General features: G+C 47.6%; 5 protein-coding genes across 17 annotated transcripts; 3 read left to right on the forward strand and 2 right to left on the reverse strand.

Moving 5' to 3' along the window:
• The first annotated feature begins 3,362 nt into the window (after nt 1–3,362).
• On the forward strand, nt 3,363–25,433 carry LOC136010450 (solute carrier family 23 member 1-like). Of its 2 annotated transcripts, XM_065671666.1 has the most exons (12): nt 3,363–3,708; nt 7,263–7,412; nt 8,694–8,851; nt 12,149–12,308; nt 13,559–13,740; nt 16,892–17,012; nt 17,332–17,488; nt 17,682–17,935; nt 19,817–19,981; nt 20,324–20,432; nt 21,456–21,551; nt 22,712–25,433. In XM_065671666.1, the coding sequence occupies exons 1-12, from the start codon at nt 3,655–3,657 to the stop codon at nt 22,978–22,980; spliced, it is 1,875 nt and encodes a 624-aa protein (XP_065527738.1). In that variant the 5' UTR covers nt 3,363–3,654; the 3' UTR covers nt 22,981–25,433. The 2 variants fall into 2 exon arrangements, with proteins under 2 accessions (XP_065527738.1, XP_065527728.1); XM_065671656.1 differs by lacking the exons at nt 12,149–12,308; nt 13,559–13,740 and having other exon boundaries at nt 3,364–3,708.
• A 1,962-nt stretch (nt 25,434–27,395) lies between these two features.
• STRA8 (stimulated by retinoic acid 8) lies at nt 27,396–42,820 on the reverse strand. 4 transcript variants are annotated; one of them, XR_010610884.1, is made up of 10 exons: nt 42,718–42,800; nt 41,945–42,142; nt 40,124–40,199; nt 38,207–38,291; nt 37,659–37,811; nt 34,289–34,571; nt 32,964–33,040; nt 31,113–31,224; nt 28,755–28,832; nt 27,622–27,695 (listed from the first exon to the last, which is right to left on the reverse strand). XR_010610884.1 is itself a non-coding variant. In XM_065671683.1 (9 exons), exons 2-9 carry the CDS (start codon nt 42,134–42,136, stop codon nt 27,621–27,623), a joined length of 1,053 nt encoding a protein of 350 aa, XP_065527755.1. In that variant the 5' UTR covers nt 42,137–42,142; nt 42,750–42,820; the 3' UTR covers nt 27,396–27,620. The 4 variants fall into 4 exon arrangements, 3 of the variants coding, with proteins under 3 accessions (XP_065527755.1, XP_065527771.1, XP_065527745.1); XM_065671683.1 differs by lacking the exon at nt 28,755–28,832 and having other exon boundaries at nt 27,396–27,695; nt 42,750–42,820; XM_065671699.1 differs by lacking the exon at nt 28,755–28,832 and having other exon boundaries at nt 27,396–27,695; nt 34,490–34,571.
• Nucleotides 42,821–43,169: 349 nt separating this feature from the next.
• WDR91 (WD repeat domain 91) lies at nt 43,170–64,837 on the forward strand. 4 transcript variants are annotated; one of them, XM_065671616.1, is made up of 15 exons: nt 43,185–43,372; nt 45,133–45,312; nt 46,875–47,081; nt 48,427–48,510; nt 50,896–51,020; nt 52,979–53,156; nt 53,438–53,593; nt 55,694–55,893; nt 56,322–56,472; nt 59,517–59,611; nt 59,919–60,087; nt 60,964–61,072; nt 62,590–62,702; nt 63,445–63,642; nt 64,523–64,837. In XM_065671616.1, exons 1-15 carry the CDS (start codon nt 43,250–43,252, stop codon nt 64,685–64,687), a joined length of 2,253 nt encoding a protein of 750 aa, XP_065527688.1. In that variant the 5' UTR covers nt 43,185–43,249; the 3' UTR covers nt 64,688–64,837. The 4 variants fall into 4 exon arrangements, with proteins under 4 accessions (XP_065527705.1, XP_065527688.1, XP_065527697.1 ...); XM_065671625.1 differs by lacking the exon at nt 43,185–43,372 and adding an exon at nt 43,530–43,968; XM_065671633.1 differs by lacking the exons at nt 62,590–62,702; nt 64,523–64,837 and having other exon boundaries at nt 43,170–43,372; nt 63,445–63,577.
• Nucleotides 64,838–66,797: 1,960 nt separating this feature from the next.
• LOC136010465 (putative ankyrin repeat domain-containing protein 20A4) lies at nt 66,798–80,240 on the reverse strand. Of its 6 annotated transcripts, none has more exons than XM_065671737.1 (22): nt 78,813–80,240; nt 78,395–78,568; nt 78,200–78,306; nt 76,423–76,522; nt 75,611–75,709; nt 74,911–75,013; nt 74,732–74,793; nt 74,036–74,138; nt 73,097–73,152; nt 72,871–72,982; nt 72,717–72,766; nt 72,491–72,593; nt 72,260–72,375; nt 71,614–71,716; nt 71,435–71,496; nt 71,219–71,296; nt 70,335–70,487; nt 69,471–69,640; nt 69,167–69,260; nt 68,563–68,675; nt 68,029–68,158; nt 66,798–67,187 (listed from the first exon to the last, which is right to left on the reverse strand). In XM_065671737.1, the coding sequence occupies exons 1-22, from the start codon at nt 78,816–78,818 to the stop codon at nt 67,152–67,154; spliced, it is 2,130 nt and encodes a 709-aa protein (XP_065527809.1). In that variant the 5' UTR covers nt 78,819–80,240; the 3' UTR covers nt 66,798–67,151. The 6 variants fall into 6 exon arrangements, with proteins under 6 accessions (XP_065527809.1, XP_065527817.1, XP_065527798.1 ...); XM_065671745.1 differs by having other exon boundaries at nt 66,798–67,399; XM_065671726.1 differs by having other exon boundaries at nt 66,798–67,669.
• On the forward strand, nt 79,614–81,278 carry CYREN (cell cycle regulator of NHEJ). Its single transcript, XM_065671844.1, has 3 exons — nt 79,614–80,245; nt 80,329–80,395; nt 80,707–81,278. The coding sequence occupies exons 1-3, from the start codon at nt 80,124–80,126 to the stop codon at nt 80,938–80,940; spliced, it is 423 nt and encodes a 140-aa protein (XP_065527916.1). The 5' UTR covers nt 79,614–80,123; the 3' UTR covers nt 80,941–81,278.
• The last annotated feature ends 58,991 nt before the right edge of the window (nt 81,279–140,269 follow it).

Consider the following 140,269-nt stretch of genomic DNA (forward strand, 5'->3'; position numbering starts at 1 on the left):
ACTACGTAGCCCTGAGTTCCCTCTAAACCCACCTTTCCTCAGCTCCAGTAACTGGGGCTCAGTGCCACAGGTTTGCAAGAGCACTGTGCATGGACCTGACCTCCCAGCAAAGGCCTTGATGTGACTCACCGAGTCTGCACCTCCCTGGGTTATGTGTGCACAGCCCCCGATGAAGGGACTCCTCTCACTCAACTTTAGAAATCTTCATCTGTGCCACTCACTCTTGGCTGTTTCACCGTTCAGGTAGGAATAAGGACTTGCTTTACCAGCCCATGTGGGACTCCGGTTTCGAGATGCACTGGAATTTTTAAGAGGTGCCCTCTGACTGCAAAGGCAGCTCATGTAGCAGTGCCTGCACTGCAGATGGGTAAAGTTGCTGGGAGGACCCTCAGATGCCAAACTTGCCTGTATCCACTGGCAGCGGATGAATCTGCCAGCATGTGCAGATCTGTCACTATGCAGATTTCTGGGCAATTGCACTTGACAGGCCCTTGCCATGCTTATATCAACCAGTAGGGCCTTGGAAGTTGGCGTGCTGGTGTCATTCCAACCGCGATTAGGTGGGGACACCTAAGGAGTGCAAGAAGCTCCGTGGTCACGAAGGCGTGACCAGCGACAGTTCAGGTTTGCATCTCAGGGAGGCATTATAAGTTGATCCATTATGAAAGACACCCTTGGAAAGGCTTTGAGTTTCAGCATAAGAGAGAAAATGACTGCAAAAGGAGAGTCAGGATACAGGTGGACCAGGCTCCCCTTGTGGTAACAGGAGACTTGGGATAGAGTCTGAAGATTTTAACTTGGTCGCCCGTGTCCCCAGCCTTTTCCGTGATTCGCTGCTATTGACACTTAGTTGGTTGCTTCTGCCCCCAGGGGCATAAACTGAGACAGCCTCTACTGACATGAGCTGGCTACATAGTTTGACTGATAGCAGGAGATATGCCAGACACAGGAGTCTAAAGAGAATCTGTACTGGGTATATATGTGTGTATGTTTTCTCTCCTAACACATCATGAATGACTTGGACAGGTGGATACCTGCCCATTTATTCCTAAAAGCCATTCATACAATGATTAGGCTGTCATAAATAACCAGTAAATGACAATATTACCACTTAAGCATGTATCTTTGCTAACTGAATAATTCATTCTCCTGAAAAATCTCATAGTTTAGTTATTTATTACTAATCCTCTTATATATACACAAATATATGCGTGTACATAAGCATATGATGTACACATGCATATGATGTACACAGACATTTGCATGCACCCAGAGACTTACTACTTGCTTTGCTTATTTCCAAAGGCAGGATATTCCAGGCAGGGGCATTTCACATGGACTCCATAAACTTCTACTTTGACATGTACATTGTGCTATTTCATAACCTCCTTCTAGGTTCCAGATTACAGCATTAACCTTTTGTTGGCCAGAGGCTGGTGCTGTTAAACTCTTCATTCCTAACAGGCGTACTCTGATGTCCAGGCTTTTGGACACGTAGGACTTATTTCCTGTGTTTTACATGAAAACCCGCAGTCTCTTGGTGCTCTTAAAGTGGATTTTTTGCACTTCAGGCTTTCCCAGAATGGAAAAAATACTTTTACCCAGCTTTTTTGAGGAAAGGGATTGTTGTTATTACTGGCTTCTTTTTGGTTTGGGTTGTTGGGGTTTTTTTTAGGTTGTTGATTTGGTTTGTCTTCTTATCTTCCTGTTCACTTAATGCTCTGGGCGGTTGCACATGCTTGTCTAGATGACACAGGCATTGTTATGCACCTTCCCCTTTGGGTTACACAAGTTTATACAACCAAAGAGAAGAAACCCTCATTATTGAATGATTAGGTCTCATCTGAAAATAAGGGCATGGCAGGTCTGAGGAGTCATTGAATGGGTGCTGGCCTGAAATTAGGAGGTGCAGGATTTTACGAAGGGTGGTCTCATGAAAGTCTACTGGGAAGGCAGACTAGCCCCAGAGGAATGTTGAGGGTGGTTTAGTGATTCATGCAGTGAAGTAGGAAGTCAGTGGAAGATATCAGAATAGACAGACTCAGATGACTGCTTGGAGAACTGCATCCAGAAACAGGAATGTACCTTCAAAAAAGGAATGGAAAAATTCAGTACTCCTTTGCTTTGAGCCTGGCAATGGTGCATCCCCATTGGTATTGCCATCCTCACTAGTACTGCTTAATGGACACTGCCAGTATGTACAATCAAACAGTAAATATACAATGAAACACAACCATACAGTGCATTGGATAACAAAAGATTAGCAAGTTTGTACAACAGGGCGAGGTGGTTGTGCTGCTCCCTCTGCACTGGGAATTGCTAGAGTTGAAGGTGAAAGTTGTAGTTTGACCAGGAAAAGAGTTCTTATTTAGAGCTTGCAGGAAAAAAGAAAAAGTGGCCTTGTGCCAAAATCAGTGCGGCTGAAAATGCACTTCCTGCAGTTAAAAATCCAGGGAGATTCCTATATAATGGGACTTCAGAGAGGAGATCTGGCAAAACTGTGAACATCTATTCATTTTGTTGCCTTAAAAGTTAGCTTCCCAGCAGCTCTTCACTTCGCTGGTGGTGTTTAGGGCGAGGTTGTCTCATCCTATAATGTAGTCCTGGTCTGACATCTGAGAATACCAAAGCTCTACAGGAAAAACAGGGACCAGAGTTTATTTCAGTTACACCACTTCCTGCGTGGAAATCAGGAGATGTTCCCAAAGGGCGGTCACTGTGTGTAGGCGATAGCATGTCTCTCTCCACAGGAGCTCTCTGCAGCTGGTCTGGGAAGTTTACTGCCTCAGGAAGCCAATAAATTAAACAGATACTTAATCTGAAGAGGGCTGGGCTGGGGTGGCCAGAAGAGCTTGGTGGAATATTAACACTGTTTGCTGCTTATTGAGAGCAGGGTAACTGTGCTTTGAGCCATCGATGATCACCATTCAGCTAGGAACCTTAGCTGAATGGAGATAATCATATGACCTGAAGTAGTCCTTTTTCAGTCTTACTACTTTTTTACCTCCCTGGTGTCATGTTCTGATGATGTGATTATTGGTTGCTGAGTTAAATAGGTTCCCAGTAAAATCCTGATTCTTTTCATATTGTAATAGGATTATCATACAAGATGACGGTGTTTGCATCTGAGACAAAATACACAGTAGTTTACATGCAGAAGAAGTGCAACCATCTAGAAACTGAATTTTCTAAAGATCAGCACAAAGCTCTTGAAACAGGCCCAACCCAAACGGAAAATACAAGGTGCTGTTGAATCAATAATGAAGCAACAAGTTTCAAGGCTGTGCCAGGAAAACAGGGAAATGTCTCTCCCTTCGCATCCTTACCTACGGAGGAAGTTTTTTTCTGCCATCGGTTACTGATTCACTCAGTCCAGGGAAGGGCTGCTTTCCAGTTTGGTTTGAATGCCGGTCCTCTAATCAGCTGGAGAAAAGGAGTCACTTATATAAGCCAAAGGAAAGGAAATGCTTCTGTGATACAGATCACATGAAGAGCTAGGACTGAGCACTGGTTGTCTCCCGAAGCCCAGTTTCTGCATCTTCTCACCCTGATTCTTTAGGGCTGAGTTGACTGAGAGAAGTGGCAATTTAGGAGCCTTTCCTCTTCTTACTGGTCTTTCTTTTTCAAGGCAGTTGGTGAAGGCAAGTGGAAGGCATGACCCCCTCCTCAGACAAAGAGCTCAACGGGCTAGATAACCCCATCTTCATGGTGAGTCTGCTTGTCTCCTACGGGTAATTCTTGCATTAACAGGTACGAGACCTGCAAAAGGAGGAGAAAGCCAGGGGCTTTTCTGACTGGCTGCAAAGATGCTGGTGTGTTGTAAACGTCTGTCTCAGCTCCTTTATCAACAGGAATCTAAGGAATGATTTCCACACTACAGCCTGCTGCTGTGGACTCAGCATACTGCCTGCTCTGTAGTGCTTTTTAAGCTTTTTTTTTTTTTTTTCCTCCATTATTTCTAAAACGGTATCATAGATGAATGGCAGCACACTTGTATCTGTACTGAAAAGCAAGCAGGCTTGTGGCACCTTGTGGCTGTGTCCCTGGGTAGAGCACTTTGCATAATAATTAGTAAAATTGCAATAGAAATTTAGCCTAGTGAAGAATGTGTTTATTTTCTGTGTGTCTTCTGCATATTTCTAATGGGATGAATTGTCAGAGAGATGGGTGAAAAAGCGATTTGGGAGTCACTGGAAGAACGCATGCTGTAGAGTTACAGCAGGGTAGTAAAAGCTGTAAATGATGCGTCAGTTCAGGGTCATGCAGTGCCCTGGAAATGCTGCAGGCTATTACAGCCATAGGGCGCGGGCCTGAGGCACAGCAGCCCCCTTCCTATCCCACAGCAGGGGTCATGTCCGTTAGAATCTAAAAGAGCTGCCTATGTTCTGACAGCAGGTGTGAAGGAGTGAGGTCCTGCAACCATCTTCCTACCTTGGTACAGAGCACCCATCTTGGAGGACCTTGGAGGAGGCATTTAACTTCCTGGTGTGCAAAGTGCCCCATTTCTTGGCTAGCTCTTGGTGAGCTTGCTGTAGCAGTGGAGGTGGGAGTGCTCTGCCAGCTCTGGGCAGAGCCTCTGGGAGGTGCTCAGGGCAAGTAAGAGGTCTTCTTTTGGTATTGGTAACAGGGTTTCTGTTTTTACCTGTTCTGACATAACACAGATCAGGATCGTGACTTCCTCTGGTTTGAATCACCCCAGAGAAGGTAGAAGTCAGAGGTCTTTTACCTGTGGTTCAAGCAGTTCAGTATCTGACTGCCTTCCCGATGTGCTTATTTAAGATGCTGTTGAGGGCCCTTATGCTATGACCGGAGCCTGAGATACATGGAGGTGTCCTGGTCCCCTGGGTTGATGGGAGCATCTGGGCTGAAAACCACCAGCAGCAGTTCCTCTTCTCTGCTGCAGACTGCTCCTGCCTTGTCCTTTTCCAGCATCTCAGCATCACAGACTGGCTGAGGTTGGAAGGGATCTCTGGAGGTCAACTCTTTCAACCCCTCTGCTCAAGCAGGGTTATCTAGAGCCAGTTGCCCAGGACTGTGTCTAGACAGTTAAATATCTGTAAGGATAAAGAATCCACAACCTCTCTGGGCAACCTATGCAGTACTTGGTCACCCTCACAGTGAAAAAGTATTTCCTCATGTTAAGATGGGACCTCCTGTGTTTCATTTTGAGCCCGTTGCCTCCAGTCCTGTCTCATCCTGTTATCTCCACTCCATCCTTCTCCCACTGAACCCTGCTCACTCTCTCCCCTCCAGCTCCTGGGGTGATTCAGGCCTTCATGTGGTGATCATGTGGAGCTGCTACTGGCACAGGCTCTGCCTGGCTGGAATATGCCTCCTGGTTAACATGGGAAAAGTTCCAATGCAAGGAAAGGAGCTTACTGCTGTCTGCCTAGCTTAGGATTCATCTACCCGTGGTGTTGTTCAGGAGTAGCTGTCCCCAGATGACTCTGTGCATGGGCAGCCTGAAGTACCTTGCTGTACATTTGTTAATCCATGGCTTAGGCTCTCCTGTTCTGAAGTGAAAATGTCTCCACAGGGAGTTATTCAGGAATGCCTCTTGCTCTCAGAGTTCATGCCTGAGTTCAGTTTGAATTAACTCTGTCGTCACCCATCTATTTTGAAGTACCTATAATGCTCCCAGCCTACCTAAGCTGGATAAATACAAAGGTAATATAAATAAATAAAAGGTATTACATAGCGTTATTTCAACAGCCTGGTCTAAAATGGGACTTTGGAGACTCAGCTATGAGAATGGAAACCTGGAGGATTCAGGCAAATGATAAAGTCCTTCAGGATTAATCTGCCCCACCTGCAATATTTATGACTGAATGTAACATTAATTTTACATCCCTATTCCCTGACCTTATTGTTAGCTGTTTGCCCCTACTGGTAGGTAGGCTACGAACACTACTGCAGCTACCTCACTTTGCTGAGCGTTTCAGTGTCTTCAGCTTCCAGCAGGACTTGGATGATAAAAAACCCCAGAAGTCTGGTGCTGACAAACTGGTTGAGCTTCTCTTGATAACAGGTTTCTGTCCCTGACTGAGCAGGGCAACCCAGCCCAGGAAAACCCCCTGCTGCCAGGGTGCCAAGGACTCACTGGCTGGAGAAGGGTCGGTGAAACAAATGGCTTGGGATCTGAATTAGCTTTTGCATTTGGCTCAAAACATTGTGGCTTCCCAGGCAGCCTCCTTCCATTACATGCGTGTCTGCAGGGATGTGCATGTCTGTGTGTGTGCACATGGGGTGTCCATGTGCACAGGCAACGTGTGTGTGTGCATGTGTATGCACAGGGGTCAGGGGGCTTGGGAGGAGGAGTGGACAACCAGGGGCATTTACATAGCTTAAAAGCTGTGGCAACTGAAGCAAAGCAGTGTTTTGCTTTCCTTGGCAAAACATGTCTTTGTATAAATAAACCGTGCAGGGCGTACAGCTCTCTGGGGTGCCCTGGAGCTTCTGGGAGGAGATTCAAGTCTTCCTGGGGAGCTATTTCAGACCCTGCCACTTCCCTGAGGCTCCAGGTCCCCATGCTGCTTCCTGGTCCCCGATGCTGCTCCTGCCCTGGGGCATCCTTCTGGGTGCCATTCCCCACAGCATGTGGTTGAGCTGTGGCAGCACCCCAGTAGCCAGCTCCTTCGAACTGGGCACCGGGACTCCTCATCCACTGGTGTCCCTGTGTTTTACCCGGTTCCTCTGTAGGGGTGAGGTTTCCTAGTAAGACAAAGGACAGTTGCGTTCATCAAGGCAGAACATCTGTAAGGGTGAGTAAGGAAAGAGAAGGCTTAAGAAGAAAAGAAATGTAAAACATGCTTCTACTCTGTATTAGTGGTGACCAAGTTGCTTTACCATATTTTATCAAAAGCACTGTTTGGGTGGGACAGCCAGGATGGACAGAACCTACTGGACAGTGCAGCTTTCACTGATTAACCCATTCCACACTCTTCCATGCTTCTGATTGCAGTTTCTCCATCCTTAGCTAGATGTTAATGATTCCAGCGCACTTTCCCCAGTTGTCCCTCCGAGGCTGAGACACCCTCTAATGTCTCTTCTGGTCTGGACAGACATGTGCATATAAAAGTTTTCCGTAGCTGTTTGTACCTCTCTTTTAATTTTCCCCTTTGCTCTTCCTTTTCATCCTGGCATTGTTGAAAGCTACATACGAGATATTCCTGCAAGACATAGAGCATGGCCACAAGAGAGGTGGCTGCTGGGTGCCTGCAAGGACAGGCTGTGGCTAATGAACGGTCTCTCCTATTTTCCAGGGTGAAGTTGGGAAACACTACTGCTCCTCACTGGATCGTGCTGTCCGGGGCCCAGAGGAAGGCAGGGACATGGGCCACAGTGGCATCAAGCTTGCCTACACTGTCATGGACGTGCCCCCCTGGTACCTGTGCATCCTGCTGGGCATTCAGGTGTGATGGGGGAGCAGGGGGAGGCTGGGACTGGGTGAGAGTTTAATGGCTCTTCAGCTGGTTAATGAGGGTGAAACCTGAATTTGGAAGTGCTTTACCATCACTGGGCATGGCTGGAGCTTTGAGGCTGGATCTTGTGAGCTCAAGTCCCTTCTACCACCTCCTCAGCACAGACTCTTAACCTTGTGCCCTCAGCTACACTGCACCCCTTGAAGTGCATGTGGGAAGGCAGGGTCCCACAGTTAGGGCCAAATAGTGAATAAAAACAGGTCGGATACCTCAGCTGAAGGTAACCAAATGTGTAAGTGCTGTAATATAAACTTCCCATGGCAATATAAACTGCACACAAGGGCCACACTGCTTTGGCTGGTGTCGGTGCCCAGGTAAGTTGAATGACCCAATGCCACCAATGCAATGCTGGGTACGGAGCCTCAGGGAAGAGAGATCTCAGAATGATTAAGGTTATCACTTGGAGCTTGGTGGACATTTTGTACTTTGATTTCCTAAATGGTTACCTCAGATTTAGAGTGTATTAAACCAAGTTTTCTGAACACATCTGCATCATAATTTTAATAAAGCATGCCTTTAATGAACACAGTGAGTTTCTGAGTGCCACCAGTTCCACTGCAGTCCCGTGCTCCTGTAAGAACTGAAAACTAAGGTTAATATTTAAAGCAAAAATAACTTTGAAACATAATTTACAGTAATTAACTGAAGGTCATTGTAGAAATATGTCTGCGACTCTTCTGAAAAACGCAATGCCCGATTTTTCCATTTGTTGGCATCCAGTTTTCATGGTTATCTGTAACTGCACTGGGGGAGAAAAGCAAAGAATTGGTAGGACCAATTTGCCAACTTCTTATGTCATCCTTTGTAGTGCAAATGAGATGGGCTGAAACATTTGCATTCACTTTGCCTGATCTCTCTCTCCCTCTACCTTGGGATGTGCCCACCTTCCTGTAAGAGAGCCGAAGACAGCTTTGTCTGCAGGTGCTGTGGATAAACTGGTTGCTCCCGACAGTAGTCTGTGGAGTCCAGAGCACTACAAAAGGTCTTTGGGCATGGAAAGAGGGATAAGTTTGTGGGGGTGTATTGCAGTTCTTGTAGGTGCTTTGCAACAGCGTCTAGCAGAGCATTCAAGTTGCCAAAAAAAGAGAATGGGTAGTACTAGTACCTCCCAAACACAAATCTGTGCACTATTAGATTTCCCTCAACAACACAGTATTAATATACAGCCAGTTCTGTGCCCTTTTTCACCCAGTCTTTCTCTATGGCTCCTAGCATTTCCTGACAGCCCTAGGAGGTCTCATAGCCATCCCGCTGATCCTCTCCAAAGAGCTTTGCCTCCAGCATGACCTCCTCACCCAGAGCCACCTGATCAGCACCATCTTCTTTGTCTCAGGGATTTGCACCCTGCTGCAGGTCCTCTTTGGAGTCAGGTAGGCCAAATGCAAGAAATGGGATACATGGCAGAACGGCTTGTAGATGCAGAGTTTTTGTAGAATGCTTGTATAATTACTGCATGCACAGCACCAGCTTGGTGTAGAGTGAGGGTCATTTTCTACTCTTGGGCAATCAGGGCACATACCAAAGCATCCTGAAATTGCTGTACGTTAATAGCTCTTCACTGTTCCGCCTTTTACATCTCCTGGTACTTTGTGCACCTTTTGTTGCGTTTATACAACTCTCTCGTGTAAAAAATAAAGCATTGACACATGCAGTAAACAGTATCTGCTTGCTCCTTACCCCAGGGATCCTCTAGCTGAGGCAGGACCCTTCTGATCTGGGCCTGGGATCAAGATCACAGATCCCACAGGAAACTGTAGGGCAAAGGATAACTTGGAGAAAAGTGATTGAAACTCTTCTACCATCAAATCACTGGTCAACTGCCAGCTCCACAACATGTTTTTATTCCTCCTGTTTCTTCCCCCATCTCTGTCTGTCTTAAGAAGTGGCTGGGGGCAAACATCTCCCCAGAGGTTGCTCTCCTTCTCCTACATCGCTAAAGGATTAGTGGAGGAGGACGGACATCCTGGCCATGAAAAAGAGAGACTCTGGTTCTTCGCAGTTGTGTTAAAGTCAGGCTGGGGTACATGACCATGGCTGTGGCTGCTGGTGCAATTCAGGCTGGTGTCCTCCCAGGCACCCGCAAATACCTCAGTGAATACCTGAGAGCTGTGATGTTCTCTGCTTGCTGTTAGCTGAGGATGAAGGAGTAACAGGGATCCTCTCCTATAGCTGAGTGGCTAAATGAGGAACAGCAGATCCAATTAAGTGGTAAGGACCTGTTCCCACAGGATAAGCTTGAATGGCTTTTACTGTGCTGAGGATGCAATTGCAGTGTTGCAGGCCCCAACCGTAAGGCGTGAGGGCATTCCCGACAGGAAGGTGGGATTCAGCCTGCAGTTTGGCCGGAGGCAAACCAAGCCTGCGGAGGCAGTGAGAAGCAGATTTTTCTTTCTCCTTTTTCTGTTTTCTGAAACCCCGCAGTAGTTGTTGACAACTGTAAGTCACCAACAAGACAGCCAGAAACATGGTGAATAACGAGCTGGAGGAGATGCTTTTTACTGGAAAATATCCATGCTACTCTCTGAGGCCCTGGGGAGCCCGCAGCTGAGTGCTCTGCCCAGTTCTCAGTGCCCGCATTTAAAAAAAGACTACTTCAGAGGATAGGAGGTAAGGAGATGGTCTGTTATTGTGGCTTGGGAGACTGTGTTATAGAGGCTGGCCTGGTTAGCAGGGCAAAGTGGTGGCTCAGAGGGGTACAGCTGTTGCCTGCTACTAGTCTGGAAGAGAAATGGGGGTCATCAGGCAGGGACAAACCATTCTGGCTAAAAGACATTGTTGGCACATGAATGAATGGATGGGAACTGGCCATGAAGATGAGGAGGTTCCCATCGAGACCAAGCATGGTTCAGAAGCAGCCCTGCAGAAGCAATAGCCAAGGAAAAAGCCTGACTTGCTGCAACTTGTAGCTCAGTCATGTTACACAGCATGAAAAAGCAGTGATGGGTCACAGGCAGTAACTGGAGATACTATTCAAGAGGTTCCTGAGGGGAGACATATGTCACTTGCAATTATGGCGAGCCCCACTTAGCAGATTCTTGGGCATCATGTAGTGATTATCAGAGCATCACATTTCCTTCCCTAAACCTGCATCTTTTCCTCTTGCAAACCTCATGGGAAAGAGCTTAGTGTGCCCTGTTTGCCTTGCTTTGGCACCCCAGTTTCCTCTGAGCACAACCATTGCCAGCAATGTCTGTGAAACTGAGAGCCAACGCAGCAGGAGCTATAAATCTATTGTTAATTCAACAGTGGTGGCACTGGGCCTTCTCTGTTTCCTTTTGTTTGACTTTTTGCCTTGCCAAGCAAAATCCTTTGAAGGCTGCAACATATTTGGCCAAATGCCATAAATAAGTAACTCCACAGATGACTGATATTCAAATACCACTTACTGGCAATGCTTTGACAGTGCTTCGATTGTGCATGGCATGAGTAATTGCAGTGGTATAAATATTTGCTTTAGGTGATGGAGACGTGATGCTGTTACAGCTATGCCATCTCTTATTTTGCAGTGCTTTTCAGAGAACAGTTGAAATGCTTCTGTTTCAGGGGAATCCGTTCCCTGCACTCACCTGGCTTTCTGCCCTGCTGCTTTTCTGAGCAGGAGCCGTGAGACCTCCTGGTGCAAGGAAGGGTTGCTCTGGGGACTTCTTCCTTCCTAAACAGAGGGAGCAGAGCACCTCAGAAGTTTCCTTTGACAGGTTCAGAGCTGCTGTGCCAGCCTGCACCCTCAGGCAGCTTCGGCTTTTCCAAGCGTGCTAAAGAACAGCCAGAACAACTTGCACTGCAATGGGGACTTAATGCCTGTGGGAGTTTGAAGAACCAGTCAGACCTTTTAGGTCTCTTTCTCCATTTCTCCATGCATGGAAAGAGGCTGGCATAGCTCACAGGAGCATTGGCTCTACAGTAAAAGCCAGTGCTGAGTGCCTCTGGATGAGCAAGCTCCTTGCTAGCCTGAGGGATTTGCAGAGTGAGGGTTACTCTAAGCCAGGAGGCACGCGTGGTGTGGGGAAAGCCAAGGTCTCACCCAGCCAGTATGCTCAGACCCATCCATGCAGGTTTCCTTGGCAGTGTCAGTAGAAATGAGGCAGAGGAATTAGCTTTCAAAAAGCCAGGTCACATTTTCTACTGCCCTCAGTCAGATGGTTGTGATGCGGGGAGTAGCCAGTGCACGTCCTTGTGTTCATGAGCAGGTTGTGAAGAAAACTGAGGCAGCTGAAGGGGACAGACGAAGCAGCTAGATATTAGCAAGATTTGGGCTTAGATCAATGCTGAGCTCACCATCTTCCGAGCCTCACCATCTTCCTTCCTTGGGCTTTTCCCCTCCTCCAGCTTTTTACTTTTGTTGTTGTTCTACTCTGTGCAGCTCCATGGTCTCATCTTACCTTAACAGGGCTACTTTTTCCTTAATGCAGGGCAGCAGTTTGACTGCAGCACTGACGTGCCCCTCCATCACTAACCCTGAGCTCTTCCCCCCAGGTCATTGCTCTTGAGTGCGATGGGCAGCAATTCCCACCCATGGTCAGTGATAGAGAACTGCCAGAGTATTTCAAGATATACTGCCAGAGGCCATGGGCAGACTGTTTTTTAGGTTATTCTGCTTTTTCTCTCCCCTGTGGAGCTGGGTTTCTTGCATTCTCACTCATCATCTTTTGCCTCTGCTCTCCTTCCAGGTTGCCTATTATTCAAGGAGGAACTTTTGCATTCCTGACCCCCACCCTGGCCATGCTGTCTCTCCCCAAGTGGAAGTGCCCTTCTTGGACACAGAATGCCACCCTGGTGAATGCCTCTTCACCAGAGTTCATTGAAGTCTGGCAGATGCGGATGCGAGAAGTACATTACATTTTCAGTGTCACCTACTCTGTACCAGGGCTGTTTGCTTTCAGAAAAGTGCCTGACCATGTCAAGGCCATCACTTCTGGAGATCCCTCTATCCCCAGTATACATTTGCCTTCACCCAGTTGCAGCTTCCTAAGCATCTATTCCCTAGCAAAAAAGCAGGTGCTTCACTGCTGCTAAACAGGGGTACAGGCCTCAGATGGTTGATTTATGATGCCTGCAAAGTCTCCTGTGATCCAGCCAGATCCATTCTCCATGAAGCATGGTTAGCCTTGAGGAAGGAAAGAAGGCAAGATGCTTCCAAGGAAGGGACCCTGTCTAAGCACAGAAAATAGTAAAAAGAAATACAGAACTTACTGTAAGGGGCAGAAAAGAAATGCAGAACTTACTGTAAATATTAAGGAGAAGTGCATCCTTAGGTAGTCAAAAGAGATAAGGAAAGGTCAGGGATCTCACTGCCACATTCTGTCTGTTGCCTTACGAGCCTAAGTGGCTGAATTTGCTTCTGTTGATCCATTCACTGAGTGCTTTGCAAAGCTCTTGGGAAGCATTCAGAGCTCATAAGGACCTTTACCCCAGCCCCTGTGTTCCTCTTCAGCTTGAAGGCAGGAGAGGGAAGTGCTCAGCACCACAGAGAACCCAGCCTGGCTCTATTACCAAATCTGTGAAGGCAGGGAGCAGCCTCACCCCTGCGTCCCCTGCATGGAGCTGATGTGTACAAGCAGCGTTTCAGGATGTAATTGCTGGCTACTTAACAGTGACTGTCAAATATGGGAAAGTTCAGGGTGATGAATGTGTCCCCCAAGGGAAACTGATACTCGGAACAAAACAGAGGCTGTAAAGATCCACCTGCCCTACCAGCATACTGAAGTGCCCGAAGCCCTTCCCAGATGGGAGATGAGTGGAGATCATGGCCCTGCTCCTGTTTTCAGGGCAAGAGCTTTTCCCTTGTGTTTTGGGGGGACAGGGAGAAACAGTGTAGGGAAGCTGATGCATGCTTGCTTGGCCCAGGAGGACAGAGAGGAGGGGGTCCCTGGAACAAAATGAGACCTGGAGAGGACTCAGTCCATCAGCTGAGAGGGAGTTGGTGTGCTGGTACTTTGGGGGTCCTTTCCCACACATGATGCTCTGCCAGGCTTTGCTGTAGTCAGTGGGAGGCCTCTGAGCCTGGCTCTCACACTGGATTTGTGTGATGCATCTGGACCTCCTTTCAACCTCTGCTCTCCCCCTCTCTTTTATTCCAGTTGCAAGGAGCTATCATTGTAGCTTCCTGCTTCCAAATCTTCGTTGGATTTTCTGGCCTGATTGGATTCCTGATGAGGTTCATCGGCCCCCTGACAATCGCGCCCACCATCACCTTGGTTGCACTTCCTCTCTTTGACTCGGCTGGCGACGAGGCTGGGCAGCACTGGGGCATAGCGTTCATGTAAGTCTGACTTCCCCATGCAGAAGCTGCGCGCACACAAACCACTTACCTCTAATATGAAACCAAATGTCACAGCCTGTAGCAGGGTTCCTCTGGGTTCAAGGGTTATTCACTGAGCACTAACATACAGTGGCCTTGTGCAAGGCAGCACCGTGGGAAAGCAGTGGAAACTAGCAGGAGGTTAGAGCCCTCAGCATCAAAGCAAACCCCAAAAATGAGTTAAAAAATCTGTTTTTTTTGTGACAATCCAAAGTTTCTTCATAGGTCAGTAGAAGAACAAGCCTTTCCAGGGGGCAGTCTCTGTCACGAGCTGTTTGCGCACACTGTTTCACACCCCCATTATGTAAGTAAGTTAAAGATGCATTCCTAAAATGACAAAGTTGAGCACCCAGAGTTAGGTATTCCTCGAGTTAAAATAGCTTTATGCATTGGTTTCACATGTCGAGGAGGAATTGTTTTCTCCACAGGGTGCTCTGGAAATGTCTGCCCATGTGGCTTTGTGGCAGTGAGTGCTCTCTCAGGGATATTTGTGTGTGTGCCCTTGGGCATCAGGGTACAAGTGTGCTTGGTGGCAGAATTCCCATGGTATTTCAGGAATTAATTTAAGAAGTAGAAATCCCTCTGCATGGTTCCCCTGCAGATTTGGTACCTTCAGATCCCTGATGCAGATTTGGTACCTTCAGATCCCTAATGCAGACTTCAGCTCAGGATAACATGCAGTAGAAGTAGGTTGTTACCCTCCCTATGGCCTCCCATCAGTTTGTTAGCACTTTCAGACCTGCCTTTGGAGACTCAGGGGCCAGGCTTGACTGCAGCCCCACAAGGCAGCTTGCTGGTCTGGGGACCTGCTCCAGTCCACTTCTCTCTCCTTCTTTTCTTCCTCAATTTGCCCTCCCAGACCCCAAAACCATGTCCCTTCTCCACCCCCAGTTCCTCACTTAACTGCTCTCTTCCACCAGCACCCTGTAAAATCCCAAACCCTGCCTCCAGCACAACCCTGCCTCCAGCCCGTGTCCCTGCTCTCAACCTAGGTCACCCTTTCTGTCTGGTTCATTTCTGTCCCATCTTCTACCTGTGCCAATCCTAGTCCTGACTTTCCTGACTCAGGTGCCTTAGCTCCAGCTTGATCATTATGCTTTGAGCCATCTCTGTGCCCTGTTTTGCTGCCTTCTCCATGCTCCATGGGTGTCATTAGGGAAAGAGGAAGGGCGATAATGGAGAAAGTAGAAGACATGAGTCATGTGGTCTCAGCACTCTGCTGTTCAGCCGCACCCCATCACAAAGCCCCCATGATGGGTGATACCGTTGCCTCAAGAAACTGATGTAGAGAGCGCTCACTTGCTCCCTGTGATGGTGCCTAAACAGTTCATCACTGGGCAGGGACTGGACGTATTCAGAAGGCTCAGAATCTTTAGGGGCTGCAAATGTTAATGCCTGAGATGTCTCTGCTGACTGCCTGGGATCTGGGATGAGTGATCATTGTTACAGACTGAGCATACCTGAACACGTTTTTGTTCTAATAGAGCCCAAAGAGCAAGTTCTACTAAACATCAATTTTCTGCTCCAGCTCATAAGCAGACCCTGCTACTGCTAAAGGCAAAATGACCTTCTCAGTGCAGACTATGTACTATGTCTGTTTCCTGAGCATCACTCTTTCAAAAAAGGTTTGGGATATATTTTTTTCCAGAAACATTTAGCCTGAGGCTGATGTTTTCCATGGAAAATTTCATCCTGAATGGGTAAAGTTAGGTAGAATTAAAAGCAGCTGAAAATAGTGTTTGCTAATGGATGAAAGCAGTGACACCTACCCGAGATAGACGAGGGCTCTGCAGTGATTCATAAGGCTGTGAGCACCTTTGTCAATGCAAATGTACAAAATGTGCACTGATGCAGTCTGTCTGGGCTCTGTAGCTCTAGAAACCATGAATGGAAACCAGTTCCTCCTCAGACTTTCTGCCTCCAGTCATTCAGTTGTGATTGATAGATAACCTTTGGCTGTATGGTGTCATGCGTCTCTGCACAGAGGTGAGGTTAGTGTTTCCTTTGCACTGCTGGTATTCTGCCTGCACATAAATATTGGACCTATACCTCATCACTTTTTCACACATGGAAAGGTACCAGTTTTCCCTGCACTGTCAGTGCACTTCAGCTGATGCAATTGACTTCTCACCAAATCCTACCTGGATTAACTCATTCAATATATACAATTTAGACTTGTTATAAAAAAATGAGCCCTTCAGAGGCCTGGTTAACATAGGAGGAAAATGTCCAAGGTATTTTACCAGTTCAGCAATCAAAGTGAGGTGCCCAAGTCCCTGCCCCCTCACTGCATTTGGCAGCCTCCAGCTTCATCTGGTTGCCCTTTCTGAGGGGCAGACACCTGGGGGGCAGACAGGGCTTGCTATGAGAGACCCAGCTGTGCTGCTGCTTGCAGGAGATGTGTCCTACACAAGAGATGGGAGAGGAGCTGTGCTTCATGGTTGATACCACCAGAATGAGCCCCAGGTGCTGCTATGGGCACACATGAGAACCCCTGATTCGGGCAGACCAGAGGGCCGTGCTCTCCCCTTCTTGGCTGGCTGGGAGGGTTCTGTGGGTGCCACGTGCAGCCCCACAGTCCTGCCATGTTTTTTTTCTTTGAAAACAGGAACTTGCACAGCAAAATCGGATCCTCTTTCTTTTACTCCATGCAGCTCAAGTCTTCTTTCCACTTGGACAGCAGTATAGGTAAACCTGAAATCAGGAAACCAATACATCCTGCGTTTCCACTACATCTGGATTGCACAGAAGGTCAGGGAAAGTTTCCTACAAAGCCTGCCTGGATCTTGCATGTCTTTCAGGGCCTTCTTTTACGGAAGCAGCATCCTTAAATTTCCTGCAACTGTGTCATACTCATTGATGCACTAACTGGGGGTCAGTCTTGAAACAAAGTGGGGGGGGGGGGCGGTGGGGAGAAATACTTGCAAATGCAGAGGAGCTTGTTCCACCTCAGGCTTGCTGAAGTGGGGACTCACTCTCTAGTGCTGAGAGCCTGGTTTCCTTTGGTCCTCTGGAAGCCTGGTTCCTCGGGTAACAGGCCTTCGGTTATTGTGGGGACAGGTGGGCAGCTGGGCACCCACTTTGTTAATGATCTGGTTTACCCTCCTTCTAGGACCATTTCTTTCATAGTTCTGTTCTCTCAGTACCTGAAAGACGTCCCCGTGCCACTGCCATCTTACCAAGGAGGCATGAAGTGCCACCTCTCCCCAGTCTACCTCTTCCAGATCTTCCCGGTACGTAGGGGTTCCCCGGTATGTGGCAGCAGGCCTCACCTGCTCCAGGCTGCCTCGGCTCTTTCCACTCACATCCAGCCGAATTGGTGCTTCCCAGCCCACCCTATGCAGTGAGGGGGCAGAGGGGAAGAAGGTCCCCATGGCCCTCACCATCAGGAGGGAGGGAAGAAGGGAGGATCACCAGGACCCACTGCCATCCCTCTGCTTCCATTCCATGTGCAGGGGAAAGGGTTGGGTGGGGAGACACCTTTTCCACCTCAACCGTGCTAGAGATGTGGCCATATCCTAACCAGACCCCACTGCTGCATCTGATGGGCAGGTGCTGATGGGGCTGTCCCTGAGCTGGCTGCTCTGCTACGTGCTGACGGTGACCGATGTCCTCCCTGCAGACCCCACTGCCTATGGCCACCTGGCCCGGACGGACATCCGTGGGGATGTTCTATCCCAGGCTCCCTGGTTTCGGCTGCCTTACCCAGGTACCACTGTTCTGCTTTTCCTCATCCTGCCACGCTGCTCCCTGCTCCGGCTTTCATCTCCGCTTATGGCTAGCAGGGGGAGAGTAAATGCCAAAAAGCAGGCAAACACCCACAGGCATCCCTGCTGTTCTCCCCTAATCCCCTGCAATAGATTTCAGGACAAACCAACCTGAACCGAGCTCTTTACTTGCAGGCCAGTGGGGAATGCCAACAGTCAGCCTGGCTGGAATATTTGGCATCTTAGCTGGGGTGATTTCCTCCATGCTGGAGTCTGTGGGAGACTACTACGCCTGTGCTCGCCTGGCCGGGGCCCCGCCACCGCCAAAGCATGCCATCAGCCGTGGCATCGGGGTAGAAGGCATCGGCTGCCTCCTGGCTGGTGCCTGGGGGACGGGGAATGGCACTACCTCCTACAGCGAGAACGTGGGGGCCCTGGGCATCACCAAGGTGAGCCTCACCACAGCGGGGTGGCTCCTGGAGGTTTACCCCAGGGGTGCCTGTACAAAGGGGTGGTGCACATGGGTATGTGCTGGACCTGGGGTGTGATCTTAGCCCAGCTTCTGCAAGGCACGTGGGAGGATGTGCCTTGGCACATTGGTGACCAGCTCAGCAGCACTGTGAAGCACCTGAAGGTGGCCAGTCCTGCTTTTTCTCTGTTTATTGTCTGTGCCTGGGATGAGTGCACACTGCTGTTATTCATGGCATGTGGCTTGATCAAGCCCAGCATGCCAGTAAAAAGAGGATTTCCCCGAAAAAGAGGATTTTAAGGAGAGGTAAAGACCTCACAGTCACCATGTAGATAGCAGGGAACTGTGCAGTTTCTTCAGTCTTAAGAAAGAGAAATGATTTTCATGTTTTCCTGACATTATTGAAATAAACTCTAAGGTAGAGGCTTTAGCAGCATATGCTCACACTTGTGGTACCAGTGGATTAGGTAATTTGCCTTCAAGGCCAATTCCATATGCTGGTTAATTTGACATTTTGGCAAGTTAAGAATCTGAAGCTTCATTCTAATCTTGGAACAAATAGATCTGTTGGCTTACATTAAATTACAGTTTTGATGGTAATGGTGTACCAAGGTTTTAAGCCAAGGAATATAAAAAGCCCACCTGAAGGCAGCGAATGATTTTGAAGCTCCCTACCAAATCTTTTTCATTTATCTTTCACAGTCAAGTAAGACTTAAAATATTTTAAAAGGACATGTTTAAGAAACACTTAGAAACAGAATTAGTTACTAAGAATGTTTTTTGTTTAAAGCATTCACAAGAAGCCCTGCCTGAACATATGACGTTAAAGGGAGGGATTAAAATATTTAATTTCATTATAAAATGTTTGCAGAGGATTACAGAGTTCCCTGCCTAAGACACAAATGTTGTAAATCTTAGCGTGATTCTTTAAGCTATCCAAGTTTTGGTGTGGCAAGGCATATCTCGACTTGAAAGTCTCATAAATACTGCTGCTTTTCTTTTTAGTTTCCATAGTATGTAAATGTCTCTTTCATCCCCTTGTTTGGCAGATACTCTTTTTTTTTTCCCTATTTGCATGCTCTAACAGATCTGAATGAAAGGCATGGCTTGGTGCTTCATGCTGTCTTTGTTGTAGTGCCCAACCCAGAAAAGGCCACCATGGCTCTTTCTAGGGGGAAAAAATGAGAGTAAGAATGGTTTTACTGAAGCAATGGGTGAGGAGAGATAGGGACAGACCAAGATACTTCCCAGTTTCTGATTAGCCATTTGTTGACCATAGAATGGATATATCAGATCCCAGAGTTTGGCACTGGAGCAGCCAGCCAGCTCTGGTCTCCCAAATCTTTGTCTACAGGGATCAGTGTGGGACACCTCACTGAAAGCCATTTTTAGGTAGCAACCCAAACACTGGTGGAAGGATTGTCCAGTGGATTGACTGAGTGGTTGCAGCGCTGTGGGTATGCCAAGACATTTCTAGGCTTGAGTGAGAGCAAAGCTGTGTGTGGGGATTAGTGTGCTCTTAATGTAATAATACTCTTTTTGTTTAAGAGCAAACTGTTAAAGTCATGACAACAGTGGGAACGAGGGTAACACCATGTAAATAGGTGTGGATCCATGACTGCTCTCAGAGTGCCTTTCATGATGCAGATTTAATAGTGCACAGATACAGATGCTTCCTACGCAGTGTGAAAATTCCAGCTCACTGGTGGCTGCATCTGAACCTGTGACCAAATGTGCCACTGAGTGCTTCATCCAGAGGTGTAACCCCTGCCAGGCAGGCTGGAGCTGGAGCCTGCCATCCCTCGCCTCTCTGTGCCGGTCAGCGTGTGACTGCCCTTGCCTCCTCTTCCTCTTGCCCCAGGTAGGGAGTCGAATGGTGATCATCGCTGGTGCCTGCACTATGCTCCTCAGCGGTATCTCCGGGAAAGTCGGGGCAATGCTTGCCAGCATACCCACCCCTGTGATCGGAGGCATGTTCCTTGTGATGTTTGGAGTTATCACGGCAGTGGGGATTTCCAATTTGCAGGTAATGGCTGTGCAAGTGCCACTGCTTCCCTAGGGAAGGGGACTTCTGTTTCAAATCAGGTTATTACCAGGCTGAGTCAGATGCAAACATTTGCATTGGCAGTTCCTTGAGAGAAGATGAGGGGATGTTCCCAGAAGGGCTATATCACACAGGGTTCCCTGGTCAGAACGGGGTTTCCTGGCACTGACGGGAGCAGGATCACCAACACCCCAGCAGCAACAGGGCTGCTGCCCATGTCCGCTCCTGCAGGCAGTGTTTACATCCAAGCATGTCTCATGGACATGACAGTAATCCACAGGCTTGGGTAATTCCAAATGTAATGTATACAATTTCTCTATGCAGTACACTGATATGAACTCCTCGAGAAACATCTTTATCTTTGGATTTTCTGTATTTGCTGGCCTCACGGTTCCCAACTGGGCAAACAAAAATAGTACGCTGCTGGAAACAGGTAAGAAGCAACATCAGAAGCATTTCCTGTAGCATAAAACTGAAGCAAAGGCTGATCCATAGAAATCTTATAAAATGCACTTTTCCCTGATAAACCCCTGAAACATGCTTTGACTGTTGCCTGTTTCTTTCTGGGAGGGCTGCTCTTGTCCTTTGCTCTGATGCACAGCTGTGGTGCAGAAATCTCTGGTCTCGATCAGTGACTGCACCTCACCAGATTCCTGTTGTGCTAAGAATTGCAGAGTGCTTCCCTGGGACACGCTCCCAGGATGGAGCAAGAGAATACTCCAGGGCTGAATTTTGATCAGCATCTCAATGAATGAGGCTTCCTTATGGACTCATACACAATAGCACTTGTATTTCCAAAATGCCCAAATTCCATCAAGTTCACTTTATTGAAATTTCCAGTGCTCCAACACCCTTTCATTGTGTCTTGTGTGACTAATGTGTTCATCATAAAGGCTGTAGTGTCCTCTGTTAAGGTATATCTGGCATGCTCGGTGGGCTGTTGAAAGAGCTGGGCTCACAAATCACTCACTGTGTAGGTGGTCTAAGAGTGCCACTGGGCTTTGCTCATGTCTATTAGCCCTCACAGAGAAACATTACACCTGGTTAACTCACTGTGAAATCACATGCTAAATATACCTGTGTTTTATTGGGAACTGAAGCTTGTGCTTTTGTAGGAAACTGCTTGGTGTTATGTTGTGGAGGTGCAGAGTGAGTTTGGAGAAGAAGGCAGCTTTTTCTGGGCCAGTGGTGGGGTCTGCACTGTTAGTAGGCTCTTAATATGTTCATGAGTTACCTCCTGCTCACTGGCAGCTGGGTCAGTGGATAATTACACAGAAGAAAACTGTAAGTTTGGAACTGGCTGTGAGATCAATCTCTCTTGCATTGCCAAATCTTAAGCTCTGCTTTGGGATTTGCAAGTCTTGTCTAAACAAGCATGCAGCTTGCAGCCTCTTGGCACTGGGTAAGATGCTGGTCAAACATGCGTCTCTGCATCAAAGCTTTGTTTTTTCGCTAGGAATCATCCAGCTGGACCAGGTGATCCAGGTGCTTCTCACCACTGGCATGTTTGTAGGTGGACTCCTGGGGTTTATCCTTGACAACACCATTCCAGGTAGGATTTGCTGAAATGAGCTACACTACTAGTTTGTGCCTGCCCTAAGGTTTGTTTCCTAGCATGTTTTTGTCTTCATGACTACTGCTCTATGGGCAGGAGTTGTGCTACCAGCCATGAAACACCATGTGATTGAACTCCTCCCAGAGAGGGGTGAGAAACAGCAGATATCACTGAAATGGTCTCTGGATGGAAAACAGCAGATTATAAAAAACCTAACTCATTTTTTCAGGAACAACCTAGTCTGAGAGAAAGATTTATTTGGGAAAAATGTCTTTTAGGGAAAATGCCAGCCTAGGGCCATTTTGCTGGTTGAAAGGAGAGAGAAAGCCCAAACGTGTGCCTCCTTATGTTTGCTGCTAAAACTGAGGCTTGAACTGGTGCTACAGCAATGGAAAGCAGTAGGAAAGCCTGATGACCAAAGATAGGATGTAGCACCTGCAGCTGGTCGACACAGCCAGGAAAGAGCCTTTGATTTTCATTGAGCCTGAGGAAGGATGGCTTAAGAACAGGAGAGGAAGCCGTCTTTTCTGCTACAGAAAAAGAGCAGGAAGGACACTCCGTTAAGCAACTGCTTCTACTGTCTCAGGCTCCTTGGAAAGTGAATCTCCTTCTGTCTTATTACTTTTCTTGTAGCCCTTGATCTTCAGCTCCTCCAGGCAGGATATACAGGTGTGCTCACTCCCTTTACCCAAGAGGGACTCAGCTGTTGCAACAGCTACAGGCACTTGCAATTCCTTGGCTTGGGTAAACACCTGTGACAGACTACTAATTGCCAGCTAAACCTTATTCCTCTATTCTGCAGTATGTGGGCAGTTAACATTCTGCTTTGCTTTCCTAGCACTGTATGAATCCCCCTTTGAACAGTCCTTGGATCTCAGGTGGCTTGTGAAAACCTGTCTAGGTATACTTGATTCCCATGGCAAGCAGTGGAGAAGACTGCTTAAGACTGAAAGCCATTGAAGGAAGATGGGTATTGTCTAGAAGCTTGTTAGTGAGGTTTGTAAAGAGATTTGGAGCTAGAAGGGTTTAAGTGCAAGGGATCTGTATGTTGTGCTGGGTCTGCCGGGCTTTTGGAAGTGGGTGTGAGGCACTCAAGGTAGTCCTGTGCTCAAACACCTGCTGTTTTAAACACAACATTCTCGGTTTTGCTGTTGCAGGAACACAGGAAGAGCGAGGGCTCCTGGCATGGAAGCATAGCCACAAGGGAGAGGCAGACATCTCTCAGCTCATTTCCAAGGTGTATGATCTTCCATTTGGCATAGGCACCAAATACTGCGCTGTCTCTTGGTTTCGGTATCTCCCTGCTTGCCCCAAAAGGCTACTTGGTGGCAAGAGAATGGATGAACTGAAGGCTGCCGAACAGGAAAGCAGTGTTACAGCAAGCTCAGAAAGAGACTCTGAGATAGGTGCTGGTACAAGGATATAAGCACCTTCCTATCTCGGAAGCAGAGGTCTGAAAAGGATGTCTGCAGCCCACATCATTTGAACATGAGCTGGCAGCTGTCAGAGGCTGGAGCAGGAGAATGATAATGCCTTTCTCTTCCCAGCTGTGCCCCCTGCACCTCAAGGGAGTAATTTTTCTCCTCTCTGCTCCTGCCTGCCCACCTCTAGGAAGAACATATTCCCTCTTCAGGGAACACCAAAGCCCAAGAAATGCTTGGAAAAGATGTTCAGTTTCCTTCCTTGCACTGAACCTTGGGGACCCCAAGGAGCAGCTGTTTAGCTGAAGCAGAGCTCTTCCTGTCTTCTGTCCTGGCTGCCCAAGGAACCACAGAAGATATCCCTGATGTAGGCCCTGTACCACTCTCAGGCATCCCTAGGGCTGAGGCTAATCCCCATCACCTTAAGGATCTGTAATGGCAATGCTCACCTCTCAGCTTGTGGTTTACACTCATCCTGGCCAAGAGGAAGGGGTGGGCACCTTTAGGTCATGATTATTCTCACTGCATATTCCCATAATTTAAAGTCAGTCAAATGAATGCGGTTGTAAGAGAGGTGGCTGAGGTTAATGGGCTTGACTGTCTTCTGAACATGCCTCTCCTGTATTGGACTGCAGAGGGAATCTAGATACCTTCTGTTCTTGACCTAACCCAGCTTCATTGCAATGAATCCCTGAGCAGTCTCACGGAAGCCAGCTTCCCCAGAGCGCCAAACCCGACAAAGATGAAGGAGACAATTCTTCTGCTCACAGTGAGATGCATCCCCGTTACTGCTATGTCCTGTGTCCCCTCCACTGTACTTGTTTGGTCTGGTGATTGTTCTCTGGAAAACAGTTTGCAGATTCTTGTTCCTGTCCACTGTCAGCAGAAACAGCCTTAACCTATATGGCCATGTCCAATGCAGTTGCATGCAGTGCTGGTTGCTGGTGGTGTGTAATAACATTGTTGTAGTATGAGCTTGTTTCCAGTACTGAGATTTATACTTAGTTGGGGTTTTTTTGAAAATAAATGAAATGTAGAGTGTAATCGTATTTCTCAGGGTGATCACCATAGTGAGTGGCTGATAGCATTCAAAGAATCAGTGTATAAGGGACCTTTGGAGGTCATCTGGGCCAGCCCCTGCCCAGAGCTGGTCCTATTACACCAGGTTGCAGAGGACTGTGTCCAGTTGCGCTACGGGTGGAGAGCCACAGCCTCTCCAGGCAGCCTGTTCCAGTGTCTGACCACCCCTATGGTGAAAAGCGTTTTCCCTCATGTCTACCTGGAATTTCTAATGCTTCACCTTGAGTCTGTTGTCTCTTGTCCTATCACTGTTCTTCTCTGAGAAAAGTCTGACCCCCTACTCGACAGCTGAAGGCCATGATATGATGTCCCCTTTGCTCTCTTGGCTCAAGACTGAACAAAACCTGTGTAGTTTAATTGAAAAGCTTTAATTCCTCATGCTTATTACAGTCCTGTTCTTTAGTCCCATCCTTCAGCTGTAGCAGTATGTGGCTTATTTTACCAGTAAGGGATATATTGGGTTTTTTTTTTGCTTTGGGAGTGAATGAAGTCTGAATAGATCAATTGTGTGAGCGCTGGGATCCAAAAGGAGGAAAGATTATGGTACAAATAGTTTGCTGTTATGGGCAGGCTGCAGTGCCTCTGTTGAAGATTGTGGCTGTTTTGCCTTTGGGAGAAAAAATAATTCGCACATTTAAGTATAATCTGATCCCTCCCCATCATCACAGATTTTACAGAGATGACTAGTCCCAGGCATCTCGACTCTGGCATCTGCATCCTCCACAACCTTGACTACATCTCTAGGCTTATTTAGAGCCAGCCTGTTCTCCCAGAGATCTAGCAAACAAACCCATGGTGATACTCATCATCACTCACAAATTTACTTGTGCTGCAGCACGTGTGAAAGCAAGTTGTTACTCTACCTCAGCCTGTTCCTGTGTCCTGTACTGAACCTGCCAGGCTGCTGCTGGCCAGACCTGCCACACACTGGAGGAATGGTTTTGATGGGAACAGGATACACAGCTAATGACCAAGGTACACAAGCCACACCAGCAGGGCCAAAACCTGCTGTACTGTATAGTCTTGAGGTGTTCCATCTGCCATGTGAGACCTTTTCCTTCAGTGCTGCAGTTGGAATCCCCACATGGAAAAAGCAAGGTGGGAAGCACAGATGGGGAACCCTTAGTAATTACTGGCTCTGTGTCAGCTCTGTGGAGGATGCAGCCGTATCTTTTTACTTCTCATTAAGACATGTTAGGATTCTGGCAAGTGTCAGAGGTTTATATTTGCTTTAGCTCTGTTCAAAAAAACCCAAACTATTGCCCCAGGTTTTCCTACAAATATAAGTCTTGATTTGGCTTCTAGTTCCCCACACCAAGGATGGAGAACATTGCTCGTCTGTTATGTTGTCACCATTCACTGCTGCAACTTCACAGCTCCTGGCATGAGAAACCCCAGTTCCCAATGGAGGGGGTTATCCTAGCACATCCTAGAGCTCAAGAGGCACAGACAGCTCTGTGTGTGTGGGTATGCTGGTCTGGGGCAGCTGTATCTGCTGTTGCTAAGGCTTAGAAGGCAGTTTTTCAGAAGCTGTTTTATGTCCCTGTTTCAAGCTCAGGCTTCTAAATGTCCTTTAAAATCCTCCCTTTGGTGTGTTTGTTGTAAATATATAACATATTCTTTTATTTGCCTCAGGAGGACATTTCCAAATGTTAAAGTAGGCAGTGGTTAGGCTGCAGGGCCACCATTCCTCCCAGCTGCATGTGGCCACTTAAGGTTTGGAAACAGCTTTGGCTTTGCACTGCAACGACACAGCTTCTGTTTATTTGCTACTTACTGAAAATAAATGAAAATCAGGGGATCCTCAAGTGTGAAAGTGAACACTTGAGTGCTGTTCTGGATTGCTTTGAGAAGAGCCAGCTACCTGTTGACTCTACTACCCTTTGGGCTACTGTTGAATCCTAAGCACAGCAAGACCTGATTCCAACCAGGAGTGGGGTCACCCTGCTTGCAGCTGTGCAGAGAGGCAGCCAGCCAACTGGGGAGTCACAGCACATGCTCCTGCTGTTCTGGCTGAGGAGACCTGTTGATGGATATTTGCTCATACAAAGGTGCATTGGCTCTAGAACAGCTAATCAGAGCCTCATTTTCACAGCTTTCTCATAAAAAGATGGGACCTGGGCAGTAGGACTGCCCTGTGTTGTGAATGCCCCATCCCTGGCAGTGATCAAGGCCAGGCTGGGTGGGGCTTTCAGCAACCTGATCTAGTGGAAGGTGTCCCTGCCTGTGGCAGAGAGGTTAGAATTAGATCATCCTTAAAGTCCCTTCCAATTTCAACCATTCTAAGATTCTATGTTGTGCTCAATGTGTTGTAAAGTGAGGGGCTGCTGCGCTGCACGCAGCAATAACACGCTCAGGAATTAAGGCTGCTTCCCTGCCAAGGCAGAGCAGCCCTCCTGCACACCAGGGCAGAACAGCTATTGTCTGTGTAGTGGTGGCTCTACAGGAGAGGATGTACGGGCTTGCACTCTTGTAAACTATGATCATGCAACAGGAGGGACCAAAGTAATAAGTTCTTGATCTTCTCCTTAATGTCGGAACGCCTCCACAAAGCCTGCTACCTTTTGGAGGGGTTATTATTTTCACATTCCCTGAATACACCTGTTGTTTCGCACTACTGTTCAGGCCAGGCTTAGCCTAAAATTCTGCTAGTGAAGCATATGTAACGATCAAAGGAATGCATCTCCATAGTGTATGGTATCCATTTAAAACTGCCTCCCCTAGTACTTGGCAGGCTGAAAGCCATTTGAAAATGAAATATTCTATTCTCTAACTTCTGTCCTGAACTGGTCTTCAAAAGGGGGGGATGAAGGGCTAATAAAGAAAGGCTGTTAACCCTTGAACATAATTCTGAGATATAAAGGATTTTATTCATCTTCACAGCATTTTTAATTCTGAGACACTATCTGAGCAGCATTACTCATCAAAGAATGAAACGTGACAGAAGAGCACAGGGCTGACCACTCAGCTTTACACACTTTGCAAAAGTAAATAAACCAGTGTATTACTGTGACTGCCCTGGCCAGCTGATTTGGAAATGCGTAGTCACTGCTGCTGTCCTTAGAAAGAGATGCAAGAGCCTCATCTCTCTGTGAGGCAATCCCTCTCTCCTTGTCAGCCTGAGCTGAAAAATTGTACCAGAACAGTAATCACTGCAAGGGTGCAGGCACTTTGTGATTTTTGCAGGTTGCAGTTTGAGACCTGCATCCTATGAGGGTGAGTAGCCTAATGTGACCTCTCTGCAGCTCTTTCACAGCTTATGCTAGGCAAGTCACTTAACTGTACATGGCTCAGTTTACCTGTGAAGCGAGGTTAAGCATTAAAAAGCAATAGACCGAAGTATTTCTTAACATTTTATAAATATCTAAAACCTGTAACAAAGGTATAAATTACTCAACCGATACACCAAGAAGCACTGATGAGGGAATGGGAAATTAACCATAACAAACCACTTTAACACAGTGTCTCCACACTCTGCTCAGCGAGAGGTGCTTCACTGAAAGAGGTGCAGTCTCTTGGTGTACCCAGAAATGCTTGGCAAAACTTTAGCAAGCAGAGAAACTGTTTAGAAATCTTCGTCATCGAAGGTCTCGGTGCACCTCAGCATGACAGTCTCATAATCAAACTGAAGATCTTCTTCCTGAAAGCCCCCCCAAAGTCAAGCAGGGTTAAAAACTACAGGAGCTGATTGTATTTCAAATATACAGTGGGTTGGTCAAGTGCTGACATGTGCCAGCTGATGTGTCATGAGCCCTCCTCTGAATCAGCAAATCAGCACTTGCCAGGTGCCTGAGGTGCCAGATGAAGAATAGCTCAAATCTTCAACCAATTTCTTTCTAAAATCACAGGGCTCCACCTTGTGTCTATCAATGTAATTTAGACAACTGGGCCCGAGTGTGGTAGCAAGTGGGTCGTGTAACAGGCTCTGAAGATATGAGAGCTTCCTTGTAAGCCCTTAATTTCTACTGACTTCAGGCTTTGCTGCTCTTTTAGCAACAACAGGAAATAGTTTTGTCTTTCACCAGTTTACAGAGAGAAAGTGGCTCTTCAGAAAAATGTAAGTGTAGGAGAGAAAAGTGTTCATGTCTGCATTCCATCTAGTCTACCTTCTGCACGGATGCAAGACTCTTTAGGGCAAAACTACTTTTTAAAAATAGGTGCCATTTAAAAAATAAATAGTGTAAGGAGCACTAAATCCAACTTTCTTTTTAAGTGTCTCACCTAAAAATCTGTAGTTTTAACAGAAATTGGGCCTTTGAAGAAGCAAAAGCCCTCAGTGCCATTTAGAAAAAGACCCTCAGATTTTTACTTACTGTAAAACCTTTCGACCTCAACCTAAACTAATTCTTTACTACTTTTGCTGCTACACATCTCTTATGTGACCTTAAGACAACAGCTCTTGAAAAATGACAAGACGGCTTTAATCTCACACTCAAAAATATTTCTCTACCATCTATGATGGAAGTATGCTCCTGTTCTCATTTTTGGGTCACTATCCTTTTAAGAGCCCTCCCCATCCTTGTCCAAATGATTTACTCTCTCCTCTTGTGCAAAAGCCTTTCTCAAACATTTTATACCAATGGGGTGCATGCCCTCGGCAGGCTTGAGAGCCAGGACAGCAGTTCAAGAAAGGCTGCGCTCAGTGGATCTGAGATTACAAAATCCGGAATATACACAATGCAATAGTAATACTTTGTACCTGGACAGTTATCCAGAAATGGCGTTACATAGCACTGGCATATGTTGAGCAGCAATAAAACCCATCACCTCATCAGCTCTGCAGATGAAAGGAGACCATAAGCTGTCTTTTCTATTTCAGTTAGGTGCAAACTGCATGCCTTGCCTTGGTACTGTACCTGCTACCCACCGCTATGTCTTCTACAAAGTATGTGCACAGTGCACCAAGACTTCACATTATCCTTGGGATAACTTATCTCAGCACTGCCCAGACTCTTGGGCTAGTGTAGCACTAGCATAGGTACTGCATCAAGGGATGGGGTTCAGTGGGCAGGAAGAGCTCCTTTCCCTGTCAAATCCAAGAGTCTCTGATGCTCCAAGTAGCCCAATTTCTGGGGTAATGTATGTAGCCTATACTGAGGTGTCTGCTGCTGCTTGGGTTAGTTATCTATACAACTGCTTCCATAACTGCCTCAATTTGTTTGAGATGGAGCCGAATTTCTGCTCTCAAAACAAACAAACAAAAAAAAAAAATCGGTTTTTTTTTGCCTCTTGGTGCGATTTGCTGCACTGCAGTTCTCTAAACCAAAACAGACTCTGACCTTCTTATCATCAGTACTCCCTAGCCTTGATTTCTGCTCACACACTGTTTTTATTGTCTTATCACAGACAACTCAAAGTTCCTCCCTAAAAGAAGTGCACACATCCTTTTATTTCCTTTTGGATTCAGGGAGCTCAGTCAACTGCCAATCTGCAGTACTTAAGCTTCTTTTCCTGCTTGTCTTCCCATTACTCGTATTTTCCTAGTCTTATTCCAAATGTCCCTTTTCAAAGCTTGAAAGGGATACTGTCTCTTATACCACCTCATCTGGGAGCTGTGGGAAGGACTTGGGCTCACACATAACAATGCAGCACCAAGCAGAAGGACAAAATGGGACCACTTAATGCTGCCAGGAATGACTTTCACAAAAGGAATTTAAAACTGGAAAATACTGTACCTTTGTTTTCTAGGCCTGCACAGTTCGTGGTCATTTACATAAATACGGAAGAGCTCTGATGCAGAACATAGTTATTCTATGTAATAAGGCTGTGTAGATCAGTGCTTGGTCTCTGACAAAGGCCGGGAGTGGATGTTCAGGCAAAAAGTCCAAGAACTGTGCATGCACTGTGCTCTGTTCCACAATATATACTCCGACATTATGGCAAACTGTGCTGTGAGGACCTTCTGAGCTGGAAATTGTATCTGGACCTTCAGATTTAGTAATTGTCAATGGATTGATGTTCAGGAGTTAAATCTGATAATTTTCATGTGCAAGTGTTTTTTAATGTTGAGTTGTTTTTTTCTTTTTTAATTTTTCTTAATTAGTGTTTTCTAGTTATTCTTGTGTTAGACACAATGAATAATTGTTTTGGGTACCAACTCCACACCATTTCAGACCAAAATTCTCTCACAGTACATGTCAGTCTTTTTTGTGGAGAAGTCCTACTTAGTTGCTCCTCTTTAATGCCTTTTGGTGTGCCTGCTGCCATTTTCTGAGCTTCCTTTAGTGCTACTGTCTCTCTGAGATGGGGGGAATCAAGTGGCATGCAGCAGTTGCTACATGCTTAGTGGTGCATCACTAGTTTCTGCTTAGTTTTCTGTCCCAGTTACCCCTCATCAGAAACACTCTATTTCCTTCAAAGGAGCATCTGCTCAAGTAACAAAGACTGGGTGGAATATAGGTGATGGAAAATAGCAAAAGAGTGGCTACTGTGGAGGTACAATTGACTCTGAATCCAAACAAGCAACTCTGGCTGAGGTGTATCTATCTCCCTTTTGCTTGTCCACCTACGTGCAAGCTCTGAGCCACCTCCTTGGGAGGAGGGCAAGAATGCAAACACCATGACTTCTGGCTCAGGGAACCTGCAACTGTAAGGCTGAAGTTAAGAGGCAGCTCAGCAGCTGTTTATCAGTTCTTTCAAGAACATGAATACCCTACTCCTAAGGCCTTCCAGCAGATGGCTCAGCCTAGGGAACCTGGCACCCAGACAAGGAGAAGGTGGTCCTACTGAGCTCAGAATGGAGCATCTGAGTGTTAATGGAGGACTGCAAAGTCAGCTTCGCCTGCTCAGATGCTTTCATGAAAACAAAAAAAAAAGAGAGATCCTCATATAATTTGCCATTTTGAATAATTTCTAAGCACTATAAACACCTCACACTTTGCTTCTTACAAAGGCAATCCTACTGACCTTTTGAAATGACACATCTGAAGTGATGAGCCCCAAGTTGTCATTTGTAATGATTCTGGACAATATGATCAGAAGCACAGAAAACAGAAATCCTTTTTTGACAATGACAGAAACATATTGTTTCTATAAGAAATCCTTTGGCAAAGCTTACCTGGCAAAACTGTGTATCAGCAAAGAAGAGTTTTTTTAGGAAGTCAGTGATCTGCCGATAGAGCATGTGGTGCTCCTTTGGATTTTCGTAAGTGCAGCTTGCAAATGCTGAACTGAAAATGGAACCAGACAATACATTCAACTTTCCATTCCTTCATTTCTCCTCCTACTTTAGCTTTTCCATATTTTTACTTTCTCTCCTTCATATTTTTCTTATAAATTAAAAAAATATTCAAATTGTTTTCAAGATGATTCTGATATTAAATACAATAGCCAAGCAAGACAGGGAAGGGTGGAAATAGATGTACTGATGAGATAGATACTTTCTATCAAATGCAAGGAAAATATGTAAGGAAAGAGAATGGCAATAGAAGAAACCAGAATCACAACAAATAGATCCACATAACAGCTTTAGTAACATTGTTTTGGGGAGAAGTATCTATCCATTACAACAGAGAGCAACAATGGTTATTTGTTGGTGTAATTTTTTAGGGTTGTTTAGAGAAACAGCTTTGACTTCTTTTGTAAAGTTTTTGAGTGAATGCAGTAACGTGTAGTCATGAAATGACATATTAGCTATCACTGGCAGGTTTGTGTTCAGGTAACAGGTACTTCTGTCAAAAAAGCAATGAATTTTGTTCCTCTCCTCTATATCCTCCCTGGAATTTTACAAAGTTCTGCCATCATGTCTCTGTCTAGAATTACAAGGCACAGAGCGACAGGGAAGGAAGAGAAGAGCATAAATGTTGACTACTGAAATACTAATCTAATTTGGGACCTAAAACAGATTGCAAAGATGATGGCAATACACTGCAGTATTAAGGAATAGTTAATCTTATTTTAAAAACAAACAACAATTGTGACCTAATAAATGTTATTTAATAGATCCGTATTTCTTAAGCCCTATTATATATTCAAGCATATTCTGATCAACAGCCAAAACAGCCTTTTTTCCATTCATTCTGCTCTGGAAGTGCAAGGTGGAATGGTGGTAAAAGAGATTCACACTAAAGAACTCTAAATACGGAAAAATAAGTAGGAAAAGGGATTAAAAAAAACCCAAACCAAACCAAAACCAAACCCAGAATAAAAACACTATTTGCAAAAAGAAACAATCCTAATGAAGTAGCAAGAATGCATAAAGATGAGTTTTAATGTGATTTTCCTCTTCAGGAAAGCACCCTTTTCTTTCTTTGGTCTGAAAAATCAAAGGCAGTGCCAGCTTTGCATCTGACATGTTCTCTTTTAGGTAACTCATCTGACCTGTAGAGGAAAAAGATGTTTCTATTTAATAGGTCTTGTATTTCTTTCATGTAACTACTCATGTCAACCACACTTTAGCTTGATCACTTCCTTGTGATTGAATTGGGGTACTTGAAAAAGGTACGGGAGACAATGTTAGAAAATTATCTTTTTTGTCATTAAACGTGGGTAGAGTTTATGATTAGCTGACTTATCCAGGGAATGCCTTATAGTCCTCCTAGACCTGGTAAGTGAGAGAGAGAAAAGGAAAGTATTACAAATACTGTAATTTGAAAAGATGGAAAGCTATGCAGAGTAGTGAAGAAAATGAGAAGGACCCTAGTTACTTTGAAGTGATGGGGTGTTCTTAGTAAGTGATTCTTACTAATTCTGTCGTAAATGCCTATTAATCATTTCACTTATGCACCTTAAGAGACAGTATTATTATGAGCACAATTGCTGGAGGCTGCTATTGTAACCATTTACTAAAAATCAGGCACAAAAAGAGAAGCTAGGCTATTGCCTTACTATGCAGAAAACTTGCCATGGAGAATTGATAGTGGGCTACTAACTTAGTCTGTCTAGCAAAAGGGGTGAGTTTGCAATTTACCTCTCGCTAGACATTCCTTGAGTCTCACTTCTGTCAAGGAAACCAGCAGCAACATCAAATGCATCTTCAAACATTACCTATTGGAGAAACACTTCAGATGTCAACATATTCAGCCACCTAGAAGTTCTACCTAGTAGATAATTTTTAAAAATGAAGCTTTTAAAAGCATGATATTATTTCTTTCCTTTTACAAGTATGCTTACGGCTAGAGTAAACCAAGAGGGTTTTGTGAAGACAGGATTAATAGGGAATAACCTTATTTCATGACTAGGAACATAAGGTTAGTACATTCCCTTCAGTCTGTGTTTCAGCTTCTAGGAATTAGACTTAACATTACATCTCCCAAAAATCAGTAAAAAACATGAACTGTATCAGTGCTTTAGAGACTTGACCATGGGCTGCTGCTTCTGGCTGGAGACCTCAGTCTCCCCAAATCTCATTCCAGTGTGTGTGACATGGCTTGCAAAGGAATTTAGATGCTCCCTGCGACAGACTGATGAACTCATTAGTTTACTCTGCCATAATGAAGTTCACACATTTTCTGTGCCAGAAAGTACTGTACATGCAACACCCCCATGACATTTCCTAAGGAGGTCAGCAATATAAGTTGTGTCATGTGACTCAAAAAGAACTTGTCAATACCATTTACTTACATGCTAAAGGTAGGCATCTGCAGCTAATAAAATTACACATCTTTGAGCAACTAGTTGCTTAAGTAATCAGTGCTCCAGGAACAGTTTACAAAGAGTTGGCTGTTATTTCATCTCTTTTTAACAAATGCCCCGGTCTACTCAGTCACTAAGTTCTTCGCTCTGCAGAGGTGCACGACACAGGCAGTCATTAGCCCTGTACCACTGGAACTTTCTCTTTGCTACCAAGTGCTTTGATGAAAAAAAGCCACACAACCCAAAACACAGCAGGCCTTGGCAAACTGGGTATTCCTTCTGGATTTAGATCATCTGTGCTCCTTGGAGAGTTTGCAGAGAACAGTAACTGCGTAATTCTTGTCCTTGCTTCCTACCCCTGGAGCAAGTTAGAGCAAATTTAACTGTTACTTAGCACAAAAACTACAGGTCAGTGGAGACTATCAGGATTACTACCACTGCACTCCTATAGCTTGCCAAGGAGACAATTCTCTTTTACCAAGAGAGAATTTAGTGCAGACACTTACTCAAAGACTACTTATTGTTTTCACTTTTCGCATTCAAGTGGTCTTGGGAAAGCTTAATTGCAACTACTGTATGTTAACAATTAAAAGCTGCAGAGCCAATTAGCATCTGAAAGCTTGGAGTTTCAGAGGCAGATGTATGTTACTGAACACTTACTTCCTCTGGTGTGGAGACTGAGGAATCACTGGCTTCCTCACTGTTACCTCGACTGTCCCTCACACTACCTTCAGTGCATGCAGGCTCCTGGCAAGCAACCTTAGGATCCATGAGGAAATCTCTCTGTCTACAGTACTGCAAGATGCTGTCTCTCCTGTCTTCTGAAAGCTCTTGCCAGAGGTGGGAAATAGCCGTGGATACCTCAGGAATAGGCACCTCCTCAGTGCAAACAATTCCATGCTCTATCAGTAGGTCCACTGTGTGCTTATAAAAATACAGGTATCTGCAATGAACGGAAAGTGAGCATCTTTTAAAAGCAGGCTATGATGCAGCCATTTACTGTAATTCAGCAGGAGCCTGGGGAGTAGCTCTGATTCATAACTTCAATCACTCTCCCCCAAAGACTTCATACAATTACTGCAGGTTCTCCAACACTGTTTGGAGATCTTAGCAACTCTTTGCCAAGGTTTCATCTGCAAGAGGCAGGTTCTAGCCACAGTCCAAGCAAAGCTGCCTCACAACAGAAGCTCCAGGCACTGCACACTGCACTTGTTGCACAGGCAAACTTCATTCTGGCATTTCATAAATTTTGAGTTACTTGCCTTTATATCTGAGGATTTTACATTGTAATTCACTTTTTATACTTTTAGTGGCATCACACTACACTTAGCCTTGGCTGAGGCCATATCCTGATGTATTAGGTATTATACATACAGATAGACTACCCCAGGTCTGGATGCTCTGACTTAAATAAGCATAGGAGCTCAATTTCCTCCATTTTATATCTGAAGAAACACATCCTTAAGACTGACTTCTGTGCAGTCTGTAGTGAAATTTGTAATGGAACATATGTGCCATAATTTCAACCCTGTTACTAATCTCGGAATGAGCCCACTTCTTCTGTTAGCACTGTGTGGCACAGTGAACTAGGGATAATAATATCTACTTTGGAAAGGTTATTTTATGTTAATTAAATGCTTAGAGCCTCTCAGATGAAAATAACAAGATAAAAAGAGTACAAACCAAGAGTTGTATAAACAGCAGTCACTCTTACTAAGTTTGGGCTCAAAATGATTCCTTGAAGGTGTCCCAGATGAGCACATTTCCTGATTAACTGAACAGTATTGCATGAGAGAAAATAACTCGGAAGAGTTCAGTCTCTTTTCTTTACTCATTTTCCTTTCTTTTCTCATTTTCTCCTCTCCTCCCCTTTCCTCATAGTTGTTCCAGCAAACCAATATCGAAAAATCTTAAGATTCTGCACTCAAGCATAAACATATTCAAACTCCAGTTTCCACACTCTGGAGTATTTTCCTTCATTGTGGGAGACAAAATAACAGAAGGAGAATAAGCATTCTCATGTACAGTATTGCTCTCACTAAAGATTCTGGATATCCAGCTCCAAACAAAGGATCTGGAGTTTCTCAAACAGAAGAATATGAATGGTCATTAGACTGCTTTGCCAAAGAAATTAAGCTTGAACCATGATTCAACCATTTCCTTCCTGGCTGGAAGGATACAACAACACTTTGCACTGGACAGGGTACCCTACCAATATAGCTCCTGTTGCTGGACATGGGGGGAAAAAAAAAAAGGCAAGCCAGTTGAAGCTCAAAGCATTTCTGATGCTGGCCAAATAATATGATTACGCAGTCACCAAAAGGCTGTTATTTTCTTTGATGAAGAGTCCCTATTGTTTTATGCCTGTTATAAAAGACCATTTTTTGAGAAGAATTAGCTATGAACCAACTGCGGTCTGCCATATGACTGTAGGATAACTGCCAGAGTTCATACAGTACAGGCCCTGGTCTACCTCGTCAGTGAAGAAGCTGTTTATGGCTCTGTCATGCATGCTTTCATGAAGCAGAGCTTACTTCCCCCAGAAAATCTCGAGTCAGCACATTTCAAGGTCTTGTAAATGATACCTTACTACAGCCACCTCTGATTCTCACAGGAGCAAAAGCAGGAACAGGAGCGGGAGGCTGGTGCCATCTGCTGGCACAACTGAAGCCTCACTTTGATGAAAAACTCAATAATCTAAGTGAATTTTATAAATAAGCACCGGCTCAAAGGAAAAGAGAAGAAGGAACCGCAGAAGTTTTTGTTTATGTGGAAGAGGATGCCAGGCACACCTATGGATTCTCCTGCACTGCATATTTTTAACTCTGAAATGGTTAGGGTGAAACTGCTTGATGGTACAGGATAGATTAGATACCCATCTGTTTCTCAAATCTTTACAACTAAATTATCATTTATGCTTTTGGAAAGCATCCATGACGTCTAAGTACCTCCTAGTGCTGTCTGACAGCAAGAGGAAGAATGTGATGAATAATGTACTCAGTCTTAAGATACCAATAACTTCGAAATAAACCCAGTAATTTTACCATTTCAACCAGAGACTAAAATACATAGATCACTGACACAAGAACAGTGGTCTTTGATTTTGAGGTCCTGCATCAGGCACTTAGGAGCTGATTGTAAAGGAGGTCACAGGCTTGCACCCACTAGCTAGAAGTCTGACACACATAGGTGTTTAGGTTCCCCTTCTCCCCCCTGCCATGCTGCAGACATTCTGAAGAGCGCTTTCTGGTATCTTTCAGACCACCACTATTTTGCAGCCCAAAGGCTGAGGACTACATGATCTTCCCTAACGGGATCCAGCCTCATCCTGCTCTGATCCCACAAAAAAGTACTGCAAGCTGTCAGGAGCTAAAGGTCTATTTCTGTGAGGGGCAATAGTGTTCAAGCTCCTCATAACAATGCTATTACAGGCAGAATGAACATCACTGTGGGGGAAAGTGTCTGCCTCTACCCCTGGTTCCTGCACCTCCCCAGAACACATACAGCTAGACATACATCAATTCTTACATTCCTAAAATCTAGCCCTGTTGCAGAGATACAACTTGATAGTGGTACTGATGCCACACGGACATGCACCTACATAAAGCATTCTGGATGAATAATCTCCTATTCCATCTGAGCTTGCCTATTGAACCACTTTTGTTAGCAGGTCTGTTGCATCTGACCCTGCAAGCAGTATGGACAGTGGTAAAACATGGCCACACATGGACTGACATATTTAAAAGAAAATTTTTTCCCTTTCTTGAGGATGGGTGGAAAATCCCCAGGGATTTTCCAAGGCCTGGAGAGCTGGGGGCTGCTATGATGCTGGGAGCCCATTGACATGCGAGTATCAGGTAAGGGACTTAGGAGGTGCTCAGGTTCATCACCAGCAGGGTTAAAATTGCTGGCATAAAGCTTCTGCAAGGCAGATAAAAGCTCCAGTAGGGCTGCATGAACAGCAGCAACTGGATGCACAGTGCTATTTCAAACAACTTAAAAAACTGAAGTCAACATGGGATGCATCTACCGTTCAAATTCCACCAGATCCGGGGATGAAGTGTCTGAAGACTGGATCAATTCTGGCTTCCTATCCTCTTCCAGTGTTGGCTTTTCGTGTTCTTGAATCAAATACCAGACAGAAGAGTCACTCTCACTTACAGCTTCGGAGGCTGATGCAGTGCTGGAAAGAACACAAGAATACACAGAATAAAAAGCCACATGAACAACTTATTAATTGAATTAATAAGATCCTTGTCATGCTCACTCCCGAGTGAAGGGCCATTCTTCCCAAGCCAGCCTTCTCCCCCTCTTTTTGTCTGCAGGCAAATGAGAAGTCCTTGCTGGAGATCAGCTACATAGGAGGGAAGGAAATACAAGCACTGACTAGAAATGAGACCAACAACATGCTTAGAGTGTTTTTTCACAGCACAGATATTACAGGGGTCCAGGTGAAATCTCTTTACCTCACACTGAAAGGCCTCTGCTTGGAAATACAGCAACAATGACAAAGAGGTTCAGAGATGCTGGGATGAAAACAAGTGCAAAATAGTATCTTTCTTTGGCATAAGCCTTTACCTGTGATTGCTGAAGTGCCTCTTGACATATTCCTCCCTGACTTCCTCCAAGCCAGATGGATTCCCATCCTCCAGACTGAAAGATTCTGTTGTCAGCAGAAAAGTTACTGTCACATCAGGGCACTCTAGGCTTCCCTCTCACCCTCAGCCCAAAACAAACAGAGTAATTTCAACAACTGGTTCTTCACAAGCCAGAGCTTTTCATAAGCAAAAATGATGTAAAAGGAGAAACTTCTGCCTCTTCTACAATGTAATTACCATTGGGGGTAATGGGGGGTTATGATTATTGAGGAACTTTGAATTGATACCTTCTTCCTGATGTTGGTCTGATAGACCTGATGGTGAAAACGACCAGCAAATCAATGTCCAGGCAAGTACTAGTCAATACAGTATTCACAAGCAGTATGAATTGTACTTATATGCAAGTAAATGCAAGGGGAAGTTTACTTCCAAACTCTCCTCAACCAGCCTCACTGCTTGTGATCCCTTCAATTTTATAAAACAATAGAACAGTTTGTGTTGGATAGGACCTTAAATATCATCTGGTTCCAACCCCCTGCCATGAGCAGGGACACCTTCTACCACACCAGGTTGCTCAAAGCCCCGTCCAACCTGGCCTTGAACACTGCCAGGGATGGGGCAGCCACAGCTTCTCTGGGCAACCTGTGCCAGTGCCTCACCACCCTCACAGTAAAGAATTTCTTCCTAATATCTAATATAAACCTACCTTCTTTCAGTTTAAATCCATTCCCCCTTGTCCTGTCACTACATGCCCTTGTAAAAAGTCTGTCTCCAGATTTCTTGTAGGCCCCCTTTATGTATTAGAAGACTGTTACAAGGTCTCCCCTGAGCCTTCTCTTCTCCAGACTGAACTCTTTCAGCCTCTCTTCATAAGAGAGGTTTACTCTGTCAAACTACTCCCTCTGCCTATGGCTGACTTTTATGATTTATCAAAGAATGTGCACACAGAGGAAATTGCTCATTTTAAGCACTGGGACTCCTAAGAGTAGCAAATTATTGGGAGGAGCAAGTTGAAAGAATAGCAATGTCTGGGCATTTTTTCTAGCCAACATTAATTTGCACACTTGAAGGGACATAAAAATACAGCCAAAGTCTCTACCCTATCAGCCCCCAGTCCTACTTGCTGCCACTGAGGGCAGTAGCCAGCATCAGTAAACAGAAGGCATGTTGGCAAGGGTGTGAAGTTCCAAAGTGGGAGCTGCCTCAACTGCTGACAGCACACACTAGACTAGTGTGATGCATGCTGTCACAAGTGATAATGGAAGAGTGCATGAAGATGACCCATCACGCTGAAAAAAAACAAAACTGTGGCATCTCTCTTACCCATTTCTATAAGAGGTTCTTAATTAGAGGCTCTGTTTCCTATTCTAGGAAATCCTCAAAAGCTTCTCTGTCCCCCTCCTTTACCTCACCCAGAGCCTGCTGTTCTGAAGTTTAAGTCCTGGCTGGGCTCAACTTGGACTGTGCCATGTTGCTGCAGCTGCGAGGAGCACACACGCTCCTGCAGCCTCTCAGTGGGAGCCCAAGCATGCAGCCTGGGGACCCACGCCAGCCCCAAACCTGACAGGGGTGAATTGGCAGAAGGGAGACAAGGGCACTCCACCTGAACTACTTGCTGCCATGGGTTAGCAGGAATTACTTGTTTCCTTCCTTCACGTAGGCTGAGGAAGGGGTAGGAACAACTGAGAGTCAGAGGGGGATTTCTGAGGTGCAGTGATTAGTAGGTCAATACACTTTTTGCTATCTCCTGCTTACTGCTACAACTAAAGCCACAGTTTAATGTTTTAATGGGCTCAGTCGTGTACCTATCTGTCTCTATTTAACAAATAAATTAACAAAACAAGTCCAGGCACTCTGTCCACGGCAAATGCAGTTGCATGCAGTTGCATACAGTTACCTTTCATCTTCAGCAAAGAGCCCAAGGTTTGCTCCAGCTTCTGGATAGATTTCTTAGCCTTACGCAAAACCTGATACTGAACATAAGAAGAAATGAGAACTGACTGCTCTCTGCTCTGACTAGATTCATATTTTAACATAGCTTGGTTGCTTTCTTCACTTTTCCTTCATTTCGACCTTCAGTTATATCAATGTCTCCGTGAAAACAACTGTGTTTTTTCACCAGCAACCGTCGTGCATATGAAAAACTAATACCAGAGCAAACTTAAATATAGGATATAAATATATATTATATTATGCAATACAAACACATAACATCTAGTTACATAGACATCTGCTACTTAACTCTGACCTTCTTTCATCAGCAAATGGTCTTGTTTGGCTCACTCTCTTCTTGGAGCATGTCCAGAAATACTATGCTGTGAAGTCTTGCTGGATATCTACAAACTTCAGGCATAAGACTTTACTAATCATTTCCCATGAGAATTTTGCTAGGAGAAGCCTTTGCCCTGTTGTAGTCTCAGCTACACTTATGTAAACTGGAACAACTTCAGTTTGCTGCACATCATTCCATCATTTATAGAAAATACAGATGAGAACATATGGCCAATACATTTAAACATATGCAGCTCAAAAATATTTCAAGATTTATGTGATTGGTGACACGATCCACAATCGCCATAGGCAGGATGAATATCTTGTAGAGTTTTCACATGGGATATTTTAGCCAGACACTAGCCACTGGGATTACAAGTGAATGTCTGTGTTTAGGCTCTCAAAGATACTGAGCCTCCTTGGCCTCCAAGTGTCACACAAGGGGCACATGATAGTATGAAAATGCAGTTTCAAGAATTGATGTGAAGATAGTCCCCTTAGACTAGACAAAATAAGTATCTGTTTAGTCCTGGCTTCTGGGATAATGGTGATTTCAGCTTAACTTGCATCTTGTTCAGAACATGGCAAACTGAACTCTTACCTCAACCTGCACGAGATGTAAGGTGCTCAGCAGGCACAAGCCCCAGATAGCAGTATTTTGTATGTTCGGAGCCTCAAAACCATTTACAAGGACAATTACCTTCCTAAGCAATCATTATGCTCTCCATTTTACAAACTGGAAAACTGAAAGTAACCGATCTTACTAAATGAAGTAGCGGTAGAGTCGAGGATAAAAAGGATTCCCCGTGTTTATTCCTCTGCCTTGAGAATGGTAATATCCGTCCTTCCAGTAGCATTTTTGGGTCAATTTTATCTTTATAAACAATTTTAAGGAAATAATTTTGGGGGTTTTGGTTTGTTGGGTTTGTTTTTTTTTGTTTTAGTTTAGTAGAGACAAATAAACAGTACTGGTGGTTGTTTTTTCCTGACTTATTTTTCCAGTGTGTTGAACACAGAGTGCATTCAGCCTCATAAGGCTGAATGAATTACTCCCTCCCCTACAACTTATTCTCTTAATCCTTAAACACACTATTCTGATTTCACAGCAAAATGCTGCAAAATGAAGATAACTTCATCATGGGATCCCTTGGTTTGTTTACAAAATATAAAGAAGCTGCAAAGCTATAAAGAAGCTGCAAAAACCATCTGAGAAAAGTGCAGACAGAGCCCATGATAAACCCATGATCCATAGATTACAAAGCGAGCAATTTTCTTACACTGACCTGCCTGCTTTAAAGTAAATGCAATCGAGGAAAGCTGCACAGAGTGAAATTACATACAGACTGGCATCCATAAAGATACAGTGGCCATCCTAAGGAACCTGGTTAAATTTAAGCACACCCACGTATAACAAGCACTGCACAAAGAAATAGTCACTGCTGCGCACCTTTGACGCTGAACTGCCTGACCGGGACAAAACAGCCTCCTGCAAGCCGCTGAAGAGGTTTGCCAGCGTAGCCCGGTGGCGTGCCTGTGATGAGCGCCGCTTGGCCACGTGAGGCTCTGCCACTTGCAGTTGTCTCAGGGGACTGGGATTCACTCTGGCATGCGTCTTCCTACAGCCTCCAGTTGTCTCCATCAAAAGCTGCAATGCAATATTTATTTATATTGAATAAATATGTAAGTAAGTGAAGAAAAAGAAACCTTAAAGACTGCATAGTGGACTGACGAAAAAGGCAAGCTTGGGTGACTGAAAAGGGCACTCCAGCTCATTTTTCCACAGGAAGTAATGGAGTTTGAAATCTTCTCTTTGCCTGAGGGATGTCACCTCTAAGTACTGACTAAGGCCTAACCTATCACTAATGATAAACTGGGCCGCGTGAAACACAGCTGAGGCAAGCCCCCCATCTCCTGCACCCTTCCCCACGATGACTTGATGCTGCATTTTCATGGGCTATCTGGGGCTCAGCTTCACATTGTGCTGAGGCTCCTCAGGCCCACCAATGGTAAAGACAGACTTCTTCTCCACGCCGGAATTCTTTCTCCAATTAACTGTGACATCTGAGCAGGCATTGGTACAAAATGTACACGTCTGAGAGGGCCAGATACATGCCCACCCGGGCCTGCTGCAGCCACCCCTCCGGCCTGACAGAGCCCAGATCGCCCGCCTTGGGAAGCCCTTCCTGGCACCGGACCAGTACTCCCTGCCCCATTACTGACCGTAAGCACGGCCTAGAGGTAAGAACGCCTACCCCTGCCGTTTCTTCTGCAGCCGGGAGGGAAAAGGCCGGCCCGGATAAGCCCCTGCGGGCATCCGCCGGAAGCTTCCGTGGATCGACAGAGCGATCGAGCGATCGAACGATCGATCGAACCCGCCCTGCCCTGCCCGGCTCGCCTCGGTTTCGGCCCGACCCCCTCGCATGTTCGCCGCTCCCCTGCCCATCCACGCCCAGCAACTCGAGCCGCACGTGGCAGAGGGCCAATCGGAACGCAGTCGGAGCTCGTCGGCAGCCAATAAGGAGGCGAAGAAAACGCGGGCTTTAGGTGCTGGCTGGGAGGGGGGACAATTACGAGGCGGGTTGGTCGTGCGCATGTGCAGCTGCCGGGACTACAAGCTCCGTCGTGCCTTGCGCTGCATAGGCACGGCAAGGCACGCTGGGAGCTGTAGTTCTCCCGGCGTTGGGCCGGGCTCTTTCTCTCGGGGCCCGGCTCTTCTTTCCCCGCCCGTGGGCGGGCGGTGTCGGGGGTCCCCATGGCTGCGGCGGCGGAGCGGACTGACGAGCTGGTGCGGGAGTATTTGCTTTTCCGCGGCTTCACTGCCGCCCTCAAGCACCTGGATGCGGAGATCAAAGCGGACAGGGAGAAGGGCTTCCGGGTGAGCGGCGGCCGTTTCCCCCCTGCCGCCGGGGCAGGCCCCGGGGAGCCCTCCGCGTACCCGCTCCCGGGGCTGGATGGGTGGGTCGGGCAGGGCGGCAGTGCGGAACTCCCGGAGTCCCCGCGCTCCTCCGCGGAAGCGGCTTGCCTCAGGGCCGCCCCCGCCTGGGCTGGGATGGCCAGGGCGCTGGGGCCCGGTGGGCCGCGCAGGCGGGACCCCCCTCATCCCGGTGGCAGGGGCCGCCGCCAGGCCTCGTCGCCGTTTTTTGTTGGCGCAGCCTCCCGGTTGGGCGGCTTCAGCCGGTGGAACGCACTCCTCCTGTTGGTTCTGAAGCGGCGTTAGCGCAGGGCAGCGGCGATGGGCCGTGGGCTCCATCCCCCTCGCCTGCCTTCGCGGCCGGGAGTCGTGGTTCCCCTCGCGCCGTCCTCAACTGCTGTCCACGGACCTTGTGTCTGACCTGCGAACCACTAGAGGATTTTCAGCTTCGTCCCGAGAGGAGAGGGGAAGATGTGTGTACGAGAGGGCAGCGGCAGGCGGATGTCGCTTTGCCTGCATCTGTCCTCAGTCATGAGGTTTTTTATCCAGCGGGTTTGCAGGTCTGCTCCTCAATCTGGATATCTGAATCACCAGCTAACTTGCTGGATGGGTGGAAACTGGCGCGGGATTTGCCACCCTCAGAAATACAGTTTCAGTCCGTTGTGCAAGCGTCTTGTTCTGTAGCAGCAGTTGTGGGCACTGCATGTAGTGTTCTGAATAGTCAGATTTTTCTTTTAACTAGGACCGCAATCAGTATGCGTCATTATTCATAAAGTGTGTTGCTTTTATTTTTAGAGCATCAGCACTTTGCTAACGTTTAGAGGTCAGCAAACATTTGATTTAGTTGGAATGATACCGAACAAAATAGGACCACTGGGGTCACAGACTGTCCTTTCCTTTATCTGTAGGAAGCTGCGGAAGCTAGATGATGTCCTAAGATATTAAGTGATGAGGAGGAAGCAAACCACATAGTAAACAACTTTGGTAGTTGAATTTTGTATAGGGTGCGGATGTTTTTTTCTGATGCCTGTCTTGGCCATCAGAAGATCACTGAACAAAAAAATCAGTTTCCACACCACCATTGTGCCTTACTCATATGCAGAGATGATTTTCAAAGAAGCATGAGGACAAAAAGAAATCTGTTGCAGATTTCTGTGCCTGCCTTGTTAGTAGATGATATTATTAAAGATTATATTAAAGATAAAGGTACTTAAAAGATTGCAGTACAATGGACCTTCCTCTTTGTTGGCTAAATACAGCTTTTTCAGTCTAAAAGTAATAAAATTTTCCACATGTTGCACTTGAGTTTTCAACATTTAATCACATTATTCCTGTTTCTTCATATACAACTGACCTCTTTTAAAAGAAGAGGAAAAGTATTGCTTGCTTGCAATAAAACTGATCAGCTGTGTTTAATGAAATGTGATTTTTTTTTTTTTTTTTTGGTCAGAAATCTGTTTGGTTATGTTCTTTCATGTTTCTTCTTTTTTCTTGGTTTTTTTTCTTCTTTTTTTTTTTTTTGTTTGTAAAGGTGCTCCAGAGTGGAACAATGCTAACACCAAATGCAGAGAGTGTTTCAAGGGTTAGGGGTGTAGCTAATGCATAAGTGCTGGACTGTAATATTATTTGTGCGGTTAAAGCTTCTCAGCATTAAGTTACAGAAAATCTCATGTGCTGGAAGAGCCCTCATGTGACTGCAGTCTCTCTTGTTTTGCCCTCTTTAGGTGGATAAGATAGTGGACCAGCTGCAGCAGTTTGTTCAAAGCTATGATCTGGCAGCCCTGCGGGATTACTGGAGTTATCTGGACCGACGTCTTTTCAGCCGTTTGGAAGATGTGTACAGGCCAACAGTGAACAAGCTGAAAACCAGCTTATTCCGATACTACCTTGTCCATACTGTTCAGGTACTACTTGTTTTTTAGGCTTTGTTTTAAACAAAGATCCTGATGTCTGAAATCAGAGCAATAAAATACCCTTGTGAGCCTCTGGCAGGCCTGGTGGGTAAGGGACAAGCAATTAATGTGTCATACATCAGGAGTATAGTAAGGAATTTAGTGAAGACTCACATGACAACCTTGTAAGCAGGATAAAGGAAGCTCCAGCAAGAGGGTTACATGCTTAGCTGTGAGCAAGATACACTTGGATGTGAAAGCAGGTCCCCCTCAGACAGGTTGGCTGTACTGCTAGCTTAGTCCTGCTCAGCCTCTGATACCCGGAGACACCACAGGGTTTGCAAATGCCTCCCTGTGGAGCATTGCTGTGAGAACAGAGGAGGACAGGAACAGTGCTCAAAGCAATCTTCATAAGTTAAAGAAGCAGAAAAAAAAAGTCCCAAGTACCTGTATGTAGGTAGTAGTCAATTGCTCTGATGCACAATGAGGAACAATTTGGCAGGCAGCAGTAGTGCAGGGGATTGACAGGCAGGATTGTCTGTTCCTTCCACTGTAACCTGCTGGCAGGACTCAGCTGGTCCTTCCAGGCCCCACAGGCTTTACAACACCAAGAGGGTAAAAGGAGCCAGAATTAAAAAAAAAAAAAAAAAGACTACTTGCCCCTCCATGGGAGCTCAGAACCAAGGTATATTTACAGTTGTATTTGCTGTCGCTGTCTGCTGTACCTTGTGATACTTTTGAGTTCTGTACTGACTCTCATTTATATATGGATCCTGTAATTAGTCTTTTGTCTAGCATTGAAGTTGGTGGAGTTTTAGTTTATAAGAGAGAGGAGAAGTGGGCTTCAAATCTGTACAAGACAATTTGTAAGAGAAAATTAGTGCTTTTTTTGTTTGTTTGCTTTGAATCAAACAGAAAATAATGAGCTTACAAGGGAGCAAAGATTATCCTGTTGAAACTCCAGGAAAGTGAATGGAATATACTACACAGAGTAGGCTTTGGTGAACAGAACAGATGAATACCTGTAAGGAATTCATGTTCCATTTCTTGCCTTTTAGGAGTGATGTTTCCTCCTTGATTCCATTTTCTGACTGAAAATCTTTAAGGATGGGTGTTGGCGGAGGAGTCAATCTAAGGCACATTTCTGGGAATGTGCTTTTTTGTGTATTGTTTTGCCCTGTGCTTACCCAAAGGTGTGACTGTCCTGTCTGAATAATGTATCTTGAAAAGGTTTCCATCTAATACATCTGATACTTTGGTCCTGTATACAAATGCTCATGTCTGACATCAGTGCACAAACTACATTGGTTAGCTGGAAATCAGTATGATTAGTTTGATTTGCCCATAAGCAAGACTGTGGTGACTAGAAAAATGGTTGGATTAAGTGCATTTGTGAGCTTCTCCTACTGTGTTCGAGATTCTTCTATTCCCTGATGAATCTGTTAACTAACCACTTGTTTTGTTGGGTGGTGATAGTATTTATTACTGTGTTTATAACCCAGAGCAACTATTTCTAGAACCCATTTGATGGCATTAGTGGAAGCATGAGCCCTGTTCTTCTTGCTGTGTTTCAGACCGGCCGCAATGACAAGGCGCAGGAGTTTTTCCTCAAGCAGGCCTCCGAGCTCCAGAACCAGGCAGAGTGGAAGGATTGGTTTGTCCTGCCCTTCCTTCCTGCTCCAGACTCCAACCCCACGTTTGCCACCTATTTCTCCCGCCAGTGGGCAGATACATTTATTGTTTCTCTGCACAACTTTCTGAGCGTCTTATTTCAGTGCATGCATATCCTTTTCTGCAACTCCCTTGCCTTGGTGTTATGCTCACCATTAACAGTGGTGCCAAGAATATAGTATTACAGAACTTGCTGCTTTCAGGTTATTGTCTAGAGCCAAGACTTAATAGGAAGCTGGTGTTAACCAGAGGATGTTGGAATGTTTATTGTTCAATTATCTGATGATATGTTATATTCCCTGGGCATAAATAATTGTGGTTGTTGCTAGCGCTGAACTCATCCCTATGTTAGTGACTAGAAATCTTGTGCACATCTTGTTCTGAAACACTTTTTCCGCTTTGCTTGGCATAGTACAAACCAGGCATGCAAACTTGGGTCATAGTCCACAACTGAGCTAGTAGCTCCTATTAGACCCTATCACCCGAGTGATAGCTCACCATAATAGGGTAGTTCAGTGTTGGCGGAAATAACAGGTTTTGTCTCACACTACAGAGTTCTGACCTTTTTTGTTGGCTGACTGGCAGGTTTCCACAGCAGCAAGAGTACAGCTCATCTTGAACTGTTTCTTCAGTGTATACTAACACCATAATATAACCTGTTGTGTCCTCCACTTCTGGTATGTAAAAAGGAAAAATCTAAAAATCCTTGCAAAGCCTGTGTGAAATAGTGTTCTGGTTTTGGCTGGGATAGAGTTAATTTTCGTCCCAGTAGCTGGTGCAGTGCTGTGTTTTGGCTTTAGTCTGCGAACAATGCTGATAATGTACTGATGTTTTAGTTGTTGCTAAGTAGTCTTACCCTGATCAAGGACTTTTCAGAAATCTATCAGGCCTTGCCAGTGAGGAGGGGCACAAGAAGCTATTGAGGGAGCAGAGACAGGGTACCTGACCCGATCTCGCCACAGGGGTATTCCATACCCCAGCATATCATGCCCAGTATATAAACTGGGGGGAATTAGAAGGGGCTGATTGTGGTTTGGGGATGAGCTGGGCATTAGTCAGTGGGTGGTAAGCAGTTGTATTGTGCATCACTTTTTTTTCTTGGGTTTTATTCCTCTCTCTTTCCTATTATAATATTTTATTGTTATATTTTATTTCAATTATTAAACTGCTCTTACCTCAACCCATAGGTTTACCTTTTTCTGATTCTCCTCCCCATCCTGCTGCAAAGGGGGTGGAGGTGTGAGCAAGCAGCTGACTGGAGTTAAACTATGGCTAACGGTTTGGCTTAGGTAACTACACTGTTACTAGTCTAATGGCCTTGCACATACTTCCCGCTAGTAGTATGGACTAAGCAGCTTTGCCATTTTACAGGCAAATGGCAGTATGGAGTGCTGGCTCGTAGAATTAAGCCAGATGCATGCAAGCTTTTGCCTGGATTTTCTTTAACATTCCTCACCAGTTCCCGTCATTTTGAACTTTGAAGCTGAATGTCTTAGGAGCAGTCTTGTACAAGAAGAAAATGAATCCTTGCGGCATAAGGTCAGAACTGAAGTCACTGTTTTAGCTGCTGACTGCATGAGGCTGAGAGTTTTGTAAAATTGGTTCCATCCTTTCAAGACAGTTGCAGTTAAGGGCACTTATTCCAGGAAGATTGTTCTATAAGCATTTGTTATTTTGGCTTATCTTTCAGCTGTGTCCAGTAAACTTAGGGTTGCTGTTTAGGGTATTACTGTCCCTTCTCTGGAGGTGACTGTCCCTCTCCCTGTACTATCTGGTAGGTGGCTAGATAATGTGCAAGCTCCTTTCCTGCTACACTACAAAGACAAGACAAGGTGAAACTAGTAGCAAGTTAGGAGCATATATGTCTGACTTTGCGTGGAAACTTGTGAACAGCATTCAGTCACTTTCAGATTTTAGCTGATGGAACAATAGAAACTGGCAATAACTTCTGGCAGAGGCAGAACTGTTTCTTCTGAATAGCCAGTTGACTGTGGTTGACATGCAGTTAGATCACCTAATGATAACATTGTGAATGCCTGTTTTCCAACTCAAGACCTTGCAGTAAATCATGAGAAGGGCTAACCAGTTCAGACAAAATAGTGCCCATCTCCGTCTCTTGTTTTTGGCAGTATCATCAGTAGATGCTTAAAGAGACTGTATGAATATGTAACATGTGTTGTTCCTTTGCCAGTATAATTTCCTGTTAAAGAGATTTGTGAAATCTACAGTTCAAGAGCTTTATAAGCTATATATCACATGTGGATGACAGCGTACAAGTGGGAAGCCTTATTCATGCAAGGAGGACTTTTAGTTCCACTTCCTCAAACATACCAACTAAAAACTTGCTCTGTATAAATACTTAAGTAAGTTTTGTGCTTTACCTCCTGTGTTATAAAACACTATGTTGTATGTTGTGCTTCCTGTTTCAACTGTTTTGGTAGTTGATCAGGACTGTTTATTTGTCCTAAAAATGTTGAAGTCAAAGAGAATAATTGATTTCTAAATGGAGGCACTTTTTGTGAAAGAAAAATAAAGTTTGTTGCTGTAAACTGTATGGATTCAGTGGTTCAGGCAAATTTTGATAGGAGAGTTCTGCAAAGATGGTCAGTAAATAGGGACAGCAGGATAAGGTATGTTTTGAAATTGAGCTCTTTTATTTCCTCGATTTTTGTATTCTATACTTTTAGTCAAAGTAAAGCTGGTTTTTGTGGTTTTGGTTTTTTGGGGATTTTTTTTTTGTTTGTTTGTTTTGCTTTGTTTTTATTTTGTATGCAGATTGATATAATTTACAGACTGGATAAGTGTTCTCTGACAAATAGTAGAGGTAAAATTAGACTTCTTTTTGGAGAGCTGATCAGGTCAGAAAAGGAAGAGGCTACCTATAGAATCATAGAATGGTTAGGGTTACAAAGTGCCCTTCAGGTACTGGAAGGCTGCTATGAGGTCTCACGCAGCCTTGTCTTCTCCAGGCTGAACAGCCCCAACTTTCTCAGCCTGTCTTCATATGGGAGGTGCTCCAGGCACCCTCATGACCTTCCTCTGGACTTCTCCAGTAGCTCCATGTCCTTTTTATGTTGAGGACATCAGAACTGCACACAGTGCTCAAAGTAGGGGTTTAAATAAAAAATGCTGTGAATAAATACTGAATTTGATGCTAGTTGAAATTAAGTAGTGATTCTGATTTCACTGTTGAAACAACACAAGTACAGGAATAACAAGCTGAATTTCTGAAGCTCCTTTTCCTTGTAATTTCTTTCCTTAAATACTATGATGAAAGGAAAACGAAGAATAACATCTGAAAAACATATTTGTGAAAATAGAAAAGCCTAAGGAACTCTTATTGTGAACAAGAGTCACAGGCATAAAAAGATCTGTCCTGAGGTTCCTTTCTGCTAAGGAGGGGAAAAGAAAAAAAGCTCTTCCCCTTAATGAGATAAATCTCACTGTCAAGCTTGGGAGGGAGTTGGGCAGTGCACAGAGCTGGATTTCAGCATGACCTGATGGCATTGGCTTCAGTACACTGTGCCAGCTCACTGAACCCTTAGCTGTGGGAAGATTACCTTCTAGGCTCAGTGCCCATACATCACTGCTGCCAGTCACATGCATTGCCCTGGCCTTGAAATGCCTGCATGGAGTGGCTGATCAGCTTTGCTGTAGCTGGCTCTTGCTTTCCAGCACCATTAATGTCCCTACAGCAGCAGTTCAAGGAGAAGAGTGAAGGATTTTAAGTGGGCCCCAGTTTCATGTGTGTAAAGTACTGACTATTTTGACTACTTGGACTTATGTGATGCTCAGCTAGTCAGAACAACTTTCTTCTGTCCACATCCTTATAGGGTTGTTGAAATAAAAGGAGTAAACAGCCTTGGCAAGTGGAAAGGAGGTGAATTTCAGTGACCCTCTGTTTACTTGGCTCTCTTGTTGTAGCTGTTTGCTTTGCAGGCTGAATCCTCCCGCATGAAGAAAGAGGAAGTGGAGGTGGAACAAGCAGTCATGCATCACAAGTTGCCTGCATATGTGGCTAACATGGATCGACTAGGGGACTCTGAGCTGTGAGTGCCTGCAAGGGACGGGCTCTACTGCTTTTAATGGATTAAGGAGGACCCTGAAGGGTCATTTCCTTGTTTCCTGCTCTGCAAATCAATGCAGAAAGGCATCCAAGTAGAAATTCTGGTGACCTAAGTGGTTTAATGGGAGAATTCATGATGGGCATCTCTCGCACCATTTGGGAGAGAGATATTTGCCAATCAGTAAGAGCCCAAGCACACATGGAAGTGATTCTGCTCTGCTCTCAGCAGCAAGGTGGTATGGGCAGCCAGGGTACTGATAGCAGTGCAATACCCAGCTGTATTGCTCAAATAAAGTAGGTTGTCTCTTGACTTTTACTTGCATTAGTGCCTGCAGAGCAGTAGGTGAGTGTCCTATGTTAGAATCATAGAATCATAGAATAGTTAGGGTTGGAAAGGACCTCAAGATCATCTAGTTCTGTAGCCACTGTTACTGTATAATCCAGAGGGGCCATTGTTATAGAGAGATGCTTTCTTACTTTTGCAAAGTCAAGGAAAAAGGAGTTTCTCTTCTGTGAGGCTCAGAATTCTTCATAGACGTGCTGCAGTTAAGGTGTGTTCTATGGCTGCATCTTCTGTATTCCTGTCTGTGGAAATTAGGCAACATACACAGTGATACAGCTTGTTTAATTGTTTCTTTTTGCCCCATTATGCAGTCATGCAAAGCAAGTCTGGGAGTTTGAATTCATTGTGTTAGAGATTTGTTGTTTTTTTTCTTGCTTTAAAAGGATCTGAAAGCAAATGTATCTATCTCAGTGCAAGGTATTAATAACTGTCAGGGCTTTCACTTTCTCATGTTCTTCTTTCACTTCAGATGGGAGGGGGATTCATCAAATTAATCTGCTGACAAGGACAAATAAAAGTTTTAGCAGAGACCACACACGAAGCTTTAATTTTAGTGTAAAAATTGTCCGATTAAATAGACCTAAATTGTTCACCAGATACTTGGATAATTGCTCTGCACTTTCTGCATGGGACAGGCTACAGAGTTTGAGATTTTTCTTGTTTGTTTTGTTTAACCTCTTTAAGTGGAAAACCCTGATGTTCATCTGCACACAGGGGGGAGAGTGACATGTAGGATGGGATCATTTATTCCCATATTCATATTTGCCCATTTGTATTGGAAAAACTTGTCTAAGAAGTGGCAGGTTTTTTGTGTGCAACTTGTCTGTTAGTCTGGGGGCTAGTTCTGGTTGCTTTTTCCATGTCTCTGCTCAGCCCAAAACCCAGCTTTGGTAGAAGTGTTCCTTCCTAGAAGAGAGAATAGACACAGTGCAGATGATGGTACTTCACTTCTGCATGCTGCTCTGCTCTGAAGGAGCTGTAGCAGAGTGAGGTCAGACAATTATGTTCTGGGAAGCAGCTGCTGCTCTTAGCGTTGTGGGCTGAGCAGGGAGGTGTGTGTAATCACAGAAATGGGCCTAAAATTTCTTGGCTTTGGGTCCAGGTTTTGAGATATTCAGGGCCTGTGCTTTAGAATTGCTGAACATGACTTGCTAAACACCTGAGGGTATTCAGTGAAACAATGAATACTGAATGCCCCTCAAAGTAGGGCTATGTTACACTTTGACTTGGGAATCACAGCTGAATAGGTTCTTTGGAAATCTGGATTCCCCTGCCTTTCCTTTGAGATCTTTCTGAACTCACCAAATGGAGTGGAAGGAATTTGAGGTGCCCCTTTGAGCCTGCTATCTCAATGGCATCTCTGAGAAATGAGCTTTGGTTACAGTAATTTTAATGTTCTGCTCCAGGCACCAAGAGGGTGTTTTAGAACTGTGTTTTAACGCATAGTGGTCCATCAGCTTGGAAAGGAACATCTGTCCTCCAGTGGGTCAAACAGCTGGCACTTGTTGGGTGGTCTTTGATGTTGTCTGGCTACACTTTCATATTCTGTTTGGTGTTTTTGTTTGGCTTGTGTTTTATTTATCTTTATTTTTTATTAGCAATATGACCTGCAGTCAGAGGGGTACTGCACATTCTCTCCAGTCCCGGGGAGGCTTTCTGTCCTCTTTTCTTTCCCAAAGTAAAAAGAGCCCTTCCAGACCAGCCCATCCAAGTGGGGCTTCTCCAACACAGACCAGCAGTGTGCTGCTAGGAAAGAAAGAATCAACAAACCATCAGGTAATTCTTGACTGGGTTTGTTGAAAGGTGTTCGGTGTCCAAGGAGGTAACTTGCAGCACAGCACTGTTCCAAGCTTTTGTGTGCACCTGAAAAAAAAAGAAATATCCTTTCCTTCCTTGGAAGTGTGTGGTGGGTTTGAACGCAGCACAAACACAGCTGCTGTTGTCTGGGAGGCTTCTGGAGCCCTTGCAGGTGCTTGGTTTCTTTGCCTCCCCTTTTGCTCTTTGCTTTGCAGCCTAGCAAAAGTGTAACTTGGCCAAATTGTTCCTTTGCCTTCCAGAGTGCCAAAGGAAAAGAAGGAGCAGTGAGCTCTAAGGATGGGAAGAGCCATTTCAGTGGCTTAGCAGGTGAATCGAGTTCCCTGCAGCAGCGGCAGAAGCGTCTGCAAGAACATGGGAAGGAAAGGAAGGAACTTCTGTCAAAAGGAACCTTCCAGGTACTGGGCAACACTGTAAGGTTGGGAGGCAGAGGGCTGGTATTTCTGTAATTTTTTGTGCTAATTGGTAAAACAAGTGCAAGTGTTCCCGTTTAGCTTCTGAATTGCTACTCAGATCTAACTGTATCACAGGTTAATCTGTAGTTAATCAAGTCCTTCTGCATTCGGTTTACTTCTGTGTCCCTGGAAGAGAATCAGTATTGACATTTCAGATGGAAGAAGAGTTGTTTTTTCCCATGATACTTTCAACAGGCTGGTCCTGGGGAGGGTATGTTTCATCTACCTGAATGGTTATGTTCAAATATCTTGTTATAATCCCCATTCCATTAACCAAGCAGTGGACTTGGCTCACCCATCCTGCCCAAGTGAATTCTCTCCCGGTTTGTGCAGGCTCTGCGTAGGACAGATAAAAATTGATAGGAAGTTTTCCTGGGTAGGCGTAAAAATACCGTCAGCAGCAAAGTTTGCTTTTCTGAGGTTTTTGCACTGTATGTTGCAGTTTTGCCTGGGGGTGTGCCCTGCTTTCTAATCAAATAAAATAATAAACTGTGTCTTGGAATTTAATCATGAAATAATAAAACCGTGTCTTGGATTTTAACCACTGAAGGTCAACAGACTACTACTGTTCACGTGTGTATTTTCTGGCTTTCAGAAGCCATGTGGTCAGAGGATACAGAGCACAGGAATGATGGCAATGTCTTAGTCATGTTTACTTTGGCTGTATGAGACACTGTGCCTTGTGGGAGAGCCAGTGATGAAGGACTGTTGCCTATTGGCCATGTGTGGCTTTTCTGTGGTGGGGGGGAGTGGTGCTTTAGAGAGGAAATGTTACTTCACCACTAAATGTTCAAAGTTACGAGGGAACCTTTCAATTAATGTCTCATCTAAAACATTTTAATTAAACAGTGTTTGGAAAATTGCAAAGCCTGGTTTCCCAATAAGTATTCGTTGACTTTCCTATTTTTGTGATGTTCCAGGTTAAGACAGTGTTTTCGTGGCTTTGTAAAAGCTGCTTCTGGTGCTCTTGGGGAAGCTGATCCTGTTCAGCTTTCTGTTGTGCTCAACACACGTGAGCAGAAAGGAAACTGAGAGGCAGCACTGTTTCTTTCACATGAGTCTCGTTCATTGGTTATCTTCTCACATTAACTAATACAGAGAGGGGCATTCTTGGATTTATTTCCCAGTCTTTTCCAGCTATGTGACTTTGCTTGATTTGATTATTCAGTGTGTGACCCTGAATAATGTTGCTCAAGATGTGAAGCTACTGTAAATAAGGCAAGGATGTATTAGGGAACAGGGATTCAAAACCATCAATACTAACACCATTTTGGGGCACTTCATCTTCAGAAAATGGTTTAGCAGAGGAATGCTTACAGATGTTTTACTGGGTTATGTGCTGTATCTGTTTCTTGGTCAGCTTCTGGTAGTAAGGGAAGATTAAGCTGCTTTCAAACACTGTACTGCAGTACAGATCTCGTCTCGTTCATATACCTTTACTTTCCAAAATTCCTTTTATGCTGTCTGCCCTGTCAAATTGGGGTTTAAGCTTATGGCCTTGAGTCTACCATTGTCCTAAGTCAGTTGGCTGCAGTTGTTGCCTCATTGTGCACAAATTCAGTCTCTGGCAGATGAGAATAATCCATCCACTGGGGCTTACCATCCATCAAGAGTTTTTGTGCAGATTACTGAAGTGCAAATTATACCAACCTAACTTGTGCTGAAGAATGCAAGAATTCCTAGAAATATGTTGATTTCCTTGTAAATCTGTCCCCTGATGGCATCAAAATGGGCCTCTGGTACCAGCTGATGTATGCCAAAGCGATGTTGTGGTTTGTTTTAAAGTGTATGGCTGGGAACATGGAGGGGGATATAAGGGACTCTACAACTAAGGAAGCCATATTAAATGGTGCAGTTGTGCAACACACCATCATTGTGCTCAGAAAGGTCCCTGGCAGAATGTGTGTTGAGCTGAGAGTGCTTCTTTTCCAGTGTAGCTTTTTGGTTGTTTTTTTTTTTCTCCCATCAGACTGGGGTGGCTGAAGAGCTTGATCTGGAGGTGCTGCTGCTTCCTTGTATTTCACACAGGATTTCTTCCTTCAGGGCCAAAGTGCTGAGAAGAAAACAGATACTAGCACAGCTGAGATGGAGCCATGCTCAGAGCTACCTGCAGAGCAAACAGAGACTTCGGCCAAAATGCCTGCCAGCAATGCAGAGGCTGTGGGTGTCCGGCACGAGCAGCCTTTCATCGTTCTGAGCCAGGAGGAGTATGGGGAGCACCATTCATCCATCATGTACTGCAGGTAATGGACTGGCAGAAGAAGCCTCTCGTCGAAGGCTCTGTAGAGGCTGTCTGGCCTCTTTTCCCAGCCTCTGTTCTGTCCAGCACATTGTGCATGTACTCTTGGCTGTAGGGCAGTAAAGTTGGCGTGAATGATAATAGCCTGTAGGTTGTGCAGTGAGAATGGACAGAGATTTTTGTGACTGGGAGATGCCAGTCAGGAAGAAACTCCCTGGGAAAGCAAGGTGATACTGCTTAAGGGCATTATACTTTACATGTGGAGCTTGGTGCACTTCATTGCGGAAGGGGCATGAAGTGGTGCAAGGAAGTTCTGATTCCTGCAGAAGGAATTGGAGTGTGGGCAGGAGAGGAAGGATTACTGGGGCATATATTTACATCTAAGAACTTCAGGGAGAGAAAAAAATCCAATCAGTTTCCTTCTGCCCATAGGGTTGATTGTTCTGGACGGCGGGTGGCCAGCTTGGATGTGGACGGGGTCATCAAAGTGTGGTCTTTTAATCCCATAATGCAAACTAAAGCTTCATCCATTTCCAAATCTCCATTGCTCTCTCTGGAATGGGCAACCAAGCGTGATCGGCTGGTGAGTAGTTTGCTTGTAGAGGCTTGAGAAACATGTCAGATGATTTGGGGCTGTGCTGCTGCCCACTAACTTCTACATAGTTGCATTGTGGATAAGCTCAGGGCAACAGCTAGTTTCCACTTAGTGGGACATGGGGAACTGAAGTCTAAGAAAACTAGAGTGAGGAGTGTACCCTGTGTATTGATCAAGGAGTTCAGTAGCAGTAGCAGGCAGTTTTTCTCCTTCCTAGTAGCTGGTGCAGTGCTGTGTTTTGACTTTCAGCCTGGGATCAGAGCTGATAACACTGATGTTTTTAGTTGTTGGTCACGAACTAGAAGGTAGGGAAGCCAAGCAGCTGGGATCACTTGCTAGAGAAGTGGGAATTGACAAAGCAATTGTAAGAAAGAAAAAGTCCCTCAGTCTTTGGAGGCGGCTCTTGGCAGCTGTGAAAGAAAGGTTTCCATACAAAGACGATGTTATGAGTCGTTCGGCCAAGTGGACTACTTTAAACAAAGGCATCCAGTCTCTGAGGGAATCGGCCATTGTAGAGATGATCTATCACATCAAGCCAAATAACGGGGATATACCCATAGACCCAGATGAAGTCGAATGTACACAACCCAAGTGGCGAAAACTAACACTGAATGCACCGTCATCATATACCCATTCATTGGCAACAGTAACCTGGAATGACATAGTACCACTAAGAGTGGATGAAATGATTCATAAACTCCAAGAGTTCGAAGACAATCTCACCTCTTCTTCTTCATCATGTGATGATGACTCCTGATCAAATGCTGGACCGGGTGGTGAATACATTGTTTCTTCATCTTGCTTCCCCCTTCTTGCCTCTTTTTTGCTCTTTCTCTTGCTTACAGGGGTAACCGCTATTGGTACGAATTGGTCCTCTGGTTTAGCTGCAGTGATTATCACTGTGGTTTGAGTAGCAATTGTACTTGTTGCTGGGGGTGGTGTAGCTGCTGTGCTTGGAGCTGGGGTAGCCGTGCTGTCTGTTGCAGTCGAAGTTTGAGTAGCGCCCCACGGGAATGTCACCAGAGGAGGAGGTGATGCATGCTGAAGAGGCCCCACCATATAATAAACTGTCAGAAAGCGAAAAACAGTGTGCCTTGTTTACTGATGGGTCCTGCCATATTGCGGGAAAGCATCGGAGATGGAAGGCAGCTGTATGGAGTCCTCGGCGACAAGTTACTGAAGGAGAGGGTGAATCGAGTCAGTTTGGCGAGGTGAAAGCCATCCAGCTGGCCCTGGACATTGCTGAACAAGAAAAGTGGCCAGTACTTTACCTCTACACTGACTCATGGATGGTGGCAAATGCCCTGTGGGGGTGGTTGCAGCAGTGGAAGCAGAGCAACTGGCAATGCAGAGGTAAACCCATCTGGGCTGCTGCACTGTGGCAAGATATCGCTGCCCGGGTGCAGCACCTGGTGGTGAAGGTATGCCATGTAGATGCCCATGTACCCAAGAGTCGGGCCACTGAAGAACACCAGAACAACCAACAAGTGGATAAAGCTGCTAAGATTGAAGTGGCTCAGATGGACTTAGATTGGCAACATAAAGGTGAATTATTTTTGGCCTGGTGGGCCCATGACACTGCAGGCCATCAGGGCAGAGATGCAACATATAGATGGGTTCCACCCCTTGACAGCTTGATGGCATCAGGGTACAATGTGCACCGGTATCTACTAGAGCCTTATACTTCTGTGGGACTGATGTGGCAGGCCATCTGATCCACACAGTCCAGTAAATCCGATTGTCCCCTACCTCCACACTGAACAACCCGGGACAACTGGTTGCCTCTGAGACAGAAGTTCTGAAGATGCTGTGGAAGTACAGTGGCAGATTAGAAGCAGTTCCTTTAAGAAAAGTGCCTCTCTTCAGGCAGAGGAGGCAGCCACTTGGCAGGCAAGAGCCAGCCTGGTGCAACAGCCCATGGGAACCCTGCAGCAGGGATCTGTGGGGCTTTATTCTTTATTCACTCACACCCTGGGCCAAAAGCAGAGTAGGGGGGAGCATGGATCCGGTGTTGTCATTCTACTTGTGCAGGTGTGAAAAGGGCTTTCTGGCCAGTTTTATACTGGTGCCTTATGAATTGGGGGTTGCTGTGTGCATAAGGAGCTCAGGGTTTGTTTAAATATCAGGACAGTTTAAATGTTTCCTATAGCACTGTTTTTTTTTTCTAGTTCTCTTAGTAGAGAGGAGCCTTAAATTATATGCATTCTTCTGAGTCCTGGAGCTGTTGCTAGTGTTTCATGAGCTCCCTTGCTGAAGAGACAGGGCTGTATGCAAAGGCAGGCCTGCAACCAGGGGATTATTGTACACATTCTGGCACTGACAGTGTGTTGCTACTAAACTCCATAATGCCACCTGTGAAGAGCTGGTGCTATAGCTTGTCTTCCTTTTCTTTTGCTCTTAGAGAGGAAGTTGTCCATGCTGTTGGTCTGATGTTTCTTCTGCTTTGTGGAGTTTATTTCCTGCTTGCCGATAGATTCTTTTTTCTGAAATTTATGGGGATTTTGCAGCAAATCAGGTTCTCAATTAAGAAGGATCTGCCTTGTTTAGTTTCTTATGGTAATGCATCCCTCCATGGTTTTGCTTTTGATTTAAATTGTAGCACCACTCGTAAAGCATGTGTGAGCCCTTCTGGATGACTTAATTCTCCGCCGTATGAAAGGAGGTGGCTTCTGCTATTTTCCTCTTAAACTTGTTAATTCTGTGTTACTCGTTCTTGCTCCCCTAGATATTGAGACTCCATGTAAGTCTGGCATCCTATAATGTTGAGCCACAGTCTAGAAAGTAGCTTTTAGTCCACCTTTTTGCCTATTGGATCCTTTTCTTGCTGGAAAGCAGTGCTTCTACTTTGACTTCTGTGGCTTTGGGGTAGTCTTACTCAGCATGATATGCAGAGGAAGACAGGATGTGCCCTAATGGAGTGATGTTTAATCTGAATGCATAAACAGGAAAAAAAAATTGTGATGTTGATTGTTGGACAGTGTCATTGTACTCTTCACTCACATTCCTTTCATCTCCTCCTTGCTGGTTTCAAGCTATTGCTTGGCAGTGGGGTTGGGACGGTTCGTCTTTATGACACAGAAGCAAAGAAGAATCTCTGTGAAATCAGCATTGATGAAGACATGCCCAGGTAACTCTGGAATACTGGTTTTTGTATATAAATACAGATATTGCTGGTTTTGACTGTGAAAAGGTAGGTGAAGTCTCAATGTTCCCGCTGCTTTCCTGCAACTGGAGGACTGTAACCTTCGTCCAGAAGGCGGTCCCTGTCTGAGCAGCATAAAGCTGCTTAGTTAAATGGGAAATGTGCAAAATCAGTCTAAGCATTTGAATTCTGCCCTCCTGTACAATGCATCCTGTCTGGGAGAGCTTGTAGTTGAGGGTTGTGCTTGAGGCAGCCGCTGGAAAGGCAGTTCAGACTGTTTGCTGTGTTTCAGGATCCTCTCGCTTGCCTGCAGCCCAAGCGGTGCCTCGTTTGTGTGTTCTGCAGCAGCCCAGAGCCCCATCTCGCACATGGACTTCTCAGCAGTCAGCTCTGGGGGCAGAAGCATGAACCAAGTTCCTGGGAAGCTGCTACTGTGGGACACTAAAACGATGAAGCAGCAGGTACTTGCTTTCCTGTCTCAGACTGCTTGCTTAGAATGAGTGTCTTCTGTTTCAGTGTGTAGGAGCTCTCTTTCTAAATTATGCTTTCTTTTCAATCCTCTACTTTTAGCCCCCTTCCTGCTTTCCCCTCTGTCACATGCAGGAGAAAAATGAATAGTGTAAGCAGCTTTTGGGATTGGGTAGAGGTTTTTGTTGTCTTGGTATATTGTTTTTTGGGGGGTTTATTTTTGTTGTTTTTTGTGTTTGTGTTTTTGGTTTTGGGTTTTGTTTGGGGTTTTTTTTGTGGGGGGGAGGGGGTGTTGCTTTGTGGTTTTTTTTTTTTTTTTGTGGACTATGCCTCCTGCACAGTTTATGACTGAAAATGTCCCAAGTGGAGTGAATGATTCTTTGCTCAGGTTTTCTCCAGTTGAGCTACATTGAAGGGTTTTCTTTGCTATTTCCCCTGCCCTGCCTGCTTTTGAGTGAAGTGCTTCATTCAGAGGTTTCATCTTGTGTTATCTTCTCCATTGTTTCAATTTAAATGGGTCAGATTCTGGCAGGGAATCCTCATTACATTCCTTACCTTTGCTCTTAAGAAATGCTGTCCCTGATGTGTAGGAGAAAGCAACATACTCGGGCGAATGCCTGCCAGAAGCTGGGTTTGCAGCCTTGAGGCCATGGCCAAGAAAGCTGTGGCTTGGCTGACGTGGATTGTTGTGTTAGTGTCACAGTAAAATGCAGCTGCCAGCCTTAAAGCCTATAATCATGAGAGGTAAAAGGTTCCAAACTGGAGGAGTTCTTGCTGCTAGATACAGTCTTTCCTTCCTCTCCTGGAGATCAGCTCCTCAGCACCCCAGAGCTCCATTTCTCAGCATTAATGCAAACTTTCCCTTCCAGCTGCAGTTCTCTCTGGAGCCTGAGCCCATTGCTATTAACTGCACAGCTTTCAACCACAATGGCAACCTGCTGGTCACCGGTGCTGCAGATGGGATTGTTCGTCTTTTTGGTATGGTGGAAAAGGCCCTGGGGGTGTTGGTTGACAGGCAGCTGAATATGAGCCAGCTTGTGTCCAGGAGGCCAAGAAGGCCAGTGGCATCCTGGACTGTATCGACACTGGTGTGGCCAGCAGGGCCAGGGCAGTGATCATCCCCCTGTACTCAGCACTGGTGAGGTCACACCTTGATCACTGTTCAGTTCTGGGCCCCTCAGTGCAAAAGAGATGTTGAGGTGCTGGAGCAGGTCCAGAGAACGGCAGCAAAGCTGGTGAAAGGTCTGGAGCACAAGTCTGATGAGGAACAGCTGAGGGAATTGGGGTTGTGTAGTCTGGAGAAGGGAAGGCTCAGGGGGGACCTTACCACTCTCTACAGCTACCTGAAAGGAGGATGTAGTGAGGTGGGGGTTGCTCTTTGCTCCCAAGTAACAAGTAATAGGATGAGGGGAAGAGGACAAGCTGTGCCAAGGGAGGTTTAGATTGGATATTAAGAAATTTTTTTTCACCAAAAGGATCATCAAGCATTGGAACAGGCTGGCCAGGGAACTGGTGGAGTTGCCACCCCTGGAGGTATTTAAAGGATGTGTAGATGTTGTCAGGGCCATGTTTTAGTGTTGGACTTGGCAGTCCTGGGGTAACAGCTGGATTTGATTATCTTTAAAGGTCACTTCTAACCTAAATGTCGCTGTGAAACTGGGCATTGAGGTGGCCCCTTGGTGTCCCTAGCTGGCTGCCCCTAGCACCCTTCTTCCTCCAGCAGGGAGGCAGCTGTGGGACATGCTTGAACACCAAGGTGGAAGCTATTTTCTCTCCACAATAGCTCTCAGGAGGGAATTGTAATAAACCTTTTTCTGGGCAATACTGGCTGGTGACCTTGGTAGTGCTGCTAGACCTGTTGTTTCCCTCCTGCTGAGGAGCAGATGACTTGCCCTGGAGCCATGTGGTCTTGGGTGTGCCATGTAGCAGTACCACTGCCAGAGGCTGAGTCTTGAGGAAAGGAATTAATGTGTGACCTTCTAGTTGAAGGCAAGGGTTTCCCATCTTTCCTTCTTCCCTGAGCAATTTCTGTTTCTCAGGTTTTGTCCTCTTCAGCCTGTCCTTGTAGTAAAAGCAGTTTGGGCCTGCCTCTTCTATGAATGTGAATAAGGGATCTGCTATTGGCTCGGTTGCTGAGCTGGAGGCTGCAGGCCTGTATCTAGGAGGACAGAACTGGCAGCAGCTGTGAGGGTGGAGAAGGGGGAAGAAGAATAAAGGTGTCAGTGGGGCTTAGATGCAGAATGCCTGCAGTTGACCGTGAGCAGCCCTGTAAAGTTAGGGGAAGAGGTGCCTAATTACAGGCAATGATTTTTTTTGTGGTCAGTGTAAGAGCCACATGCAGGAGGATAAGCACAGGGTGCTAGGATTGTCTCTTGGGCTTCCCCAGACTGGTTTAGAGGGCTGGGGCAGAGACCTCATTAACATAAAGGACTTCTCTCTCTTCAGCTCAGCTGTGTGTGAGTATGAGTTGTGTTCAGTACTAGCTCTCCCCTCAGATATGCAGCAGCATGAATGCGCCATGAGCTGGAAGGCACACGATGGGGAAGTCTACTCCGTTGAGTTCAGCTGTGATGAGAACACAGTGTACAGCATAGGCGAGGATGGCAAGGTAGGCTCTGGGTGACCTTCTACTGCTCAGCTGACTGAGATACCTTCTGGAGTCTTCTCCATGTGGTGGGGATAGCAGTAAAAATAGCCTCAGAATCTGGGGATCTGCGGGCTGCTGACTGTAATCATAGATGTGCAGCACCATCCTGCTCCGTGCAGTTTCTGTAGAGAGAGTGTCTGGAAAGCTGGAGCTGTCTCAGACCTTGCCTGCAAATCCTGCTATTGGTAACATCCCCTTCCTAGGGAATCCATGTGAAGATGACCTCTCTGTGCCCCTGGCATCACCACATTACAGATCTGGGGATTCCCCAAGGAGCAGATCTTTGACCACTTTGTATAAATTTCCTTGTCAGCAGCTCCCTTATAGTTGCTTATAATAAAAGGCTTCAATTTCTGCAGTTCCACAGTCTTGAGCAGTAGAGATGTGGCTCAGGGAGGGATCCACCTGCCTGAAGGTGGGGCTGGTGAGAGTTAAGTGAATTCCCACCAGGATCCTGCATGCAATGTGGAAGGACACATAGGCAGCAGTGCTAGTGGAAGGTAGAGCCTATGTTTGCCTGGATAGTAGGCACGCTGCAGCCTTTGCGGCTTGCGTTTTATAGATTGTCACTTAGATACACATGTCAAAATGCCGTATTCTGTTTGTGAGGAATAGCCAGTTGGCTTAAAAGAGGAATGGCCCCTCTGCTTTCATCCCAGTCAATGTAACTATGGGCTTTTGTAATCTCTTTTTGTCCTTCTAGTTTATTCAGTGGAATATTCACAGAAGTGGCTTGAAGGTGTCTGAGTACCATCTTCCGACCGAAGCTACGGGTCCTTTTGTTCTGTCTGGGTACAGTGGCTACAAGCAAGTCCAGTTCCCACGAGGAAGGCTTTTTGCTTTTGACTCTGAGGGCAACTATATGTTGACATGTTCCTCTACTGGGGGAGTAATTTTTAAAGTAAGTCTGAGAAGTGGTGGGGAATACTCTTACGCATCCATACAAGCTCTTGCACTACAAGGCTACAACACCAGCAGCTAGAGGTTCTTGAGCAGCATGTACCCATCCCTGCTCTGTGAAAGTTGCTGCTCAGTTTGATGTGGTGTTTAGCAAGTGTTTGAACCCCCTGTACGTGTTTGGCTTTCTCTATGTAGGCAGAGTATGGATGCTGCATGTTCTTCAGCTTAGGTGCAGCAGTTTTCCTTAGTGCCCAGGTGCCTAGGATGAAGTTTTGGGTTTTTTTTAATGTATTGATACATGCCAGTTCTTTGCCAAATATGTGATTGTTGGCTGATGCTCATCTTTAATCTGCCTTGTGTGCTTGCTGCTACTATGTTAGTCCCAGCCTGATTATGTGCTCTTAGTGTACACTGAAATTAAGGGTAAGGCTGGATGGTTCCAAGTACCCAAATTTCTGTGCCACTGCAACAGGTGGTTACTGATTGCAGCCCCCTTGCCTGATTCTTTAGTCATTACAGATGAGTATAAGCCACTGCAAGGCGAATTAGAATTTTTACTTTGCATCTGGGGCATTCCGAGCACCCATGCTAACATGAGTTATAGCTTAGGCCTATGTGCTCCTCATCAGTTTGTGCTCTTAGACTGCCTTGCTGAATTCCTGCAGCTCAGCCGATGTCAGAAGCTGAGAACACATGCTTCTGTCATGAGACTGGAAATCTAATTCAGCATGCGTGCTACATACCTTTCAACTTCTGATTTTTGGCTTAATTATGTATGCTGATAAGAATGTGGAGTCTGTAGCACGCTTTGGCTTCTGTTGGTGCACTGCCCCTGCCCAAGAAGCTTGCCTCCTTAAAACCTTATGTTTTCCTTCTTTTAGTTAAATGGTGAGGAAAAGGTTCTGGAGAGCTGCCTTTCCCTGGGAGGACACAGAGCTCCCGTTGTCACAGTGGATTGGAGCACGGCCATGGACTGCGGGACCTGCCTCACTGCCTCTATGGATGGGAAGATTAAATTAACAACCTTACTGGCTCAAAAGTCTTAACCTGGGTAGTGCTGAAGGAAAAGAGCAACAGCCTTGACAGAAACAGTGTTAACTCCACAGGAACAAACTGCATGGGAGAGAGAAGGCAACACTGTCCCTCTTCTCATTGTAGCTTTTGTCTCTTGACAAACATTAAATACATTTGGCAAACCACTGTGCAATAGAGTGCTGATATGGGACCAAATCAGTGGCAGCACTGAAAAATGGAGTCTCCAGTGACCCGTTATAGCAGCTGCGATCCCTCCATTGGGGAATCTTGAGTAGCACGTGGCTACAAGGCTTGGTGTCTGCAACGATTGCTGCCATCTTTGTGCCTGGCAATGCTGGATACAGTCTGAAGTTGTTTTGTCTGTTGCCGACACAGTTACAGCTAAGAGGAGGTCAGACTTGGGCAAAAGGTTCGTGAAAAAAGCAGGCAGGAGGTCTGTCCAAATAAGACTGGGCCTGTGTGAATGTATGTATCGGTATGAAATGTCTGGATCAGCAGAGACATCTGTGTGTTAAAAACACAGCTTCATGGAGGCTGGCCCTGGCCTGGCCTGCCCAAAGCAGTCAGGCAGTGCAGGTCATGCAGGGCCATCTCCAGTCTGGAGCATCTCCAAGCAGGGAGACTCCATAACCTCTCTGTGGCACAAATGTAAGTCACCAGCAGACTGAGCTGGGTCCTCCAGCCCATGGGCTCAGGAGGCCCACCGGGGCGTAGGCAGAGGCCTTCAGGCCCCGCCTGAGCTGCAGCGTCCCTGCCTTCAGGTTCACCTTCACCTGAAGACGGAGCCCCTGTCCTCAGCTCTGTCTTGGCTGTGCCTGTGCTTGGCCATGGCCCTCGCTGTTCCAGAAACGGGCTTGCAGTCTGCCTTCCCCGCCTGCCCTTGGCCTTCCTGTGGGCCCGCTTGGCCATCGCTGACCAGCAGCGTCTGACCCTGCTTGTCACTGTTACCATAAAAGTTGGTCAGAGAAACTCTAAGACTCAACTTGGAGTTTTAGAAAGCAGGCATTTTTTCATTGCAGTGCTGGGCGTGCATGCGCGTTGTTTTGCAGAGGTGAGCACACCCGTTACTGCCAGCAGCAGCTGTAATGTATGTATTTAGCATACTCATGCGTATTCATAGCCTTTCCAGGAACTAATTATAATATTTACATGCTAATTATGCATACGCTTTCTTGCTGAGTGGGGGTCTCTGGTGGTCGCTGATAATCTTCCTCACTGTGTTTACTGAATGAGCTCAGTGCTTGCACACGCTTGCAAGGTCCTAGTGCCGAGTTAGCGGTTTGTATGGCCTTGCTTCTGTTCTGTTCCAGTCTCGCTCCACACTGGGTGCCAGTCTGCTGTCTTGAACACTAGCATCCTTGGTCTCACTTACTGTCTCCTTAGTTGTTACCAGTCCCGTGATGTTCCTTCCCTTGTCAGCTGAACATTCTTTTCTTTCAACGTGTAAGTAGGCTAGAACAGTGTGGTCTAGTGGACGTTAAAGACACACACACTATTGTTAGTTTAAGCCTACACCGTCACTGGGCCTGAACCCCAGCACAGCCTGGCCTGACCTCCTGGCTTACCCTCGGAGCTGCTGTCTCACCAGGCACTTGTTTGTGGGTCTGGGCCCTTGGCTGCTCACCCTGGGACTGCCCTGGCCCTCCTGCTGGGTAGGCCAGAGCTGGCCCTGCCATGCTGGCCGTGGGACCCCCTTTGGCTCCCTTCCTCTGAGGGAGCAGCGTGCCTGTGCCAGTTACCCCAGTCTCTCACCAGAGGAAAAGTTTTTCTTTAGGTTGAAGTGGGATTCCCCCTGCTCCAGCCTGTGCCCACTTCTTCACACCCTTCCCCTCAGTGGGCTGTAAATCTGCCAGATTCTCATGGGATCTGCAGAGCTTCTGTGGCTTCCAGAAGCTCACCCACCACCTTCTGCCTATACTACCAGCAGGATTGCTGTAAAAAAGCAGGAAGAGTCGAGTAAGTGGTTATTAGCAGTTGCTCAGTGATAGTCCCTGATCTGAGCACAATCAAGCTTCAAGTTTCCCAAGAGGAAAAGGATACAGAGGGGCCCTCTGCAGTACTGATTCTCCAAAGGTGCTAGGTCCTAAGTGCTCCAGTTGTGCAGCAAAATGAAGACACATACTAGATGACACTGTTTATTAAATATCAAGCTGTAGCACAACACTTGGAACTAGATGCTAGTGGCTGCACAAGGTGGAAGGCAAAGGTTTCCAGGCTTCCTTCAGCTACCTGTGACCACTATCTTCTGTTCCTCTATTCTGCTCTTGTGAGAACCCACTTGCAGTACTGTGTAATTCTGGTGTCCTCAACAGAAGGAGGACATGGAGCTGTTGGAGGAAGTCGAGAGGAGGCTGTGAGGCTGATCAGAGGGCTGGAGCACCTCCCGTATGAAGGCAGGCTCAGAAGGTTGTGGCTCTTCAGCCTGGAGAAGCTGTGTGGTGACCTCAAAGCAGCCTTCCAGTATCTGAAGGGGGCTTACAAGGATGGTGGAGAGTGACTCTTCATCAGGGACTGTAGTGATAGGACAAGGGATAAGGGGTTTGAGCTAAAACAGCGGAAGTTCAAGTTAGATATGAGGAAGATGTTCTTTATTTTGAAGGCAGTAAAGCAGTGGAAACTGATTAAGTTCGGTTCCGGAGGAAACCATTCTATGATTCTGCTACTGGTGGTTCCTCTGCTCCAGCATCTGCTTATCGCCGACTATGGTGGCTGTTCAGCAGTGGCTGGGGAAGGGTGGGAAAAGAAATGGCTGCATAATAGTTTTCCAGCAGGCTGGGCCAAAGGAGGCATAGGGAAGTGGATCACAGAATTACAGCACTAATGTGTAGATCCTGATACCAAAGCCCACGCATTCAAAGGTGTCAACAATAAAGTTACAGTCAGTGTGCTACAGACAGACCATTCATCCTGACTCCGTGTAAAATGGGGAGCTATTCTTGCAGGTCTTGGTTTCATCTTGCCTGCTGCATGCATTTTTTTGACTGCATCTCCAGCTGTTGGGAAATGTCAGCAACTTGCAGGTGGCAAAACAACAGGAAATCAAAGAGAGCGCTAAAGGGACTCACTTCTGTGGAAACCCGTAAGGCGAGAGGGCATGGAGGATGCGTTCGTCACCTGCTGGCAGAGTACTAAAATGTATGGGGAGCAGCTCTGCTCTGCTTGCTTGGGGCCCCCAGGACTGTGTCCCGGCCCATGAGGCCATTGATCTTAGCAGCCCTGCTGGGACTCCTGGCTCCTGGTTTTTACTCATCATGATAGCTACACCCATGTTCATCAACATCATCTGCTACAAAAGCAGCAGGAGCAGGAACAAAATAATCCCCTCAAATCCACCAAACCATCCAGAGCTCACCTTTCTTAGTTCACCAACTTTGTTGGCCACTGGAGAACAGCTGTCCTTCATCTCCCCCTGGAAACTGAGCAGGGACTCCCCACCTATGCCATCAGTTTTCTCTTGAGATTTCTCCAGAAGCATCTTCAAACTACACAGCAAATTAGTAAGGAAAGCGTGAAGCAAAGCACCTGTCAGCCTTTATCACATACTCCTATGTAAGCAGCACAGCCATGGCTTGCTTCATCAGTAACATGCTTGACAGACCAGGAATTACTGAGAACAGCACTACACGTCCCTTGGAGGGCCCAAACTTTACCTGAACAGAGGAAGAAAGACTTCCTTCCCTCCCAGCAGAGCTGCAGGCAGCCTGCATTTGCAAGGCCTTCTGCAGCTTTTTAAAAGCACAGGCTCATGCACAGAAGCCCCTTGCAAAATTGAATGTGAGGCTTAAATTTGCTCACAAAGCGTTACATGTGTGCTTTTACATTAGAGTTCAGTAAAGCTTGACTTGTACTCAGTGGGATATTTCCTTAAAACACTAAAAACCCATGCCTGGCACGTTCTTTCAGTAGTGTGACGTTTCGTCTTTGTACATTGTCCAGAAGTGCTCTGAGTTGGTGTTCTAGCTGGGCCAGCTTCTGCACTTCCTTTCTTCCACTCCACCCCTTTCAAAATAGAAAAGATACATGTCACAGAGAGCACAGGAACAGGATCCATGTGCAGAATGTGCAGGCAGTATTCTCCGTGAATTGCCTCTAGGCTCAGCACCCCCAGAGCCCAAGGAGATTCCACAGCCGAAGGTACTAAATCTTTCTACTGCTTGATTCTCTCAAGTGCCATCTGAGTTCTCAACCTCACAACTGGTCTAAAGCAGAAAATACTTAACCCAGTGCATTACTGTCTACTTTGTTAAGGAGAAAGACGGAGTTAAGCAGGACTTGCTATTGTCTCATGGGGCAACCCTCAAAAGCAGAAAGGTTGGGTCAGCTTGGAATGAGTCAGCAGGACTTTCAGAGCAGCCTATAGTCAGCAGAACAGAGGAACTGATCTCTCCTAGGCTCTCTCCAGCAAAACCTCACCTTAGAATTTCCCCACGGAAATGAATACAGAACTAGGCTCTGTAGCTCATGAAAAGAGAAGGCTCTGACTAGCTTACTAGGGCAGAGGCTTGCAGGTCTTCCTGAAGAGCTTCAGTGGCCTTGGCTTGTTGCTGGACTGTGGCTTCCAGCTGGGCCTTTACAACTTGGAGACTGAAAAAGAAGCACAGACCTTATAAGAAAAAGTCCACAAGAGCATAATACCAGAAAAAGTGCAAGAGAAACTCATCTAAACCAAAAGCATCTTTGCAGACCGTGTATTCCTGTCTCACTGGGTTGCAAGAAGACAGTCCTGTTGTTTTCACACAATCACAGAAAGCAAAGCCTTGCTCCACTTCCTTACCAGTCAGGTTACTTCCTTACCATTGTATGCATTCTTCCAGCTCTGGCATAGCCACAGTTCCAGAAGACGAGGGCAGAAGGCCCTGTAGGACCCTATAAGCTGTCAGTTCCCTGTCCTTATTCTCACTGGCATTCTTCAGGAACTTGGCGTAACACTTGGTCTGGATACACTGTTCTTTCAATTCCTGCAGCTGTCAAACCACAAGAATATCCAGTATTCGGCTTAGGTTTGATAAATAGGAGCGGCCTACTTTGACTCTCAAAATCCATGTTACTTCATCTTTTATACTGGCCCTCTCCTGCATCTACACTGACTTCCTACAGTGTTTCCTAAACACCCCTGCAACACTCTTCCTCCTCTCTTACGAACTCCAAACAATCTTTGTAGGCATTTGTTGCCTACTCCAATGCAGTTAGAAGCTCCTCCTCCTCCTAAATTGACTTTGCAACTCCTTAACCATGATGATGTGATGAGGGAGTACAAATAAAAGCACCAGCACAACACTCCAGTATGCCATTTCTCCATCAGCACACACTCCCTTTGAAAAGACCCAAGCAGCAAGTGCACGTGCTTTTTGAAGCAGCAAAAAGTAGCTATTTGAAAGGCACACACACTCCATCTACTCCTGCTGCAAAGCTGTTTAGTGTACTAAGTGTACTAAGACCACCTTAGCGCAGCCCTGCACTGGTATTCAAGCAGTGCAAGCAGGCAGGCACCAAAGGTAGAACTGCTGTTCCCTCACAGCCCCCTCATCACAGCTAGCCCCACACTGAAGCACCCTCGGTTACACAAAATCCCCAAGAAAGGATCAGTTCCACAGGCTGGTTTGTTACCAGAAAAGCCCGGGCCCCTGCCAAGAGACAAGAGAAAGGCCCTCTCCATACCTTAGCTTTAGACCTGTCCAGTTCTTTCTGCAACTGCAGTTTCTGTTCCTGCTGGTCCCTGCTGTAGCGTTTCTCAGCTTCTAGGGAAGCTTCTGCCAGCGAGTTCTTCCTGAGAGCATTGGCTAGCTCCTGCTGCAGCTGCCTGACCCATCTCTAAAAAAATGGTGTTCCATGAGCACGGAGAGATCAGTAAGATGATAACATGCCAGATGCTTTTCCTCATGGGATTGTATCTTTAGACCACTCTTGAGGGTAGCCAGCAGGCTGAAGGAAGTGCTTCTCTCCTTCTACTCTGCTCTGAGATCGCATCTGGAGGACTGCATCCAGCTCTGGGGTCCCCAGCGTAAGAAAAACACAGATCTCTTAAAGCAGGTGCAGAGGAGGGCCCTTGAAATGGTCATATTGCTGAAACACCTCTCCCGTGAAGAAAGGCTGGGAGATTTGGGGTTATTCAGCCTGTGGAAAACCAGGATCTAGGGAGACCTTACTGCAGCCTTTCGAAGCAGATGGGGGGAGCCTTTTTACCAAGGCCTGCAGTGACAGGACAAAGGGCAATTGTTTTAAACTAAAAGCAGGTACATTTGGATTGGACAATTATTTTGCAATAAGGGTGGTGGGACACTGGAACAGATTACCCAGAGAACTTGTGGGATACCCCATCCCTGGAAGCGTTTAGAGTCAGGTTGAACGGGACATTGAGCAACCTCTTTATCCAGCCCTACTGCTTCAAAATGGGAATGAAATGAGGTTCAAAATGCAACTGAGGTCCAGACACAAACACCTCCTTTCAGCAGCACTCCAAAAAGAACTCAGGAGCAAGGACAACATTCCTTAAACTGACAGGCTCTCTCTCGGTTATTTGCATCAGTCCCTAACAGAATCACCTGTTTTTCCCTTGGATAGCCAGTTTGAGTTGAAGCATGCTTCTTTAGCTGAAGCTGTTCTCCCTCCGATAAGGAGAACTGAGGGAGAGAGCACAGGAACAGAGTGGGAAAAGGAATCTCCAGAAAAACTGCAGCATCACACCACATTGAAGCACTGGGGCTAGGAAAGTGTGACAGCTGCTAAAGGCAATACATATCCGACAGAAAGTAAAGTACTTCATTCTTAGAGAAGAAATCAGAATCTTCCTTGTTCTCTGCTCCAGCCACTGGCAAGACTCCTACAGAGGAGATAAGAAACACAGGGCTGCTCTGAGTGCTTATTTCACTCTGCTTTCCCCACCTGCTTCTCGACAGAGAAGCCTTCAAAGAGAACCCTTTAGATCTTAAGAAGTTACCATTGCTCTGCTGTTCTGGGAGGGACCCTGTTTCTGCTGTGTGCCCGTTCACATTGGGAAGCAGCACACCGCCCGACTCTTTCCCTGGAGCTTCAGAATCCACCTGCGTAATTGAAGACACGCGTGAGGGCTGGCACAGGCTCCATCTCAGCCAGGTTCCGTGCTTTAATTTCCCTCTTCAGCCAGCAAGTAAACTGTTCTATCAGGTGGGGCAAAGAGGGAAAAAAGGGCAAAAACTCTCAGGGAGTTGGGCATCCCATTTGAGCAGAGATTTCCTGGAGGCCAAACGTCTCCTGCCCATGGGAGGGAATAGAGGGAACCTTGGCAGAAGAAGCAAAGCACTAAAACTGGAGGCACTACAGGCAACCACTGGATGTGGACTGGATCAGAAGGCAGCTGTGTGACGGAAAACCAGGGATGCTCACAGCGCCAGCCTTGTAGGACTGGAGAAGGCTGTAACCAGCAGAAAGCTTTATGGCTTCAATCCTAGAGTCTAAATCCATCTCAAAAGTCAGCTGCTAGGAGACCTGGGTCATTAGCTTGACATCACTTTATCCCAGACCTAATTTAAACGCTTTCCATCAGCATGGCCTGTAAAAGTACAAGTTAGGAGCATGTGGTGGAAGTTGCAGCAGAGGGAACTGACCCCAGAGGCAAGTGATCCAAGTGGAGCCACACTGCCTTCTTCAGAAGAATTTCTATGAGAGTCTGATGAGGAGTCATGTTTTTCCTCTTGTTCTGCTCCTGTATCTGGGAGGATCCCTACAGAGGAAATAAGGAGAGATCTACTGTGAGTGCTTCTTTCACTCTGCCTTCCCCACCTGCTTCTCGCCAGAGAAGCTTTCAAAGGGAACCATTTAGGCTGTCAAGAAATTACCTTTGTAGTACTTGTCCGCAACTGACTTGGCCCCGACTCTGAGTCTGCCTCCAGCTGGACAAGATGCAACGGCTGACACGCTTTTGGCATTTTTAGACTCTATCTAGGTAATTTGAATGTCAAGGTTCAAGTTAGGAGCAGTGGTGGAAGAAGCAGCAGCAGAGGGAAATAAGCCCAGAAGCACTGGAGACAGGTGCAGCCCCAGTGCCCATTTCAGAAAACATACCGCAGGTTCCAAAACGGAGTCGAAGTCTTCCTCTTTTTCTGCTCCTGGTGCTGGTAAGAAAACAGCTGTCAGTGCTTATTTCACTCTGCTTGTCCCACCTGCTTCACACCAGAGGAGCTTTCAAAGGGAACCACTTAGACCATCAGGAAATTACCTCTGTAGTACTTGTCCACAACTGACTTGGATCCCACTCTGAGTCTGCCTCCAGCTGGATGAGATGCAATGGCTGACACGCTTCTGGCAATTTCAGAATTGACCTGTGTCATCTGAATGTGAAGGTTCAAGTTAGGAGCAGTGGTGGAAGAAGCAGCAGCAGAGGGAAATGAGCCCAGAAGCAAGGGAGACAGGTGCAGCCCCACTGCCTCTATCAGAGAACGTACCACAGGTTCGAAAAGGGAGTTGACGTCTTGTTCTGCTCTTGCAGCTGGCAAGATCCCTATAGAGGAGATAAGAAACACAGGGCTTGCTGTGAGTGCTTATTTCACTCTGCCTTCCCCACCTGTGATTCAGAGCAGCCCTGCGGGGAAAAACTTCGGGGTGCTGGTCGATGAGAAAATGAACATGAGCCGGCAGTGTGCGCTCGCAGCCCAGAAAGCCAACCGTACCCTGGGCTGCATCAAAAGGAGCATGACCAGCAGGTCGAAGGAGGTGATCCTGCCCCTCTACTCTGCTCTTGTGAAACCTCACCTGGAGTATTGTGTGCTGTTCTGGTGTCCTCAACATAAAAAGGACATGGAACTGTTGGAACAAGTCCAGAGGAGGCCATGAGGATGCCCAGGGGACTGGAGCACCTCCCATATGAAGACAGGCTGAGAAAGTTGGGGCTGTTCAGCCTGGAGAAGAGAAGGCTGCATGGAGAGCTCATAGCAGCCTTCCAGTATCTGAACGGGGGTATAGGGATGCTGGGGAGGGACTCTTCATCAGGGACTGTAGTGACAGGACAAGGGGTAACGGGTTAAAACTTAAACAGGGGAAGTTTAGATGGGATATAAGGAGGAAATTATTTCCTGTTAGGGTGGTGAGGCACTGGAATGGGTTGCCCAGGGAGGCTGTGAATGCTCCATCCCTGGCGGTGTTCAAGGCCAAGTTGGACAGAGCCTTGGGTGACATGGTTTAGTGTGAGGTGTCCCTGCCCATGGCAGGGGGGTTGGAACTAGATGATCTTAAGGTCCTTTCCAACCCTAACTATTCTATGATTCTATGATTCTAGGAGATAACAAACACAGGGCTGCTGTGAGTGCTTATTTCACTCTGCCTTCCCCACCTGCTTCTCGACAGAGAAGCTTTCAAAGGAACCATTTAGACCATCAAGAAATTACCATTGCTATGATGCTCTGCAGGTGACCATATTTCTGCTGTGTGTCTGCCTGCATCAGGAAGCAGCACACCAGCCGACTCTTTCCCTGGAGCTTCAGGATAGATCTGTGTAATCGAAAAGATATGTGTGAGTGCTGGAGCAGGCTCCATCTCAACCAGGTTCTGCGCTTTAATTTCCCCCTTCAGCCAGCAAGTAAACTGTTCTATCAGGTGGGGCAAAGAAGGAATAGGGCAAACTCTGCCACTGAATCAGGCATCTCTGTTGAGCAGGGCTTTCCCAAGGGGCCAAAACACTCCTGCCCATAATAGAGAGGACCTTGTCAGAACAGGCTAAGCCTCGAGACTGTAGGCAATGCAGACAACCATTGGATGTGGACCGCATCAGGAGAAGGCAGCTGTGTGATGGAAAACCAAGGATGCTCACAGCACCAGCCTTGTAGGACTGGAGAGGATTGTAAAGAGCAGGAAACTTGATGGCTTAAATCCTAATGTCTAAATCCCTCTGAGACGTCAGCTGCTAGGAGACCTGGGTCAGTAGCTTGGTATCACTTCATTTTACATCTAAATCATGGGCCTGAGTGCAGAACTGGCACGTCAAGTGCAAGTTAGGAGCTTGTGGTGGAAGTTTTAGCAGAAGGAACAATGCCCAAGGCGAAGAGATTCAGGTCGAGCACCACTGCCACCTTCAGAAAAGTTACCTTAGAATCAAACCAGGAGTCACAGTCTTCCTCTTCTTGTGCTTCTGCAACCAGCAAGACCCCTACAGAGGAGATAAGAAACACAGGGCTGCTGTGAGTGCTTCTTTCACTCTGCCTTCCCCACCTGCTTCTCGACAGAGAAGCTTTCAAAGGAACCATTTAGATCATCAAGAAATTACCATTGCTATGATGCTCTGCAGGTGACCATATTTCTGCTGTGTGTCTGCCTGCATCGGGAAGCAGCACACCAGCCGACTCTTTCCCTGGAGCTTCAGGATATATCTGCGTAATTGAAAAGACACATGGGAGTGCTGGCACAGGCTCCATGTCGACCCACTTGCACGCTCAAAGCTCCTGCTTCATCCAACAGGTAAAAAGTGCTATCAGGTGTGGCAAGGAAGGAATAGGTCAAACAGTGCAGTGAGCTGGGCATCTCTGTTGAGCAGGGTTTTCCCAAGGGGCCAAAACACTCCTGCCCATGATAAAGAGGACCTTGGCAGAACAGGCTAAGCCCTGAGACTGTAGGCACTGTAGACTACCATTGGATGTGGACCGCATCAGGAAAAGGCAGCTGTGTGATGGAAAACCAAGGATGCTCACAGTGCCAGCCTTGTAGGACTGGAGAGGATTGTAAAGAGCAGGAAAATTGATGGCTTAAATCCTAACGTCTAAATCCCTCTCAGACGTCAGCTGCTAGGAAACCTGGGTCAGTAGCTTGGATATACTTGATTTTACATCTAAATCAAGGGCCTAAATCAAGTGCAGAACTGGCATGTCAAGTGCAAGTTAGGAGCGTGTGGTGGAAGTTTTAGGAGAAGGAACCATGCCAAAGGTGAAGAGATTCAGGTCGAGCACCACTGCCACCTTCAGAAAAGTTACCTTAGAATCAAACCAGGAGTCACAGTCTTCCTCTTTGTGTCTCCCTGCATCAGGAAGCAGCACACCAGCCGACTCTTTCCCTGGAGCTTCAGGATCGATCTGCGTAATTGAAAAGATATGTGTGAGCGCTGGCACAGGCTCCATCTCAGCCAGGTTCCGCGCTTTAATTTCCCCCTTCAGCCAGCAAGTAAACTGTTCTATCAGGTGGGGCAAAGAAGGAATAGGGCAAACTCTGCCACTGAATCAGGCATCTCTGTTGAGCAGGACTTTCCCAAGGGGCCAAAACACTCCTGCCCATAATAGAGAGGACCTTGTCAGAACAGGCTAAGTCTCGAGACTGTAGGCACTGCAGACAACCACTGGATGTGGACCGGATCAGGACAAGGCAGTTGTGTGATGGAAAAGCAGGGATGCTCACAGTGCCAGCCTTGTAGGTTTGGAGAGGACTGTAACTAGCAGGAAGCTTTACGCCTTCAATCCTAAAGTCTAAATCCAGCTCAGATGTCAGCTGCTAGGAGACATGGCTCATTAGGCTGACATCACTGCATCCCAGAGCTAGTTCAAAGGCTTACCCTCAGCATGGTAGGGCTGAGGTAGAAGTAGCAGCAGAGGAACTGACCCCAGAGGCAAGCAATCTAAGTGGAGCTCCACTGCCTCCTTCAGAAAAATTTCTCTTAGAATCAGATGAGGAGTCACAATTCTCAAAGGCTGACATGCTTTTTAGATTTCCACTATATATCTGTGTAATTTAAATGTCAAGTTCAAGTTAGAAGCGGAGTTATTAGCCTCATTGTCTCTTTCAGAGAACATACCTCAGAAGTTAAAGTGGAGTCATCTTTTTCATGGGCAGAACATTCTTGAACAGAACTGAACTCTTTATCGCATGTTAACTCCTTCAGGTAGGTATAAATTCTGTGTCCAGAGAGGAAGGAAATGCATTTGGTAAAATTATCCCACCACTTGGACACTCTTTACTGGAAAGAGCAACAGAAACTCTTAAGCCGTCCTGACTATATTCATTGCCAGCTCGTAAAGGGTAGCACACGTACACAGTTCACTGCACTACTGGAGTAGTGGAGACTGAAATACTGCTTGACTGTTCATAGTACAGGTGCCTGTTATTGTATATGGAGCAGCTCAGCCCTGCTGGCTCGTGTGATCTCACCTGTCCCGTTTTGAGGGCCAGTGAGATTAACAAGCCCCTTGGTAGACTGACATCTAACTACACGGCTACCTCAGCAGAATACTATAGTAATGCTGCAGCTATTCTTTGCATCAAGCTGGGCTAACATCTCCTCAAACCCAGTCCTGGCTCTGAAGGGCTTCAGAAATTCCCATCATTAGCCTGAGGACCTGAGAGTTTAGAGAGCTCCCAGGTGAGATATCAAGACGCCAAGAAAGATTCCAAGCTCTGTGGGGATTAACTACACTGTACGGGTGTTATTTTGTAACAGTCCTGGCAGAGGATCCGCTGGGGCCCAAGTGAGAGACCCCTTTCACTGCTTCATAAGCAGAACTGAACACCAAATGAAAATCCCCAAACAGACAAGAAAAGGGGAAATTAAAACGTGTTCCAGGCCAAGGCTGCCATACCAAATGGTGTACTAGCCCAACATTAATACTGTGCCAGGAGCTTGGAGGCAAGGAATGGACATCTTGTTTTGCTAGAGCAATCCTCAAACATGCTTTATTCCTAAAGGGGTTTCTACTCCACAGGGGTTCTGCCCAGGCACCCTACTCTCCTGCTTCCCATCGACACAGGCTGACTGAAGGGGCAGGGGGATAAGAAATGAAGTTGAGATTCTCAGAGAGATCCATGGGGGGAAGTTTTCCTCAACTTCCAAATACACTCTTGACATGGTAAGAGATGCCTCAGAGGGACATCGCTGAGCCCAGCTTCAACAGAGGTCTCAAGGCCTCATGAAACCCTGGTGATGTTACTAAAAAGGGCCATAACAACAGTATGGACATTCCCAGAATGCAGCTGCTCTCATTAGAATGTAAAACACGCAGGATTTAAACACATTCTGGAATACATGGTTGCTGTGTAGCCTGCTCTGTCTATACAAAAAGGATCAGCACCATGCCGATGAAGAGTATGTATTATATTCAAATCCCCAACCGTAACAGCAATCATAAGAGCAGTCCTAAAGGGTCCAAGAGATGATAGGAAATACATCAGCTTCTGTGGACTTCGCATTGCCATTACTTCAGTCTCTCTTTGCTCCCCAATTAATTTCCCCTCTCCTACAGGCAGAGCTAAAGCACAGCCAAATACGTGGAAGCGTCAGAGAATTCAGGTTGGTGGGACCTCAGGAGGTCTCCAGGCCAACCCCCTGCCCAGAGCAGATTCAGGGCATGCATACATGAGTGTGGCACCAAAGCCAGTGCTTTCTTGCAGTCTTCAGTGCGGAAACCATCCCCTGAGGTAAGAGAGCAGCCAAGTGCGGGTCTGCTTTCACAAGTCACATAGAAGGAGCGTCTCCAAGCAGCTCCTGGTACTTTTTCAAAGATAATTTCTATTCCTCCCATCAAACCAACTTGGACAGTGCTAAGGAGTTCCACGTGCACTTCTGACAAACCCTTTACCTTTCACTCTTACAACGGGCATTTACGTCAGCTCCTTTCTGAAGCAGCAACTCAACTATCTCTTCACAGTGCATACAGACTGCCTCAGCAAGTGGAGTTTGTCCAAGCTGAAAGTAGACATCACCTCCGTTAGAGTAACACAGAAAAGTCAGACAAGTTTGGGGAACAGGAGCCTTACCCAGAGTCCAAGATTACCTCATTCACAGCATCAATATGGGCACTGTGCTCCAGTAACAGCTCCACTAGACGTTTGTTCTTTACTAAGGTAGCCAGGTGAAGGGCAGTGTTGCCGACAAAATCTCTGAGGTCAGTTCGGGCACCAAGCTCCAGCAGAGTAGCTACACAGTCTTCGTGCCTGAACTCTACTGCCTAGAAACAAGACAGAAAGGCGGAATGACTACCAACAGCGACGTTTTTCTCTGTCAGTACTCTGGCACCTTCCCAACACTGGGAAGTACAAGCATCATCAAAGATCAGGCAACATATGCCCCTTCCCTGCTGACTACAACATACCTGTTTTATGTAGGCCTACATAAAGAATTGTACAAGGTATGCATCACTCACTGCATATGTGAATAGCCCAATAAACAACAGCAGAGCATATTCCACCTACCCTCATCAGCGGCGTTTTCTTGTCTTTGTCACGAGGGTCTAGGTGGCACTGATTTCCTGCCAGAAATCGAACGACATGTGCATGCCCATTCTCACAAGCAAGATGCAGAGGTGTCCTAGAAATTAAACATGCTCAGTTAACACAGACAGACAGCTGAAGGTCTTGTTTCAGGCTGTGGTAGCCACCACACAGGCCAACAAGCCTCAGCTGGCAAAACAGAAAAAAAGGCTGAAAGGAAGTTTTCTCATTGCAGAGCAGGTGGCAGCGCTTGCACGCCCAAAGGCTGGGGCTGGCTAGGAAAACTCCACCATATGTCTGTTGTGCCACGAGACGTTTCCTCAGCTGTGCCAATGAACTCACACAGACTCCTGTGCCCTGCCTCCAGCAGGACTGCCTGGCCACCCAGCGCAGCAGAGACCACGTCGTGGCAGCCTGGAGTCTGTGGTGTCTACATAAGGCTATATGGAGTCTGTGCAAGGCCCTGGGCTTTCCCCCTATCAGTCCCGTGCGGGAAGTGTCCCAGAGACAGTGGGGGTGAGGTTTCTAATAGCAATGGGAAGGCTGTGCCGTGTCCTTCTGCAAATCTGCGCCCTGCGCAAGCAAGCCGCTCAGCCTGGCAACAGAGGAGGAGCCATCTCTGCTTGGATGAAGGCCTGCTGAGCTCCACACAAAGCTGACTAGTGGGACAGACGATGCTCGAGGTCCCTTCCAAGCTGCTATTCTACGATTCCAAGTCCAGGCTTGCAGAGCAGCGCAGGCAGGGCGGGCCGGGGCGGAGCATCTGCCGCCGCCCGTCCCAGCTCGGGCAGGCCTACGGTGAGGCCAGCGCTGTGGAGCCGGCCCCCTCCTTGCTTGCGACCCAGCGTGGCGGGCTTCGCTGGCTCCTCCAGCCGGGGGGGTGGAGGCTTCGCTGCGGCACTGCGCGCCCGTTACCGCTTTCGCGCGTCCTTCTGGTTAACACGGAGGCGATTCCGCGCCGCCAGCTCCTGCAGCTGGGCCAGGTCCCCACTGGCGGCCGCGCTGTGCGACTTGCTGCCGTCCCTCGGCTGCAGCTTGCTGAACAGCGCGGCGAGCCGCTGCATGCTGCGCCGGGGACCAGGGCAGGGCACAGCCCGTCCCGGCGTGAGCGGCCGTAGGGGAGAAGTGAGCGGTACGGGCGTTTGTGGCTGGGAGCGGCCGGGGCTCGCCAGCGCTGAGCTCCGAGGCCTGCTCCCCTCCCTCTGTGCAGTGAGCGCGCTCGGCTTATGACGCCCGAGCGAGCTGTGCCTCTGCCGGGAGCGCGCTCTACGCGTTGAGGCTCCCGCGCCGGGCATGGCGAAGGCGGCTCCGCGGCGGCGGCTCCTCCCAGCCTGGATGGGGACGGCGGGGGACGGTGGGCCGGTCGTGGCCCCGGGCCCCGCGGCCGGGCGGCGGAAGGCGGCGGCAAGGCCCAGGTAGCGACGCTGGGGCTGGGGGCGCGGCGGACCGTGCCCGTGCCGGTCCCGCACTGAGTGTCTCCCTCCGCATGCGCGCCCAGGGCGGCGGCGGTGCACTGCATGAACGAGGCGGAGCTGGTGAACGCGGCCCTCGCGGTCCTGGCCGAGGTGAGCCCTGACCCCCGCCCTGGCCCTGGCGGGGCACGGGCAGGAAGCGCTGCCGCCGGCAGCTCCCGGGCAGCCCCTCTGCAGGAGGCGGAGCTGGCAACGCTGCCGAGCACCGCCCGGGTTTCGCGGGCCCCTCCCTCCGTTTCTCGGGGGCTGCCGGGGCCTGGGCAGGGCGCTTGTCCGTCGGCGCTGCGAGAGAAAGCCGGCGCCCCCCCGAGGTCCGGCGAGGGGCGTCCCGCGGGGTGAACCTCTTGTGGGCTCCCGGGGTGACGCCGCGCACAGCCGGGTCTGTTTGTTTTCCCTTTCGTCAGAAGCTACAGCGCGAGGAAGAAGAGGAGAAGGCCTGGTCCCGGAGCGAAGAGGAGCGGGAGCTCCGGGCAGCGTCAGGCGAGGCTCCGGGAAACACAGCCAGCACAGGGGGAGGCAGCGAGCGCAGTCCGGCTCTCCCATCCCCTCCTGGCGCTGGTGCTGATGCGGAGAGGACAGGCTGGGAGGACTGTCAGGGTGATGTTCTGAAGTATGTCAGGGAGATCTTTTTCAGCTAACGCTGTCCCCTCTGTGGCTGCCCAGGAGCAAAGGGGACAGTGAGGAGGGTGTCCTCTCCCACAGCAGGGAGGATGGTGGGAGCAGGGTGTGGGGGCTGGAATGTATCCGAGCTGTCAGAGATCATGGGAAGGAGGAACTGCAGCAGGCAAGTAAGAGTGACCCATCCCTGACTGGTACTTGGTAGATGTCGGCACTGGAAAGAGGATGTCGGTAAGAAAATCTGATAGACTTTTCACCTGATGTAACTGCAAGGCAAACACAGATGTGCTTGGCTAATTGTTCGGAAGCATATAAATATCGTGTAACCTTTGCAATAAATGATGCAGCTTGTACTCTACCTTTGGGTCTGTGCATTCCATCTTCACAAATGGCACCCGAACAGGGACTTGCTGAAGAGCCGTGACTCAGTGATCGGTGAGGACGTACAGCCGAATTCCGAAAAGCTTCCACAATTAACCGATACCCCTGACTGAGGTAGGCGGCTGGGAACGGGAACATGGGGAACTCAGTCTCCGCCGAGCACAAGTCAGTGTACAAAGTACTAGTAAAATTCGTAGCAAAGAAGGGGGTTACTGTGAATGGAGATAGACTGAAAGACCTATTAATATAGGCCTCGACACATGCCCTTGAGGCGACATCAACTAATTTTTGTCAGACGGGAGTATGGGACAAGATTGGGGTCTACCTCTGGGACGCAGCCACAAGGGATGACGCAGCGGCACCCAAATTGCTGGGGGTATGGCGCTCAGTCTGTGAGGTGCTTGAAGGGGCAGTACAGGAGGCATCACCACCATCCACCCCTTCTGTCCCAGTGAACTACACCCCTTCTGTCCCAACAAACAACATTCCGGACCTTCTCGACTCGGGGCCAATAGACCCAGAAACTGAGTCAGATCTATTCCCACCTCATCCTGATACTCGCTGCCGTGTGGCACAAGCTTTGCCAGTGCTAACGCACCCTCTTGTGCACACTGATTGGTGTGGAGATGTCCGCTGGGAGGCTGTGGCAGAAGGAGATGTAGAGTGCTTGAAAGCGCTCGCCATGCCTGTCCTTTTGCGAGCGAATGGGGCAGCAGAATGGGAAGGATTTCAATGGAGCCTGATTAAGGAGATTTGACGTGGTGTAAAGGAGCCTGGGCTCCACTCCCCATATACAAAAGGTCTCATTCGGTTGGCTTTAAACACCACCTTGATGCTGCCCAATGATTACCGCACTTTGGCGCAAATAATCCTATCCCCGACTCAACATATGATGTGGAAGCAGGCTTGGAGGGACAATTGTGAGCATGTTGCCATGGAAAATGTGGGGTGCCAGCAGGGGGATCCCCTATACGGTATCGTGCCAGATGTTTTGCTGGGCGAGGGACCCTTTCGTGGGCATAACATGCAGTTGCGAATTGTTAAAGAGGCTTTGATCCAGGGACAGGATGAAGCATTGAAGGCCATGTTTAGCCTTCCTGAGGGGCATGGGGGTGGCTCAAAGTCTTTCGCCACCATAAAACAAGAAGCTACCAAACCATATATGAGTTTCATTGATCGGCTACATGATGTGTTAGAGCGACAGGTTGAACACCCTGAAGCCCGCCAAATACTTTTGAAGGACCTTGTGGTAGCCAATGCTAATGTGGATTGCAAAAAGATTCTTGGTTCGCTACTGGTGGGTAATCCTGATGCGAATATTCCCCAGATGGTGGAGGGTTGTAATGTAGTGGGAACCCAGACGTGACAAATGCAAGCTATGATAAGTTTTTGCTGCTTGTCAAGCACAGGGGGGGTTGCTTTTCTTGTGGCCAGATGGGCCATTTGAGACGGGATTGCCCGAAGAGCCCCCCAATATATCCGAGGTGTGGAAAAGGCAGGCACTATGCTAATCACTGCAGGTCAAAATATGACAAGGAAGTAAAACTCCTGCCTGAATCCCGGGGGGGGGGGGGGGGGGGGGCAGGAAACCAATATTGAAGCTCCAAGGGGAAGGGTGTGAAGGTATCAAGTGCTCCCCAGGGCTCCCAGGGCGCCAAAATGTGGATGGGGGTAGCAGCAGCCAACTCAGAGCAGCCACCCGCGGCAGCGCCGGGTTGGACTTGGCCACCTCCCAGTCCACACCCAATCCACATACTTAATGGCTTCCAAGCCTGTAGTTATGCCCACTGGGATACAAGAGCCCCTGTCGGAAGGACATGCCCTACTCCTGGGACATTCCTCCACAACCTTCATAGGCCTGTTTGTGCTGCCAGGGGTAATTGATGCGGACTATACAGGCGAAATAAAAATCGTGATGTGGACCCCTCAACACCTGTGTTTTATAACAGCAGGATCCCCAATTGCCCAGCTCATCCCACTTTTTGCGATGCGAGATGAGAATCGAAAAACTTTGACTGATTCCCAAAGACTAGAAAAGGGTTTCAGCTCCACTGGGGCCCGAATGGTTTATTGGGCTGAGGACATAAAGGCAAAGAGACCAATGTTCAGCTGTAAGGTCCGCAATCAAGAGATAACTGTCAATGGTTTGATAGATACAGGCGCAGATGTTGCCATCATTACAGTCCAAGATTGGCCTTTGCATTAGGATTCGGAGCTGACCCACACCTCGGTAACCGGGGTAGGTGGTCATATAAGTCCCTACCAGAGCAAATCTTTGATGTTGATCGTAAGTCCTGAGAACCAAGCAGCAACACTTAAGGCCCTGATCCTCCCAATTCCAGTGACACTGCTTTCGAGATGCACTATCCCAATGGAAGGTGCAGCTACAAATTTTTATTTAGGAGCCGCTGATGAGCAACCTACCCCGAAAATGACATGGCTCATGACTACACCTGTTTGGGTTGATCAGTGGCCTATGACTGCAGAAAAGCTGTGGTACCTTAACGATCTTGTGAATGAACAACTGCGGCTAGGACATATAGTCCCAACCCAGAGCCCGTGGAATACTCCGTTTTTTGTTATCCATAACAAGTCAGGAAAATGGGGGCTTTTACAGGACCTCTGAGCCATGAACGCTGTTCTGGAAGATATGGGCCCTTTACAACAAGGCTTGCCTTCACCCACTGCTATTTCTCAAAACTGGCCGCTCGTTATCATAGATTTAAAAGATTGTTTCTTTACAATTCCATTGCACCCTGATGATGCTCCATGTTTTGCCTTCTCCGTCCCGTCCATAAACATGGCTGAGCCTAGCAAATGATATCACTGGACAGGTCTACCCCAGGGAATGAAAAACAGCCCTACTATATGCCAGTTTGTATATGTGCGCTATCACCGGTTCGCATATCCTTTTCTGACTGCTTGATATATCAATACATGGACGATATCCTAATTGCCGCTTCCACTGGGCCACAGCTAGAAGAACTGCTGACCGCAACAGTATAAAGGCCCTAACCGTGTTTCATCTTGTAATAGTGACGGGAAAACTGCAGAGGATGGCGCCATGGCAATACTTGGGATGGCGAATAGGGGAATGGACTGTAGCACCCTCATCATTGCAGATTTCGCAAGATATGAAAATCCTGAATGACTTGCAAAAACTCTTGGGGTCTATTAATTGGATACGCCCTACCCTAGGAATTTCTACAGAAGAACTTTCCCCTTTATTCGACCTTTTGAAAGGAGATCCCGATTTGTCGTCCCGAAGGGAACTATCCCCTATAGCACGAGCAGCGCTTCAGTCAGTACTTGTGAAGGTTCAGCACTCACATGCTGACCGTTACAATCTCAGATACCCAGTTGATCTTTACGTTTCTTCAGGCAACAATTGATAAAAGGCGCTTTTGTGCCAAATGCAGGGTCATCAGCTTTTATTGCTTGAGTGGATATTTTTACCCCATACGGGGAGGCGAACAGTATCTTCTCTAGCGGATCAGTTGGCAGAAGTGATTGGCAGGGCATGTGTTCTCCTGTGACAGATCCTGGGCTTAGAACCTGCAACTATATATTTGAATATTACCATGGAGCTTTTAAATTATCTATTCCAGTTTAGTGACACCTTTGTATTGAGACAAGGGGGGACACAAAATCACAGAATGGAATATATAAACCTTTAGAATCAGTTTTAAGTAATGTTAAGTTTGATGGCTTTGTAACAGTAGCAATGGAAAATTACCGAGGTGCATGATACATAGAAAAAAGAAATAGAGTGCAGCTAGAGAGCACACTGAGCATTCTTGTACAAGATAAATTGTTATAGTTGACAGAGTTTTAAGAAAAACAGTCTAGAAGAACAGGACACAGGGATAAGGAGTATCTGGGAACGGCAGGTGTCCAGGATGGGCTACAGTTAAACTAACTGATAAGTAGGAGGATAGGAGGATTATTATGTCTCTGGTGCTAACGAACCAATTAAACTGGTATAAGCATCTACTGCACGTGCTCCAAAGGCTGCCAGAAGTGATGAAGACTGATGGAAGAAGTAAACTTCCGAGTGGGGCACTTGTCCTCCACTTGCAGGCTGATGCAGGAGCAGCGGAAAGCCCTGCCCAGATCCTTCAGCACCCTTCTGAAGCGGGATGGCCCTTGCTGTTGGGCTGCTCCTGCATCCGAGAGGGCAGCGATGCCTGCGGGGGAAGGAGAGCTGTAGGCACGGGGCTGGGCGGGCTCCGGGCAAGCTCCTGCTGCCAGCCGCCACCGAGAGCTTGCCTGGGGACTTTCCACTGAAGGCTTTCATCCCTCACCCAGGGAGGGGAGGCCGGGGCACGGCCAAACTCGTGCACACGCTGCTGCCAGCCTGGCTCGACTCAGGGACGTACCTGGCTCGTCCTTGGTGTCCTGCGCGGCTGCAGGTGACACTGCCAGTTCATCCTTGTGTGATGGTGGGGAGGCAACAGCTGCGCTGGCCTCTCCCTGATGCTTTTCAGGTGCTCTCCTCACTTTGCGCCTGAAAGAGGCCTGCAGAGCTCTCTCAGTATGTATGTGCTGCCTTGGGGCAGGTGCCTGTACTGGTGTCTGCTGCTTGTCCATGCTGGGCTCTGCCTGAGGCTCTGCAACCACAGGAGTCTTGACGGCCTCAACTGCTGCCGTTGAAACATCCCTGCTTTGGGACATGTCCTGGTGTTCCAGAGGCTGCTTGTGCATTTCCTGTACAACAGCCAAAGCCTTGTGCAGGATGCCCCTCATGAGGCACCTCGCTGTTTCCTGTCAAACCAACTGGGAGGCTGTGGGGCTGAGCAGGGCAAATGCTTTTCTCTGTGTCTCTGCTTCTGTCTCCTGCTCGTTGAAGCTTCCTCCTCCTGCTCTTGTACCACAGCAGCGAGAGGTGTGCGGTGCTGCTCTTGCTCAGCAGCTGAGCAGACATCTACTGTGATGGCCGCTTCCTTCCCTGTCTGCAGGCATGGGAGACACGATGTCTTCGCCACACTCCACAACAGAGCCTGGCTGTGTAGTGTTGTACCGACTCAGAGGCTGTGGGGCTGAGCAGGGCAAAAGCCTTTCTCATTTGGCTTTCTTCTTTAACTTTGTTTGTCCTCCAACACGACGCAAGCAGCTCTGGGGCAGCGCACAGCAGCAGCACCGCGGCATGGACACAGCCACATCTGCTCCTCTGGGTGGGTTGGGTTATGGAAAGGTACTGCTCTAGCTACTCGTCAGCCCTTCAGCTTTCCTTGAAACATGTTAGTCTTTCAGCAATGTCATTTGTATGTAAAACATTTGCATTTCCGTGAATGCTAAGCTAAAAAACCCCAACTCTAACACCTGGGAAATGTTTTACTTTATTTGCAAGTCTGCTCTCTCTTTGTCCTCTCTTTGGTTTTTCCCTTGACAACACAAAAAGGGGAATGAAGAAAAGAAAGAGAGAGAGGCAAAAGGGAGAAGGGAAAACCAACAACAATAATACAAAGCTTGGTAACTAGAACTTTCTCATACAGATTTTAAAGTTTTGGCAAGATACGCAAGCATGTTTTTTAGAAAAACACACTGGGAAAGCACTTGGAGCTTAATTGAATAACAAACTTGTGAACACTCTTTGCCATCTTTTGGTTAGCTCTAGCAGCTCTTACAGCCGAGACTGGACTTTCCGTGTTGCCTTTTCCACCAGAGTTTGACCATGAGGATGAGCAGCAGTGTTACCCTTACAAACGGATGAACCTGGTGTCATGGTGCTGTGGCCAAGTGACATCAGGGTCCAGCTCTGCTGCCCCTTTGCAGGTCAGCCTCATCGGCAAGGGAAACAGAAACTGCAGGCAGCAAAATGCCCCTTCTTTCCCTTCAGAGCTGCGGTCTTGCCTGCAAACCCCCTCCCCAGAGCCAGTGGCTGAAGGAGTCTGTGCACTTTCCAGCTCTTGAAGACCACAGCAACTGAAGGCTGGATGCTCTTCTGAAAGGGCCCATCTCCTGGACCGTCCCCCTTGCATCCTGCGGCAGGCAGAGAATTAGCTGCTGTCAGCTTCAGCAGAGGGCAGAAGAGGTGAGGGCTGGTTCCTTGGTTGCAGCCTCATCCGCATTTGAGCCTTCTCTTTCCTGGGCTTACACGCTCTTCCCTGAAGGACAGCCCCTTGGGCCAGCAACCGTGCCCGGCTAGCAGGAGCTCACCTGCCCTGGGGAGGACGAAGACGGAGCTGATAGAAAGCCACTAACTTCCACCAAGGGTATCTGCTCCTCTCAGCCACGCGGTCCCGTATGACCCCTTTCCTGTGCCATTCACAAGTGAGGTAAGCATCATCCCTGGGTGGGCAGCCTGGGGAAGAATTGAACTGGGAAGGAATTTTAGGGCTCCTTGGGTCCGGTTTGTCATTGAAGCAGTGACAAACAGTGAAGCAAAGTTACTGCCCATCTCTCCCTACCATGAACAGGAGGAGATTCCACGCCGTCAGTGGTCTACCAGACATACACGGGGCCAGGATCTTGTCCTGCCTCTCTGCGCAGGGACAAACTGTCCCAGTGACAGAGGGAGATGATAAGGGGATGTTACCAAGCCTTTTCTTTGGCTTTTTCAACTGGAAATTGTCACTCATGGTCTTCCCTCTCCTCCTCATCCCACATTCATCTCAACCTTCCTTTCCTTTTCTAACACACCTCCCCACCCCACATTTCCACCCAGGACAAATGACCGTAAGTCATTTGCTTTTCCTGCAAGGAAATGAAAAATTCTGAGGACCTGCATCTTCTTCCCTCAGCCACATGCAGGCTTTGGGATGTGCCCTGCTGTTCCACTTGCTGCTGCTTGGTTCTCTCGACCACAGCCACAGACCGGACAAGTGGTTTCCTCCACATGCGCGTGGCTGTCAGCCGCAGAGCTGCATCCATTCCTTTGGTGGTCGGCAGGGCAGGTGTCTGTCTCTGTCCCTGTGCTGCTGCCTCCTGCTTGCCAGAGCGATGGGAAGCTCGTGCCAGTGCTGCAGGAGGGAGAGGTGCCTGGTGCTTCCCAGCAGCTCCGGCCAGGCAGTTCCTCTTTGGAGCAGCAAAGGCTGCGTGTAAAGGATTGCTGGGACCCCATGTTGTGCACAACCTCAAGGTCTGAGAGCACAGCGGCGGAGGGATGCTACGTACAACACAGTGCCGTGGGGAGATTGAGGCAAGGAATGTAGCCACGCCATGGGTCATGGGGAGGAAGGGAGTCCAAGTTAGCACTCTGCAAGCCGTGCTCCATGAGATTGGACAGGGCTCAACAGAGGAGCGCTAAGCAGATGGAGTTTTAGGTGGCAAAGCAAGGGTGGATTGCCATCTTGGTAGCACTGTTCCAGAGGTCTCCGTGTGTAGGTGATGCCCAGCATAGCCATTAATGGCCATTAATATACAGTGTGAAGGGCAGAGTTTCCTGTTGCCGTGCTCTTCAGGGTATGAAAGTGTTGAGATCTGCTTGTGCGTGCACACAGGCTCTGTCAGCCACACGTGCCTGTGCACGTTTTCTCTCTGCTCCACTGTAGCCAGTGCACCAGAGTCACCATTACGAGGGGCACATTAGATGCAGAGTTTTCTGGCGAGAGAAGTTGCTCTGGATGAGATGCCTAAAGGCGTCTTCAGTACTGGGAAATAAAGGCTGACTTACTTCCTTTAAAATTGGTGCTCCAAGATGAATAGCAATGCTGAACCCTGACACAGTGCAGAGAGGGTGTTGATATTTCCATAAGTTCTCAGAAACCCCACGGGATTATTTTTGGTGGGCTTCAGCCCCAGAATGAGCAGTGAGATGAGTGGGAGCAGTGTGCTCACAGGTGGCCTTTGTTACCCTCACCAGGCAGGAGAAGGTTCTCTGAAGCTGTTGATTCTTCTGGGAGGGTTGGGCTTGCAGAGGAAGGTGTGTAGGGTATGTGCTTTGCTTGCTCTGTTTTAGTCGGGTTGTGGCACTGTTATTAGCGTGAACGACACTTGCATTAGCACCAGGCAGTGATCAAACACGTGTTGTGTCTTTGTTAATAGATGGTTTTTGCTTTGCTAAGTGACCCCTGTTCCCTGCACTGAAACATGTAGGAGTCTGAAACAATGACACTGGGCTCCGTCCCTGTGGGTGTTGCTAACAGTACTGACTTGCTGGCCCCAAAATCCCTTTTGCTCTACCTCTCCTTTAAATAGTCTGTAGATTTTTTGGACTATGCCTTGCTTACAACATGCAGCAAGAACATGAGCTGTATCTAATCCTGCCCTTGTATTTCAAACATTTCATGTGAGTGGCTGGTGTCACTGCCACCAAACAAAGGAGGAAGGAGAATAACTCATTGGCTACCCAGGTGCTGTATAAACAAGTGCCTGGGCCAAAGGGCTGATGAGATCTCACCCACACCTGATCTCAGTCTACCTCGGGCCCCCTTGCTCAGTCTGTGAGAGTGGAAAGTGAGGCACAGAGCTGCAGGGTCATCTCCAGGGCTTGCCAAGTCCCTGCTAGTGCGAGCACCCTGTAGATGCCTGTTGGAAACTGCAGCACTTGTAATGAAAGATACTGGGTGGCAGAGTAAGCCCGTGCTCTGGTTTGGCTTAACTGGCATTAACTTGTGGGGTTTCTCCTCTTCTTTAGTACCAAAGGGGAAGCACCTTCCAAAGGCTTTGTCTCCTGTTTGCGCCTGTCCCGTTTTCCTTCTTTAGACACTCGGAAGCAGTCACCTCTTCTTCTCCCTCCCAAATTCAGTATGGAGCGGATTATTCCTACAAATTAGCAAGCAGATTATTCCTACAAATAACTGAGTGTTGCTCTCCAGGTTTGCTGAGGGAAGAGCACTCCTAAGTAAGTTGTTTCAAGCTGCATTTGTTGTTCAGGGAGTTGTGTCACTGGGAGCACATTTTTGCTCTCATGCTCACTGGGCACAACCAGGTTTCTTCCCGGATGGGAAGTGTTTGAAGTCCCGTTTGACTGTCAGAGAGTCAGTTTGGTTTTTTCTCTTCTTCTTCCAGTGAGTGCTTTTCTTCACCATTTGCTTGAAAGGGTTTGAGTGTTTCTTGGGAAAATACAGCTATTGGATTGTATTGGTATTGCAGGAGCATTTCCCCAGCATTTAGATGTCCTCATGAACAGTAACAGCATTAAGCAAGACCTTGAATTCCTCCTAAACTCGCAGAGCACAGGGACAGCTTCAGATAGACACAACTGGGGACGGAGCTTTCATTTCTGCTCAGCTTCCCAGTTACCATGGCAGACAAAAGCTCTGATCAGCAGCAAACACCATCCCTCAAAGTTGTGTTCCAAAACCACACGGATTTAACGCAGTCAGTGTCAGGAGCTGGCATGCTGCCTGTAGCTGGGATGCTTTCAGCCAGCATGTGAAAGTCCCCTCCAGGTCGGTAGTTCCACCAGGAAGTGCTAAGCCCCCAGCAGAGCCTCTGGTCCCTTTTGCCAGAGGTACAGAATTAGCACTTTTCTCCTATCCCCATTGTAAAGCAGCATGAGTTGCCCTCTGACTGGAGTTCAGAGCTGGATTTAGCCACTCCCTGACAGGCAGAGCAGACTTTGAGTCTGCAGTAATTAGAGAAAGGCAAGAAGTAAGCAAATCCTCTCTCAAACTTCACCAGCTCTGCTTCATGCTTCCCTGGCCTGTGTCAGGACAAGCTGCCAGAGCCTGAGAGTGATTTTACAGGGGAAAAAAGCATCTGTGGGGGTGGAGCATCCCCCAGTAGACAGCCACATCTGTGTGCACACAGGGGAGAGCGGCTCCCACAGCAGGCAAGCACGCACAGGGGAAGGGTTGCAAGGCAGTGACCAAGGAAAGCCATTGGGATGGACGTAGCTGCTAGTAATAGTATCAGTGCCAGAAGAGTCTGGAAAGAGCTTGTCCTGCCCTGCGCTAGAGCAGGAGCCCACACAGCCCCCCAAGCGTAGCTCTCTCTAAGCTACAATCCCAAGCAAGCTCTTGGGTCTGCAAGCATCCCTGCTGGGCTTGCGCTGGGGAAACGGGAGGAAAACCACGCCGACCGTAAGAATTTGCTGTTCAGAAGTAGCAAACCAGTTCTGCAGGTTGCTCAGCCTTGCGTTGAGCAGGGTTTAGCTGCACACAGGCTGACACAGGAGCAGTCAGATCCTGACCTGAGGCCAGGCGAGAAACACAGGCTGGCAGGAAATGAGCGCCTTGCTCCACAGCACATTGGAATAGCCAAGAGTTCTATCGAAGTGATAACAATGCTGTCTACATCTCCTTCCTGCATATTGAGTGTCAAAATCCCTGTGAAAGGGTCTCCTGCATCAGCAGCAGACACACTGGTGCCCTGCTTCGCCAGTGCTTCCCACTCTGGAAGTGAATGCAGCTTTGAGAGATCTCACAAAACAGCTCCTTGAGGAGCTCCTTGTGTTTCATGTCCTTGAAAGTAGTTTTGGAGCTGAAAAGCCCTAGCATTGCAGGGGAATAGCAGTGCCACTGATATTCAGGTTGAGGTGGGTGTAGGGAACAGGATGGGATGGGAGGGAATGGGATGGCGTGGAATGGAATGGAATGGAGAGTCCTAGAATGGAGCAGACTAGGCTTGGAATGGAATGGGTTATGCTGTGTGATGCCTCCAAGTCTGCCTGACAAGTGGAGCCCGAGGTCTAAGGGGTCCAGCCAGGAGAGCAGCAGTTGCGCTGCAGCCTCTGCAGTGCAGGTCCCAGAGCCATCCAGGAGACAGGGACAGGCTGAGCTCCAACACAGCTCAGGCAGGGACTGAAGGCCCCAGGCTGAGCTGAGACACAGCCCCTGGGCCCTCGGCAGGAGGCAGCGGGGTGGGGGTCCCAGCAGAGATGGGTCCCAGCTACTGAGGCCTTTCGGTACCCCCAGTACCCTGGCAGAAGTAGCCCTGCTCTGCTCATAGGCTCTCCATTAGACATTGCCGCTTGGCCTCTTTGACACCAAGGAGTGGGCATATGCACTTTCTCTCCGATGCACTCCCGTTCTTCTTAGGCTCTTGTGCCTCAGAATGTTTTGCCAAGGGAACAACTCAGGCATTTCTCAAAAGGAGGACAAGGCAGTAAAAGCAAATCCATGGGGATCTGAGGAGGTGTGCCTGCCCCTGCCAGGGGGACTGGAACCTGCTGAAGAGAGAGCCTCTGCCCTCCTTGGAGCTATCCTTTAAGGACTGGAATGCTGTGAAGAGCTCCCCCAGCTTGTTTAACCCATGCTCAGACATAGGAGACTGAGGGGTGACCTCAACAGTGCTTACAAATACGTAAAGGGTGAGTGTCAGGATGACGGAGCTAGGTTTCTTGCAGTGATGTCCAGTGACAGGACAAGGGGCAATGGGTGTAAACTGGAGCATAGGAGGTTCCATGTGAACATCAGGAAAAACCTTTTTACTGTGAGAGTGACAGAGCACTGGAACAGGTTGCCCAGGGGGGTTGTGGAGTCTCCTGCGTTGGAGATATTCAAGGCCCGCCTGGACAAGTTCCTGTGTGATGTACTCTAGGTTACCCTGCTCTTGCAGGGGGTTGGACTAGATGATCTTCTGAGGTCCCTTCCAAGCCTTGGGATTCTGGGATTCTGTGATTGCATTCTGTTCCGTTCCATTCCATTCCGTTCCATTCCATGCCATCACCTGGCAACGCAGCAGTCACAATGTCCCGGGACAGTGTAAAAGGGAGCAGGCTCCTGTGTCCTCTGGCCTCCTGTGCCCGACTGGGCCAGGGAAGCCCAGGACTTCCTAGAGGAAGTCCTTGAGGAGCTGCTGCAGTTCCTTGTTTGGAGGTTCTAGCAGGGGAGCGCAGCTACTGTATAGGCGTGACTGAGGCAGGGGAGCGCAGCTACCGTATACCCGTGACTGAGGCAGGGGAGCACAGCTACCGTATACCCGTGACTGAGGCAGGGGAGCACAGCTACCGTATACCCGTGACTGAGGCAGGGGAGCACAGCTACTGTATAGCCATGACTGAGGCAGGGGAGCGCAGCTACCGTATACCCGTGACTGAGGCAGGGGAGCGCAGCTACTGTATAGCCATGACTGAGGCAGGGGAGCACAGCTACCGTATACCCGTGACTGAGGCAGGGGAGCGCCTGTGTCGGGGAAGGTTGTCCTCTTGCCGAGCACGCAGTCTGGGGAGGGACGCATGTGGAGTGGCAATGGAGGAAGGGGACACGTGCGTAGCCCGCCAGATGAGCTGAATCAAGCCCAGCGATCAACAGGGTGACAGATATCGCAGGCAGACGGCCCTGAAATGCAGGCAGAGCTAGAGGCTGGGCAGAGAAGAGCTTCAGAGTTGTGCGCTGCAAGGCCAGGTCCTGGCCGGCAGCAGAGATAGCAGTCCTTTTCAGCTGGATAGGCAGGGCTAGATGCTAGGAATGCCTTTTTGAGGAGCACCGCAGAGCTCCCCATTCTCATCCCCCGCGGAGCCAGGGCCAGCAGCCATAAGCAATGGGACGCAGAGGTGCTTCCAGAGATGCCAGCGCTTTGGAGCAGCCAGTGATGCCCTGCCACGTGTAGGAAGGATGGATTCTTGCCCCCAGGCTCGATGAGGCCGGGGGCCTTTGGCCACTCTCAGCAGCCGCTGAGGTGGCTCCAGATTGAGGGAGAATAGGGCTTGGGCATCTGCGGGGAGGCGTGAGCAGCCTGTGGAGCAGGAGCAGGTCCTGCTGCCATGCTCAGGGATAGCCGATCGCCAGTGCTGGGGTCAGGAAGGAATTTTCCCCCGGGCCACATTGGCACTGGTCCCGGGGGTTTTTTGCCTTCCTCTGAGCACGGAGCAGGAGCACTTGCCAGGGCTCCTCTGCTCCATTCTGGCTGCGGTACCGCCTGCTGCTCATGCACCATGAAGGTGGCCCCTGGTGTCCTGCAGCTGGGGGGGGAAGGCCTTTTTTCCCCCACGGAGGGCCTGCCAGTGTCCCCATGGGTTTTTTGCCTTCCTCTGCAGCGGTGAGCCAGCCCCTTGACAGGGCTCCTTTGGGCTCTTGTGGCCTGAAGGCTGCTGCTCCTGCTCCACGCAGGTGGCCCCTCATGCCCCCATGCGGGGGGAGGAAGCTTTCACGACTCCCGGGGTAGCCCCTGGACGTTGCTGCTTGTCCTCTGTAGCACTGAGCACAGCCCCTTGACAGGGCTCCCCTTCGGGCTCGCTTCTCGCCCGCTGCTCAAGCTGGCAGAGGGAGCCACTTCTGCTCTGCCCTTGGCTCCATGTCGCCGGGGGTTCTGGCTTGTGCACAGCAGCCTGTGCTTCAAGGCCTTGATGCTCGTGAGCATCGCCTCTGAAACCAACCCAAAACAAACCCCCATGGCATCGTGGAAAATTCGGTAAAAAGAAGATAACCTAAGGCAAAAGATAAGAAACCAAACTAAAATCAAACGGAATCCTAAAATAAAATCTTTTTTGCACTTGTAAGCTTTGTGTTTCGTGTCCTTGAAAGTGGTTTTGGAGCTGAAAAGCCCTGGCATTGCAGGGGAATAGCAGTGCCACTGTTATGCATGTCGGGGTGTGTTGTGGTTTAAACCCATCCACACAGCTTGTCCACTCACCCCCCCCCCCGACCCTCCCCAATAACAAGAGAATACGATACCATCGCCGAACGAGTTCGACCCCCCCCCCCCCCCCGCCCCGAAGAGAGACAGTGCCCTTCCGGGTAACTCCCAGTCACCTCCCTGGGCATGACGTGCTGTGGTATGGAATACCTCTTTGGCTAGTTTGGGTCAGGTGTCCTGTCTCTGCTTCCTCCCGGCCTCCCTCGTCCCCAGCAGAGCATGAGACTCCCAAAGTCCTTGGCCAGAATAAACATTATTAACAACAATTAAAAACAATCGGTGTTATCAGCTCTCTGCCCAGGCTGGAAGTCAAAACCCAGAGCTTGCACCAGTTACTAAGAAGGAGCAAAACGGCTCCTGGTAAACCCAGGACAGTATCCACCCCTTATTCCATACCATTCACATCATGCTCAGATCCCACATTTTCAGTATACCATCACTCTTATCTCAGTACACTCTTAGTGCATGGACCAGTCCCTATAAAGCTGCTGAGTCCATTCGGTCCATGATGTCAGGTTCCATCCCTTGTAACAGTCTTTCAGGGCAGGAAAAGCTGTGTGCAGTGTTGGATCGTTGCCTGCTGATGCTGATTGTTCCTTCACTGCAGAACTTGTCTGGTTCTATCAGAATTCATTCTCTGTTGTGATGATGGCTGGAGGGAAGTCACGGCCAGCCGCTGGTGACCTGGGTGAATTGATGGGCTCTAAAAGTATTACACAGTATAAAAGTATTACACAGCAGGCAACAGCACACAATTAAGTTCATTGGCTGTTTTCCCCTAAAATCAAATCCCCTTGAGGTATACATCGGACTTCCCCTTTGCTATAAAGTTTCTGTCTTGGCCATGGTCTGATTTAATTACTTTATTAGAACTGATTAATATTGAGAGGCAATAAGCAAGCAGCTCTGGGTGCGTAGGGGAGTCTCTGCTCCACCAAAACGCACGCCGGGGTCTTTGGGGTCCAGTCTCTTATACTTCTTGGTCTTGGGTCTCAGCCAGTCCCTTCTTCATCTGTACCCAGATGCGGACGTGGCCCCTTTTCGTTGTTCTTTTCTTGTTGCCGAGGTCTGCGTTTTGGTGAAGAAATTTCTTGGAAGAGGTACTGAACCCCTTGGTAATTTATTAATAAAGAATCGTTTATCACAAGCTTAATCACAGCCCTAGTTCTATCCTTATATGGTTATTTAGTCAAAGCACAGGTTTCACAAACCCCTTCCTTAAAGCATTCAAGCAGTAAAACAAAACCTGATTCTTTTAACAGTCAAAAATGATTAAAGACTATTTTATTCCTTTGTTTCTTCTTCTCTCCCTTCATTATATTGACAGCAACATTTATTAGAATCAAAGTCATTTTTATGCATCCCGCACATGGTACACTGGTCACAGGTGCATTGGTAACAATGATTCCCAGGTTCTTGACATGAATCATTCTTGTATTCTTTACAATTCCCTCATTTGTTTTTATGTAACCCATTGATTCGTGTTTTGGCTTCTAATCTAATGACTGCTTTCCGAGCTGCAGATAATATTGGAGTCGCCCTTGTTTTTAATATCATCAGTGATTGAGCTTCTGTCTTTTCGGACTCCATTGGTACAGCAGTTAGTTGCATGTTCTGGATAACTGTACTCATTAATCTGGCAAAACACGGGATCATACATGGGATAATTAACAATCCTCCTAATATTCCTAATTCCACTATTCCAATTTTAGTGAGCCAACCCCCATAAAAAATTGCCCCCAAGATCCTAGTCCTCCAAAATTAATTCCGTTCCATGTTTGAACTGGAACATGAGCTATCTTCTTCGTTTCTCTTATTAGTTCATTTATAGCCTTTCCTTCATCATCTATTTCTAGACAACAATTGCTAAGATTAAATTTTCCACAAACACCTCCTTCCTGAGCTAGTAAATAATCTAAAGCCAAGCGATTCTGATATATTGCAGTTCTCCTCTTAGTATTTTGGTTTGCAACCAATCCTAATGCATCTCCCGTTTTATTTACTACTATTTCCACTACAGCTTGTAACCTTAGAATTCTATTCAGCATATATATAGGGCTCCTATATCTCCAGGACCCATCTTCAGCCCAAGTTGCTGGATCCTAGTAAGAGATTATTCGTTCAGGTGGCCACTCATTATCCTTCCAATTGCCAATTTGCAATTCTCTTTTATATTGTTTTCTTCCCAATTCGTCTGTTTCTCTGTACAATTGGACTCCCAAGTGTTCCCCCCGGCTTATAGGTAATAAAAAGAAACTAGGTCTGATTGTTCCTAATATACATGATCCTGTCCAATTTTGAGGTAAAAATGCAAAAGCTAGTTTACCACAGATCCAATAATGTCCATCTGGAGTGGGCCAACCGTTTGGTATATTAGTTCCATTGGTCCAGTTACTGAATTGTTGATTCATTTCTATCGAATTTCCCCATTTTTCCCAGTCTTTCTCTGTTCTGTTCCATATATAACCTTCTTCACAAAGCAAATTTCCTACTGGTTTTCCACCATTTTCTAAGTTTTGCTAGCAACTTTACCAATTATACTTGTTTGTAAGATCCATTGTTGTTTTCTGTTGTTCCCTCCGCTATTTTTCCATATTGTAGGACCACTTATGTTACTCTCCATTGCCTCCCAGGGCCATCTCTCTCCCTGGTTAGTTCCCCCACAAACGTAGCAGTTAGTTACATTCAATGCTTTAGCTATATTTTCAGCGAGATTTACAAAGAGATTCTTAGCAACAGTGGGAATTTCATACTGGACTCCTGTTTCCATTTCATGATAAAATAAGTTAATACTAAATGATGTTGTATTGATTCCTTAACACTTTCCATAATTTTAATTTGGACTATAGCTCCTAGATCCTTTTCTGTAGCCCATATTTTAATTCCAAATTCCTTACCTTTCTTATTTTTCCATTTTCCAATGTTTATGATAGCTAGATTTCCATAATATCTTATCCATCCTATATCTCCACATCCTCCGGTATCCAGATCTTTGTCAATTGCTTTACAGACATCAAAAATCACAGATGCTGAAGAATCGAGGTCAGGGAGGGGTATGCTCAATTCAGGTTTCCAATTTACAGCAGCTCCCCCTGTTTGTAACTCTATCTACGAGTAATAAACAATTGGGATACCTTACCCTAATATACAAATTGCATCGTTTGCATATGGTACTGGCCCTTATCCTATGGTTTCTTAAAATAATTTCAGCGATACCTGCAGTTTTCATATCATATTTACAGGAGTCAATATGAATTCCCTCAGTTACTTGCTTTTTACAGCTATTGCTCGCCTCCAAAAGAGTTGCAACCATTTGCTTGAGGAGCATGTCCTGCTTCAGTCTGAGGCTAACAGCCTGGCTAGTGCCAGACGTGTGGGAACCCTGCTCAACTGGATGAACACAGAAGACTTCCATGATGCCGCACACGTCTTTTTCTCCTCTGGGGCCTGCCTCTGGAGAGATTTAGCTTAGACATTAGGCAGACGTTGTTCCCTGTGAGGGTGGCGAGGCGCTGGCACGGCTTGCCCAGAGATGTGGCTGCCCCATCCCTGGCTGTGCTCATGGCCAGGTTGGATGGGGCTTGGAGCAAGCTGCTCTAGTGGGAGGTGTGCCTGCCCCTGCCAGGGGGACTGGAACCTGCTGAAGAGAGAGCCTCTGCCCTCCTTGGAGCTACCCTTTAAGGACTGGAATGCTGTGAAGAGCTCCCCCGGCTTGTTTAACCCATGCTCAGACATAGGAGACTGAGGGGTGACCTCATCAGTGTTTACAAATATGTAAAGGGTGAGTGTCAGGATGACGGAGCTAGGTTTCTTGCAGTGATGTCCAGTGACAGGACAAGGGGCAATGGGTGTAAACTGGAGCATAGGAGGTTCCATGTGAACATCAGGAAAAACCTTTTTACTGTGAGAGTGACAGAGCACTGGAACAGGTTGCCCAGGGGGGTTGTGGAGTCTCCTGAGTTGGAGATATTCAAGGCCCGCCTGGACAAGTTCCTGTGTGATGTACTCTAGGTTACCCTGCTCTTGCAGGGGGTTGGACTAGATGATCTTCTGAGGTCCCTTCCAAGCCTTGGGATTCTGGGATTCTGTGATTGCATTCTGTTCCGTTCCATTCCATTCCGTTCCATTCCATGCCATCACCTGGCAACGCAGCAGTCACAATGTCCCGGGACAGTGTAAAAGGGAGCAGGCTCCTGTGTCCTCTGGCCTCCTGTGCCCGACTGGGCCAGGGAAGCCCAGGACTTCCTAGAGGAAGTCCTTGAGGAGCTGCTGCAGTTCCTTGTTTGGAGGTTCTAGCAGGGGAGCGCAGCTACTGTATAGCCATGACTGAGGCAGGGGAGCGCAGCTACCGTATACCCGTGACTGAGGCAGGGGAGCGCAGCTACTGTATAGCCATGACTGAGGCAGGGGAGCGCAGCTACCGTATACCCGTGACTGAGGCAGGGGAGCGCAGCTACTGTATAGCCATGACTGAGGCAGGGGAGCACAGCTACCGTATACCCGTGACTGAGGCAGGGGAGCGCCTGTGTCGGGGAAGGTTGTCCTCTTGCCGAGCACGCAGTCTGGGGAGGGACGCATGTGGAGTGGCAATGGAGGAAGGGGACACGTGCGTAGCCCGCCAGATGAGCTGAATCAAGCCCAGCGATCAACAGGGTGACAGATATCGCAGGCAGACGGCCCTGAAATGCAGGCAGAGCTAGAGGCTGGGCAGAGAAGAGCTTCAGAGTTGTGCGCTGCAAGGCCAGGTCCTGGCAGGGCCAGCTTCTTAGCTGGCGGCAGGGATAGCAATCCTTTTCAGCTGGATAGGCAGGGCTAGATGCTAGGAATGCCTTTTTGAGGAGCACCGCAGAGCTCCCCATTCTCATCCCCCGCGGAGCCAGGGCCAGCAGCCATAAGCAATGGGACGCAGAGGTGCTTCCAGAGATGCCAGCGCTTTGGAGCAGCCAGTGATGCCCTGCCACGTGTAGGAAGGATGGATTCTTGCCCCCAGGCTCGATGAGGCCGGGGGCCTTTGGCCACTCTCAGCAGCCGCTGAGGTGGCTCCAGATTGAGGGAGAATAGGGCTTGGGCATCTGCGGGGAGGCGTGAGCAGCCTGTGGAGCAGGAGCAGGTCCTGCTGCCATGCTCAGGGATAGCCGATCGCCAGTGCTGGGGTCAGGAAGGAATTTTCCCCCGGGCCACATTGGCACTGGTCCCGGGGGTTTTTTGCCTTCCTCTGAGCACGGAGCAGGAGCACTTGCCAGGGCTCCTCTGCTCCATTCTGGCTGCGGTACCGCCTGCTGCTCATGCACCATGAAGGTGGCCCCTGGTGTCCTGCAGCTGGGGGGGGAAGGCCTTTTTTCCCCCACGGAGGGCCTGCCAGTGTCCCCGCGGGTTTTTTGCCTTCCTCTGCAGCGGTGAGCCAGCCCCTTGACAGGGCTCCTTTGGGCTCTTGTGGCCCGAAGGCTGCTGCTCCTGCTCCACGCAGGTGGCCCCTCATGCCCCCATGCGGGGGGAGGAAGCTTTCACGACTCCCGGGGTAGCCCCTGGACGTTGCTGCTTGTCCTCTGTAGCACTGAGCACAGCCCCTTGACAGGGCTCCCCTTTGGGCTCGCTTCTCGCCCGCTGCTCAAGCTGGCAGAGGGAGCCACTTCTGCTCTGCCCTTGGCTCCATGTCCCCGGGGGTTCTGGCTTGTGCACAGCAGCCTGTGCTTCAAGGCCTTGATGCTCGTGAGCATCGCCTCTGAAACCAACCCAAAACAAACCCCCATGGCATCGTGGAAAATTCGGTAAAAAGAAGATAACCTAAGGCAAAAGATAAGAAACCAAACTAAAATCAAACGGAATCCTAAAATAAAATCTTTTTTGCACTTGTAAGCTTTGTGTTTCGTGTCCTTGAAAGTGGTTTTGGAGCTGAAAAGCCCTGGCATTGCAGGGGAATAGCAGTGCCACTGTTATTCAGGTCGGGGTGTGTTGTGGTTTAAACCCATCCACACAGCTTGTCCACTCACCCCCCCCCCCGACCCTCCCCAATAACAAGAGAATACGATACCATCGCCGAACGACTTCGACCCCCCCCCCCCCGCCCCGAAGAGAGACAGTGCCCTTCCGGGTAACTCCCAGTCACCTCCCTGGGCATGACGTGCTGTGGTATGGAATACCTCTTTGGCTAGTTTGGGTCAGGTGTCCTGTCTCTGCTTCCTCCCGGCCTCCCCTCGTCCCCAGCAGAGCATGAGACTCCCAAAGTCCTTGGCCAGAATAAACATTATTAACAACAATTAAAAACAATCGGTGTTATCAGCTCTCTGCCCAGGCTGGAAGTCAAAACCCAGAGCTTGCACCAGTTACTAAGAAGGAGCAAAACGGCTCCTGGTAAACCCAGGACAGTATCCACCCCTTATTCCATACCATTCACATCATGCTCAGATCCCACATTTTCAGTATACCATCACTCTTATCTCAGTACACTCTTAGTGCATGGACCAGTCCCTATAAAGCTGCTGAGTCCATTCGGTCCATGATGTCAGGTTCCATCCCTTGTAACAGTCTTTCAGGGCAGGAAAAGCTGTGTGCAGTGTTGGATCGTTGCCTGCTGATGCTGATTGTTCCTTCACTGCAGAACTTGTCTGGTTCTATCAGAATTCATTCTCTGTTGTGATGATGGCTGGAGGGAAGTCACGGCCAGCCGCTGGTGACCTGGGTGAATTGATGGGCTCTAAAAGTATTACACAGTATAAAAGTATTACACAGCAGGCAACAGCACACAATTAAGTTCATTGGCTGTTTTCCCCTAAAATCAAATCCCCTTGAGGTATACATCGGACTTCCCCTTTGCCATAAAGTTTCTGTCTTGGCCATGGTCTGATTTAATTACTTTATTAGAACTGATTAATATTGAGAGGCAATAAGCAAGCAGCTCTGGGTGCGTAGGGGAGTCTCTGCTCCACCAAAACGCACGCCGGGGTCTTTGGGGTCCAGTCTCTTATACTTCTTGGTCTTGGGTCTCAGCCAGTCCCTTCTTCATCTGTACCCAGATGCGGACGTGGCCCCTTTTCGTTGTTCTTTTCTTGTTGCCGAGGTCTGCGTTTTGGTGAAGAAATTTCTTGGAAGAGGTACTGAACCCCTTGGTAATTTATTAATAAAGAATCGTTTATCACAAGCTTAATCACAGCCCTAGTTCTATCCTTATATGGTTATTTAGTCAAAGCACAGGTTTCACAAACCCCTTCCTTAAAGCATTCAAGCAGTAAAACAAAACCTGATTCTTTTAACAGTCAAAAATGATTAAAGACTATTTTATTCCTTTGTTTCTTCTTCTCTCCCTTCATTATATTGACAGCAACATTTATTAGAATCAAAGTCATTTTTATGCATCCCGCACATGGTACACTGGTCACAGGTGCGTTGGTAACAATGATTCCCAGGTTCTTGACATGAATCATTCTTGTATTCTTTACAATTCCCCCATTTGTTTTTATGTAACCTATTGATTCGTGTTTTGGCTTCTAATCTAATGACTGCTTTCCGAGCTGCAGATAATATTGGAGTCGCCCTTGTTTTTAATATCATCAGTGATTGAGCTTCTGTCTTTTCGGACTCCATTGGTACAGCAGTTAGTTGCATGTTCTGGATAACTGTACTCATTAATCTGGCAAAACACGGGATTATACATGGGATAATTAACAATCCTCCTAATATTCCTAATTCCACTATTCCAATTTTAGTGAGCCAACCCCCATAAAAAATTGCCCCCAAGATCCTAGTCCTCCAAAATTAATTCCGTTCCATGTTTGAACTGGAACATGAGCTATCTTCTTCGTTTCTCTTATTAGTTCATTTATAGCCTTTCCTTCATCATCTATTTCTAGACAACAATTGCTAAGATTAAATTTTCCACAAACACCTCCTTCCTGAGCTAGTAAATAATCTAAAGCCAAGCGATTCTGATATATTGCAGTTCTCCCCTTAGTATTTTGGTTTGCAACCAATCCTAATGCATCTCCCGTTTTATTTACTACTATTTCCACTACAGCTTGTAACCTTAGAATTCTATTCAGCATATATATAGGGCTCCTATATCTCCAGGACCCATCTTCAGCCCAAGTTGCTGGATCCTAGTAAGAGATTATTCGTTCAGGTGGCCACTCATTATCCTTCCAATTGCCAATTTGCAATTCTCTTTTATATTGTCTTCTTCCCAATTCGTCTGTTTCTCTGTACAATTGGACTCCCAAGTGTTCCCCCCGGCTTATAGGTAATAAAAAGAAACTAGGTCTGATTGTTCCTAATATACATGATCCTGTCCAATTTTGAGGTAAAAATGCAAAAGCTAGTTTACCACAGATCCAATAATGTCCATCTGGAGTGGGCCAACCGTTTGGTATATTAGTTCCATTGGTCCAGTTACTGAATTGTTGATTCATTTCTATCGAATTTCCCCATTTTTCCCAGTCTTTCTCTGTTCTGTTCCATATATAACCTTCTTCACAAAGCAAATTTCCTACTGGTTTTCCACCATTTTCTAAGTTTTGCTAGCAACTTTACCAATTATACTTGTTTGTAAGATCCATTGTTGTTTTCTGTTGTTCCCTCCGCTATTTTTCCATATTGTAGGACCACTTATGTTACTCTCCATTGCCTCCCAGGGCCATCTCTCTCCCTGGTTAGTTCCCCCACAAACGTAGCAGTTAGTTACATTCAATGCTTTAGCTATATTTTCAGCGAGATTTACAAAGAGATTCTTAGCAACAGTGGGAATTTCATACTGGACTCCTGTTTCCATTTCATGATAAAATAAGTTAATACTAAATGATGTTGTATTGATTCCTTAACACTTTCCATAATTTTAATTTGGACTATAGCTCCTAGATCCTTTTCTGTAGCCCATATTTTAATTCCAAATTCCTTACCTTTCTTATTTTTCCATTTTCCAATGTTTATGATAGCTAGATTTCCATAATATCTTATCCATCCTATATCTCCACATCCTCCGGTATCCAGATCTTTGTCAATTGCTTTACAGACATCAAAAATCACAGATGCTGAAGAATCGAGGTCAGGGAGGGGTATGCTCAATTCAGGTTTCCAATTTACAGCAGCTCCCCCTGTTTGTAACTCTATCTACGAGTAATAAACAATTGGGATACCTTACCCTAATATACAAATTGCATCGTTTGCATATGGTACTGGCCCTTATCCTATGGTTTCTTAAAATAATTTCAGCGATACCTGCAGTTTTCATATCATATTTACAGGAGTCAATATGAATTCCCTCAGTTACTTGCTTTTTACAGCTATTGCTCGCCTCCAAAAGAGTTGCAACCATTTGCTTGAGGAGCATGTCCTGCTTCAGTCTGAGGCTAACAGCCTGGCTAGTGCCAGACGTGTGGGAACCCTGCTCAACTGGATGAACACAGAAGACTTCCATGATGCCGCACACGTCTTTTTCTCCTCTGGGGCCTGCCTCTGGAGAGATTTAGCTTACACATTAGGCAGACGTTGTTCCCTGTGAGGGTGGCGAGGCGCTGGCATGGCTTGCCCAGAGATGTGGCTGCCCCATCCCTGGCTGTGCTCATGGCCAGGTTGGATGGGGCTTGGAGCAAGCTGCTCTAGTGGGAGGTGTGCCTGCCCCTGCCAGGGGGACTGGAACCTGCTGAAGAGAGAGCCTCTGCCCTCCTTGGAGCTACCCTTTAAGGACTGGAATGCTGTGAAGAGCTCCCCCGGCTTGTTTAACCCATGCTCAGACATAGGAGACTGAGGGGTGACCTCATCAGTGTTTACAAATACGTAAAGGGTGAGTGTCAGGATGACGGAGCTAGGTTTCTTGCAGTGATGTCCAGTGACAGGACAAGGGGCAATGGGTGTAAACTGGAGCATAGGAGGTTCCATGTGAACATCAGGAAAAACCTTTTTACTGTGAGAGTGACAGAGCACTGGAACAGGTTGCCCAGGGGGGTTGTGGAGTCTCCTGAGTTGGAGATATTCAAGGCCCGCCTGGACAAGTTCCTGTGTGATGTACTCTAGGTTACCCTGCTCTTGCAGGGGGTTGGACTAGATGATCTTCTGAGGTCCCTTCCAAGCCTTGGGATTCTGGGATTCTGTGATTGCATTCTGTTCCGTTCCATTCCATTCCGTTCCATTCCATGCCATCACCTGGCAACGCAGCAGTCACAATGTCCCGGGACAGTGTAAAAGGGAGCAGGCTCCTGTGTCCTCTGGCCTCCTGTGCCCGACTGGGCCAGGGAAGCCCAGGACTTCCTAGAGGAAGTCCTTGAGGAGCTGCTGCAGTTCCTTGTTTGGAGGTTCTAGCAGGGGAGCGCAGCTACTGTATAGGCGTGACTGAGGCAGGGGAGCGCAGCTACCGTATACCCGTGACTGAGGCAGGGGAGCACCGCTACTGTATAGCCATGACTGAGGCAGGGGAGCGCAGCTACCGTATACCCGTGACTGAGGCAGGGGAGCGCAGCTACTGTATAGCCATGACTGAGGCAGGGGAGCACAGCTACCGTATACCCGTGACTGAGGCAGGGGAGCGCCTGTGTCGGGGAAGGTTGTCCTCTTGCCGAGCACGCAGTCTGGGGAGGGACGCATGTGGAGTGGCAATGGAGGAAGGGGACACGTGCGTAGCCCGCCAGATGAGCTGAATCAAGCCCAGCGATCAACAGGGTGACAGATATCGCAGGCAGACGGCCCTGAAATGCAGGCAGAGCTAGAGGCTGGGCAGAGAAGAGCTTCAGAGTTGTGCGCTGCAAGGCCAGGTCCTGGCAGGGCCAGCTTCTTAGCTGGCGGCAGGGATAGCAATCCTTTTCAGCTGGATAGGCAGGGCTAGATGCTAGGAATGCCTTTTTGAGGAGCACCGCAGAGCTCCCCATTCTCATCCCCCGCGGAGCCAGGGCCAGCAGCCATAAGCAATGGGACGCAGAGGTGCTTCCAGAGATGCCAGCGCTTTGGAGCAGCCAGTGATGCCCTGCCACGTGTAGGAAGGATGGATTCTTGCCCCCAGGCTCGATGAGGCCGGGGGCCTTTGGCCACTCTCAGCAGCCGCTGAGGTGGCTCCAGATTGAGGGAGAATAGGGCTTGGGCATCTGCGGGGAGGCGTGAGCAGCCTGTGGAGCAGGAGCAGGTCCTGCTGCCATGCTCAGGGATAGCCGATCGCCAGTGCTGGGGTCAGGAAGGAATTTTCCCCCGGGCCACATTGGCACTGGTCCCGGGGGTTTTTTGCCTTCCTCTGAGCACGGAGCAGGAGCACTTGCCAGGGCTCCTCTGCTCCATTCTGGCTGCGGTACCGCCTGCTGCTCATGCACCATGAAGGTGGCCCCTGGTGTCCTGCAGCTGGGGGGGGAAGGCCTTTTTTCCCCCACGGAGGGCCTGCCAGTGTCCCCGCGGGTTTTTTGCCTTCCTCTGCAGCGGTGAGCCAGCCCCTTGACAGGGCTCCTTTGGGCTCTTGTGGCCCGAAGGCTGCTGCTCCTGCTCCACGCAGGTGGCCCCTCATGCCCCCATGCGGGGGGAGGAAGCTTTCACGACTCCCGGGGTAGCCCCTGGACGTTGCTGCTTGTCCTCTGTAGCACTGAGCACAGCCCCTTGACAGGGCTCCCCTTTGGGCTCGCTTCTCGCCCGCTGCTCAAGCTGGCAGAGGGAGCCACTTCTGCTCTGCCCTTGGCTCCATGTCCCCGGGGGTTCTGGCTTGTGCACAGCAGCCTGTGCTTCAAGGCCTTGATGCTCGTGAGCATCGCCTCTGAAACCAACCCAAAACAAACCCCCATGGCATCGTGGAAAATTCGGTAAAAAGAAGATAACCTAAGGCAAAAGATAAGAAACCAAACTAAAATCAAACGGAATCCTAAAATAAAATCTTTTTTGCACTTGTAAGCTTTGTGTTTCGTGTCCTTGAAAGTGGTTTTGGAGCTGAAAAGCCCTGGCATTGCAGGGGAATAGCAGTGCCACTGTTATTCAGGTCGGGGTGTGTTGTGGTTTAAACCCATCCACACAGCTTGTCCACTCACCCCCCCCCCCGACCCTCCCCAATAACAAGAGAATACGATACCATCGCCGAACGACTTCGACCCCCCCCCCCCCGCCCCGAAGAGAGACAGTGCCCTTCCGGGTAACTCCCAGTCACCTCCCTGGGCATGACGTGCTGTGGTATGGAATACCTCTTTGGCTAGTTTGGGTCAGGTGTCCTGTCTCTGCTTCCTCCCGGCCTCCCCTCGTCCCCAGCAGAGCATGAGACTCCCAAAGTCCTTGGCCAGAATAAACATTATTAACAACAATTAAAAACAATCGGTGTTATCAGCTCTCTGCCCAGGCTGGAAGTCAAAACACAGAGCTTGCACCAGTTACTAAGAAGGAGCAAAACGGCTCCTGGTAAACCCAGGACAGTATCCACCCCTTATTCCATACCATTCACATCATGCTCAGATCCCACATTTTCAGTATACCATCACTCTTATCTCAGTACACTCTTAGTGCATGGACCAGTCCCTATAAAGCTGCTGAGTCCATTCGGTCCATGATGTCAGGTTCCATCCCCTGTAACAGTCTTTCAGGGCAGGAAAAGCTGTGTGCAGTGTTGGATCGTTGCCTGCTGATGCTGATTGTTCCTTCACTGCAGAACTTGTCTGGTTCTATCAGAATTCATTCTCTGTTGTGATGATGGCTGGAGGGAAGTCACGGCCAGCCGCTGGTGACCTGGGTGAATTGATGGGCTCTAAAAGTATTACACAGTATAAAAGTATTACACAGCAGGCAACAGCACACAATTAAGTTCATTGGCTGTTTTCCCCTAAAATCAAATCCCCTTGAGGTATACATCGGACTTCCCCTTTGCTATAAAGTTTCTGTCTTGGCCATGGTCTGATTTAATTACTTTATTAGAACTGATTAATATTGAGAGGCAATAAGCAAGCAGCTCTGGGTGCGTAGGGGAGTCTCTGCTCCACCAAAACGCACGCCGGGGTCTTTGGGGTCCAGTCTCTTATACTTCTTGGTCTTGGGTCTCAGCCAGTCCCTTCATCATCTGTACCCAGATGCGGACGTGGCCCCTTTTCGTTGTTCTTTTCTTGTTGCCGAGGTCTGCGTTTTGGTGAAGAAATTTCTTGGAAGAGGTACTGAACCCCTTGGTAATTTATTAATAAAGAATCGTTTATCACAAGCTTAATCACAGCCCTAGTTCTATCCTTATATGGTTATTTAGTCAAAGCACAGGTTTCACAAACCCCTTCCTTAAAGCATTCAAGCAGTAAAACAAAACCTGATTCTTTTAACAGTCAAAAATGATTAAAGACTATTTTATTCCTTTGTTTCTTCTTCTCTCCCTTCATTATATTGACAGCAACATTTATTAGAATCAAAGTCATTTTTATGCATCCCGCACATGGTACACTGGTCACAGGTGCGTTGGTAACAATGATTCCCAGGTTCTTGACATGAATCATTCTTGTATTCTTTACAATTCCCCCATTTGTTTTTATGTAACCTATTGATTCGTGTTTTGGCTTCTAATCTAATGACTGCTTTCCGAGCTGCAGATAATATTGGAGTCGCCCTTGTTTTTAATATCATCAGTGATTGAGCTTCTGTCTTTTCGGACTCCATTGGTACAGCAGTTAGTTGCATGTTCTGGATAACTGTACTCATTAATCTGGCAAAACACGGGATTATACATGGGATAATTAACAATCCTCCTAATATTCCTAATTCCACTATTCCAATTTTAGTGAGCCAACCCCCATAAAAAATTGCCCCCAAGATCCTAGTCCTCCAAAATTAATTCCGTTCCATGTTTGAACTGGAACATGAGCTATCTTCTTCGTTTCTCTTATTAGTTCATTTATAGCCTTTCCTTCATCATCTATTTCTAGACAACAATTGCTAAGATTAAATTTTCCACAAACACCTCCTTCCTGAGCTAGTAAATAATCTAAAGCCAAGCGATTCTGATATATTGCAGTTCTCCCCTTAGTATTTTGGTTTGCAACCAATCCTAATGCATCTCCCGTTTTATTTACTACTATTTCCACTACAGCTTGTAACCTTAGAATTCTATTCAGCATATATATAGGGCTCCTATATCTCCAGGACCCATCTTCAGCCCAAGTTGCTGGATCCTAGTAAGAGATTATTCGTTCAGGTGGCCACTCATTATCCTTCCAATTGCCAATTTGCAATTCTCTTTTATATTGTTTTCTTCCCAATTCGTCTGTTTCTCTGTACAATTGGACTCCCAAGTGTTCCCCCCGGCTTATAGGTAATAAAAAGAAACTAGGTCTGATTGTTCCTAATATACATGATCCTGTCCAATTTTGAGGTAAAAATGCAAAAGCTAGTTTACCACAGATCCAATAATGTCCATCTGGAGTGGGCCAACCGTTTGGTATATTAGTTCCATTGGTCCAGTTACTGAATTGTTGATTCATTTCTATCGAATTTCCCCATTTTTCCCAGTCTTTCTCTGTTCTGTTCCATATATAACCTTCTTCACAAAGCAAATTTCCTACTGGTTTTCCACCATTTTCTAAGTTTTGCTAGCAACTTTACCAATTATACTTGTTTGTAAGATCCATTGTTGTTTTCTGTTGTTCCCTCCGCTATTTTTCCATATTGTAGGACCACTTATGTTACTCTCCATTGCCTCCCAGGGCCATCTCTCTCCCTGGTTAGTTCCCCCACAAACGTAGCAGTTAGTTACATTCAATGCTTTAGCTATATTTTCAGCGAGATTTACAAAGAGATTCTTAGCAACAGTGGGAATTTCATACTGGACTCCTGTTTCCATTTCATGATAAAATAAGTTAATACTAAATGATGTTGTATTGATTCCTTAACACTTTCCATAATTTTAATTTGGACTATAGCTCCTAGATCCTTTTCTGTAGCCCATATTTTAATTCCAAATTCCTTACCTTTCTTATTTTTCCATTTTCCAATGTTTATGATAGCTAGATTTCCATAATATCTTATCCATCCTATATCTCCACATCCTCCGGTATCCAGATCTTTGTCAATTGCTTTACAGACATCAAAAATCACAGATGCTGAAGAATCGAGGTCAGGGAGGGGTATGCTCAATTCAGGTTTCCAATTTACAGCAGCTCCCCCTGTTTGTAACTCTATCTACGAGTAATAAACAATTGGGATACCTTACCCTAATATACAAATTGCATCGTTTGCATATGGTACTGGCCCTTATCCTATGGTTTCTTAAAATAATTTCAGCGATACCTGCAGTTTTCATATCATATTTACAGGAGTCAATATGAATTCCCTCAGTTACTTGCTTTTTACAGCTATTGCTCGCCTCCAAAAGAGTTGCAACCATTTGCTTGAGGAGCATGTCCTGCTTCAGTCTGAGGCTAACAGCCTGGCTAGTGCCAGACGTGTGGGAACCCTGCTCAACTGGATGAACACAGAAGACTTCCATGATGCCGCACACGTCTTTTTCTCCTCTGGGGCCTGCCTCTGGAGAGATTTAGCTTACACATTAGGCAGACGTTGTTCCCTGTGAGGGTGGCGAGGCGCTGGCACGGCTTGCCCAGAGATGTGGCTGCCCCATCCCTGGCTGTGCTCATGGCCAGGTTGGATGGGGCTTGGAGCAAGCTGCTCTAGTGGGAGGTGTGCCTGCCCCTGCCAGGGGGACTGGAACCTGCTGAAGAGAGAGCCTCTGCCCTCCTTGGAGCTACCCTTTAAGGACTGGAATGCTGTGAAGAGCTCCCCCGGCTTGTTTAACCCATGCTCAGACATAGGAGACTGAGGGGTGACCTCATCAGTGTTTACAAATACGTAAAGGGTGAGTGTCAGGATGACGGAGCTAGGTTTCTTGCAGTGATGTCCAGTGACAGGACAAGGGGCAATGGGTGTAAACTGGAGCATAGGAGGTTCCATGTGAACATCAGGAAAAACCTTTTTACTGTGAGAGTGACAGAGCACTGGAACAGGTTGCCCAGGGGGGTTGTGGAGTCTCCTGAGTTGGAGATATTCAAGGCCCGCCTGGACAAGTTCCTGTGTGATGTACTCTAGGTTACCCTGCTCTTGCAGGGGGTTGGACTAGATGATCTTCTGAGGTCCCTTCCAAGCCTTGGGATTCTGGGATTCTGTGATTGCATTCTGTTCCGTTCCATTCCATTCCGTTCCATTCCATGCCATCACCTGGCAACGCAGCAGTCACAATGTCCCGGGACAGTGTAAAAGGGAGCAGGCTCCTGTGTCCTCTGGCCTCCTGTGCCCGACTGGGCCAGGGAAGCCCAGGACTTCCTAGAGGAAGTCCTTGAGGAGCTGCTGCAGTTCCTTGTTTGGAGGTTCTAGCAGGGGAGCGCAGCTACTGTATAGGCGTGACTGAGGCAGGGGAGCGCAGCTACCGTATACCCGTGACTGAGGCAGGGGAGCACCGCTACTGTATAGCCATGACTGAGGCAGGGGAGCGCAGCTACCGTATACCCGTGACTGAGGCAGGGGAGCGCAGCTACTGTATAGCCATGACTGAGGCAGGGGAGCACAGCTACCGTATACCCGTGACTGAGGCAGGGGAGCGCCTGTGTCGGGGAAGGTTGTCCTCTTGCCGAGCACGCAGTCTGGGGAGGGACGCATGTGGAGTGGCAATGGAGGAAGGGGACACGTGCGTAGCCCGCCAGATGAGCTGAATCAAGCCCAGCGATCAACAGGGTGACAGATATCGCAGGCAGACGGCCCTGAAATGCAGGCAGAGCTAGAGGCTGGGCAGAGAAGAGCTTCAGAGTTGTGCGCTGCAAGGCCAGGTCCTGGCAGGGCCAGCTTCTTAGCTGGCGGCAGGGATAGCAATCCTTTTCAGCTGGATAGGCAGGGCTAGATGCTAGGAATGCCTTTTTGAGGAGCACCGCAGAGCTCCCCATTCTCATCCCCCGCGGAGCCAGGGCCAGCAGCCATAAGCAATGGGACGCAGAGGTGCTTCCAGAGATGCCAGCGCTTTGGAGCAGCCAGTGATGCCCTGCCACGTGTAGGAAGGATGGATTCTTGCCCCCAGGCTCGATGAGGCCGGGGGCCTTTGGCCACTCTCAGCAGCCGCTGAGGTGGCTCCAGATTGAGGGAGAATAGGGCTTGGGCATCTGCGGGGAGGCGTGAGCAGCCTGTGGAGCAGGAGCAGGTCCTGCTGCCATGCTCAGGGATAGCCGATCGCCAGTGCTGGGGTCAGGAAGGAATTTTCCCCCGGGCCACATTGGCACTGGTCCCGGGGGTTTTTTGCCTTCCTCTGAGCACGGAGCAGGAGCACTTGCCAGGGCTCCTCTGCTCCATTCTGGCTGCGGTACCGCCTGCTGCTCATGCACCATGAAGGTGGCCCCTGGTGTCCTGCAGCTGGGGGGGGAAGGCCTTTTTTCCCCCACGGAGGGCCTGCCAGTGTCCCCGCGGGTTTTTTGCCTTCCTCTGCAGCGGTGAGCCAGCCCCTTGACAGGGCTCCTTTGGGCTCTTGTGGCCCGAAGGCTGCTGCTCCTGCTCCACGCAGGTGGCCCCTCATGCCCCCATGCGGGGGGAGGAAGCTTTCACGACTCCCGGGGTAGCCCCTGGACGTTGCTGCTTGTCCTCTGTAGCACTGAGCACAGCCCCTTGACAGGGCTCCCCTTTGGGCTCGCTTCTCGCCCGCTGCTCAAGCTGGCAGAGGGAGCCACTTCTGCTCTGCCCTTGGCTCCATGTCCCCGGGGGTTCTGGCTTGTGCACAGCAGCCTGTGCTTCAAGGCCTTGATGCTCGTGAGCATCGCCTCTGAAACCAACCCAAAACAAACCCCCATGGCATCGTGGAAAATTCGGTAAAAAGAAGATAACCTAAGGCAAAAGATAAGAAACCAAACTAAAATCAAACGGAATCCTAAAATAAAATCTTTTTTGCACTTGTAAGCTTTGTGTTTCGTGTCCTTGAAAGTGGTTTTGGAGCTGAAAAGCCCTGGCATTGCAGGGGAATAGCAGTGCCACTGTTATTCAGGTCGGGGTGTGTTGTGGTTTAAACCCATCCACACAGCTTGTCCACTCACCCCCCCCCCCGACCCTCCCCAATAACAAGAGAATACGATACCATCGCCGAACGACTTCGACCCCCCCCCCCCCGCCCCGAAGAGAGACAGTGCCCTTCCGGGTAACTCCCAGTCACCTCCCTGGGCATGACGTGCTGTGGTATGGAATACCTCTTTGGCTAGTTTGGGTCAGGTGTCCTGTCTCTGCTTCCTCCCGGCCTCCCCTCGTCCCCAGCAGAGCATGAGACTCCCAAAGTCCTTGGCCAGAATAAACATTATTAACAACAATTAAAAACAATCGGTGTTATCAGCTCTCTGCCCAGGCTGGAAGTCAAAACCCAGAGCTTGCACCAGTTACTAAGAAGGAGCAAAACGGCTCCTGGTAAACCCAGGACAGTATCCACCCCTTATTCCATACCATTCACATCATGCTCAGATCCCACATTTTCAGTATACCATCACTCTTATCTCAGTACACTCTTAGTGCATGGACCAGTCCCTATAAAGCTGCTGAGTCCATTCGGTCCATGATGTCAGGTTCCATCCCTTGTAACAGTCTTTCAGGGCAGGAAAAGCTGTGTGCAGTGTTGGATCGTTGCCTGCTGATGCTGATTGTTCCTTCACTGCAGAACTTGTCTGGTTCTATCAGAATTCATTCTCTGTTGTGATGATGGCTGGAGGGAAGTCACGGCCAGCCGCTGGTGACCTGGGTGAATTGATGGGCTCTAAAAGTATTACACAGTATAAAAGTATTACACAGCAGGCAACAGCACACAATTAAGTTCATTGGCTGTTTTCCCCTAAAATCAAATCCCCTTGAGGTATACATCGGACTTCCCCTTTGCTATAAAGTTTCTGTCTTGGCCATGGTCTGATTTAATTACTTTATTAGAACTGATTAATATTGAGAGGCAATAAGCAAGCAGCTCTGGGTGCGTAGGGGAGTCTCTGCTCCACCAAAACGCACGCCGGGGTCTTTGGGGTCCAGTCTCTTATACTTCTTGGTCTTGGGTCTCAGCCAGTCCCTTCTTCATCTGTACCCAGATGCGGACGTGGCCCCTTTTCGTTGTTCTTTTCTTGTTGCCGAGGTCTGCGTTTTGGTGAAGAAATTTCTTGGAAGAGGTACTGAACCCCTTGGTAATTTATTAATAAAGAATCGTTTATCACAAGCTTAATCACAGCCCTAGTTCTATCCTTATATGGTTATTTAGTCAAAGCACAGGTTTCACAAACCCCTTCCTTAAAGCATTCAAGCAGTAAAACAAAACCTGATTCTTTTAACAGTCAAAAATGATTAAAGACTATTTTATTCCTTTGTTTCTTCTTCTCTCCCTTCATTATATTGACAGCAACATTTATTAGAATCAAAGTCATTTTTATGCATCCCGCACATGGTACACTGGTCACAGGTGCGTTGGTAACAATGATTCCCAGGTTCTTGACATGAATCATTCTTGTATTCTTTACAATTCCCCCATTTGTTTTTATGTAACCTATTGATTCGTGTTTTGGCTTCTAATCTAATGACTGCTTTCCGAGCTGCAGATAATATTGGAGTCGCCCTTGTTTTTAATATCATCAGTGATTGAGCTTCTGTCTTTTCGGACTCCATTGGTACAGCAGTTAGTTGCATGTTCTGGATAACTGTACTCATTAATCTGGCAAAACACGGGATTATACATGGGATAATTAACAATCCTCCTAATATTCCTAATTCCACTATTCCAATTTTAGTGAGCCAACCCCCATAAAAAATTGCCCCCAAGATCCTAGTCCTCCAAAATTAATTCCGTTCCATGTTTGAACTGGAACATGAGCTATCTTCTTCGTTTCTCTTATTAGTTCATTTATAGCCTTTCCTTCATCATCTATTTCTAGACAACAATTGCTAAGATTAAATTTTCCACAAACACCTCCTTCCTGAGCTAGTAAATAATCTAAAGCCAAGCGATTCTGATATATTGCAGTTCTCCCCTTAGTATTTTGGTTTGCAACCAATCCTAATGCATCTCCCGTTTTATTTACTACTATTTCCACTACAGCTTGTAACCTTAGAATTCTATTCAGCATATATATAGGGCTCCTATATCTCCAGGACCCATCTTCAGCCCAAGTTGCTGGATCCTAGTAAGAGATTATTCGTTCAGGTGGCCACTCATTATCCTTCCAATTGCCAATTTGCAATTCTCTTTTATATTGTTTTCTTCCCAATTCGTCTGTTTCTCTGTACAATTGGACTCCCAAGTGTTCCCCCCGGCTTATAGGTAATAAAAAGAAACTAGGTCTGATTGTTCCTAATATACATGATCCTGTCCAATTTTGAGGTAAAAATGCAAAAGCTAGTTTACCACAGATCCAATAATGTCCATCTGGAGTGGGCCAACCGTTTGGTATATTAGTTCCATTGGTCCAGTTACTGAATTGTTGATTCATTTCTATCGAATTTCCCCATTTTTCCCAGTCTTTCTCTGTTCTGTTCCATATATAACCTTCTTCACAAAGCAAATTTCCTACTGGTTTTCCACCATTTTCTAAGTTTTGCTAGCAACTTTACCAATTATACTTGTTTGTAAGATCCATTGTTGTTTTCTGTTGTTCCCTCCGCTATTTCTCCATATTGTAGGACCACTTATGTTACTCTCCATTGCCTCCCAGGGCCATCTCTCTCCCTGGTTAGTTCCCCCACAAACGTAGCAGTTAGTTACATTCAATGCTTTAGCTATATTTTCAGCGAGATTTACAAAGAGATTCTTAGCAACAGTGGGAATTTCATACTGGACTCCTGTTTCCATTTCATGATAAAATAAGTTAATACTAAATGATGTTGTATTGATTCCTTAACACTTTCCATAATTTTAATTTGGACTATAGCTCCTAGATCCTTTTCTGTAGCCCATATTTTAATTCCAAATTCCTTACCTTTCTTATTTTTCCATTTTCCAATGTTTATGATAGCTAGATTTCCATAATATCTTATCCATCCTATATCTCCACATCCTCCGGTATCCAGATCTTTGTCAATTGCTTTACAGACATCAAAAATCACAGATGCTGAAGAATCGAGGTCAGGGAGGGGTATGCTCAATTCAGGTTTCCAATTTACAGCAGCTCCCCCTGTTTGTAACTCTATCTACGAGTAATAAACAATTGGGATACCTTACCCTAATATACAAATTGCATCGTTTGCATATGGTACTGGCCCTTATCCTATGGTTTCTTAAAATAATTTCAGCGATACCTGCAGTTTTCATATCATATTTACAGGAGTCAATATGAATTCCCTCAGTTACTTGCTTTTTACAGCTATTGCTCGCCTCCAAAAGAGTTGCAACCATTTGCTTGAGGAGCATGTCCTGCTTCAGTCTGAGGCTAACAGCCTGGCTAGTGCCAGACGTGTGGGAACCCTGCTCAACTGGATGAACACAGAAGACTTCCATGATGCCGCACACGTCTTTTTCTCCTCTGGGGCCTGCCTCTGGAGAGATTTAGCTTACACATTAGGCAGACGTTGTTCCCTGTGAGGGTGGCGAGGCGCTGGCACGGCTTGCCCAGAGATGTGGCTGCCCCATCCCTGGCTGTGCTCATGGCCAGGTTGGATGGGGCTTGGAGCAAGCTGCTCTAGTGGGAGGTGTGCCTGCCCCTGCCAGGGGGACTGGAACCTGCTGAAGAGAGAGCCTCTGCCCTCCTTGGAGCTACCCTTTAAGGACTGGAATGCTGTGAAGAGCTCCCCCGGCTTGTTTAACCCATGCTCAGACATAGGAGACTGAGGGGTGACCTCATCAGTGTTTACAAATACGTAAAGGGTGAGTGTCAGGATGACGGAGCTAGGTTTCTTGCAGTGATGTCCAGTGACAGGACAAGGGGCAATGGGTGTAAACTGGAGCATAGGAGGTTCCATGTGAACATCAGGAAAAACCTTTTTACTGTGAGAGTGACAGAGCACTGGAACAGGTTGCCCAGGGGGGTTGTGGAGTCTCCTGAGTTGGAGATATTCAAGGCCCGCCTGGACAAGTTCCTGTGTGATGTACTCTAGGTTACCCTGCTCTTGCAGGGGGTTGGACTAGATGATCTTCTGAGGTCCCTTCCAAGCCTTGGGATTCTGGGATTCTGTGATTGCATTCTGTTCCGTTCCATTCCATTCCGTTCCATTCCATGCCATCACCTGGCAACGCAGCAGTCACAATGTCCCGGGACAGTGTAAAAGGGAGCAGGCTCCTGTGTCCTCTGGCCTCCTGTGCCCGACTGGGCCAGGGAAGCCCAGGACTTCCTAGAGGAAGTCCTTGAGGAGCTGCTGCAGTTCCTTGTTTGGAGGTTCTAGCAGGGGAGCGCAGCTACTGTATAGGCGTGACTGAGGCAGGGGAGCGCAGCTACCGTATACCCGTGACTGAGGCAGGGGAGCACCGCTACTGTATAGCCATGACTGAGGCAGGGGAGCGCAGCTACCGTATACCCGTGACTGAGGCAGGGGAGCGCAGCTACTGTATAGCCATGACTGAGGCAGGGGAGCACAGCTACCGTATACCCGTGACTGAGGCAGGGGAGCGCCTGTGTCGGGGAAGGTTGTCCTCTTGCCGAGCACGCAGTCTGGGGAGGGACGCATGTGGAGTGGCAATGGAGGAAGGGGACACGTGCGTAGCCCGCCAGATGAGCTGAATCAAGCCCAGCGATCAACAGGGTGACAGATATCGCAGGCAGACGGCCCTGAAATGCAGGCAGAGCTAGAGGCTGGGCAGAGAAGAGCTTCAGAGTTGTGCGCTGCAAGGCCAGGCCCTGGCAGGGCCAGCTTCTTAGCTGGCGGCAGGGATAGCAATCCTTTTCAGCTGGATAGGCAGGGCTAGATGCTAGGAATGCCTTTTTGAGGAGCACCGCAGAGCTCCCCATTCTCATCCCCCGCGGAGCCAGGGCCAGCAGCCATAAGCAATGGGACGCAGAGGTGCTTCCAGAGATGCCAGCGCTTTGGAGCAGCCAGTGATGCCCTGCCACGTGTAGGAAGGATGGATTCTTGCCCCCAGGCTCGATGAGGCCGGGGGCCTTTGGCCACTCTCAGCAGCCGCTGAGGTGGCTCCAGATTGAGGGAGAATAGGGCTTGGGCATCTGCGGGGAGGCGTGAGCAGCCTGTGGAGCAGGAGCAGGTCCTGCTGCCATGCTCAGGGATAGCCGATCGCCAGTGCTGGGGTCAGGAAGGAATTTTCCCCCGGGCCACATTGGCACTGGTCCCGGGGGTTTTTTGCCTTCCTCTGAGCACGGAGCAGGAGCACTTGCCAGGGCTCCTCTGCTCCATTCTGGCTGCGGTACCGCCTGCTGCTCATGCACCATGAAGGTGGCCCCTGGTGTCCTGCAGCTGGGGGGGGAAGGCCTTTTTTCCCCCACGGAGGGCCTGCCAGTGTCCCCGCGGGTTTTTTGCCTTCCTCTGCAGCGGTGAGCCAGCCCCTTGACAGGGCTCCTTTGGGCTCTTGTGGCCCGAAGGCTGCTGCTCCTGCTCCACGCAGGTGGCCCCTCATGCCCCCATGCGGGGGGAGGAAGCTTTCACGACTCCCGGGGTAGCCCCTGGACGTTGCTGCTTGTCCTCTGTAGCACTGAGCACAGCCCCTTGACAGGGCTCCCCTTTGGGCTCGCTTCTCGCCCGCTGCTCAAGCTGGCAGAGGGAGCCACTTCTGCTCTGCCCTTGGCTCCATGTCCCCGGGGGTTCTGGCTTGTGCACAGCAGCCTGTGCTTCAAGGCCTTGATGCTCGTGAGCATCGCCTCTGAAACCAACCCAAAACAAACCCCCATGGCATCGTGGAAAATTCGGTAAAAAGAAGATAACCTAAGGCAAAAGATAAGAAACCAAACTAAAATCAAACGGAATCCTAAAATAAAATCTTTTTTGCACTTGTAAGCTTTGTGTTTCGTGTCCTTGAAAGTGGTTTTGGAGCTGAAAAGCCCTGGCATTGCAGGGGAATAGCAGTGCCACTGTTATTCAGGTCGGGGTGTGTTGTGGTTTAAACCCATCCACACAGCTTGTCCACTCACACCCCCCCCCGACCCTCCCCAATAACAAGAGAATACGATACCATCGCCGAACGACTTCGACCCCCCCCCCCCCGCCCCGAAGAGAGACAGTGCCCTTCCGGGTAACTCCCAGTCACCTCCCTGGGCATGACGTGCTGTGGTATGGAATACCTCTTTGGCTAGTTTGGGTCAGGTGTCCTGTCTCTGCTTCCTCCCGGCCTCCCCTCGTCCCCAGCAGAGCATGAGACTCCCAAAGTCCTTGGCCAGAATAAACATTATTAACAACAATTAAAAACAATCGGTGTTATCAGCTCTCTGCCCAGGCTGGAAGTCAAAACACAGAGCTTGCACCAGTTACTAAGAAGGAGCAAAACGGCTCCTGGTAAACCCAGGACAGTATCCACCCCTTATTCCATACCATTCACATCATGCTCAGATCCCACATTTTCAGTATACCATCACTCTTATCTCAGTACACTCTTAGTGCATGGACCAGTCCCTATAAAGCTGCTGAGTCCATTCGGTCCATGATGTCAGGTTCCATCCCTTGTAACAGTCTTTCAGGGCAGGAAAAGCTGTGTGCAGTGTTGGATCGTTGCCTGCTGATGCTGATTGTTCCTTCACTGCAGAACTTGTCTGGTTCTATCAGAATTCATTCTCTGTTGTGATGATGGCTGGAGGGAAGTCACGGCCAGCCGCTGGTGACCTGGGTGAATTGATGGGCTCTAAAAGTATTACACAGTATAAAAGTATTACACAGCAGGCAACAGCACACAATTAAGTTCATTGGCTGTTTTCCCCTAAAATCAAATCCCCTTGAGGTATACATCGGACTTCCCCTTTGCTATAAAGTTTCTGTCTTGGCCATGGTCTGATTTAATTACTTTATTAGAACTGATTAATATTGAGAGGCAATAAGCAAGCAGCTCTGGGTGCGTAGGGGAGTCTCTGCTCCACCAAAACGCACGCCGGGGTCTTTGGGGTCCAGTCTCTTATACTTCTTGGTCTTGGGTCTCAGCCAGTCCCTTCTTCATCTGTACCCAGATGCGGACGTGGCCCCTTTTCGTTGTTCTTTTCTTGTTGCCGAGGTCTGCGTTTTGGTGAAGAAATTTCTTGGAAGAGGTACTGAACCCCTTGGTAATTTATTAATAAAGAATCGTTTATCACAAGCTTAATCACAGCCCTAGTTCTATCCTTATATGGTTATTTAGTCAAAGCACAGGTTTCACAAACCCCTTCCTTAAAGCATTCAAGCAGTAAAACAAAACCTGATTCTTTTAACAGTCAAAAATGATTAAAGACTATTTTATTCCTTTGTTTCTTCTTCTCTCCCTTCATTATATTGACAGCAACATTTATTAGAATCAAAGTCATTTTTATGCATCCCGCACATGGTACACTGGTCACAGGTGCGTTGGTAACAATGATTCCCAGGTTCTTGACATGAATCATTCTTGTATTCTTTACAATTCCCCCATTTGTTTTTATGTAACCTATTGATTCGTGTTTTGGCTTCTAATCTAATGACTGCTTTCCGAGCTGCAGATAATATTGGAGTCGCCCTTGTTTTTAATATCATCAGTGATTGAGCTTCTGTCTTTTCGGACTCCATTGGTACAGCAGTTAGTTGCATGTTCTGGATAACTGTACTCATTAATCTGGCAAAACACGGGATTATACATGGGATAATTAACAATCCTCCTAATATTCCTAATTCCACTATTCCAATTTTAGTGAGCCAACCCCCATAAAAAATTGCCCCCAAGATCCTAGTCCTCCAAAATTAATTCCGTTCCATGTTTGAACTGGAACATGAGCTATCTTCTTCGTTTCTCTTATTAGTTCATTTATAGCCTTTCCTTCATCATCTATTTCTAGACAACAATTGCTAAGATTAAATTTTCCACAAACACCTCCTTCCTGAGCTAGTAAATAATCTAAAGCCAAGCGATTCTGATATATTGCAGTTCTCCCCTTAGTATTTTGGTTTGCAACCAATCCTAATGCATCTCCCGTTTTATTTACTACTATTTCCACTACAGCTTGTAACCTTAGAATTCTATTCAGCATATATATAGGGCTCCTATATCTCCAGGACCCATCTTCAGCCCAAGTTGCTGGATCCTAGTAAGAGATTATTCGTTCAGGTGGCCACTCATTATCCTTCCAATTGCCAATTTGCAATTCTCTTTTATATTGTTTTCTTCCCAATTCGTCTGTTTCTCTGTACAATTGGACTCCCAAGTGTTCCCCCCGGCTTATAGGTAATAAAAAGAAACTAGGTCTGATTGTTCCTAATATACATGATCCTGTCCAATTTTGAGGTAAAAATGCAAAAGCTAGTTTACCACAGATCCAATAATGTCCATCTGGAGTGGGCCAACCGTTTGGTATATTAGTTCCATTGGTCCAGTTACTGAATTGTTGATTCATTTCTATCGAATTTCCCCATTTTTCCCAGTCTTTCTCTGTTCTGTTCCATATATAACCTTCTTCACAAAGCAAATTTCCTACTGGTTTTCCACCATTTTCTAAGTTTTGCTAGCAACTTTACCAATTATACTTGTTTGTAAGATCCATTGTTGTTTTCTGTTGTTCCCTCCGCTATTTTTCCATATTGTAGGACCACTTATGTTACTCTCCATTGCCTCCCAGGGCCATCTCTCTCCCTGGTTAGTTCCCCCACAAACGTAGCAGTTAGTTACATTCAATGCTTTAGCTATATTTTCAGCGAGATTTACAAAGAGATTCTTAGCAACAGTGGGAATTTCATACTGGACTCCTGTTTCCATTTCATGATAAAATAAGTTAATACTAAATGATGTTGTATTGATTCCTTAACACTTTCCATAATTTTAATTTGGACTATAGCTCCTAGATCCTTTTCTGTAGCCCATATTTTAATTCCAAATTCCTTACCTTTCTTATTTTTCCATTTTCCAATGTTTATGATAGCTAGATTTCCATAATATCTTATCCATCCTATATCTCCACATCCTCCGGTATCCAGATCTTTGTCAATTGCTTTACAGACATCAAAAATCACAGATGCTGAAGAATCGAGGTCAGGGAGGGGTATGCTCAATTCAGGTTTCCAATTTACAGCAGCTCCCCCTGTTTGTAACTCTATCTACGAGTAATAAACAATTGGGATACCTTACCCTAATATACAAATTGCATCGTTTGCATATGGTACTGGCCCTTATCCTATGGTTTCTTAAAATAATTTCAGCGATACCTGCAGTTTTCATATCATATTTACAGGAGTCAATATGAATTCCCTCAGTTACTTGCTTTTTACAGCTATTGCTCGCCTCCAAAAGAGTTGCAACCATTTGCTTGAGGAGCATGTCCTGCTTCAGTCTGAGGCTAACAGCCTGGCTAGTGCCAGACGTGTGGGAACCCTGCTCAACTGGATGAACACAGAAGACTTCCATGATGCCGCACACGTCTTTTTCTCCTCTGGGGCCTGCCTCTGGAGAGATTTAGCTTACACATTAGGCAGACGTTGTTCCCTGTGAGGGTGGCGAGGCGCTGGCATGGCTTGCCCAGAGATGTGGCTGCCCCATCCCTGGCTGTGCTCATGGCCAGGTTGGATGGGGCTTGGAGCAAGCTGCTCTAGTGGGAGGTGTGCCTGCCCCTGCCAGGGGGACTGGAACCTGCTGAAGAGAGAGCCTCTGCCCTCCTTGGAGCTACCCTTTAAGGACTGGAATGCTGTGAAGAGCTCCCCCGGCTTGTTTAACCCATGCTCAGACATAGGAGACTGAGGGGTGACCTCATCAGTGTTTACAAATACGTAAAGGGTGAGTGTCAGGATGACGGAGCTAGGTTTCTTGCAGTGATGTCCAGTGACAGGACAAGGGGCAATGGGTGTAAACTGGAGCATAGGAGGTTCCATGTGAACATCAGGAAAAACCTTTTTACTGTGAGAGTGACAGAGCACTGGAACAGGTTGCCCAGGGGGGTTGTGGAGTCTCCTGAGTTGGAGATATTCAAGGCCCGCCTGGACAAGTTCCTGTGTGATGTACTCTAGGTTACCCTGCTCTTGCAGGGGGTTGGACTAGATGATCTTCTGAGGTCCCTTCCAAGCCTTGGGATTCTGGGATTCTGTGATTGCATTCTGTTCCGTTCCATTCCATTCCGTTCCATTCCATGCCATCACCTGGCAACGCAGCAGTCACAATGTCCCGGGACAGTGTAAAAGGGAGCAGGCTCCTGTGTCCTCTGGCCTCCTGTGCCCGACTGGGCCAGGGAAGCCCAGGACTTCCTAGAGGAAGTCCTTGAGGAGCTGCTGCAGTTCCTTGTTTGGAGGTTCTAGCAGGGGAGCGCAGCTACTGTATAGGCGTGACTGAGGCAGGGGAGCGCAGCTACCGTATACCCGTGACTGAGGCAGGGGAGCACCGCTACTGTATAGCCATGACTGAGGCAGGGGAGCGCAGCTACCGTATACCCGTGACTGAGGCAGGGGAGCGCAGCTACTGTATAGCCATGACTGAGGCAGGGGAGCACAGCTACCGTATACCCGTGACTGAGGCAGGGGAGCGCCTGTGTCGGGGAAGGTTGTCCTCTTGCCGAGCACGCAGTCTGGGGAGGGACGCATGTGGAGTGGCAATGGAGGAAGGGGACACGTGCGTAGCCCGCCAGATGAGCTGAATCAAGCCCAGCGATCAACAGGGTGACAGATATCGCAGGCAGACGGCCCTGAAATGCAGGCAGAGCTAGAGGCTGGGCAGAGAAGAGCTTCAGAGTTGTGCGCTGCAAGGCCAGGTCCTGGCAGGGCCAGCTTCTTAGCTGGCGGCAGGGATAGCAATCCTTTTCAGCTGGATAGGCAGGGCTAGATGCTAGGAATGCCTTTTTGAGGAGCACCGCAGAGCTCCCCATTCTCATCCCCCGCGGAGCCAGGGCCAGCAGCCATAAGCAATGGGACGCAGAGGTGCTTCCAGAGATGCCAGCGCTTTGGAGCAGCCAGTGATGCCCTGCCACGTGTAGGAAGGATGGATTCTTGCCCCCAGGCTCGATGAGGCCGGGGGCCTTTGGCCACTCTCAGCAGCCGCTGAGGTGGCTCCAGATTGAGGGAGAATAGGGCTTGGGCATCTGCGGGGAGGCGTGAGCAGCCTGTGGAGCAGGAGCAGGTCCTGCTGCCATGCTCAGGGATAGCCGATCGCCAGTGCTGGGGTCAGGAAGGAATTTTCCCCCGGGCCACATTGGCACTGGTCCCGGGGGTTTTTTGCCTTCCTCTGAGCACGGAGCAGGAGCACTTGCCAGGGCTCCTCTGCTCCATTCTGGCTGCGGTACCGCCTGCTGCTCATGCACCATGAAGGTGGCCCCTGGTGTCCTGCAGCTGGGGGGGGAAGGCCTTTTTTCCCCCACGGAGGGCCTGCCAGTGTCCCCGCGGGTTTTTTGCCTTCCTCTGCAGCGGTGAGCCAGCCCCTTGACAGGGCTCCTTTGGGCTCTTGTGGCCCGAAGGCTGCTGCTCCTGCTCCACGCAGGTGGCCCCTCATGCCCCCATGCGGGGGGAGGAAGCTTTCACGACTCCCGGGGTAGCCCCTGGACGTTGCTGCTTGTCCTCTGTAGCACTGAGCACAGCCCCTTGACAGGGCTCCCCTTTGGGCTCGCTTCTCGCCCGCTGCTCAAGCTGGCAGAGGGAGCCACTTCTGCTCTGCCCTTGGCTCCATGTCCCCGGGGGTTCTGGCTTGTGCACAGCAGCCTGTGCTTCAAGGCCTTGATGCTCGTGAGCATCGCCTCTGAAACCAACCCAAAACAAACCCCCATGGCATCGTGGAAAATTCGGTAAAAAGAAGATAACCTAAGGCAAAAGATAAGAAACCAAACTAAAATCAAACGGAATCCTAAAATAAAATCTTTTTTGCACTTGTAAGCTTTGTGTTTCGTGTCCTTGAAAGTGGTTTTGGAGCTGAAAAGCCCTGGCATTGCAGGGGAATAGCAGTGCCACTGTTATTCAGGTCGGGGTGTGTTGTGGTTTAAACCCATCCACACAGCTTGTCCACTCACCCCCCCCCCCGACCCTCCCCAATAACAAGAGAATACGATACCATCGCCGAACGACTTCGACCCCCCCCCCCCCGCCCCGAAGAGAGACAGTGCCCTTCCGGGTAACTCCCAGTCACCTCCCTGGGCATGACGTGCTGTGGTATGGAATACCTCTTTGGCTAGTTTGGGTCAGGTGTCCTGTCTCTGCTTCCTCCCGGCCTCCCCTCGTCCCCAGCAGAGCATGAGACTCCCAAAGTCCTTGGCCAGAATAAACATTATTAACAACAATTAAAAACAATCGGTGTTATCAGCTCTCTGCCCAGGCTGGAAGTCAAAACCCAGAGCTTGCACCAGTTACTAAGAAGGAGCAAAACGGCTCCTGGTAAACCCAGGACAGTATCCACCCCTTATTCCATACCATTCACATCATGCTCAGATCCCACATTTTCAGTATACCATCACTCTTATCTCAGTACACTCTTAGTGCATGGACCAGTCCCTATAAAGCTGCTGAGTCCATTCGGTCCATGATGTCAGGTTCCATCCCTTGTAACAGTCTTTCAGGGCAGGAAAAGCTGTGTGCAGTGTTGGATCGTTGCCTGCTGATGCTGATTGTTCCTTCACTGCAGAACTTGTCTGGTTCTATCAGAATTCATTCTCTGTTGTGATGATGGCTGGAGGGAAGTCACGGCCAGCCGCTGGTGACCTGGGTGAATTGATGGGCTCTAAAAGTATTACACAGTATAAAAGTATTACACAGCAGGCAACAGCACACAATTAAGTTCATTGGCTGTTTTCCCCTAAAATCAAATCCCCTTGAGGTATACATCGGACTTCCCCTTTGCTATAAAGTTTCTGTCTTGGCCATGGTCTGATTTAATTACTTTATTAGAACTGATTAATATTGAGAGGCAATAAGCAAGCAGCTCTGGGTGCGTAGGGGAGTCTCTGCTCCACCAAAACGCACGCCGGGGTCTTTGGGGTCCAGTCTCTTATACTTCTTGGTCTTGGGTCTCAGCCAGTCCCTTCTTCATCTGTACCCAGATGCGGACGTGGCCCCTTTTCGTTGTTCTTTTCTTGTTGCCGAGGTCTGCGTTTTGGTGAAGAAATTTCTTGGAAGAGGTACTGAACCCCTTGGTAATTTATTAATAAAGAATCGTTTATCACAAGCTTAATCACAGCCCTAGTTCTATCCTTATATGGTTATTTAGTCAAAGCACAGGTTTCACAAACCCCTTCCTTAAAGCATTCAAGCAGTAAAACAAAACCTGATTCTTTTAACAGTCAAAAATGATTAAAGACTATTTTATTCCTTTGTTTCTTCTTCTCTCCCTTCATTATATTGACAGCAACATTTATTAGAATCAAAGTCATTTTTATGCATCCCGCACATGGTACACTGGTCACAGGTGCGTTGGTAACAATGATTCCCAGGTTCTTGACATGAATCATTCTTGTATTCTTTACAATTCCCCCATTTGTTTTTATGTAACCTATTGATTCGTGTTTTGGCTTCTAATCTAATGACTGCTTTCCGAGCTGCAGATAATATTGGAGTCGCCCTTGTTTTTAATATCATCAGTGATTGAGCTTCTGTCTTTTCGGACTCCATTGGTACAGCAGTTAGTTGCATGTTCTGGATAACTGTACTCATTAATCTGGCAAAACACGGGATTATACATGGGATAATTAACAATCCTCCTAATATTCCTAATTCCACTATTCCAATTTTAGTGAGCCAACCCCCATAAAAAATTGCCCCCAAGATCCTAGTCCTCCAAAATTAATTCCGTTCCATGTTTGAACTGGAACATGAGCTATCTTCTTCGTTTCTCTTATTAGTTCATTTATAGCCTTTCCTTCATCATCTATTTCTAGACAACAATTGCTAAGATTAAATTTTCCACAAACACCTCCTTCCTGAGCTAGTAAATAATCTAAAGCCAAGCGATTCTGATATATTGCAGTTCTCCCCTTAGTATTTTGGTTTGCAACCAATCCTAATGCATCTCCCGTTTTATTTACTACTATTTCCACTACAGCTTGTAACCTTAGAATTCTATTCAGCATATATATAGGGCTCCTATATCTCCAGGACCCATCTTCAGCCCAAGTTGCTGGATCCTAGTAAGAGATTATTCGTTCAGGTGGCCACTCATTATCCTTCCAATTGCCAATTTGCAATTCTCTTTTATATTGTTTTCTTCCCAATTCGTCTGTTTCTCTGTACAATTGGACTCCCAAGTGTTCCCCCCGGCTTATAGGTAATAAAAAGAAACTAGGTCTGATTGTTCCTAATATACATGATCCTGTCCAATTTTGAGGTAAAAATGCAAAAGCTAGTTTACCACAGATCCAATAATGTCCATCTGGAGTGGGCCAACCGTTTGGTATATTAGTTCCATTGGTCCAGTTACTGAATTGTTGATTCATTTCTATCGAATTTCCCCATTTTTCCCAGTCTTTCTCTGTTCTGTTCCATATATAACCTTCTTCACAAAGCAAATTTCCTACTGGTTTTCCACCATTTTCTAAGTTTTGCTAGCAACTTTACCAATTATACTTGTTTGTAAGATCCATTGTTGTTTTCTGTTGTTCCCTCCGCTATTTTTCCATATTGTAGGACCACTTATGTTACTCTCCATTGCCTCCCAGGGCCATCTCTCTCCCTGGTTAGTTCCCCCACAAACGTAGCAGTTAGTTACATTCAATGCTTTAGCTATATTTTCAGCGAGATTTACAAAGAGATTCTTAGCAACAGTGGGAATTTCATACTGGACTCCTGTTTCCATTTCATGATAAAATAAGTTAATACTAAATGATGTTGTATTGATTCCTTAACACTTTCCATAATTTTAATTTGGACTATAGCTCCTAGATCCTTTTCTGTAGCCCATATTTTAATTCCAAATTCCTTACCTTTCTTATGTTTCCATTTTCCAATGTTTATGATAGCTAGATTTCCATAATATCTTATCCATCCTATATCTCCACATCCTCCGGTATCCAGATCTTTGTCAATTGCTTTACAGACATCAAAAATCACAGATGCTGAAGAATCGAGGTCAGGGAGGGGTATGCTCAATTCAGGTTTCCAATTTACAGCAGCTCCCCCTGTTTGTAACTCTATCTACGAGTAATAAACAATTGGGATACCTTACCCTAATATACAAATTGCATCGTTTGCATATGGTACTGGCCCTTATCCTATGGTTTCTTAAAATAATTTCAGCGATACCTGCAGTTTTCATATCATATTTACAGGAGTCAATATGAATTCCCTCAGTTACTTGCTTTTTACAGCTATTGCTCGCCTCCAAAAGAGTTGCAACCATTTGCTTGAGGAGCATGTCCTGCTTCAGTCTGAGGCTAACAGCCTGGCTAGTGCCAGACGTGTGGGAACCCTGCTCAACTGGATGAACACAGAAGACTTCCATGATGCCGCACACGTCTTTTTCTCCTCTGGGGCCTGCCTCTGGAGAGATTTAGCTTACACATTAGGCAGACGTTGTTCCCTGTGAGGGTGGCGAGGCGCTGGCACGGCTTGCCCAGAGATGTGGCTGCCCCATCCCTGGCTGTGCTCATGGCCAGGTTGGATGGGGCTTGGAGCAAGCTGCTCTAGTGGGAGGTGTGCCTGCCCCTGCCAGGGGGACTGGAACCTGCTGAAGAGAGAGCCTCTGCCCTCCTTGGAGCTACCCTTTAAGGACTGGAATGCTGTGAAGAGCTCCCCCGGCTTGTTTAACCCATGCTCAGACATAGGAGACTGAGGGGTGACCTCATCAGTGTTTACAAATACGTAAAGGGTGAGTGTCAGGATGACGGAGCTAGGTTTCTTGCAGTGATGTCCAGTGACAGGACAAGGGGCAATGGGTGTAAACTGGAGCATAGGAGGTTCCATGTGAACATCAGGAAAAACCTTTTTACTGTGAGAGTGACAGAGCACTGGAACAGGTTGCCCAGGGGGGTTGTGGAGTCTCCTGCGTTGGAGATATTCAAGGCCCGCCTGGACAAGTTCCTGTGTGATGTACTCTAGGTTACCCTGCTCTTGCAGGGGGTTGGACTAGATGATCTTCTGAGGTCCCTTCCAAGCCTTGGGATTCTGGGATTCTGTGATTGCATTCTGTTCCGTTCCATTCCATTCCGTTCCATTCCATGCCATCACCTGGCAACGCAGCAGTCACAATGTCCCGGGACAGTGTAAAAGGGAGCAGGCTCCTGTGTCCTCTGGCCTCCTGTGCCCGACTGGGCCAGGGAAGCCCAGGACTTCCTAGAGGAAGTCCTTGAGGAGCTGCTGCAGTTCCTTGTTTGGAGGTTCTAGCAGGGGAGCGCAGCTACTGTATAGGCGTGACTGAGGCAGGGGAGCGCAGCAACCGTATACCCGTGACTGAGGCAGGGGAGCGCAGCTACTGTATAGCCATGACTGAGGCAGGGGAGCGCAGCTACCGTATATCCGTGACTGAGGCAGGGGAGCGCAGCTACTGTATAGCCGTGACTGAGGCAGGGGAGCACAGCTACCGTATACCCGTGACTGAGGCAGGGGAGCGCCTGTGTCGGGGAAGGTTGTCCTCTTGCCGAGCACGCAGTCTGGGGAGGGACGCATGTGGAGTGGCAATGGAGGAAGGGGACACGTGCGTAGCCCGCCAGATGAGCTGAATCAAGCCCAGCGATCAACAGGGTGACAGATATCGCAGGCAGACGGCCCTGAAATGCAGGCAGAGCTAGAGGCTGGGCAGAGAAGAGCTTCAGAGTTGTGCGCTGCAAGGCCAGGCCCTGGCAGGGCCAGCTTCTTAGCTGGCGGCAGGGATAGCAGTCCTTTTCAGCTGGATAGGCAGGGCTAGATGCTAGGAATGCCTTTTTGAGGAGCACCGCAGAGCTCCCCATTCTCATCCCCCGCGGAGCCAGGGCCAGCAGCCATAAGCAATGGGACGCAGAGGTGCTTCCAGAGATGCCAGCGCTTTGGAGCAGCCAGTGATGCCCTGCCACGTGTAGGAAGGATGGATTCTTGCCCCCAGGCTCGATGAGGCCGGGGGCCTTTGGCCACTCTCAGCAGCCGCTGAGGTGGCTCCAGATTGAGGGAGAATAGGGCTTGGGCATCTGCGGGGAGGCGTGAGCAGCCTGTGGAGCAGGAGCAGGTCCTGCTGCCATGCTCAGGGATAGCCGATCGCCAGTGCTGGGGTCAGGAAGGAATTTTCCCCCGGGCCACATTGGCACTGGTCCCGGGGGTTTTTTGCCTTCCTCTGAGCACGGAGCAGGAGCACTTGCCAGGGCTCCTCTGCTCCATTCTGGCTGCGGTACCGCCTGCTGCTCATGCACCATGAAGGTGGCCCCTGGTGTCCTGCAGCTGGGGGGGGAAGGCCTTTTTTCCCCCACGGAGGGCCTGCCAGTGTCCCCGCGGGTTTTTTGCCTTCCTCTGCAGCGGTGAGCCAGCCCCTTGACAGGGCTCCTTTGGGCTCTTGTGGCCCGAAGGCTGCTGCTCCTGCTCCACGCAGGTGGCCCCTCATGCCCCCATGCGGGGGGAGGAAGCTTTCACGACTCCCGGGGTAGCCCCTGGACGTTGCTGCTTGTCCTCTGTAGCACTGAGCACAGCCCCTTGACAGGGCTCCCCTTTGGGCTCGCTTCTCGCCCGCTGCTCAAGCTGGCAGAGGGAGCCACTTCTGCTCTGCCCTTGGCTCCATGTCCCCGGGGGTTCTGGCTTGTGCACAGCAGCCTGTGCTTCAAGGCCTTGATGCTCGTGAGCATCGCCTCTGAAACCAACCCAAAACAAACCCCCATGGCATCGTGGAAAATTCGGTAAAAAGAAGATAACCTAAGGCAAAAGATAAGAAACCAAACTAAAATCAAACGGAATCCTAAAATAAAATCTTTTTTGCACTTGTAAGCTTTGTGTTTCGTGTCCTTGAAAGTGGTTTTGGAGCTGAAAAGCCCTGGCATTGCAGGGGAATAGCAGTGCCACTGTTATTCAGGTCGGGGTGTGTTGTGGTTTAAACCCATCCACACAGCTTGTCCACTCACCCCCCCCCCCGACCCTCCCCAATAACAAGAGAATACGATACCATCGCCGAACGACTTCGACCCCCCCCCCCCCGCCCCGAAGAGAGACAGTGCCCTTCCGGGTAACTCCCAGTCACCTCCCTGGGCATGACGTGCTGTGGTATGGAATACCTCTTTGGCTAGTTTGGGTCAGGTGTCCTGTCTCTGCTTCCTCCCGGCCTCCCCTCGTCCCCAGCAGAGCATGAGACTCCCAAAGTCCTTGGCCAGAATAAACATTATTAACAACAATTAAAAACAATCGGTGTTATCAGCTCTCTGCCCAGGCTGGAAGTCAAAACACAGAGCTTGCACCAGTTACTAAGAAGGAGCAAAACGGCTCCTGGTAAACCCAGGACAGTATCCACCCCTTATTCCATACCATTCACATCATGCTCAGATCCCACATTTTCAGTATACCATCACTCTTATCTCAGTACACTCTTAGTGCATGGACCAGTCCCTATAAAGCTGCTGAGTCCATTCGGTCCATGATGTCAGGTTCCATCCCTTGTAACAGTCTTTCAGGGCAGGAAAAGCTGTGTGCAGTGTTGGATCGTTGCCTGCTGATGCTGATTGTTCCTTCACTGCAGAACTTGTCTGGTTCTATCAGAATTCATTCTCTGTTGTGATGATGGCTGGAGGGAAGTCACGGCCAGCCGCTGGTGACCTGGGTGAATTGATGGGCTCTAAAAGTATTACACAGTATAAAAGTATTACACAGCAGGCAACAGCACACAATTAAGTTCATTGGCTGTTTTCCCCTAAAATCAAATCCCCTTGAGGTATACATCGGACTTCCCCTTTGCTATAAAGTTTCTGTCTTGGCCATGGTCTGATTTAATTACTTTATTAGAACTGATTAATATTGAGAGGCAATAAGCAAGCAGCTCTGGGTGCGTAGGGGAGTCTCTGCTCCACCAAAACGCACGCCGGGGTCTTTGGGGTCCAGTCTCTTATACTTCTTGGTCTTGGGTCTCAGCCAGTCCCTTCTTCATCTGTACCCAGATGCGGACGTGGCCCCTTTTCGTTGTTCTTTTCTTGTTGCCGAGGTCTGCGTTTTGGTGAAGAAATTTCTTGGAAGAGGTACTGAACCCCTTGGTAATTTATTAATAAAGAATCGTTTATCACAAGCTTAATCACAGCCCTAGTTCTATCCTTATATGGTTATTTAGTCAAAGCACAGGTTTCACAAACCCCTTCCTTAAAGCATTCAAGCAGTAAAACAAAACCTGATTCTTTTAACAGTCAAAAATGATTAAAGACTATTTTATTCCTTTGTTTCTTCTTCTCTCCCTTCATTATACTGACAGCAACATTTATTAGAATCAAAGTCATTTTTATGCATCCCGCACATGGTACACTGGTCACAGGTGCGTTGGTAACAATGATTCCCAGGTTCTTGACATGAATCATTCTTGTATTCTTTACAATTCCCCCATTTGTTTTTATGTAACCTATTGATTCGTGTTTTGGCTTCTAATCTAATGACTGCTTTCCGAGCTGCAGATAATATTGGAGTCGCCCTTGTTTTTAATATCATCAGTGGTTGAGCTTCTGTCTTTTCGGACTCCATTGGTACAGCAGTTAGTTGCATGTTCTGGATAACTGTACTCATTAATCTGGCAAAACACGGGATTATACATGGGATAATTAACAATCCTCCTAATATTCCTAATTCCACTATTCCAATTTTAGTGAGCCAACCCCCATAAAAAATTGCCCCCAAGATCCTAGTCCTCCAAAATTAATTCCGTTCCATGTTTGAACTGGAACATGAGCTATCTTCTTCGTTTCTCTTATTAGTTCATTTATAGCCTTTCCTTCATCATCTATTTCTAGACAACAATTGCTAAGATTAAATTTTCCACAAACACCTCCTTCCTGAGCTAGTAAATAATCTAAAGCCAAGCGATTCTGATATATTGCAGTTCTCCCCTTAGTATTTTGGTTTGCAACCAATCCTAATGCATCTCCCGTTTTATTTACTACTATTTCCACTACAGCTTGTAACCTTAGAATTCTATTCAGCATATATATAGGGCTCCTATATCTCCAGGACCCATCTTCAGCCCAAGTTGCTGGATCCTAGTAAGAGATTATTCGTTCAGGTGGCCACTCATTATCCTTCCAATTGCCAATTTGCAATTCTCTTTTATATTGTTTTCTTCCCAATTCGTCTGTTTCTCTGTACAATTGGACTCCCAAGTGTTCCCCCCGGCTTATAGGTAATAAAAAGAAACTAGGTCTGATTGTTCCTAATATACATGATCCTGTCCAATTTTGAGGTAAAAATGCAAAAGCTAGTTTACCACAGATCCAATAATGTCCATCTGGAGTGGGCCAACCGTTTGGTATATTAGTTCCATTGGTCCAGTTACTGAATTGTTGATTCATTTCTATCGAATTTCCCCATTTTTCCCAGTCTTTCTCTGTTCTGTTCCATATATAACCTTCTTCACAAAGCAAATTTCCTACTGGTTTTCCACCATTTTCTAAGTTTTGCTAGCAACTTTACCAATTATACTTGTTTGTAAGATCCATTGTTGTTTTCTGTTGTTCCCTCCGCTATTTTTCCATATTGTAGGACCACTTATGTTACTCTCCATTGCCTCCCAGGGCCATCTCTCTCCCTGGTTAGTTCCCCCACAAACGTAGCAGTTAGTTACATTCAATGCTTTAGCTATATTTTCAGCGAGATTTACAAAGAGATTCTTAGCAACAGTGGGAATTTCATACTGGACTCCTGTTTCCATTTCATGATAAAATAAGTTAATACTAAATGATGTTGTATTGATTCCTTAACACTTTCCATAATTTTAATTTGGACTATAGCTCCTAGATCCTTTTCTGTAGCCCATATTTTAATTCCAAATTCCTTACCTTTCTTATTTTTCCATTTTCCAATGTTTATGATAGCTAGATTTCCATAATATCTTATCCATCCTATATCTCCACATCCTCCGGTATCCAGATCTTTGTCAATTGCTTTACAGACATCAAAAATCACAGATGCTGAAGAATCGAGGTCAGGGAGGGGTATGCTCAATTCAGGTTTCCAATTTACAGCAGCTCCCCCTGTTTGTAACTCTATCTACGAGTAATAAACAATTGGGATACCTTACCCTAATATACAAATTGCATCGTTTGCATATGGTACTGGCCCTTATCCTATGGTTTCTTAAAATAATTTCAGCGATACCTGCAGTTTTCATATCATATTTACAGGAGTCAATATGAATTCCCTCAGTTACTTGCTTTTTACAGCTATTGCTCGCCTCCAAAAGAGTTGCAACCATTTGCTTGAGGAGCATGTCCTGCTTCAGTCTGAGGCTAACAGCCTGGCTAGTGCCAGACGTGTGGGAACCCTGCTCAACTGGATGAACACAGAAGACTTCCATGATGCCGCACACGTCTTTTTCTCCTCTGGGGCCTGCCTCTGGAGAGATTTAGCTTACACATTAGGCAGACGTTGTTCCCTGTGAGGGTGGCGAGGCGCTGGCACGGCTTGCCCAGAGATGTGGCTGCCCCATCCCTGGCTGTGCTCATGGCCAGGTTGGATGGGGCTTGGAGCAAGCTGCTCTAGTGGGAGGTGTGCCTGCCCCTGCCAGGGGGACTGGAACCTGCTGAAGAGAGAGCCTCTGCCCTCCTTGGAGCTACCCTTTAAGGACTGGAATGCTGTGAAGAGCTCCCCTGGCTTGTTTAACCCATGCTCAGACATAGGAGACTGAGGGGTGACCTCATCAGTGTTTACAAATATGTAAAGGGTGAGTGTCAGGATGACGGAGCTAGGTTTCTTGCAGTGATGTCCAGTGACAGGACAAGGGGCAATGGGTGTAAACTGGAGCATAGGAGGTTCCATGTGAACATCAGGAAAAACCTTTTTACTGTGAGAGTGACAGAGCACTGGAACAGGTTGCCCAGGGGGGTTGTGGAGTCTCCTGCGTTGGAGATATTCAAGGCCCGCCTGGACAAGTTCCTGTGTGATGTACTCTAGGTTACCCTGCTCTTGCAGGGGGTTGGACTAGATGATCTTCTGAGGTCCCTTCCAAGCCTTGGGATTCTGGGATTCTGTGATTGCATTCTGTTCCGTTCCATTCCATTCCGTTCCATTCCATGCCATCACCTGGCAACGCAGCAGTCACAATGTCCCGGGACAGTGTAAAAGGGAGCAGGCTCCTGTGTCCTCTGGCCTCCTGTGCCCGACTGGGCCAGGGAAGCCCAGGACTTCCTAGAGGAAGTCCTTGAGGAGCTGCTGCAGTTCCTTGTTTGGAGGTTCTAGCAGGGGAGCGCAGCTACTGTATAGGCGTGACTGAGGCAGGGGAGCGCAGCTACCGTATACCCGTGACTGAGGCAGGGGAGCGCAGCTACTGTATAGCCATGACTGAGGCAGGGGAGCACAGCTACCGTATACCCGTGACTGAGGCAGGGGAGCGCCTGTGTCGGGGAAGGTTGTCCTCTTGCCGAGCACGCAGTCTGGGGAGGGACGCATGTGGAGTGGCAATGGAGGAAGGGGACACGTGCGTAGCCCGCCAGATGAGCTGAATCAAGCCCAGCGATCAACAGGGTGACAGATATCGCAGGCAGACGGCCCTGAAATGCAGGCAGAGCTAGAGGCTGGGCAGAGAAGAGCTTCAGAGTTGTGCGCTGCAAGGCCAGGCCCTGGCAGGGCCAGCTTCTTAGCTGGCGGCAGGGATAGCAATCCTTTTCAGCTGGATAGGCAGGGCTAGATGCTAGGAATGCCTTTTTGAGGAGCACCGCAGAGCTCCCCATTCTCATCCCCCGCGGAGCCAGGGCCAGCAGCCATAAGCAATGGGACGCAGAGGTGCTTCCAGAGATGCCAGCGCTTTGGAGCAGCCAGTGATGCCCTGCCACGTGTAGGAAGGATGGATTCTTGCCCCCAGGCTCGATGAGGCCGGGGGCCTTTGGCCACTCTCAGCAGCCGCTGAGGTGGCTCCAGATTGAGGGAGAATAGGGCTTGGGCATCTGCGGGGAGGCGTGAGCAGCCTGTGGAGCAGGAGCAGGTCCTGCTGCCATGCTCAGGGATAGCCGATCGCCAGTGCTGGGGTCAGGAAGGAATTTTCCCCCGGGCCACATTGGCACTGGTCCCGGGGGTTTTTTGCCTTCCTCTGAGCACGGAGCAGGAGCACTTGCCAGGGCTCCTCTGCTCCATTCTGGCTGCGGTACCGCCTGCTGCTCATGCACCATGAAGGTGGCCCCTGGTGTCCTGCAGCTGGGGGGGGAAGGCCTTTTTTCCCCCACGGAGGGCCTGCCAGTGTCCCCGCGGGTTTTTTGCCTTCCTCTGCAGCGGTGAGCCAGCCCCTTGACAGGGCTCCTTTGGGCTCTTGTGGCCTGAAGGCTGCTGCTCCTGCTCCACGCAGGTGGCCCCTCATGCCCCCATGCGGGGGGAGGAAGCTTTCACGACTCCCGGGGTAGCCCCTGGACGTTGCTGCTTGTCCTCTGTAGCACTGAGCACAGCCCCTTGACAGGGCTCCCCTTTGGGCTCGCTTCTCGCCCGCTGCTCAAGCTGGCAGAGGGAGCCACTTCTGCTCTGCCCTTGGCTCCATGTCCCCGGGGGTTCTGGCTTGTGCACAGCAGCCTGTGCTTCAAGGCCTTGATGCTCGTGAGCATCGCCTCTGAAACCAACCCAAAACAAACCCCCATGGCATCGTGGAAAATTCGGTAAAAAGAAGATAACCTAAGGCAAAAGATAAGAAACCAAACTAAAATCAAACGGAATCCTAAAATAAAATCTTTTTTGCACTTGTAAGCTTTGTGTTTCGTGTCCTTGAAAGTGGTTTTGGAGCTGAAAAGCCCTGGCATTGCAGGGGAATAGCAGTGCCACTGTTATTCAGGTCGGGGTGTGTTGTGGTTTAAACCCATCCACACAGCTTGTCCACTCACCCCCCCCCCCGACCCTCCCCAATAACAAGAGAATACGATACCATCGCCGAACGACTTCGACCCCCCCCCCCCCACCCCGAAGAGAGACAGTGCCCTTCCGGGTAACTCCCAGTCACCTCCCTGGGCATGACGTGCTGTGGTATGGAATACCTCTTTGGCTAGTTTGGGTCAGGTGTCCTGTCTCTGCTTCCTCCCGGCCTCCCCTCGTCCCCAGCAGAGCATGAGACTCCCAAAGTCCTTGGCCAGAATAAACATTATTAACAACAATTAAAAACAATCGGTGTTATCAGCTCTCTGCCCAGGCTGGAAGTCAAAACACAGAGCTTGCACCAGTTACTAAGAAGGAGCAAAACGGCTCCTGGTAAACCCAGGACAGTATCCACCCCTTATTCCATACCATTCACATCATGCTCAGATCCCACATTTTCAGTATACCATCACTCTTATCTCAGTACACTCTTAGTGCATGGACCAGTCCCTATAAAGCTGCTGAGTCCATTCGGTCCATGATGTCAGGTTCCATCCCTTGTAACAGTCTTTCAGGGCAGGAAAAGCTGTGTGCAGTGTTGGATCGTTGCCTGCTGATGCTGATTGTTCCTTCACTGCAGAACTTGTCTGGTTCTATCAGAATTCATTCTCTGTTGTGATGATGGCTGGAGGGAAGTCACGGCCAGCCGCTGGTGACCTGGGTGAATTGATGGGCTCTAAAAGTATTACACAGTATAAAAGTATTACACAGCAGGCAACAGCACACAATTAAGTTCATTGGCTGTTTTCCCCTAAAATCAAATCCCCTTGAGGTATACATCGGACTTCCCCTTTGCTATAAAGTTTCTGTCTTGGCCATGGTCTGATTTAATTACTTTATTAGAACTGATTAATATTGAGAGGCAATAAGCAAGCAGCTCTGGGTGCGTAGGGGAGTCTCTGCTCCACCAAAACGCACGCCGGGGTCTTTGGGGTCCAGTCTCTTATACTTCTTGGTCTTGGGTCTCAGCCAGTCCCTTCTTCATCTGTACCCAGATGCGGACGTGGCCCCTTTTCGTTGTTCTTTTCTTGTTGCCGAGGTCTGCGTTTTGGTGAAGAAATTTCTTGGAAGAGGTACTGAACCCCTTGGTAATTTATTAATAAAGAATCGTTTATCACAAGCTTAATCACAGCCCTAGTTCTATCCTTATATGGTTATTTAGTCAAAGCACAGGTTTCACAAACCCCTTCCTTAAAGCATTCAAGCAGTAAAACAAAACCTGATTCTTTTAACAGTCAAAAATGATTAAAGACTATTTTATTCCTTTGTTTCTTCTTCTCTCCCTTCATTATATTGACAGCAACATTTATTAGAATCAAAGTCATTTTTATGCATCCCGCACATGGTACACTGGTCACAGGTGCGTTGGTAACAATGATTCCCAGGTTCTTGACATGAATCATTCTTGTATTCTTTACAATTCCCCCATTTGTTTTTATGTAACCTATTGATTCGTGTTTTGGCTTCTAATCTAATGACTGCTTTCCGAGCTGCAGATAATATTGGAGTCGCCCTTGTTTTTAATATCATCAGTGATTGAGCTTCTGTCTTTTCGGACTCCATTGGTACAGCAGTTAGTTGCATGTTCTGGATAACTGTACTCATTAATCTGGCAAAACACGGGATCATACATGGGATAATTAACAATCCTCCTAATATTCCTAATTCCACTATTCCAATTTTAGTGAGCCAACCCCCATAAAAAATTGCCCCCAAGATCCTAGTCCTCCAAAATTAATTCCGTTCCATGTTTGAACTGGAACATGAGCTATCTTCTTCGTTTCTCTTATTAGTTCATTTATAGCCTTTCCTTCATCATCTATTTCTAGACAACAATTGCTAAGATTAAATTTTCCACAAACACCTCCTTCCTGAGCTAGTAAATAATCTAAAGCCAAGCGATTCTGATATATTGCAGTTCTCCCCTTAGTATTTTGGTTTGCAACCAATCCTAATGCATCTCCCGTTTTATTTACTACTATTTCCACTACAGCTTGTAACCTTAGAATTCTATTCAGCATATATATAGGGCTCCTATATCTCCAGGACCCATCTTCAGCCCAAGTTGCTGGATCCTAGTAAGAGATTATTCGTTCAGGTGGCCACTCATTATCCTTCCAATTGCCAATTTGCAATTCTCTTTTATATTGTTTTCTTCCCAATTCGTCTGTTTCTCTGTACAATTGGACTCCCAAGTGTTCCCCCCGGCTTATAGGTAATAAAAAGAAACTAGGTCTGATTGTTCCTAATATACATGATCCTGTCCAATTTTGAGGTAAAAATGCAAAAGCTAGTTTACCACAGATCCAATAATGTCCATCTGGAGTGGGCCAACCGTTTGGTATATTAGTTCCATTGGTCCAGTTACTGAATTGTTGATTCATTTCTATCGAATTTCCCCATTTTTCCCAGTCTTTCTCTGTTCTGTTCCATATATAACCTTCTTCACAAAGCAAATTTCCTACTGGTTTTCCACCATTTTCTAAGTTTTGCTAGCAACTTTACCAATTATACTTGTTTGTAAGATCCATTGTTGTTTTCTGTTGTTCCCTCCGCTATTTTTCCATATTGTAGGACCACTTATGTTACTCTCCATTGCCTCCCAGGGCCATCTCTCTCCCTGGTTAGTTCCCCCACAAACGTAGCAGTTAGTTACATTCAATGCTTTAGCTATATTTTCAGCGAGATTTACAAAGAGATTCTTAGCAACAGTGGGAATTTCATACTGGACTCCTGTTTCCATTTCATGATAAAATAAGTTAATACTAAATGATGTTGTATTGATTCCTTAACACTTTCCATAATTTTAATTTGGACTATAGCTCCTAGATCCTTTTCTGTAGCCCATATTTTAATTCCAAATTCCTTACCTTTCTTATGTTTCCATTTTCCAATGTTTATGATAGCTAGATTTCCATAATATCTTATCCATCCTATATCTCCACATCCTCCGGTATCCAGATCTTTGTCAATTGCTTTACAGACATCAAAAATCACAGATGCTGAAGAATCGAGGTCAGGGAGGGGTATGCTCAATTCAGGTTTCCAATTTACAGCAGCTCCCCCTGTTTGTAACTCTATCTACGAGTAATAAACAATTGGGATACCTTACCCTAATATACAAATTGCATCGTTTGCATATGGTACTGGCCCTTATCCTATGGTTTCTTAAAATAATTTCAGCGATACCTGCAGTTTTCATATCATATTTACAGGAGTCAATATGAATTCCCTCAGTTACTTGCTTTTTACAGCTATTGCTCGCCTCCAAAAGAGTTGCAACCATTTGCTTGAGGAGCATGTCCTGCTTCAGTCTGAGGCTAACAGCCTGGCTAGTGCCAGACGTGTGGGAACCCTGCTCAACTGGATGAACACAGAAGACTTCCATGATGCCGCACACGTCTTTTTCTCCTCTGGGGCCTGCCTCTGGAGAGATTTAGCTTACACATTAGGCAGACGTTGTTCCCTGTGAGGGTGGCGAGGCGCTGGCACGGCTTGCCCAGAGATGTGGCTGCCCCATCCCTGGCTGTGCTCATGGCCAGGTTGGATGGGGCTTGGAGCAAGCTGCTCTAGTGGGAGGTGTGCCTGCCCCTGCCAGGGGGACTGGAACCT

This window comes from Lathamus discolor, chromosome 1 (genome assembly GCF_037157495.1).
Source record: "Lathamus discolor isolate bLatDis1 chromosome 1, bLatDis1.hap1, whole genome shotgun sequence".
NCBI lineage: Eukaryota > Metazoa > Chordata > Aves > Psittaciformes > Psittacidae > Lathamus > Lathamus discolor.

Bases quoted from the DNA above. Each gene is read 5' to 3' on its own strand.
- LOC136010450 (XM_065671666.1), top strand. From the start codon at position 3,655: ATGACCCCCTCCTCAGACAAAGAGCTCAACGGGCTAGATAACCCCATC. The intron at 20,433-21,455 runs GTAAGAAGCAAC...TTTTTTCGCTAG, and splicing joins TAGTACGCTGCTGGAAACAG to GAATCATCCAGCTGGACCAG. The intron at 21,552-22,711 runs GTAGGATTTGCT...TTGCTGTTGCAG, and splicing joins CCTTGACAACACCATTCCAG to GAACACAGGAAGAGCGAGGG.
- STRA8 (XM_065671683.1), bottom strand. From the start codon at position 42,136: ATGGAGACAACTGGAGGCTGTAGGAAGACGCATGCCAGAGTGAATCCC. The intron at 40,200-41,944 runs GTGCGCAGCAGT...TCTTATGTTCAG, and splicing joins CAGGCAGTTCAGCGTCAAAG to TATCAGGTTTTGCGTAAGGC. The intron at 27,696-31,112 runs GTAAGCTTTGCC...GGGGGCTTTCAG, and splicing joins CTGATACACAGTTTTGCCAG to GAAGAAGATCTTCAGTTTGA.
- LOC136010465 (XM_065671715.1), bottom strand. The intron at 76,523-78,199 runs GTAAAGGGTTTG...CTCTGGACACAG, and splicing joins GCCCGTTGTAAGAGTGAAAG to AATTTATACCTACCTGAAGG. The intron at 72,983-73,096 runs GTACGTTCTCTG...CTTCACATTCAG, and splicing joins ACTCCCTTTTCGAACCTGTG to ATGACACAGGTCAATTCTGA.
- WDR91 (XM_065671616.1), top strand. From the start codon at position 43,250: ATGGCTGCGGCGGCGGAGCGGACTGACGAGCTGGTGCGGGAGTATTTG. The intron at 48,511-50,895 runs GTCAGAACTGAA...CTCTTGTTGTAG, and splicing joins ATGAATCCTTGCGGCATAAG to CTGTTTGCTTTGCAGGCTGA. The intron at 60,088-60,963 runs GTACTTGCTTTC...TTTCCCTTCCAG, and splicing joins CTAAAACGATGAAGCAGCAG to CTGCAGTTCTCTCTGGAGCC.
- CYREN (XM_065671844.1), top strand. From the start codon at position 80,124: ATGGCGAAGGCGGCTCCGCGGCGGCGGCTCCTCCCAGCCTGGATGGGG. The intron at 80,246-80,328 runs GTAGCGACGCTG...ATGCGCGCCCAG, and splicing joins AAGGCGGCGGCAAGGCCCAG to GGCGGCGGCGGTGCACTGCA. The intron at 80,396-80,706 runs GTGAGCCCTGAC...CCCTTTCGTCAG, and splicing joins CCCTCGCGGTCCTGGCCGAG to AAGCTACAGCGCGAGGAAGA.